We start from the raw sequence: 144,179 nt of genomic DNA, 5'->3' as shown, positions 1-144,179 counted from the left end.
GGGAGAGGAGGAGAAGCCGGATTTCAGCAGTTGCAGGAGGAAAATGGAGAAGATCGGTTCCTGTGTATGCCGCGCTCACCGCTCCTCCTGTCCAAGTGTAAGACAGAATGTGATAGGGAGGCCAAACAGGACCCCATGGAGCATGGGGAGGTGCTACACCAGTGGTTTGGGGTAAAAACATGTCTCAACTATGGGGTTTTACTGCCCCCCAATCTGCAAATGTAAAAGAGACCTTCCTGTCCTGAACCCCCTATAAGGCGGTTTTCACACGGATGTGCTGCGGTTTACCTGCACTGCGTGAGCAGCACGGTGCTCCTGCGACTTTCCTGCGGGTTGGCTGCGCTTTGCCATAGACCTCTATTATGTCTTGTGGGTGTGATGGACTTTCTGAAAGCTCCCCAAACCCTCCGGATATAATAGAAGTCTATGGCTCAGTGCAGCCAATCCGCAGGAAAGGTGCAGGAGCACCGCGATGGAACCCTGCGCTGGAACCCGCAGATCAGTGTGCAAGCAGCCTAATGGTCCTGTTATAGGTGCTAATATGCCCCTTGCACAGTGCCGTGTATGTGATCTGTAATACATGGACCTTCTCCTCCAGCTTCTGCTGCCATCGCTCTCCAGGCTGCTAGGAAGGTCCCAGGAGAAGTGCACTTGGTATCACTCCGCATGGGACAGGAGCCGGAACTACAGAGGAAGGAATGGATTATGTGGCTCCAGCTCCCTCCACTGCCGGCTCCATGCACTCTGATGACCCGGGATGGCGGGTCAGCAACCTCAGATGACACGATACAGGTTGCCAACCGATGTCAATTGGGCATCGGCTTTCCTGGTTTGAGGTTGAAGGCCCCATCCAGCTCCAAGGACCTCATCAGAGAGTTCCAAGGGCCCCATCATAGAGCTCCAAGGGCCCCATCATAGAGCTCCAAGGTTCCCATCACAGAGCTTCTGATAAGGAAAGGTGGAGACCTGCTGACCTAGCTCCTCCCACCATATACTGTATCCCGACTGATCCAGGACTCCTCCCCAATCACCGATTCCCACAGATATGTAGCCAGAAGGACTACTGTTAGTAGAAGACGAATACTGCCAGCCATAGGACACAGGAGGCTCCATTCTCGCCATCATGTGACCTGATGGGACTGAGCACACTGAAGGCATCTGATGAACATTGGAAATGGTTTTCATATCCCCCATACAGTCCTTTCCTTGTCATTTGAACACGAGGACCTTCAGACTCTCCATGGAGACGTTTCTTCCTGGATCTGTACGGGAAGAACAAGATCTGCACTGAACTCTTCCCAATGGAATGGGACTGGTATGGGTCCAACTCCACCCAACATTGCATTATACAAAGACGCCAATCCACCCCCCAATGGGAACATATTTGTGTTCTCATCATCAGAGAGATGATCCTCCAAAAATGGCTTCTCCCTGAAATCTCCTCTGTATAAGGTGATGACCCCACATAACCCCTGACACAGCAAGTCATGATCGTACTGGGTGATGGTGTATGGTGATGGTATATGGTGATGGTGTATGATGTATGGTGATGGTGTATGGTGTATGGTGATGATGTATGGTGTATGATGTATGGTGTATGGTGATGGTGTATGATGTATGGTGATGATGTATGGTGATGGTGGATGGTGATGGTGTATGGTGATGGTGTATGATGTATGGTGATGGTGTATGGTGATGGTGTATGATGTATGGTGATGGTGTATGATGTATGGTGATGGTGTATGGTGATGGTGTATGATGTATGGTGATGATGTATGGTGATGGTGTATGGTGATGGTGTATGGTGATGGTGTATGATGTATGGTGATGATGTATGGTGATGATGTATGGTGATGGTGTATGATGTATGGTGATGGTGGATGGTGATGGTGTATGGTGATGGTGTATGATGTATGGTGATGATGTATGGTGATGGTGGATGGTGATGGTGTATGGTGTATGGTGATGGTGTATGATGTATGGTGATGGTGTATGGTGTATGGTGATGGTGTATGATGTATGGTGATGGTGTATGGTGATGGTGTATGATGTATGGTGATGGTGTATGGTGATGGTGTATGATGTATGGTGATGATGTATGGTGATGGTGTATGGTGATGGTGTATGGTGATGGTGTATGATGTATGGTGATGATGTATGGTGATGGTGTATGGTGATGGTGTATGATGTATGGTGATGATGTATGGTGATGGTGGATGGTGATGGTGTATGGTGATGGTGTATGATGTATGGTGATGATGTATGGTGATGGTGGATGGTGATGGTGTATGGTGTATGGTGATGGTGTATGATGTATGGTGATGGTGTATGGTGTATGGTGATGGTGTATGATGTATGGTGATGGTGTATGGTGATGGTGTATGATGTATGGTGATGGTGTATGGTGATGGTGTATGATGTATGGTGATGGTGTATGGTGATGGTGCTATGATGTATGATGTATGGTGATGGTGTATGGTGATGGTGTATGATGTATGGTGATGGTGGATGGTGTATGATGTATGGTGATGATGTATGGTGATGGTGGATGGTGATGGTGTATGGTGATGGTGTATGATGTATGGTGATGGTGTATGGTGGTAATGTATGGTGATGATGTATGGTGATGGTGTATGGTGATGGTGTATGGTGATGGTGTATGGTGTATGGTGATGGTGTGTATGGTGATGGTGTATGGTGATGGTGTATGGTGATGGTGTATGGTGATGGTGTATGGTGATGGTGATGGTGATGATGTATGGTGATGATGTATGGTGATGATGTATGGTGATGGTGTATGGTGATGGTGTATGGTGATGGTGTATGATGTATGGTGGTAGTGGATGGTGATGGTGTATGGTGGTAGTGGATGGTGTATGATGTATGGTGTATGATGTATGGTGTATGGTGTATGGTGTATGGTGATGGTGTATGGTGTATGATGTATGGTGTATGGTGTATGGTGATGGTGTATGGTGATGGTGTATGGTGATGATGTATGGTGTATGGTGATGGTGTATGGTGTATGGTGATGGTGTATGGTGATGGTGTATGGTGATGGTGTATGGTGATGGTGTATGGTGATGGTGTATGGTGATGGTGTATGGTGATGGTGTATGGTGTATGGTGATGGTGATGATGTATGGTGTATGGTGATGGTGATGATGTATGGTGTATGGTGATGGTGTATGGTGATGGTGTATGGTGATGGTGTATGGTGATGGTGTATGGTGATGGTGTATGGTGATGATGTATGGTGTATGGTGATGGTGTATGGTGATGGTGTATGGTGTATGGTGATGGTGTATGGTGATGGTGATGATGTATGGTGATGGTGTATGGTGATGGTGTATGGTGATGGTGTATGGTGTATGATGTATGGTGTATGGTGTATGGTGATGGTGTATGGTGATGGTGTATGGTGTATGGTGATGGTGTATGGTGATGGTGTATGGTGATGGTGTATGGTGTATGATGTATGGTGTATGGTGTATGGTGATGGTGTATGGTGTATGGTGTATGGTGATGATGTATGGTGTATGGTGTATGGTGATGGTGTATGGTGATGGTGTATGGTGATGGTGATGATGTATGGTGTATGGTGATGGTGTATGGTGATGGTGTATGGTGATGGTGTATGGTGTATGGTGATGGTGATGATGTATGGTGTATGGTGATGGTGTATGGTGATGGTGTATGGTGATGATGTATGGTGTATGGTGATGGTGTATGGTGATGGTGTATGGTGATGGTGTATGGTGATGGTGTATGGTGATGGTGATGATGTATGGTGATGGTGTATGATGTATGGTGATGATGTATGGTGATGATGTATGGTGATGATGTATGGTGATGGTGTATGGTGTATGATGTATCGGTGTATGATGTATGGTGTATGGTGTATGGTGATGGTGTATGGTGATGGTGTATGGTGGATGGTGATGGTGTATGGTGGATGGTGATGGAGTATGGTGATGGTGTATGGTGATGGTGATGGTGTATGGTGATGGTGTATGGTGATGGTGTATGGTGATGGTGATGATGTATGGTGTATGGTGATGGTGTATGGTGATGGTGTATGGTGATGATGTATGGTGTATGGTGATGGTGATGATGTATGGTGATGGTGTATGGTGGTAGTGGATGGTGATGGTGTATGGTGATGGTGTATGGTGATGGTGTATGGTGATGGTGATGGTGGATGGTGATGGTGATGGTGATGATGTATGGTGTATGGTGATGGTGTATGGTGTATGGTGTATGGTGATGGTGGATGGTGTATGGTGGATGGTGATGGTGATGGTGTATGGTGATGGTGTATGGTGATGATGTATGGTGATGGTGTATGGTGATGGTGATGGTGTATGGTGATGGTGTAGATGTATGGTGATGGTGATGGTGATGATGTATGGTGTATGGTGATGGTGTATGATGTATGGTGTATGGTGATGGTGTATGGTGATGGTGTATGGGGATGGTGATGGTGTATGATGTATGGTGTATGGTTGATGGTGTATGATGTATGGTGATGGTGTATGGTGATGGTGTATGGTGATGGTGTATGGTGATGGTGTATGGTGATGATGTATGGTGATGGTGTATGGTGATGGTGTATGGTGATGGTTTGTATGGTGATGGTGTATGGTGATGGTGTATGGTGATGATGTATGGTGTATGGTGATGGTGATGATGTATGGTGATGGTGTATGGTGATGGTGTATGGTGATGGTGTATGGTGGTAGTGGATGGTGATGGTGGATGGTGATGGTGTATGGTGATGGTATGGTGATGGTGTATGGTGATGGTGTATGGTGATGGTGATGGTGGATGGTGATGGTGATGGTGTATGGTGATGGTGTATGGTGTATGGTGTATGGTGATGGTGATGGTGTATGGTGTATGTGATGGTGTATGGTGATGATGTATGGTGTATGGTGATGGTGGATGGTGTATGGTGGATGGTGATGGTGCTGGTGTATGGTGACTGGTGTATGGTGATGATGTATGGTGATGGTGTATGGTGATGATGTATGGTGATGGTTGTATGGTGATGGTGTATGGTGTATGGTGATGATGTATGGTGATGGTGATGATGTATGGTGATGGTGATGATGTATGGTGTATGGTGATGGTGTATGATGTATGGTGTATGGTGATGGTGTATGGTGATGGTGTATGGTGATGGTGTATGGTGATGGTGTATGGGGATGGTGTATGGGGATGGTGATGGTGTATGGTGATGGTGTATGGTGATGATGTACTGGTGATGGTGTATGGGGATGGTGATGGTGTATGGTGATGGTGTATGGTGATGATGTATGGTGATGGTGTATGGGGATGGTGATGGTGTATGATGTATGGTGATGATGTATGGTGTATGGTGTATGATGTATGGTGATGGTGATGGTGATGATGTATGGTGATGGTGATGATGTATGGTGATGGTGATGGTGATGATTGTATGGTGGTAGTGGATGGTGATGGTGTATGATGTATGGTGATGATGTATGGTGATGATGTATGGTGATGATGTATGGTGATGATGTATGGTGATGGTGGATGGTGATGGTGTATGATGTATGGTGATGATGTATGGTGATGGTGATGGTGATGATGTATGGTGGTAGTGGATGGTGATGGTGTATGGTGTATGGTGATGGTGTATGATGTATGGTGATGATGTATGGTGATGGTGATGGTGATGATGTATGGTGATGGTGATGGTGATGATGTATGGTGATGGTGATGGTGATGATGTATGGTGGTAGTGGATGGTGATGGTGTATGGTGATGGTGATGATGTATGGTGTATGGTGTATGGTGTATGGTGATGGTGATGGTGATGGTGATGGTGATGATGTATGGTGATGGTGTATGATGTATGGTGATGGTGATGGTGATGATGTATGGTGATGGTGATGATGTATGGTGTATGGTGTATGGTGATGGTGATGGTGATGGTGATGATGTATGATGTATGGTGGTGGTGGATGGTGATGGTGGTAGTGGATGGTGATGGTTTGTAATGTACAGCGCTGAGCGAACTGTTGGCGCTATATATAAATACTGTATAATAATGGTGATTGTGATACTGGTTGATGGATGGTGTATGAAGTAGATGTATATAGTATTGGGGTCTAGTGATGGTGTATGGGGGATGGGAATGGTGTATATAGTACTGGGTCTAGTGATGGGGATGGTGGATGGGGGATGGTATATGGTGGATGTGGATGGTGTATGGAGGATGGGGATGTGGATGGGGGATGGGGATGGTGTATATAGTACTGGGGCCTAGTGATGGGGATGGTGTAGGTGTGTGGGGATTGGGATGGTATATGGTGAAGGAGACGGTATATGGGGGATGGTATATGAGGGATGTGGATGGTATATGGGGGATGGGGATGGTGGATAGGGAATGGTGTATGGGGGATGGGGATGGTATATGGGGGATGGGGATGGTATATGGGGGATGGGGATGGTGGATGGAGATGGTGTATGGGGGATGTGGATGGTGTATGGGGGATGGTGTATGGGGGATGTGGATGGTGTATGGGGGATGGGGGAGGTGTATGGGGGATGGGGGTGGTGTATGGGGGATGAGGGTGGTATATGGGGGATGGGGATGGTGTATGGGGGATGGGGATGGTGTATGGGGGATGGGAGTGGTGTATGGGGGATGGGGGTGGTGTATGGGGGATGAGGGTGGTATATGGGGGATGGGGATGGTGTATGGGGGATGGTGTATGGGGGATGGGGATGGTGTATGGGGGATGGGAGTGGTGTATGGGGGATGGGGGTGGTGTATGGGGGATGGGGATGGGGATGGTGTATGGGGGATGGTATATGGGGGATGGGGGTGGTGTATGGGGGATGTGGATGGTGTATGGGGGATGGGGGTGGTGTATGGGGGATGGTATATGGGGGATGGGGGTGGTGTATGGGGGATGTGGATGGGGGATGGGGATGGTGTATGGGGGATGGGGGATGGGGGTGGTGTATGGGGGATGGTATATGGGGGATGGGGGTGGTGTATGGGGGATGGGGATGGTGTATGGGGGTGGTGTATGGGGGATGGGGGTGGTGTATGGGGGATGGGGATGGTGTATGGGGGATGGGGGATGGGGATGGTGTATGGGGGATGGGGGTGGTGTATGGGGGATGGGGGTGGTGTATGGGGGATGTGTATGGGGGATGGGGATGGTGTATGGGGGATGGGGATGGTGTATGGGGGTGGTATATGGGGGATGGGGATGGTGTATGGGGGATGGGGGTGGTGTATGGGGGATGTGGATGGGGGATGGGGATGGTGTATGGGGGATGGGGGTGGGGGATGGGGGATGGGGATGGTGTATGGGGGTGGTGTATGGGGGATGGTGTATGGGGGATGGGGGTGGTGTATGGGGGATGGGGATGGTGTATGGGGGATGGGGATGGTGTATGGGGGTGGTGTATGGGGGATGGGGATGGTGTATGGGGGATGGGGGTGGTGTATGGGGGATGTGGATGGGGGATGGGGATGGTGTATGGGGGATGGGGGTGGGGGATGGGGGATGGGGATGGTGTATGGGGGTGGTGTATGGGGGATGGTGTATGGGGGATGGGGGTGGTGTATGGGGGATGGGGGTGGTGTATGGGGGATGGGGATGGTGTATGGGGGATGGGGGTGGTGTATTGCAGGGTATTGGGTGTGGTGAGAGCGCCATCTTCAGGTGGACAGACATGATGAGTGAAGCTGTTACAATGTTTCATATTTGGGGTTTTGATGTTCCTTTCCTCTCCGCAGACCCTGATGGAATGGAGGGAATGGAGGGATCATCTCTGTACATAAAGATGGAGGAAAGAGACGATTCTACTGAAAATTCAAAACATTTTCCCAAAGAAAACCCCGAGCCCCGGAGGAGGAGGAGCCAAATATCTCCGGATCAGAGACTCTGGGAACACCGAGGACTGAGCCGGACTGTCTGCCGATATCTCAGCGATCGCTTTCAGCATCTACAATATTATATATCAGAATCTCCTCCATATAAAGGGTCACTCCGCCCAGAACTCCGCCCAGAACTCCGCCCAGAACTCAGATTTCACTGTCTGTAGAGAGAACTCACACATTCTTATACCTCTCTGGGACTGGATTGGGGTGAGCCTTAGATTCCCGAGGTCAATATCTGATATGTCCATTATGAGGGGTTCCCACCACCCCTTTACTGAGTTCCCGGGTCTGTACACCTGCTGTGCCCACTATGAGGAGTTCCCACCATCCCTGTGCCGTGTTCCTCGGTCTATACACCCACTGTGCCCATTGAGGGGTTCCCACCATCCCTGTGCCCATTATGAGGGGTTCCCACCATCTCCCTCTCTACTGGCGCATTCCCCTCCCCCCTAAAGCACACGCACATCACCCCCATATTAAAAAAGCCCTCCCTGGACCCCACCAACCTGAACAACCTCAGACCCATCTCCCTGCTGCCATTCACTTCCAAACTCCTTGAGCGCCTCGTCTACAATCACCTGAGCTCCTCCCACCTCACCGACAACAACCTTCTCCATCCCCTACACTCCACTGAACCCTCCCTACACTCCACCAAAACTGCCTTACTCAAACTCACCAACAACCTGCTAACCACCAAAGCCAACAGCCACTACTCCGTCCTCCTGCTCCTCGACCTCTCCGCGGCCTTCAACACCGACCACCCCCTCCTCCTCCTTACTAAACTACACTCCCTCGGCATCAGAGACTCCGCCCTCTCCTGGCTCTCATCCTACCTATCACAACACTCCTTCAGCGTTACCTATAATGCTACCACCTCCCCCTCACTCCCCCTCTCTGTTGGGGTCCCCCAAGGCTCTGTCCTCGGGCCCCTTCTCTTCTCCATCTACACCTCCTCCCTCGGCCAACTCATACACTCTCACGGCTTCAACTACCATCTCTATGCCGACGACACACAAATCTATCTCTCAACCCCCCACCTCACCCCCTCAGTCTCCGCCCCCCACCTCACCCCCTCAGTCTCCGCCCCCCACCTCACCACCTCAGTCTCTGCCCCCCACCTCACCCCAGACACCACTAAACAGCTCATTCACTCCCTTATCATCTCACGACTCGACCACTGCAACTCCCTCCTCACCGACCTCCCTCATCACAGACTATCCCCGCTTCAGTCTATCCTGAACTCAGCGGCCAGACTCATCCACCTCACCAACCGCTCCGCTTCTGCCACCCCCCTCTCTGTCATTCCCTCCACTGGCCTCCACTCAGTGTCCTCCACCCCCCTCTGCCAATCCCTCCACTGGCCTCCACTCAGTGTCCTCCACCCCCCTCTGCCAATCCCTCCACTGGCCTCCACTCAGTGTCCTCCACCCCCCTCTGCCAATCCCTCCACTGGCCTCCACTTAGTGTCCTCCACCCCTCTCTGCCAATCCCTCCACTGGCCTCCACTCAGTGCCCTCCACCCCCCTCTGCCAATCCCTCCACTGGCCTCCACTCAGTGCCCTCCACCCCCCTCTGCCAATCCCTCCACTGGCCTCCATTCAGTGTCCTCCACCCCTCTCTGCCAATCCCTCCACTGGCCTCCACTCAGTGTCCTCCACCCCTCTCTGCCAATCCCTCCACTGGCCTCCACTCAGTGTCCTCCACCCCTCTCTGCCAATCCCTCCACTGGCCTCCACTCAGTGCCCTCCACCCCCCTCTGCCAATCCCTCCACTGGCCTCCACTCAGTGTCCTCCACCCCTCTCTGCCAATCCCTCCACTGGCCTCCACTCAGTGTCCTCCACCCCTCTCTGCCAATCCCTCCACTGGCCTCCAATCAGTGTCCTCCACCCCCCTCTGCCAATCCCTCTACTGGCCTCCACTCAGTGTCCTCCACCCCCCTCTGCCAATCCCTCCACTGGCCTCCACTTAGTGTCCTCCACCCCCCTCTGTCAATCCCTCCACTGGCTCCCAATTGCCCAACGCATAAAATTCAAACTCCTAACACTGACATACAAAGCCATTCATAACTCCGCCCCAAACTACATCACCGACCTGATACCCAAATACCACCCAACCTGTAATCTCCGCTCCTCACAGGACCTCCTACTCTCTAGTTCCCTGGTCTCCTCCTCCCACGCCCGACTGCAGGACTTCTCCAGAACTTCCCCCATCCTCTGGAACTCCCTGCCCCAACCCATCAGATTATCACCTACTCTACTCACGTTCAGGCGCACCCTGAAAACCCACCTCTTCAGGGAAGCCTACCCCACCCCCTGCTAACAGCCGATCTCCTCCACTCCTCCCACCACTCCATCCCCCACAGCCACTTCCTCCTGTACCTCTACCCCTCCCTCCTAGATTGTAAGCTCCCAGGATCAGGGCCCTCGCCCCCCTCGTGTATTGTAATGTTACTGTATTGTCTCATGTTCTGTCCCCACTATAATGTACAACGCTGAGCACACCTTCTGCCGCTATATAAATCCTCTATAATAATAATAATAATTGAGGGGTTCCCACCACCCCTGTGCCAAGTTCCTGGGTCTATACACCAGCTGTGCCCATTATGAGGGGTTCCCACCATCCCTGGGCTGAGTTCCTGGGTCTATACACCAGCTGTGCCCATTATGAGGGGTTCCCACCATCCCTGTCCTGAGTTCCTGTTTCTGTGCCCTTTCATCGAATTGCATGCGGTATTTAGGTGGTTGTCAGGGAGTCGGCAGCCACTGCGTCCTTAACAACCGATGGGTCATCAGCTGTCAGCGGGGTTCCCAGGTCCCGCCCCCCCATGTGATAGGGACCCCTACTCATTCACGAGAAAAGTGGTGACCAATCAGATTCCAGCTTTCCAAAGGAGCGGTATGATTGGCGGCTGGTTGCTCCCGGTTACTGCACTCCATATGCTGTTCATGGATCAGGGATTCTGTTCTAGAAGATTCAGAGATCAGAAAGAACTCCACAACACACGGTGCAATCTGATTGTACAACCAGCTTTCCATTCACCAAATCGGGACAATAAGAGAAGCGACCTCAGTGATGGATCCGCACAGTGCATGGTTGTCGTTGGATCCGCACGCCGCATGGTTGTCGGTGGATCCCGCACGCCGCATGGTTGTCGTTGGATCCGCACGCCGCATGGTTGTCGGTGGATCCCGCACGCCGCATGGTTGTCGGTGGATCCCGCACGCCGCATGGTTGTCGTTGGATCCGCACAGTGCATGGTTGTCGTTGGATCCGCACGCCGCATGGTTGTCGGTGGATCCCGCACGCCGCATGGTTGTCGTTGGATCCGCACGCCGCATGGTTGTCGTTGGATCCGCACGCCGCATGGTTGTCGTTGGATCCGCACAGTGCATGGTTGTCGTTGGATCCGCACGCCGCATGGTTGTCGGTGGATCCGCACGCCGCATGGTTGTCGGTGGATCCCGCACCCCGCATGGTTGTCGTTGGATCCGCAGGCCGCATGGTTGTCGGTGGATCCCGCACGCCGCATGGTTGTCGTTGGATCCGCACAGTGCATGGTTGTCGGTGGATCCGCACGCCGCATGGTTGTCGGTGGATCCGCACGCCGCATGGTTGTCGGTGGATCCTGCACGCCGCATGGTTGTCGTTGGATCCGCACGCCGCATGGTTGTCGTTGGATCCGCACGCCGCATGGTTGTCGTTGGATCCGCACGCCGCATGGTTGTCGTTGGATCCGCACGCCGCATGGTTGTCGTTGGATCCGCACGCCGCATGGTTGTCGGTGGATCTCACACATCGGACAGATTGTACCATCTATGGGGAGATTGTACAATCAGATTGTGGCCAGCTGGGAAATACTCGATTTCTTTTCTCAGATGGATTTGTATCAAGTCGATTTTCGCTGTTCCCCTCCCCCGGGAAGATTCCTATTGGACTTCTGACTTCCAGTTGCTGGCGATGATCTCCGCACAACGGAAGACGATTGTTGTACCGCCATTGTTCTGTAATGCAATAAATTGTACTGTGAAGGAGGCGTGGCTTCCTGCCTCACGTTCTCGGTTATTGGTGGGACTGACCCTGATCTCTACAGTTGTGGGCGGAGCTTATCATCCAATGCGGGGACAAGGGGACCTGCACTGCCTAATGACTGGACCTCCGGCTGGGCGCTCTGGTCATGTGACAATGATAGAGGATAACTAAAGGCCAATCATTGGAGGGGGAGGGGTGAGACCCCGTCAGGTGTCATTACTGTCTGTGCCCCCGGTAGGGAGATTCCCCCCTCTGTGTCCCCGGTAGGGAGATTCCCCCCTCTGTGTCCCCGGTAGGGAGATTCCCCCTCTCTGTGTCCCCGGTGGGGAGATTCCCCGTGTCCCTGGTAGGAAGATTACCCCCTCTGTGTCCCCGGTGGGGAGATTACCCCCTCTGTGTCCCCGGTGGGGAGATTCCCCCCTCTGTGTCCCCGGAGGGGAGATTCCCCCCTCTGTGTCCCCGGTGGGGAGATTCCCCCCTCTGTGTCCCCGGAGGGGAGATTCCCCCCTCTGTGTCCCCGGAGGGGAGATTCCCCCCTCTGTGTCCCCAGAGGGGAGATTACCCCTCTGTGTCCCCGGTGGGAAGATTCCCCCCTCTGTGTCCCCGGTGGGGAGATTCCCCCCTCTGTGTCCCCGGTGGGGAGATTCCCCCTCTGTGTCCCCGGTGGGGAGATTCCCCCTCTGTGTCCCCGGTGGGGAGATTCCCCCTCTGTGTCCCCGGTAGGTTGTTATCAGTGGGGGGGAATTATACCTCATTGTTGGTGTCAGTGGATAAAATAGAGCCCCAAGGGCCGGATAAAAGCAAGCAAAGGGCCGCATCCGGCCCCCGGGCCGCAGTTTGGAGACACCTGTTCTAGAATATTCCGCCATGAGGGGGAAACAACAACAATAATGATAATGAATGCAGCCGCTGTGTTTCTGGGCCCCCGAAGCTCCGCACAGCCAGGCAACGCGCATTTCCCACATCCACAGGGAATGGAAATCAGATGGATGGGAATCGGGATTATGGGATGTCCAATGTGACCCAACCAATGGAAGGGGACCTCCTACAGACGGGCCCCGCGCCATTCATCTCCATGAGGGCCACCAGTCACTGCACATCGGCAACATCTGCCCCCTACAGGCCAGGGACTCGCACCCCCCTGAAAGTCCGCTCAGCTTGCTGCAAACTCCATGCAGAGACGTCTCCTCTCCTCATCGATCTTCTCCCACCTCCATGCAGAGACGTCTCCTCTGCTCATCGATCTTCTCCCACCTCCATGCAGAGACGTCTCCTCTCCTCATCGATCTTCTCCCACCTCCATGCAGAGACGTCTCCTCTCCTCATCGATCTTCTCCCCCCTCCATGCAGAGACATCTCTCCTCATCGATCTTCTCCCACCTCCATGCAGAGACGTCTCCTCTCCTCATCGATCTTCTCCCACCTCCATGCAGAGACGTCTCCTCTCCTCATCGATCTTCTCCCCCCTCCATGCAGAGACATCTCTCCTCATCGATCTTCTCCCACCTCCATGCAGAGACGTCTCCTCATCGATCTTCTCCCACCTCCATGCAGAGACATCTCTCCTCATCGATCTTCTCCCACCTCCATGCAGAGACGTCTCCTCTCCTCATCGATCTTCTCCCACCTCCATGCAGAGACATCTCCTCTCCTCATCGATCTTCTCCCACCTCCATGCAGAGACATCTCCTCTCCTCATCGATCTTTTCCCACCTCCATGCAGAGACATCTCTCCTCATCGATCTTCTCCCACCTCCATGCAGAGACATCTCCTCATCGATCTTCTCCCACCTCCATGCAGAGACGTCTCCTCATCGATCTTCTCCCACCTCCATGCAGAGACGTCTCCTCTCCTCATCGATCTTCTCCCACCTCCATGCAGAGACATCTCCTCTCCTCATCGATCTTCTCCCACCTCCATGCAGAGACATCTCTCCTCATCGATCTTCTCCCACCTCCATGCAGAGACGTCTCCTCTCCTCATCGATCTTCTCCCACCTCCATGCAGAGACATCTCCTCTCCTCATCGATCTTCTCCCACCTCCATGCAGAGACGTCTCCTCTCCTCATCGATCTTCTCCCACCTCCATGCAGAGACGTCTCCTCATCGATCTTCTCCCACCTCCATGCAGAGACGTCTCCTCATCGATCTTCTCCCACCTCCATGCAGAGACGTCTCCTCATCGATCTTCTCCCACCTCCATGCAGAGACGTCTCCTCTCCTCATCGATCTTCTCCCACCTCCATGCAGAGACATCTCCTCTCCTCATCGATCTTCTCCCACCTCCATGCAGAGACATCTCCTCTCCTCATCGATCTTCTCCCACCTCCATGCAGAGACATCTCCTCATCGATCTTTTCCCACCTCCATGCAGAGACGTCTCCTCTCCTCATCGATCTTCTCCCACCTGCATGCAGAGACGTCTCCTCTCCTCATCGATCTTCTCCCACCTCCATGCAGAGACATCTCCTCTCCTCATCGATCTTCTCCCACCTCCATGCAGAGACATCTCCTCTCCTCATCGATCTTCTCCCACCTCCATGCAGAGACGTCTCCTCTGCTCATTGATCTTCTCCCACCTCCATGCAGAGACATCTCTCCTCATCGATCTTCTCCCACCTCCATGCAGAGACGTCTCCTCATCGATCTTCTCCCACCTCCATGCAGAGACGTCTCCTCTCCTCATCGATCTTCTCCCACCTCCATGCAGAGACGTCTCCTCTCCTCATCGATCTTCTCCCACCTCCATGCAGAGACGTCTCCTCTCCTCATCGATCTTCTCCCACCTCCATGCAGAGACGTCTCCTCTCCTCATCGATCTTCTCCCACCTCCATGCAGAGACGTCTCCTCTCCTCATCGATCTTCTCCCACCTCCATGCAGAGACGTCTCCTCTCCTCATCGATCTTCTCCCACCTCCATGCAGAGACGTCTCCTCTCCTCATCGATCTTCTCCCACCTCCATGCAGAGACGTCTCCTCTCCTCATCGATCTTCTCCCACCTCCATGCAGAGACGTCTCCTCATCGATCTTCTCCCACCTCCATGCAGAGACGTCTCCTCTCCTCATCGATCTTCTCCCACCTCCATGCAGAGACGTCTCCTCTCTTTGTTGATCTTCTCCCACCTCCATGCAGAGACGTCTCCTCTCCTCATTGATCTTCTCCCACCTCCATGCAGAGACGTCTCCTCATCGATCTTCTCCCACCTCCATGCAGAGACGTCTCCTCTCCTCATCGATCTTCTCCCACTTCCATGCAGAGACGTCTCTCTCCTCATAGATCTTCTCCCACCTCCATGCAGAGACATCTCTCCTCATCGATCTTCTCCCACCTCCATGCAGAGACTTCTCCTCATCGATCTTCTCCCATCTCCATGCAGAGTGGTCTTGTCTCCTCATCGATCTTCTCCCACCTCCATGCAGAGACATCTCCTCTCCTCATCGATCTTCTCCCACCTCCATGCAGAGACGTCTCCTCATCGATCTTCTCCCACCTCCATGCAGAGACGTCTCCTCATTGATCTTCTCCCACCTCCATGCAGAGACGTCTCCTCATCGATCTTCTCCCACCTCCATGCAGAGACGTCTCCTCTCCTCATCGATCTTCTCCCACCTCCATGCAGAGACGTCTCCTCTCCTCATCGATCTTCTCCCACCTCCATGCAGAGACATCTCCTCTCCTCATCGATCTTCTCCCACCTCCATGCAGAGACGTCTCCTCATCGATCTTCTCCCACCTCCATGCAGAGACGTCTCCTCATTGATCTTCTCCCACCTCCATGCAGAGACGTCTCCTCATCGATCTTCTCCCACCTCCATGCAGAGACGTCTCCTCTCCTCATCGATCTTCTCCCACCTCCATGCAGAGACGTCTCCTCTCCTCATCGATCTTCTTCCACCTCCATGCAGAGACGTCTCCTCATCGATCTTCTCCCACCTCCATGCAGAGACGTCTCCTCATCGATCTTCTCCCACCTCCATGCAGAGACCTCTCCTCATCGATCTTCTCCCACCTCCATGCAGAGACATCTCCTCTCCTCATCGATCTTCTCCCACCTCCATGCAGAGATGTCTCCTCATCGATCTTCTCCCACCTCCATGCAGAGACGTCTCCTCTCCTCATCGATCTTCTCCCACCTCCATGCAGAGACGTTTCTTCATCGATCTTCTCCCACCTCCATGCAGAGACGTCTCCTCTCCTCATCGATCTTTTCCCACCTCCATGCAGAGACGTCTCCTCTCCTCATCGATCTTTTCCCACCTCCATGCAGAGACGTCTCCTCTCCTCATCGATCTTCTCCCACCTCCATGCAGAGACATCTCTCCTCATCGATCTTCTCCCACCTCCATGCAGAGACGTCTCCTCTCTTTGTTGATCTTCTCCCACCTCCATGCAGAGACGTCTCCTCTCCTCATCGATCTTCTCCCACCTCCATGCAGAGACGTCTCCTCTCCTCATCGATCTTTTCCCACCTCCATGCAGAGACGTCTCCTCTCCTCATCGATCTTTTCCCACCTCCATGCAGAGACGTCTCCTCTCCTCATCGATCTTTTCCCACCTCCATGCAGAGACGTCTCCTCTCCTCATCGATCTTCTCCCACCTCCATGCAGAGACGTCTCCTCTCTTTGTTGATCTTCTCCCACCTCCATGCAGAGACGTCTCCTCTCCTCATCGATCTTCTCCCACCTCCATGCAGAGACGTCTCCTCTCCTCATCGATCTTCTCCCACCTCCATGCAGAGACGTCTCCTCTCCTCATCGATCTTCTCCCACCTCCATGCAGAGACGTCTCCTCTCCTCATCGATCTTCTCCCACCTCCATGCAGAGACGTCTCCTCTCCTCATCGATCTTCTCCCACCTCCATGGCCTGCTGTGTCCTCCCCGCTGTGTCCTCCTCGCTCCCGCTGCTCCCAGGCCTCCCCGGCCCTCCTGGCTGCTCAGAGGATCTCCCGGGACGAGGATGAAGGACTGACCCAACGCTGTCCTCTGAAAGCTCCCTACGTGTGGTGTACTCCCTGTGTCCTCCTCGCTCCCAGGCCTCCATCCTGTTGTAGATCCCGAGGTGTGCTGGTGTACTCGCTGTGTCCTCCTCGCTGTGTCCTCCTCGCTGTGTCCTCCTCGCTGTGTCCTCCCCGCTGTGTCCTCCTCGCTGTGTCCTCCCCGCTGTGTCCTCCTCGCTGTGTCCTCCCCGCTGTGTCCTCCCCGCTGTGTCCTCCCCGCTGTGTCCTCCTCGCTGTGTCCTCCTCGCTGTGTCCTCCCCGCTGTGTTCTCCCCGCTGTGTTCGCCTCGCTCCCAGGCCTCCATCCTGCAGTAGATCCCGGGGTTGTGCTGGTGTACTTGCTGTGTCCTCCTCGCTGTGTCCTCCTCGCTGTGTCCTCCTCGCTGTGTCCTCCTCGCTGTGTCCTCCCCGCTGTGTTCGCCTCGCTCCCAGGCCTCCATCCTGCAGTAGATCCCGGGGTGTGCTGGTGTACTTGCTGTGTCCTCCTCGCTCCCAGGCCTCCATCCTGTTGTAGATCCCGAGGTGTGCTGGTGTACTCGCTGTGTCCTCCTCGCTGTGTCCTCCCCGCTGTGTTCTCCCCGCTGTGTTCTCCCCGCTCCCAGGCCTCCATCCTGCAGTAGATCCCGGGGTGTGCTGGTGTACTTGCTGTGTCCTCCTCGCTCCCGTTGCTCCCAGGCCTCCATCCTGCTGTAGATCCCGGGGTGTCCTCCTCGCTGTGTCCTCCTCGCTCCCGCTGCTCTCAGGCCTCCATCCTGCTGTAGATCCCAAGGTGTGCTGCTGTACTCGCTGTGTCCTCCCCGCTGTGTCCTCCCCGCTCTGTCCTCCTCGCTGTGTCCTCCTCGCTCCCGCTGCTCCCAGGCCTCCATCCTGCTGTAGATCCCGAGGTGTGCTGGTGTACTCGCTGTGTCCTCCCCGCTGTGTCCTCTTCGCTGTGTCCTCCCCGCTGTGTCCTCCCCGCTGTGTCCTCTTCGCTGTGTCCTCCTCGCTCCCAGGCCTCCATCCTGCTGTAGATCCCGAGGTGTGCTGGTGTACTCGCTGTGTCCTCCCCGCTGTGTCCTCCCCGCTGTGTCCTCTTCGCTGTGTCCTCCTCGCTGTGTCCTCTTCGCTGTGTCCTCCCCGCTGTGTCCTCTTCGCTGTGTCCTCCCCGCTGTGTCCTCTTCGCTGTGTCCTCCTCGCTCCCAGGCCTCCATCCTGCTGTAGATCCCGAGGTGTGCTGGTGTACTCGCTGTGTCCTCCCCGCTGTGTCCTCCCCGCTGTGTCCTCCCCGCTGTGTCCTCCCCGCTGTGTCCTCCCCGCTGTGTCCTCCCCGCTGTGTCCTCCCCGCTGTGTCCTCCCCGCTGTGTCCTCTTCGCTGTGTCCTCCCCGCTGTGTCCTCTTCGCTGTGTCCTCCTCGCTGTGTCCTTCCCCGCTGTGTCCTCCCCGCTGTGTCCTCCCCGCTGTGTCCTCTTCGCTGTGTCCTCCCCGCTGTGTCCTCTTCGCTGTGTCCTCCTCGCTGTGTCCTCCCCGCTGTGTCCTCCCCGCTGTGTCCTCTTCGCTGTGTCCTCCCCGCTGTGTCCTCCCCGCTGTGTCCTCTTCGCTGTGTCCTCCTCGCTCCCAGGCCTCCATCCTGCTGTAGATCCCGAGGTGTGCTGGTGTACTCGCTGTGTCCTCCTCGCTCTGTCCTCCCCGCTGTGTCCTCTTCGCTGTATCCTCCCCGCTCTGTCCTCCCCGCTCTGTCCTCCTCGCTGTGTCCTCCTCGCTCTGTCCTCCCTGCTCTGTCCTCCCCGCTCTGTCCTCCTCGCTCTGTCCTCCCTGCTCTGTCCTCCCCGCTCTGTCCTCCTCGCTCCCAGGCCTCCATCCTCCCTCCTCTCCAGCCTGTCTCCTATTTATGGGTTGGTCTCAGCACACCACAAGGACCTCTTAGCCTGGGATTTGTTAGGACTGATCTGTGATTGGCTACAGCTAATCACATGGTACAGAATGCTGTGATTGGTTCAGGTAACGTGACATCTGTGGGCCAATCACAGTCTAGGAAGCACTGCTGTTTTTAATCAATGTATTCATACCGGCTCTGCTGACACTGTGGTCATGTGACTGAACATCCCGCGGTCACGGGGCCGAGTAGCGGGATCGGCAGTCAGTGGTCGGGGGATGGGGTGTGAAGCGCCCCCCTGAACCAGAGCAGGTCCAATCATGTCCATGTATGTGCCGAGCAGATCCGGTGTATGTCCTGCGGCTGGACAGCAAACAATGAGGGAGGTCAGGAGTAATATTACCGCCCGCCCCGGTGGGCGGCACAGCCGGGCTCAGCGACACACCTGTACACGGCAGACTTCTCCCAGGTTTTGGGGTGTGACCGCACTGTGATTGGACACAGCTTGAGTTTGTCAGCAGGTTTCAACCAATGATTTTGGCTATTTACCAGCTGATTGGCTGTGGCCAATCACAGCACTGACTTCTGTCTACAAACACACAGAGCTCTGTACACAGATCAGTCATCTGGCTGTTTGTTCTCCCTGCAAAGCTGCAGACATGACACCACACATGAGGCTCGCAGGTAACTCCTTCCCAGCCGGTGTCAGTGTGTAGTATCAGCACTGATCACTCTATGAGGGTCCCTATTGATGGCAATCAGTGTCCCTCCCAGCCAGCGTCAGATTGCCCGCCGCACTACCACAGTGCCGGCATAAGTCGCTAATTTCCACCTTGTAAATCCCGGTATACAGTGAAGGAAATGTGTGTTTGCATGGAGGATGTACCCCCTCCCCCCATCATCATTATTATACATACAGTGCAGGAAATGTGTATTTGCTCCCCCCTGATGGTGAATGTTCGCCCCTCACACAGAAATGATCGGTCTAACAATGGAATGTTCGCCCCTCACACAGAAACGATCGGTCTAACATTGGAATGTTCGCCCCTCACACAGAAATGATCGGTCTAACAATGGAATGTTCGCCCCTCACACAGAAACGATCGGTCTAACATTGGAATGTTCGCCCCTCACACAGAAATGATCGGTCTAACAATGGAATGTTCGCCCCTCACACAGAAACGATCGGTCTAACATTGGAATGTTCGCCCCTCACACAGAAATGATCGGTCTAACAATGGAATGTTCGCCCCTCACACAGAAACGATCGGTCTAACAATGGAATGTTCGCCCCTCACACAGAAATGATCGGTCTAACAATGGAATGTTCGCCCCTCACACAGAAACGATCGGTCTAACAATGGAATGTTCGCCCCTCACACAGAAATGATCGGTCTAACAATGGAATGTTCGCCCCTCACACAGAAACGATCGGTCTAACAATGGAATGTTCGCCTCTCACACAGAAATGATTGGTCTAACAATGGAATGTTCGCCCCTCACACAAAAACGATCGGTCTAACAATGGAATGTTCGCCCCTCACACAGAAACGATCGGTCTAACAATGGAATGTTCGCCCCTCACACAGAAACGATCGGTCTAACAATGGAATGTTCCCCCTCACACAGAAATGATCGGTCTAACAATGGAATGTTCGGTGTAACACTGAGAGACAGAATACAACAACAAATTCAGCAGAAATGCGTCTAACAAATGATGACGGATCTGCATGTTCATGAGGGAAAGAAGGATTTGATCCCCTTCACAAAACATGACTTAGTACTTGGTGGCCAATCCCTTGTTGGCCATCACAGAGGTCAGACGTTTCCTGGAGTTGGCCCCCAGGTTCGCACACATCTCAGGAGGGATTTTGGCCCACTCCTCTTGGCAGATCCTCTCCAAGTCATTAAGGTTTGGTGGCTGACGTTTGGCAACTCGAACTTTCAGCTCCTCCACAGATTTTCCATCGGATGAAGGTGTGGAGACTGGCTAGGCCACTCCAGGACCTTAATGTGCTTCTTCTTGAGCCGCTCCTTTGTTGCCTTGGCCGTGTGTTTTGGGTCATTGTCATGCTGGAACACCCATCCACCACCCATTTTCAATGCCCTGGCTGAGGGAAGAAGGTTCTCACCCAAGATTTGAGGGTACATTGCCCCGTCCATCGTCCCTTTGATGCGGTGCAGTTGTCCTGTCCCCTTAGCAGAAAAACACCCCCAAAGCAGAATGTTTCCACCACCATGTTTCACAGTTGGGATGGTGTTCTTGGGGTCATAGGCAGCATTCCTCCTCCTCCAAACACGGCGAGTTGAGTTGATGCCAAAGAGCTGGATTTTGGTCTCCTCTGACCACAACACTTCCCACCAGTCCTCCTCGGCATCATTCAGATGTTCAGTGGCAGACTTCAGACGGGCCTGGACATGGGCTTTCTTGAGCAGAGGGACCGTGCGGGCACTGCAGGATTTCAGTCCTTGTCGGCGTAGTGTGTTACCAATTGTTTTCTTGGTGACTGTGGTCCCAGCTGCCTGGAGATCATTGACAAGATCCTCACGTGTAGTTCTGGGATGATTCCTCACTGTTCTCATGATCATTGACACTCCACGAGGTGAGATCTTGCATGGTGCACCAGACCTAGGGAGACTGACACTTGTTTTGTGTTTCTTCCATTTGTGAATGATTGCACCAACTGTTGTCACCTTCTCACCAAGCTGCTTGGCCATAGTTTGGTAGCCCAGTCCAGCCTTGTGTAGGTCTACCATCTTGTCCCTGACATCCTTGGACAGCTCTTTGGTCTTTGCCATGGTGGAGAGTTTGGAATCTGATGGTTTGATGGCTCCTGTGGACAGGTGTCTTTTATACAGGTAACACAATGAGATTAGCAGCACTCCCTTTAAGAGACTGCTTCTAATCTCAGCTTGTTACCTGTATGAGAGACACCTGGGAGCCAGAAATCCTGCTGAATGATAGGGGATCAAATCCTTCTTTCCCTCATGAACATGCAGATCCGTCATCATTTGTTAGACGCATTTCTGCTGAATTTGTTGTTGTATTCTGTCTCTCAGTGTTACACCGAACATTCCATTGTTAGACCGATCATTTCTGTGTGAGGGGCGAACATTCCATTGTTAGACCGATCGTTTCTGTGTGAGGGGCGAACATTCCATTGTTAGACCGATCGTTTCTGTGTGAGGGGTGAACATTCCATTGTTAGACCGATCGTTTCTATGTGAGGGGCGAACATTCCATTGTTAGACCGATCGTTTCTGTGTGAGGGGGAACATTCCATTGTTAGACCGATCATTTCTGTGTGAGGGGCCAACATTCCATTGTTAGACCGATCATTTCTGTGTGAGGGGCGAACATTCCATTGTTAGACCGATCGTTTCTGTGTGAGGGGGAACATTCCATTGTTAGACCGATCGTTTCTGTGTGAGGGGGCGAACATTCCATTGTTAGACCGATCATTTCTGTGTGAGGGGCGAACATTCCATTGTTAGACCGATCGTTTCTGTGTGAGGGGCGAACATTCCATTGTTAGACCGATCGTTTCTGTGTGAGGGGCGAACGTTCCATTGTTAGACCGATCATTTCTGTGTGAGGGGCGAACATTCACCATCGGGGGGGGGGGCAAATACACATTTCCTGCACTGTATATATAATAATGATGATGGGGGGAGGGGGTACATCCTCCATGCAGTCTCTGCACTTAATCAACATCACCAACAATCAATCATCCTCCTCCTCACCATCATCTGATATTTGGAAGATTTTATATTCTGATTATAATTCAGAGACTTCCATCAGGAGGAGGAGAAGATGGAGGATGAGGAGGACAAAAAAGAGCAGGAGGAGGAGGATGAGCCGGAGGATGATGAGAAGGAGGAAAAGGAGGATGATTATGAGGAGAATGAGGATGAGGTGGAGAAGAAGGGGGATGATTATGATGAGGAGGAAAAGGAGGATGATCATGAGGATGAGGTGGAGAAGAAGGGGGATGATTAGGAGGAGGAGGAAGAGGAGGAAAATGATAATGAGGATGAGGTGGAAAAGGAGAAGGAGGATGAAACGAGGAGGAGGAGGATGATGAGGTGGATGGCAAGGAGGAGGAGGAAGAGAAGAAGCAGGATGAGGAGAAGGATGGTGATGATGATGATGACAAGGAGGAGGATGGTAAGGAGGAGAAGGATGAAGATGATGAGTGTGACAGACCAAACCGTTAGAGGGTCTTTTGTAGGGGACTGCAGGCTAGCCTCCTGCCTGACCAAGGACTTGGGGTGGGGTGGTAATATATCAGCTCACAAACTCCGGGGGGGGGGGGCTGTTCTACCTCAGTCCCGGGTCCCAGCGGGGAGGAAGCAGTTCTCTGATGGAAACACCCAGGCGGGGTACCAGGCGGTCCGTCACAATGAGAAGGTGGAGGAGGAGGAGGATGAGGATGATTAGGAGGTGGGGGAGGAGAAGGATGATGATGAAAAGGAGAAGGATGATTATGATGAAGAGGAGGATGATGATGAGAAGGAAGGGGAGGATGAGAAGGAGGATGATGATAAGGAGGGGGAGGATGAGAAGGAGGATGATGATGACAATAAGGAGGTGGAGGCGGACAAGGATGGTGAGGAGGATGATGATGTGGAGGAGAAGGATGATGACCATGATGATGATGAGTGGGAGGATGAGGAGAAGGAGGAGGAGGATGATTAGGAGGAGGTGGGGGAGGAGAAGGATGAGGATGATGAGGAGGTGTAGAAGGAGGAGAATGATAAAGATGATGAGGAAGAGAAGGATGATGGTGAGCAGGAGGATGAGAATGATGATGATGAAGAGGAGGAGCATAAGGAGGAGGAGGAGGATGATGATGGTGAGGAGGATGTTGATGAGGAAGAGAAGACTGAGGATGATGATGAGGAAAATGAGGAGGAGAAGGATGATGAGGAGGAAGATGATGTGGTGAAGGAGGAGGGAAAGGGTGATGAGGATGAGGTGGAGGAGAGAAGGATGATGATGAGGAGGAGAAGACAGAGCAAAATGATGATGACGAGGAGGAGAGAATGATAATGAGTAGGGGGAGAAGAAGAAGGAGGAGGATGATGATGCAATAGAGGATGAGGATGATGTTGATGAGGTGGAGGGGGAGAAGAATGTTGACGATGATGAAGAGGATGATAAGGTGGATGAAGAGAAGGAAGAGGAGGAGGGTAAGGATGATGATCATGAAGAGGAGGATGGTGATTATGATGAGGAGGTGGAGGATGAGCATGATGAGAATAATGATGATGATGGTGGGGAGGATGTTGATGAGGAAGAGAAGACTGAGGATGATGATGATGAGGAAAATGAGGAGGAGAAGGATGATGAGGAATAGGGAGGAGGAGGATGGTGACGATGATTATGATGAGTGGGAGAAGGATGATAAAGAAGATGAGGAGGAGGATGATGATGGTGACAAGGAGGAGTTGGAGGATAAGGAGGAGGATGGTGATGATGCAGAGGAGGGGGAGAAGGAGGATGATGAAGAGGATAATGATGATGAGGAGAATGGTAATGATTAGGAGGAAAGTGATGATGATGAGGAGAAGGATGATGATGAGGTGTAGAAGGAGCATGATGATGAGGAAGATAAGGAGATAGATGATGGTGATCATGTGGAGGAGGAGGGGGAGGATTGTGATGAAGAAGAGGAGGAGAATGAGAAGCATAAGGAGGAGGATGGTGATGATGAGAATGATGATAATGAAGATGATGAGGAGGATGTTGATGATGATGTAAAGGTGGAGGAGGGAGAGGAGGATGAGGATGATGAGGAGGAAGATAAAGAGATAGATGATGGTGATCATGTGGAGGAGGAGGAGGAGGGGGGATTTGTGATGATGAGGATAATGATGATGAGGAGAAGAATGAGAAGCATAAGGAGGAGGAGGATGGTGATGATGAGAATGAAGATGATGAGGAGGATGTTGATGATGATACAAAGGTGGAGGGGGAGGAGGATGATGAGGAGGAAGTGGTGGAGGAGGATGGTGATTAGAAAGAGAAGACTGAGAAATCATGATGATGAGAAGGAGGAAAATGAGGAGGAGAAGGATGATGAGGAGGAAGATGATGTGGTGAAGGAGGAGGGAAAGGATGATGAGGAGGAGAGAAGGATGATGATGATGAGGAGGTAGAGGAAGAGGAGAAGGGTGATGATGATAAGGAGAAGGAGGAGGAGAATTATGATGAGGAGGAGGTGGAGGAGAGAAGGATGATGATGAGGAGAAGACAGAGGAAAATGATGATGACGAGGAGGAGAGAATGATAATGAGGAGGGGAGAAGAAGGAGGATGATGATGATGCAGTACAGGATGAGGATGATGTTGATGAGGAGGAGGAGGTGGAGGAAGAGGAGAAGGGTGATGATGATGAAGAGGATGAGGATGATAAGGTGGATGAGGAGAAGGAAGAGGAGGAGGGTAAGGATGATGATCATGAAGAGGAGGATGGTGATTATGATGAGGAGGTGGAGGATGAGCATGATGATGAGGAAGATGGTGGAGGATGATAACAATGAAGATGATGATGAGGAGGATGATGATAACAATGAAGATGATGATGAGGAGGATGATGATAACAATGATGAAGATGATGAGGAGGATGATGATAACAATGATGAAGATGATGAGGAGGAGGATGATGATAACAATGAAGATGAGGATGATGATGTACAATGTATAGATTCTTCCAGAGCCCCTCCCCCCCGACGTTTTTGGACGTTTTTGTCGGGCGGTTTCCCCTTTAACAGGCGGCGGTGGGGCCCCTTTAAGAGGAGCAGCTGGTGCTGAAGCTGAGGATTCTGGGAGGAGATCGGCGGCGGCCTGGGAGGAGGAGATCGGGGACCGGGGCCGGTAGGTGATCGGTGGGGGAGGCAGGAGATCGGTGGGGGGCGGTATTGTTCTGCCGACAGACGGACAACCTCCAGGCAGTTCCTCCGTCGTACGGATCGGTCGGGGGTCGCCCCCCCGGGGAGGAGATGGTTACATTGTATCTCCGGACACACACCGGCAGATCGGAGGGGAGATCGTCCAGTCTGGTGATTGGTGGGCGGATCCATAGAATGGATGATTGGCTAGATCCAGGGAGGCCCCGCCCCCTCCCATCTCATGGAGCAGAAAAGTCATGACTTTTTCCGTCTATCAGATCCTTAGATATTGAGGTGTGTGATTGGTCCCCGGGGGGCCACAGACAGATCCGTGCAATGGGAGCCGGAGAGATGAGGAATGGCGCCTCAGACACCGAAAACGTCAAACCGATAATTCCAACCGTTCCCGTTATATCTCCTCCCTGTAGAAGCCAATACACGTTATCCAATCCGCCCAATCCCAGCAATCCGCCCAATCCCAGCAGTCCGCCCAATCCCAGCAGTCCGCCCAATCCCAGCAATCCGCCCAATCCCAGCAATCCGCCCAATCCCAGCAATCCGCCCAATCCCAGGCCGCTGTCGGGCCCATCGCCGTGTTGGCGAGTCGCTGATGATCTCTCGGGTGTTCATGGAGGATCTATAGTGTGGGGGACGCGGGACGTGTGACTGCTGATGTTTTGGGGGTTTCCCATTTCTACTATACAATCTGCGAGGAACGTTCCTTCTTCAGAGCCGAGAACTGGCGATCGGAGAAATCTGCCGTCCTACCGAGGAACGCGTCTGCTCCATGTTAGTGGGGGGATCCTGCTCAGAGGACGATATACGATTCCCCGACTGACCAACCGACCGACCTACCTCCCGAGTCCCGACATCTCTCCACCGATGCCGAACGTTTCAGGATTTGCCATAAAACCTTCCTTATAGAGACCTTCTGGACCCCTACCGCCACCCGGACGCGGGTCCCCCTACCGCCACCCGGACGCGGGTCCCCCTACCGCCACCCGGACGCGGGTCCCCCTACCGCCACCCGGACGCGGGACACCTACCGCCACCTGGTCCCCCTACCGCCACCCGGACGCGGGTCCCCCTACCGCCACCCGGACGCGGGTCCCCCTACCGCCACCCGGACGCGGGTCCCCCTACCGCCACCCGGACGCGGGTCCCCCTACCGCCACCTGGTCCCCCTACCGCCACCCGGATGCGGGACACCTACCGCCACCTGGTCCCCCTACCGCCACCCGGACGCGGGACACCTACCGCTACCTGGTCCCCCTACCGCCACGTGGACGCGGGTCCCCCTACCGCCACGTGGACGCGGGTCCCCCTAACGCCACCCGGATGCGGGACACCTACCGCCACCTGGTCCCCCTACCGCCACCTGGATGCGGGACACCTACCGCCACCTGGTCCCCCTACCGCCACCCGGACGCGGGTCCCCCTACCGCCACCCGGACGCGGGTCCCCCTACCGCCACCCGGATGCGGGACACCTACCGCCACCTGGTCCCCCTACCGCCACCCGGACGCAGGACACCTACAGCCACCTGGTCCCCCTACCGCCACCCGGACGCGGGACACCTACCGCCACCTGGTCCCCCTACCGCCACCCGGATGCGGGACACCTACCGCCACCTGGTCCCCCTACCGCCACCCGGACGCGGGTCCCCCTACCGCCACCCGGACGCGGGTCCCCCTACCGCCACCCGGACGCGGGTCCCCCTACCGCCACCCGGACGCGGGTCCCCCTACCGCCACCCGGACGCGGGTCCCCCTACCGCCACCCGGACGCAGGTCCCCTACCGCCACCTGGTCCCCCTACCGCCACCCGGACGCGGGTCCCCCTACCGCCACCCGGACGCGGGTCCCCCTACCGCCACCCGGACGCGGGTCCCCCTACCGCCACCCGGACGCGGGTCCCCCTACCGCCACCCGGACGCGGGACACCTACCGCCACCTGGTCCCCCTACCGCCACCCGGACGCGGGACACCTACCGCCACCTGGTCCCCCTACCGCCACCCGGACGCGGGTCCCCCTACCGCCACCCGGACGCGGGTCCCCCTACCGCCACCCGGACGCGGGTCCCCCTACCGCCACCCGGACGCGGGTCCCCCTACTGCCACCTGGTCCCCCTACCGCCACCCGGACGCGGGACACCTACCACCGCCTGGACACAGGGCAAGTGAGGCTCCCAGTCAGTTCTGTGGATCCCTATCCTCCATATACACTGCTGGGGAGATCTCGGGGTTCGGTCTGTGGCCCTCTGAGATGTCATTTTGTAACCCAAAAGGCAACTTTTTGTACAGAAATGAATCCTCCGGGGTCACACTTGGAGCAGATCTGCCCACATCCTTCTGCCAAGTCCAATGTTGTCCGATATCGGGGGTCTTCCTTGGTCTGTCTTTGCGCTCCTCCACCCCGGGTGGGGGATTGAATTGCCCAACTTCCTTACAATTCCTCCCAACTACCTTCTAATGTTGGAGTGGGACTGGACTGGTGACTATTGGACTCATCCGTGACATCTGGTTCAAGGAACCTCATAATCCTCACCGATGTCTCTATTCTTTGCTTCGGGACTTCGGGACGGTTTCAGCCTGATCCACAGACCAGGTTCAGCGATGTCACCTAAAGGCTGGCCGGGTGACTCTGATTCAGATACCGTGACCAGGTCTGAGCAATCCCAAAGTCCCTGAAATTCAGGCAAATCCTTCCAATAATTGACAAATTCAACAAGTGAGGAACATCTCCAATCAGATGATCAGGTCCATACCAAGGACAGCACCGAGAACCATACCGAGGACCGCACTGAGGACCATCCAAGCACCATACTGAGGACAGCACCGAGGACCGCACCAAGAACAATACTGAAGGCAGCACCAAAGACCATACCGAGGACCGCACTGAGGACCATCCAAGCACCATACTGAGGACAGCACCGAGAACCATACCGAGGACTGCACCAAGAACAATACTGAAGGCAGCACCAAAGACCATACCGAGGACCGCACTGAGGACCATCCAAGCACCATACTGAGGACAGCACAGAGAACCATACCGAGGACCGCACCAAGAACAATACTGAAGGCAGCACCAAAGACCATACCGAGGACCGCACTGAGGACCATCCAAGCACCATACTGAGGACAGCACCGAGAACCATACCGAGGACCGCACCAAGAACAATACTGAAGGCAGCACCAAAGACCATACCGAGGACCGCACTGAGGACCATCCAAGCACCATACTGAGGACAGCACAGAGAACCATACCGAGGACCGCACCAAGAACAATACTGAAGGCAGCACCAAAGACCATACCGAGGACCGCACTGAGGACCATCCAAGCACCATACTGAGGACAGCACAGAGAACCATACCGAGGACCGCACCAAGAACAATACTGAAGGCAGCACCAAAGACCATACCGAGGACCGCACTGAGGACCATCCAAGCACCATACTGAGGGCAGCACAAAGGACCGTACCGAGGGCCGCACAAAGGAGAACATCCATACACCGTACAGAAGACAATACCAAGGACAGCACCAGTACACAGGACTGAGGAGAGTACCGAGGACCTTTCCAATCTTCAGTTGCTATGGGATTCTCTCAGGTATCTCTATCTACACAAACTACAGCAATGCTGGAGTGGATGTCCACGGGGGCCATGCCATCAGCTGTAACCAAACTTCCTGAGTCCATCTCGTGTCCTTGTCCTAGTCCATGGCATCTGCACACTCCAAATCATAGTCTTTCTGTGAGTCACCAGGTAGCAAAGTGGCCACCAGTCCTGCGAATGTTACAGGAAAGTCGTCTGGGCCTCTATTAGCGGCCATCTTGGCTGGGAAGCGACCGATGTGTATGGCTGAGGTGTTGTCCAGAAGACCTGCAGCCTTCCCCAGGACCTCTGTGCATGCGTCTGCACCACCTCTATCAAAGCCATGCTGTCCATTTCTGCAGCACTTGCCAACTTCTCAGGTAGCACCAGCGCCTGTTCTCCGGCATTCACCTGTTGTGGTCTGTGATCACACAGCATTGTTAATGTCCCAATACCGGGGAACGTTGGGTACACCGGGGAACGTTGGGTACGTTGGGTATACCGGGGAACGTTGGGTATACCGGGGGAACGTCGGGAACGTTGGGTATACCGGGGGAACGTCGGGAACGTTGGGTATACCGGGGGAACGTCGGGTACGTTGGGTATACGGGGAACGTCGGGTACGTTGGGTATACGGGGAACGTCGGGTACGTTGGGTATACCGGGGAACGTCGGGTACGTTGGGTATACGGGGAACGTCGGGTACGTTGGGTATACCGGGGAACGTCGGGTACGTTGGGTATACGGGGAACGTCGGGTACGTTGGGTATACCGGGGAACGTCGGGTACGTTGGGTATACCGGGGAACGTCGGGTACGTTGGGTATACCGGGGAACGTCGGGTACGTTTGGGTATACCGGGGAACGTTGGGAACGTTGGGTATGTTTGGGTATACCGGGGAACGTTGGGTATGTTTGGGTATACCGGGGAACGTTGGGTATACCAGGTGGCGCTGGGTATTATGGGAATGCTGAGTATACCAGAGAACACTGGGGAACATTGGGTATACCGGGAACGTTGGGTATACTGGGAACATTTGGTATACTGGGAACGTTGGGTTTACTGGGGAACGTTGGGTATACCGGGGAACGTTTGGTACACTGGGTATACTGGGGAACGTTGGGTATACTGGGGAACGTTGGGTATACCGGGGAGCGCTGGGTATACCGGGGAGCGCTGGGTATTATGGGAACATTGGGTATATCAGTGAGCGCTGGGTATACCGGGAACGTTGGGTATACTGGGAACATTTGGTATACTGGGAACGCTGGGTATACTGGGGAACGTTTGGTACACTGGGTATACCGGGGAACGTTGGGTACACTGGGTATACCGGGGAACGCTGGGTACACTGGGTATACCGGGGAACGTTGGGTACACTGGGTATACCGGGGAACGTTGGGTACGTTTGGGTATACCGGGGAACGTCGGGTATACCGGGGAACGTCGGGTACGTCGGGTATACCGGGGAACGTTGGGTATACCGGGGAACGTTGGGTATACCGGGGAACGTTGGGAACGTTGGGTATACCGGGGTACGTCGGGTATACCGGGGAACGTCGGGTACGTCGGGTATACCGGGGAACGTCGGGTACGTCGGGTATACCGGGGAACGTCGGGTACGTCGGGTATACCGGGGAACGTTGGGTATACCGGGGAACGTCGGGAACGTTGGGTATACCGGGGAACGTCGGGAACGTCGGGTATACCGGGGAACGTCGGGAACGTCGGGTATACCGGGGAACGTTGGGTACACTGGGTATACCGGGGAACGTTTGGTACACTGGGTATACCGGGGAACGTTGGGTACGTTTGGGTATACCGGGGAACGTCGGGTATACCGGGGAACGTCGGGTACGTCGGGTATACCGGGGAACGTCGGGTACGTCGGGTATACCGGGGAACGTTGGGTATACCGGGGAACGTTGGGAACGTTGGGTATACCGGGGAACGTCGGGAACGTCGGGTATACCGGGGAACGTCGGGTATACCGGGGAACGTCGGGTACGCCGGGTATACCGGGGAACGTCGGGTACGTCGGGTATACCGGGGAACGTTGGGTATACCGGGGAACGTTGGGTATACCGGGGAACGTTGGGTATACCGGGGAACGTTGGGTATACCGGGGAACGTCGGGTACGTTTGGGTATACCGGGGAACGTCGGGTATACCGGGGAACGTCGGGTATACCGAGGAACGTCGGGTACGTTTGGGTATACCGGGGAACGTTGGGTATACCAGGTGGCGCTGGGTATTATGGGAATGCTGAGTATACCAGAGAACACTGGGGAACATTGGGTATACCAGTGAGCGCTGGGTATACCGGGAACGTTGGGTATACTGGGAACATTTGGTATACTGGGAACGTTGGGTTTACTGGGAAACGTTGGGTATACCGGGGAACGTTTGGTACACTGGGTATACTAGGGAACGCTGGGTATACTGGGAACGCTGGGTATACCAGGGAACGTTGGGTACGTTTGGGTATAACTGGGAACGTTGGGTATAACTGGGAACGTTGGGTATACCGGGGAGCGCTGGGTATTATGGGAACATTGGGTATATCAGTGAGCGCTGGGTATACTAGGGAACGCTGGGTATACTGGGAACGCTGGGTATACCGGGGAACGTTGGGTACGTTTGGGTATAACTGGGAACGTTGGGTATACCGGGGAGCGCTGGGTATACCGGGGAGCGCTGGGTATTATGGGAACATTGGGTATATCAGTGAGCGCTGGGTATACTGGGAACATTTGGTATACTGGGAACGCTGGGTATACCGGGGAACGTTTGGTACACTGGGTATACCGGGGAACGTTGGGTACACTGGGTATACCGGGGAACGTTGGGTACACTGGGTATACCGGGGAACGTTGGGTATACCGGGGAACGTTGGGTACGTTGGGTATACCGGGGAACGTTGGGTACGTTGGGTATACCGGGGAACGTTGGGTACACTGGGTATACCGGGGAACGTTGGGTACACTGGGTATACCGGGGAACGTTGGGTACACTGGGTATACCGGGGATCGTTGGGTACACTGGGTATACCGGGGAACATTGGGTACACTGGGTATAACGGGGAACGCTGGGTACACTGGGAATGCTGGGTATACTGGGGACCACTGGGTTAACTAGGTGTCTGCTTGCTCTGATTGTTGCATTGGACAATACTGACTGCTTTACTATCCCCTCCATTTCCATCCACGCAATGTACTGGCCCTTTAAATAGCGGTTCCTATCTAAACTGGATGGTGATGGATCTCGGTGGTCACAGATGTTGCTGGGTGTAGGTGACGTTGGGTCTCGGAGGTCACAGATGTTGGGTGTAGGTGATGTGGGGTCTTGGTGGTCACAGTTGTTGCTGGGTGTAGGTGATGTTGGGTCTTTATGGTCACAGATGTTGGGTGTAGGTGATGTTGGGGGTAATGGATCTTGGTGGTCAATGTTTCTTGCTCTGTGTAGGTGACCTTGAGGGTGTTGAATCTCGGTGGTCACAGACGTTGGGTGTAGGTGATGTTGGGTCTCAGAGGTCACAGATGTTGCTGGGTGTAGGTGATGTTGGAGGTGATGGATGTTGGTGGTCACTCTTTGTTGCTCTGTGTAGGTGATGTTGGGGGTGATGGATCTTGGTGGTCACAGACGTTGGGTGTAGGTGATGTTGGAGGTGATGGATGTTGGTGGTCACTCTTTGTTGCTCTGTGTAGGTGATGTTGGGGGTGATGGATCTTGGTGGTCACAGATGTTGGATGTACGTGATGTTGGGTCTTGGTGGTCACAGATGTTGCTGGGTGTAGGTGAAGTAGGAGGAGTTGGGTTTCCGTCCTCATAGATGTTGCTCTGAGTGTGTTGAAGAGGAAGGAAGGAATGTTTTTTGTGGTGACAGACTGAAGTGACGTTGCACCATCGCCATCTGTGCAGACAGTGAGAGGCGGTTTTCTGTCATGGAGGGGATCTGCTCGGTGGGTCATTGAGGGACATTCAGGTTGAGGCGGTTTGTTGGAGAGACTCGGTTGTGTCATTTTATTTCGGGAAGTAAGTGGACTTCTTGGAGATCTCTTTATAAATCCGTCGGGTAAACCACAAGAATGTTTAACTCTGAGTTCCGGGTGATCGGCAGCCAATCATAGAGCCCCATTTATTAGAAGTCTTTGTTCGTTAAAGACAAAGAGGAAACCTTTTTACCTAAAACTAGAAGAAGATCCTGACTCTGGACTTCTATTGGCTTCCTGAGCCCTCTGGTCTTCTCCCATGGTCCTTCTACAGCCACATTGTATGGAGCCCCCACATCGAACGTCTTGTTTGCATAGTTGAGTTTTCTTCTTCCTGAGTTCAGATACAATCTAATGAGATGAACATGAAGGTCGATAAACATGACTCCATGGACAGCGACTTTTACATTTTTTTTCTATTCTGTATAAAATTTGTATCATTTTAACTTAAAGGGTAACTCCACTTTCATGGGAAAAAATGGCAAATAAAAAATACAGAATATTCAATCGCAGCAAAAGTTATATTGTAATGAAAAATTATTAAAAATGACCTTCTCCTGTTCAGTCTGCAGCCGCTCTAATGTTCTGTAAAATGCAATATGGCTGCCTGGAGGCATTGTGTACACAACGACCAATGGGAACAAATCCTAAAATGGCTGAAATGCCCCTCACCTCCTTGCAGCGACCCAAACGGGCCAAAGCGCTTGTAGGATCACAAAAGGATCCTCCATGATAAGAATCTCCTCTGCGGATGATATCCTCCCAAAGCGGTGATATCCCCTTCAATTACATGCGTTTATGATGGCAGGATCCCCTCCAGGGAAGTAGAGATGTGATAAAGACAACTCCTTGCTGCGGTGCTGCTCCTGATTCCTTTCACATGTGTGGATTGTGCTCACCCATCACCTGATCAGGATCTGTTTTCCCATTGGTTGTTATGCACGTCCACCATATCACCTGCATGTTTGGAAAAGTCGTTGGACCACTTGGTGTTTATGCACCTTTTGAACTTTTATATATTTATATATATATATATATATATATATAATGTGCTTATTATATTTTTTCAGACACTGTTCTTTTTATTCCTTTTTGTATATTTTTTTTATATTTTCATTTTTATTATAATTTTTTGTTAGTTTTTTATGTTTGCTATATATATATATTTATTTATCATTAACCAAAATTGAGGGATGATTTTATTTTTTTTCCGGCATATTCTGTCTATAGAGTATTGGGTTGTGTTTGAGTGATATTAAGGGATTTGTGACCTTATTTATTCGTTGTCTTCACTTTTTTTATTGAGTCCCATTTGGTCTGTTTTGGATTTCTAGTATTCATTTTTTTTTTTCATATCACTTTTTGGATGTCACATTGGATCCCTGAGGGGATCAGTTCACTTTATTTCAGTCCCATTTGGTTGCTTTTCTTTTAATCATTATGTTTAACCATTTGTTTTCACTAGAAGATCCCAGAAGGGATCAAGTTCACGTTTTTGCCCCGTATGTAAATATAATAATTTTGGTTGTTTCTAGGTTGGCGCTGCACTATTTTGATGTAATATTGTAGCATTTTCGTCTGGTATATGATTGGGTGTTCGCCGCTCCCCATGGCCAGGAGCGCAGGAGGATCATACTAGGGATTAACAAGCCAACTGCTGGAGTCGGGGAAGCCCTTTCCTTCAGACACGTGGAAGGTTCCCATAATGGATCCCAACCTGCTGGTCTGGGGTTCAGTCCTGAATACCCGCTGAGTGTAGAGGACTTGGTCACCGGAGGAAACCTATTTTATCGCCAAGATTCTAGAAATCAGCGATTCTGTTGTCCTTTTTAGTGACGGTCAGACAATGCTGCCGCCATGGCCTGCAGCAACCATCATGGAGACACCAGAATAGGAAGCAGACTTCATCTTCTCATCCCAGGCGTGGAATATTGGTGGGAGGACTTTCTCATTTGTCAGGAACTGGACCCGGAGCAATGAACTCTCCATCCGGCACCCAATGGGCTGTCTATCTGTAACCCAATGGGCTCCTTCTGGAGGTGTTTCAAGGCCTTTGCTGCAGGTTGGGGGCCCCAGGTGTTAAATCTGGGTGTCAGAAGGTCCACAACAAGCTGGACAGGTTTGTCACCAGGTCCAGGACCTTTGGACTTTTGCAGTGGGCACTCTGACGCTGTAGGATATGTTCAGCCTGATCTACGCCTTTCTGCCCCTCCAGAGGGGCAGCAGATGGGCTACAGCCAGGGATTTGGGCGTACTCCAGGCATGGATCCAGGTGGGCTAATCTCTGAAGTCTTCAAGGTGTTCATCAGTATGGCGTGGTGTCTGGGAAGGAGTATTCATCATTTAAATACATCTTCTGTACAGGCAGTGAAAGTCCCTGAATGTGACCTGGTATCGTCCTCTTCTGATCCCTGTACAGCAAAGCTCAGACTGGGAAAGGGAGGAGCCACACCAAGAGCCAATCAGTTTGTGTTGACATTCCATGGTAATAGGAAGACAGAGTGACTGAGAGATGTGCCACTTCTCTGATCACTGTCCAATCACATGCCGGGATGGGGGAGGGGGTCTGAGACAACCTGGGCTCAGAGGTTGTGAACTGTCATCAGACTGAGGACGTCAGTCCAGTTTTTTTTACTGTTAGCTTTTGAGAGAGTGGAGGAGGGTAAGAACTGCTATCCTTGTAGAGAGATTTCCCCTCCCGTCCGGTCCGGTGTCACTGGGCCAGGATCTATTGGAGCACTGGATGGTGGTCATACCCTTCCCCCGCACTGAGGTTGTCACTCCCCCCCCCCCCCCCCCCGTGAGATAGGTTAATGATTGTAGTACAGCCGCACTCTGCTGAACGGAGAGAATGCCGGTTTTCCTTTACAGAAATATTTCTTCTTTATCTTGCAGGACAGATGTGCGCAGACCATGTGATGTGCGTTTCCCTACATCCCGCCCACCACCCTGTCCACCAATCACAATGAGCCAGGTGAGTGTAAAGGGGAACGCTGACCGTTAATTCCATCAATGGAGGTTCAATCTGAGGACAATTGGAGGCTGCACACTGATGATGAGGAAATAACATGGGGGATATGATCTCCATATATAATACATAAGGGGGGGGATATGATCTCCATGTATAATACATAAGGGGGGATATGATCTCCATGTATAATACATAAGGGGGGATATGATCTCCATGTATAATACATAAGGGGGGATATGATCTCCATGTATAATACATAAGGGGGATATGATCTCCATGTATAATACATAAGGGGGGATATGATCTCCATGTATAATACATAAGGGGGGATATGATCTCCATGTATAATACATAAGGGGGGATATGATCTCCATGTATAATACATAAGGGGGGATATGATCTCCATGTATAATACATAAGGGGGGGATATGATCTCCATGTATAATACATAAGGGGGATATGATCTCCATGTATAATACATAAGGGGGGATATGATCTCCATGTATAATACATAAGGGGGGATATGATCTCCATGTATAATACATAAGGGGGGGATATGATCTCCATGTATAATACATAAGGGGGGGATATGATCTCCATGTATAATACATAAGGGGGGGATATGATCTCCATGTATAATACATAAGGTGGATATGATCTCCATGTATAATACATAAGGGGGGATATGAACTCCATGTATAATACATAAGGGGGGATATGATCACCATGTATAATACATAAGGGGGGATATGATCTCCATGTATAATACATAAGGGGGGATATGATCACCATGTATAATACATAAGGGGGGGGGGGGAGATATGATCTCCATGTATAATACATAAGGGGGATATGATCTCCATGTATAATACATAAGGGGGGGGATATGATCTCCATGTATAATACATAAGGGGGATATGATCTCCATGTATAATACATAAGGGGGGGGGATATGATCTCCATGTATAATACATAGGGGGGATATGATCTCCATGTATAATATATAAGGGGGGATATGATCTCCATGTATAATACATAAGGGGGGGGGGGATATGATCTCCATGTATAATACATAAGGGGGGGGGATATGATCTCCATGTATAATACATAGGGGGGATATGATCTCCATGTATAATATATAAGGGGGGAAATGATCTCCATGTATAATACATAAGGGGGGATATGATCTCCATGTATAATATATAAGGGGGGATATGATCTCCATGTATAATACATAAGGGGGGATATGATCTCCATGTATAATACATAAGGGGGGATATGATCTCCATGTATAATACATAAGGGGGGATATGATCTCCATGTATAATACATAAGGGGGGATATGATCTCCATGTATAATACATAAGGGGGGATATGATCTCCATGTATAATACATAAGGGGGGATATGATCTCCATGTATAATACATAAGGGGGGATATGATCTCCATGTATAATACATAAGGGGGATATGATCTCCATGTATAATACATAAGGGGGGGGGATATGATCTCCATGTATAATCCATAAGGGGGGGGGATATGATCTCCATGTATAATCCATAAGGGGGGATATGATCTTCATGTATAATACATAAAGGGGGGATATGATCTCCGTGTATAATACATAAGGGGGGGATATGATCTCCGTGTATAATACATAAGGGGGGATATGATCACCGTGTATAATACATAAGGGGGGGATATGATCTCCGTGTATAATACATAAAGGGGGGATATGATCTCCGTGTATAATACATAAGGGGGGGATATGATCTCCGTGTATAATACATAAGGGGGGATATGATCTCCGTGTATAATACATAAGGGGGGATATGATCTCCGTGTATAATACATAAGGGGGGGATATGATCTCCATGTATAATACATAAGGGGGATATGATCTCCATGTATAATACATAAGGGGGATATGATCTCCATGTATAATACATAAGGGGGGATATGATCACCATGTATAATACATAAGGGGGGGATATGATCACCATGTATAATACATAAGGGGGATATGATCTCCATGTATAATACATAAGGGGGGATATGATCTCCATGTATAATACATAAGGGGGGATATGATCTCCATGTATAATACATAAGGGGGGGATATGATCTCCATGTATAATACATAAGGGGGGGATATGATCTCCATGTATAATACATAAGGGGGGATATGATCTCCATGTATAATACATAAGGGGGGGGATATGATCTCCATGTATAATACATAAGGGTGATATGATCTCCATGTATAATACATAAGGGGGGATATGATCTCCATGTATAATACATAAGGGGGGGATATGATCTCCATGTATAATACATAAGGGGGATATGATCTCCATGTATAATACATAAGGGTGATATGATCTCCATGTATAATACATAAGGGGGGGATATGATCACCATGTATAATACATAAGGGGGATATGATCTCCATGTATAATACATAAGGGGGGGATATGATCTCCATGTATAACACATAAGGGGGATAGATCTCCATGTATAATACATAAGGGGGGGATATGATCACCATGTATAATACATAAGGGGGGATATGATCTCCATGTATAATACATAAGGGGGGATATGATCTCCATGTATAATACATAAGGGGGGGATATGATCTCCATGTATAATACATAAGGGGGGGATATGATCTCCATGTATAATACATAAGGGGGGATATGATCACCATGTATAATACATAAGGGGGGATATGATCTCCATGTATAATACATAAGGGGGGATATGATCACCATGTATAATACATAAGGGGGGATATGATCTCCATGTATAATACATAAGGGGGGATATGATCTCCATGTATAATACATAAGGGGGGATATGATCTCCATGTATAATACATAAGGGGGGATATGGTCTCCATGTGTAATACATAAGGGGGGGATATGATCTCCATGTGTAATACATAAGGGGGGATATGATCTCCATGTATAATACATAAGGGGGGATATGATCTCCGTGTATAATACATAAGGGGGGGATATGATCACCGTGTATAATACATAAGGGGGGGATATGATCACCGTGTATAATACATAAGGGGGGGATATGATCTCCATGTATAATACATAAGGGGGATATGATCTCCATGTATAATACATAAGGGGGGATATGATCTCCGTGTATAATACATAAGGGGGGGATATGATCACCGTGTATAATACATAAGGGGGGGATATGATCACCGTGTATAATACATAAGGGGGGGATATGATCTCCATGTATAATACATAAGGGGGGGATATGATCTCCGTGTATAATACATAAGGGGGGGATATGATCTCCGTGTATAATACATAAGGGGGATATGATCTCCGTGTATAATACATAAGGGGGGGATATGATCACCGTGTATAATACATAAGGGGGGGATATGATCACCGTGTATAATACATAAGGGGGGGATATGATCTCCATGTATAATACATAAGGGGGGGATATGATCTCCATGTATAATACATAAGGGGGATATGATCTCCGTGTATAATACATAAGGGGGGGATATGATCACCATGTATAATACATAAGGGGGATATGATCTCCGTGTATAATACATAAAGGGGGGATATGATCTCCGTGTATAATACATAAGGGGGGATATGATCTCCATTAGAGATGAGCGAATCGAAGTATCCGAAGTGGAATTCGAGTCGAATATCGGAAAAATTTCGATTCGTGCCGAATCCGAAAAATAGCCTAATTCGGACGCGCGAATCGAAATTTTTCAGAAAATGGCGGCTGACATGTGCGGCGACGGAGCGGGGATGTCTGGGAAGGCGCGCAGACAAGGCGCGCTGACCCATAATGCATTCCTCAACTACATGTGATCGCATCAGCCAATCAGCAGCCAGCCAGCCAACACTGTGTAATGGTCGAGCTATAAATAGCGGCCATTTTGGAATTCTTCATTTGCCTCCAGTTATTGAACAGAGGCAGACCGCTCTGTACTAGGGACAGGGACAGAGTTAGGGCCACAGAAACGATAATTGGGGACAGAGAAAAGTTACTCAGGGACACAGAATTGTTAATGAGGGCCACAGAATCGTTATTTAGGGACAAAGAAACGCTAGTTAGGGCCACAGAATTCATACTCAGGGACAGACAGAATTGTTACTTAGGGCCACAGAAACGTTATTAGGGCCACAGAATTGTTACTCAGGGACAGACAGAATTGTTACTGAGTGCCAGAGAATTGTTACTTAGGGCCACAGAATTGTTACTCGCACAGACACAGAATTGTTACTGAGGACCACAGAACTGTTACTTAGGGCCACAGAATTGTTACTCGCACAGACACAGAATTGTTACTCGCACAGCCACAGAACTGTTACTGAGGGCCACAGAACCGTTACTTAGGGCCACAGAATTGTTACTCGCACAGACACAGAATTGTTACTCGCACAGACACAGAATTGTTACTCGCGCAGACACAGAATTGTTACTGAGGGCCACAGAACTGTTACTTGGGGCCACAGAAACGTTATTCAGGGACACAGAATTGTTACTGAGGGCCACAGAACTGTTACTTAGGGCCACAGAATTGTTACTCGCACAGACACAGAATTGTTACACAGGGACACAGAACTGTTACTGAGGGCCACAGAACCGTTACTTAGGGCCACAGAATTGTTACTCGCACAGACAGAATTGTTACTCGCACAGACACAGAATTGTTACTCAGGGACACAGAATTGTTACTCAGGGACACAGAATTGTTACTCAGGGACACAGAATTGTTACTCAGGGACACAGAATTGTTACTCAGGGACACAGAACTGTTACTGAGGGCCACAGAATTGTTACTCGCACAGACACAGAATTGTTACTCGCACAGACACAGAATTGTTACTCGCACAGACACAGAATTGTTACTCGCACAGACACAGAATTGTTACTCGCACAGACACAGAATTGTTACTCGCACAGACACAGAATTGTTACTCGCACAGACACAGAATTGTTACTCGCACAGACACAGAATTGTTACTCGCACAGACACAGAATTGTTACTCGCACAGACACAGAATTGTTACTCGCACAGACACAGATTTGTGACTCGCACAGATACAGAATTGTTACTCGCACAGACACAGAATTGTTACTCGCACAGACACAGAATTGTTACTCGCACAGACACAGAATTGTTACTCGCACAGATACAGAATTGTTACTCGCACAGACACAGAATTGTTATTCAGGGAAACAGAACTGTTACTGAGGGCCACAGAACTGTTACTTAGGGCCACAGAATTGTTTCTCGCACAGACACAGAATTGTTACTGGCACAGACACAGAATTGTTACTGAGGGCCACAGAACTGTTACTTGGGGCCACAGAAACGTTAATCAGGGACACAGAATTGTTACTGAGGGCCACAGAACTGTTACTTGGGGCCACAGAAACGTTAATCAGGGACACAGAATTGTTACTGAGGGCCACAGAACTGTTACTTAGGGCCACAGAACTGTTACTCGCACAGACACAGAATTGTTACTCAGGGACACAGAATTGTTACTCGCACAGACACAGAATTGTTACTGAGGGCCACAGAACTGTTACTTAGGGCCACAGAATTGTTACTCGCACAGACACAGAATTGTTACTCAGGGACACATAATCGTTGAATTAAAGAGTATGTCAGACAACATGCAGAGGAGTGGCAGAGTAGGCAATGTTTTAGGAGCGAGCAGACGTGGCAGCAGAGGAAGGGGTCGAGGCAGCACTAGTCGCAGCCAGAGGCCAGTGCTCCCGGTGTCATCCAGCGGTCGTGTCTCCACCGACAACCCTGCCGTCATCGATTGGTTGGCTCGGTCGTCTTCCTCTTCCCAGGTCACCTCTGACACCTACAGCCAACGGTCGGTGGGTACGTCAGACACAACCGTTAGTTGGCATGGCCCGGGACCAAGCCCACTGAAATCACGTGTCCTCTACCTGCCCCTGTCCTTTGGTGTTCCCTCACCAAGCGAAGTATCGCATGCTGTGGGCTCAGCCCCACTGTACAGTGAGGAAGAGCTAACAGAGGGCGGTCAGGAACGGGGGGAGACATCAGCCTTTTCAGCAGCTAGGCGAAGAAGTAGTGGCGAGGAGAGTGGCCCGGTAGCCGGTCTAGAGACAGGTCTGTCTCCTGACCCAGACGCAGCCGAGGGGGCTAGTAGTGAGGCGGAGACCGTACCTGATGATGAGGAGGTTGATCGCACTTGGCAGCCTCGTCGTCATCAGGCAATTTCTTCCGCATCATCAGGAGAAGAGGGTGGCAGCTTGGCAGCGAGCAAAACAGTCGGTGGGTTGCCCAGGAGACAGCAGCAGGGTCGCAGCAGTGTCAGTGGAGGCAAACGTCCACGGAGTAGAGCACCAGCTCCACTGCAGCCTACCACCACGGCCAGTAGTGGTGCCGGTGTGCACGGAGGAAGCAGCAGTCAGCCAGTGAAGAGTATCGGGGGCAAAGTTTCCTACTCGGCGGTGTGGCAATTTTTCGTCAAGCCGCCCGAGGAAGTAAACGTAGCCGTATGTCGACTATGTGGCCAGAAAGTCAAGCGTGGCCAGGGGGCCCATGTTGGGACTACAGCGTTGCGGCAGCATATGCAGCGTCGCCATTTGGTGGCCTGGGAAAACCGTGATAAAGATACGGCGGTTCTGCCTGCCCCAGCCCCCGCTCCATCACCCGCTCCGTTACTTGCTCCGTCACCCGACGTCAATCGCCCTCCATCAGCCAGTCAAGGCTCCAACACCTCTGCTGAGGGGAGTTGTCGCTCGTTGGCATCTTCCGCTCGTTCAGATGCTCCTTCTCCTGCTACTCCTCTTCACGGATTCCGTCAGCAGTCTTTCTTGGAATCCGTTTCCAAGAGACAACAGTTTGCGAGCACGCACCCGACGGTGCAAAAGCTGAACGTCCTCCTGTCCAAGTTGCTGGTGCTGCAGTCCCTCCCTTTCCAACTGGTGGACTCAGCACCTTTCCGAGAAATGATGGCTTGTGCCGCGCCACGGTGGAGAGTGCCAAGCCGTCATTTCTTCGCCAAAAAGGCAGTGCCAGCCCTGCATTCACATGTAGAAGAGATGGTGGGCCAGTCTTTGAGCATGTCGGTCTCTGCCAAAGTGCACGGCAGCGCCGACGTGTGGAGCTGTAACTACGGTCAGGGACAGTACATGTCATTTACGGCCCACTGGGTGAACGTGGTGCCGTCACAGCCGCACCAGCAACTTGGACAGGTCACGCCGCTTTTGCCTCCACGTTTGCACGTCCTTGGTCCGGCAAAGATGTCCGCCTCTACCACCTCTTCTTCCGCCGTGTCCTCAGCCGCCACCCCCGTGCCAAGTCCCATTACCCGACCGGCATATCACATGTGCAGGGCGCAACGGTGTCACGCTGTTCTGCACCTAGTATGCCTTGGCGAACGTAGTCACACAGGGGAGGAACTTCTGAGTGTAATGAACAGAGAAATCGACAGATGGCTGTCTCCGCGCAAACTGAAAATCGGAACCATGTTGACCGACAACGGAAAGAACATGGTGTCTGCTCTGCGTCAAGGAAGGTTGTGCCATGCGCCATGCATGGCTCACGTGTTCAATCTGGTTGTCAAGCGGTTCCTAAAATCCACCATCCCACTGCAAGACATCCTTAAAATGTCACGTAAACTTTGCATGCATTTCAGCCATTCCTACACCGCAAAGCACACCCTCCTTGAGCTGCAGCGGCAGAACGGAATTCCACAGCATCGCCTGATCTGCGACGTTGCAACAAGGTGGAATTCAACCCTACACATGTTAGACCGCCTTTACGAGCAGCGAAAGGCCATCACCGATTTCCTGATGTTACAAGCGGATAAAGGTACTCCCCTGTGTAACTTCGATGTCAGCCATTGGCAGCTCATGCGTGACACCTGCCGCTTGCTCAGGCCCTTTGAGGAGGCCACGCTATTCGTGAGTCGGCAGGACTATGGGATGAACGACGTCATTCCTCTGTTGCACGTCCTGGAACAAATGCTGTTAACAATGGCTGGTCAGGGTGCGGTAGACGTGGCGCACAGATGTCAACGCCACATGACCCCTGTGGGGGCAGGACAGGAAGAAGAGGAGGAGGTAGAGGAGGACATTGGTGCTCAGGAATTATTGAGTGAAATGGGTGGTTTTTCCACTCAGCGGACAGGAGTGGAGGAGCAGGAGCATCTGGTAGAGGAGGAGGAGGAGGAGACAGAGGACCCAGACGCACCGTGGCAGTATGCTGTGGAGATGGAGGCAGGGAGTCCCTCGCATTCCTTGGCACAAATGGCCCATAGCATGCTCGGTTGCTTGCGTAGCGACAGCCGAATAATAACCATCAGACAGAGGGATGACTTTTGGCTGTCCACCTTGTTGGACCCTCGCTACCGTTCAAAAATGGTGGCCTTTTTCACACCTGCTGAGAGGGAGGCCAAAATAACGTACTATAAAAACCACCTATGTAGTCAGTTGGTCTCTGCCTTTGTGCGCCAACGTCCATCCTCAGACACTGTGGGCCCTGTGCGCTCGCGTTCCGCTGGCATGGCAGCAGGGGAGGGGTGGGGTGGTAGGAGCAGTGGCAGCTCCACCAGCAGCGGCTGCCTCAGTCTGCAGTCGATGATGAGTAGCTTTCTTCACCAGCGCAGTGAGGAAACTACTAACCAGCCGCAGCAGCAGCAGCATCAGGTGGACCTGGAGCAGGACCTCAAACAACAGGCTTGGGCCTACTTGGACAGCACCCTGCCAACCGAGGTAGACAATCCCCTTGACTACTGGGCAACGAAACTTGACCTTTGGCCCCAACTAGCTGAATTTGCCCTTGAAAGGCTGTCATGCCCGGCCAGTAGCGTGGCATCGGAGCGCGTGTTTAGTGCGGCAGGAGGTATTGTAACTCCGCGGAGGACACGACTGTCCACCCAAAGTGTGGAGAGACTCACGTTTTGTGAAAATGAATCAGGCGTGGATTAGTCTGGATTTCAAACCACCAGTTCCTGACACAACTGACTAAATCCGCCATGAATCATGCCCCAAACATGTGCCACTTTCAGGTCTCCTCACACACTGCTGGTGTGTAGAATTTTTTGACATAGGGTGCTGGCAGATTACGGGCCTCCCATAGCTGCTGCCAGGCCCCTAATCTGCCATAGGCCCCTATATACCGCCTCCTCATGCTGCTGCCAGGTCCAGAGTCTGTCATGGGTCCCTGTACGGCCTCCCATTGCTGCTGTCTCCATCGCCACACTCTGCCATGTGCCACTTTCAGGTCTCCTCACACACTGCTGGTGTGTTGAATTTTTTGACATAGGGTGCTGGCAGATTACGGGCCTCCCATAGCTGCTGCCAGGCCCCTAATCTGCCATGGGCCCCTATATACCGCCTCCTCATGCTGCTGCCAGGTCCACAGTGTCTCATGCCATGTGCCACTTTCAGGTCTCCTCACACTGCTGGTGTGTAGAATTTTTTGACATAGGGTGCTGGCAGATTACGGGCCTCCTATAGCTGCTGCCAGGCCCCTAATCTGCCATAGGCCCCTATATACCGCCTCCTCATGCTGCTGCCAGGTCCAGAGTGTGTCATGGGTCCCTGTACGGCCTCCCATTGCTGATGTCTCCATCGCCACACTCTGCCATGTGCCACTTTCAGGTCTCCTCACACACTGCTGGTGTGTAGAATTTTTTGACATAGGGTGCTGGCAGATTACGGGCCTCCCATAGCTGCTGCCAGGCCCCTAATCTGCCATGGGCCCCTATACCGCCTCCTCATGCTGCTGCCAAGTCCAGAGTGTGTCATGGGTCCCTGTACGGCCTCCCATTGCTGCTGTCTCCATAGCCACACTCTGCCATGTGCCACTTTCAGGTCTCCTCACACTGCTGGTGTGTTGAATTTTTTGACATAGGGTGCTGGCAGATTACGGGCCTCCCATTGCTGCTGCCAGGCACGTAATCTGCCATGGGCCCCCGTACCGACTCCTCATAGCTGTGACGTTGCAACAAGGTGGAATTCAACCCTACATATGTTAGACCGCCTTTACGAACAGCGAAAGGCCATCACCGATTTCCTGATGTTAAAAGCGGATAAAGGTACTCCCTGTGTAACTTAGATGTCAGCCATTGGCAGCTCATGCGTGACACCTGCCGCTTGCTCAGGCCCTTTGAGGAGGCCACGCTATTCGTGAGTCGCCAGGACTATGGGATGAACGACGTCATTCCTCTGTTGCACGTCCTGGAAAAATGCTGTTAATAATGGCTGGTCAGGGTGCGGTAGACGTGGCGCACAGATCTCAACGCCACATGACCCCTGTGGGGGCAGACAGGAAGAAGAGGAGGAGGTAGAGGAGGACATTGGTGCTCAGGAATTATTGAGTGAAATGGGTGGTTTTCCACTCAGCGGACAGGAGTGGAGGAGCAGGAGCATCTGGTAGAGGAGGAGGAGGAGACAGAGGACCCAGACGCACCGTGGCAGTATGCTGTGGAGATGGAGGCAGGGAGTCCCTCGCATTCCTTGGCACAAATGGCCCATAGCATGCTCGGTTGCTTGCGTAGCGACAGCCGAATAATAACCATCAGACAGAGGGATGACTTTTGGCTGTCCACCTTGTTGGACCCTCGCTACCGTTCAAAATGGTGGCCTTTTTCACACCTGCTGAGAGGGAGGCCAAAATAACGTACTATAAAAACCACCTATGTAGTCAGCTGGTCTCTGCCTTTTGTGCGCCAACGTCCATCTCAGACACTGTGGGCCCTGTGCGCTCGCGTTCCGCTGCCATGGCAGCAGGGGAGGGGTGGGGTGGTAGGAGCAGTGGCAGCTCCACCAGCAGCGGCTGCCTCAGTCTGCTGTCGATGATGAGTAGCTTCTTCACCAGCGCAGTGAGGAAACTACTAACCAGCCGCAGCAGCAGCAGCAGCATCAGGTGGACCTGGAGCAGGACCTCAAACAACAGGCTTAGGCCTACTTTGGACAGCACCCTGCCAACCGAGGTAGACAATCCCCTTGACTACTGGGCAACGAAACTTGACCTTTGGCCCCAACTAGCTGATTTGCCCTTGAAAGGCTGTCATGCCCGGCCAGTAGCGTGGCATCGGAGGCGGTGTTTAGTGCGGCAGGAGGTATTGTAACTCCGCGGAGGACACGACTGTCCACCCAAAGTGTGGAGAGACTCACGTTTGTGAAAATGAATCAGGCGTGGATTAGTCTGGATTTCAAACACCAGTTCCTGACACAACTGACTAAAATCCGCCATGAATCATGCCTCAAACATGTGCCACTTTCAGGTCTCCTCACACTGCTGGTGTGTTCCATTTTTTGTCATAGGGTGCTGGCAGATTACGGGCCTCCATAGCTGCTGCCAGGCCCCTAATCTGCCATGGGCCCCTATATACCGCCTCCTCATGCTGCTGCCAAGTCCAGAGTCTCTCATGGGTCCCTGTACGGCCTCCCATTGCTGCTGTCTCCATCGCCACACTCTGCCATGTGCCACTTTCAGGTCTCCTCACACTGCTGGTAGGTTCCATTTTTTGTCATAGGGTGCTGGCAGATTACGGGGCTCCCATAGCTGCTGCCAGGCCCCTAATCTGCATGGGCCCCCGTACCGACTCCTCATGCTGCTGCCAGGCCCGTAATCTGTCATGGGCCCCTGTTGTCGCTTGTTGGCATATTCCGCTCGTTCAGATGCTCCTTCTCCTGCTACCTCCTCTTCACGGATTCCGTCAGCAGTCTTTCTTAGAATCCGTTTCCAAGAGACAACAGTTGCGAGCACGCACCAGACGGTGCAGAAACTGAACGTCCTCCTGTCCAAGTTGCTGCTGCCAGGCTCGTAATCTGTCATGGGCCCCCGTACCGCCTCCTCATGCTGCTGCCAGGTCCAGAGTGTGTCATGGCCCCCGTACCGACTCCTCATGCTGCTGCCAGGCCCGTATCTGCCATGGGCCCCTGTACCGCCTCCTCATGCTGCTGCCAGGTCCAGAGTGTGTCATGGGTCCCTGTACGGCCTCCCATTGCTGCTGTCTCCATCGCCACACTCTGCCATGTGCCACTTTCAGGTCTCCTCACACTGCTGCTGGTTTCCATTTTTGTCATAGGGTGGCTGTATGGCCTCCCATTGCTGCTGCCTCCACCGCCACACTGTGGCTCCACACTCTGGTTTTGGCCCCGTGACAGCCCAAATGAGTGAAGTGTGCGGTGATTCTAAGATCGACGGCACTCATCTGCATGTCATACTGACTGACAGTATTATTTCTCTTCCCCAGCAGACTCCAAGGGCATTTAAATTAAGGTACAGTGTTCTGCACTAATATAAAGGCTCTCTGAAGCCTAGAAACACCCTTTTTTAAGTTAAATTCACAGCGAATATATTCGACTCGAATCGAAATTTTTCCACGAATTCGCCGAATCAGTCGAATCGAATTTTGAATAATTCGCTCATCTCTAATGATCACCATGTATAATACATAAGGGGGGATATGATCTCCATGTATAATACATAAGGGGGGGATATGATCACCATGTATAATACATAAGGGGGGATATGATCTCCATGTATAATACATAAGGGGGATATGATCTCCATGTATAATACATAAGGGGGATATGATCTCCATGTATAATACATAAGGGGGGATATGATCTCCATGTATAATACATAAGGGGGATATGATCTCCATGTATAATACATAAGGGGGGGGATATGATCTCCATGTATAATACATAAGGGGGATTTGATCTCCATGTAATAATACATAAGGGGAGGAATGATCTCCATGTATAATACATAAGGGGGGATATGATCTCCATGTATAATACATAAGGGGGATATGATCTCCATGTATAATACATAGGGGGGGGGATATGATCTCCATGTATAATACATAAGGGGGATATGATCTCCATGTATAATACATAAGGGGGGGGATATGATCTCCATATATAATACATAAGGGGGGGGGATATGATCTCCATGTATAATACATAAGGGGGGGGATATGATCTCCATGTATAATACATAAGGGGGGGGATATGATCACCATGTATAATACATAAGGGGGGTATGATCTCCATGTATAATACATAAGGGGGGGGATATGATCTCCATGTATAATACATAAGGGGGGGATATGATCTCCATGTATAATACATAAGGGGGGGATATGATCTTCATGTATAATACATAAGGGGGGATATGATCTCCATGTATAATACATAAGGGGGGGGGATATGATCTCCATGTATAATACATAAGGGGGGGGATATGATCTCCATGTATAATACATAAGGGGGGGGATATGATCTCCATGTATAATACATAAGGGGGGATATGATCTCCATGTATAATACATAAGGGGGGATATGATCTCCATGTATAATACATAAGGGGGGATATGATCTCCATGTATAATACATAAGGGGGGATATGATCTCCATGTATAATACATAAGGGGGGGGGATATGATCTCCATGTATAATACATAAGGGGGGATGTGATCTCCATGTATAATACATAGAAGGGGGATGTGATCTCCATGTATAATACATAGGGGGGGGATATGATCTCCATGTATAATACATAAGGGGAGATATGGTCACCATGTATGATACATAAGGGGGGGATATGATCTCCATGTATGATACATAAGGGGGGATGTGATCTCCATGTATAATACATAGAAGGGGGGATATGATCTCCATGTATAATACATAAGGGGGGATATGATCTCCATGTATAATACATAAGGGGGGGATATGATCACCATGTATGATACATAAGGGGGGGATATGATCTCCATGTATGATACATAAGGGGGGGATATGATCCCCCCGAGGTCATCACAGAGGACAAGGGAGCGCTCTTTACGTCTGGGAGGAAAAGAAATGTAATCTCCAAACACGGAAAGGTTTCTTCACAGTAAGAGCTGTGAGGATGTGGAATAGAGCTGGTTGTGGCCAGCTCAGTGGATTGCTGGAGGAGCACATGGATGGAGGAGCACATTGGATGGAGGAGCACATTGGATGGAGGAGCACATTGGATGGAGGAGCACATTGGATGGGCTTTGCTGGGTTTTATCCTTCCTCTGGATCAGTGGTGGGTACAGAGTTGTGTAGTGGAGGATTTCTATTCTTGGTAGGTCTCGGTGGCCCCCGTCTTCTTTCTCCCTCTATATACAGAATCTATATAGAGTTTCTCTGTAGAGGTAATTGGAGGGTGAAGACGTCTCCTCTGGCTGGATGTGATGGATGGCGGGAGGACACCATAGGTCGTTGGGCGTCATGTGATCTCGTAGATCAGAGTTCTCTTTGCTCCCGGCGTTGTCTGTTCTCTGGCAGTCACAGATGTTGAACGACTTTCTGTTGTATGATTTTGCAGCGATTACATTTTTTTTTTTTTTTAATGACCGGTTTTACAGCAAAGATGTGGAATTCGTGAATCTTTGTCTTCTCATCACCCGAAAGAGAGAACTTCTCACCTGACAGGATTGTGGATAGTGAACCCGTCATGGAGGTATAAAGAGAGACCTGAGCTGGTAGACTTTCATTCAACATTCCTCTCTGGGGGGGGATGGCGCATTCCCGGAGGACTTTGCCCTCCCCAGGGGGGGATGGCGCGTTCCCGGAGGACTTGCCCTCCCGGGGGGGGGATGGCGCGTTCCCGGAGGACTTGCCCTCCTGGGGGGATGGCGCGTTCCCGGAGGACTTGCCCTCCCGGGGGGGGGGGGATGGCGCGTTCCCGGAGGACTTGCCCTCCCGGGGGGGGGGGGGGGGGATGGCGCGTTCCCGGAGGACTGGCCTCCCTGGGGGGGGGGGGGGGGGGAGATGGTGCATTCCTGGAGGACTTGCTCTCCCTTGGGGGGGGGGGGGGGGGATGGCACGTTCCCGGAGGGACTTGCCCTCCCTGGGGGGGATGGTGCGTTCCCGGAGACTGCCTCTCCTTGGGGGGGGGGGGGGGAATGGCACGTTTCTGGAGGACTTGCCTCCCTGGGGGGTTGGGGGGGATGGCGCGTTCCTGGAGGACTTGGCCTCCCCGGGGGGGGGGGGGGGGGAATGGCGCGTTCCCGGAGGACTTGGCCTCCCCCGGGGGGGATGGTGCGTTCCCGGAGGACTGGCCTCCCCGGGGGGGATGGTGTGTTCCAGGAAGACTTGCCCTCCCCGGGGGGGTTGGCACGTTCCTGGAGGACTTGGGGTGGGGGGGGGGGGGGGGGGATGGTGTGCTCAGTCCTCACATTGATGAGCCTCCAGGCTGAGCTGCTATCAGACTTTTCTGGGTATTGATTGCCCCCAGCTGGGTGTTGTAGTTCCTCCCATTGGTTACTATGTCAGCACAGGATGTAGTCGTGCCGTAGCGATTGGTGGGAGGGTTCTGGATAGTGTGATGTGGGGGGACACGTGAGGTGACACCCCAAGATGGCAGTGGTGGCTGGAGCTCATCTAGAGAAGATCGAACACTCGGCAATAGGACGGACGAATTTTCTCCTGGGACCCGGCCTGTTCATTGTTCTTGTATACAGAGAGATGAGGTCGCTTTAACCACTTCAGCTCCGGAAGGTTCCCCCATACACCCCCCCCCCCCCAATGACTAGGCTATTTGTTTGCTATTCAGCACTGCGTTACTTTACCTGGTTGGTCATGCAACACTGTACCCAGGAGACCTTTCTATAATTTTCTATTTTTCATGTGTAGAGCTTTCTTTGGTGGTAAAAATAAAACCCCAATTTGTTAAAAAAAAAAAAAAAAATTCGACTTTCTGTTATAAAACATTTCCAATAAAATCAAATTTCGTCATCAATGTATTCTGCGTGTCTTTGGTCAAATCCATCCCAATCCGTGCATATTGATTGGTTTGTGTGAGTCTACAGACTATGGAATATGGGCTACAGATGTTCTACTGGTAATGGTGGGGATCAGCGTAGTGGGACTGTAATAGTGTGGCGGGCAATCTGACACGAACTGACATGAGGTGGGAGGGACACTAAGTGACATCACCAGTGACCCTAATAGTGATCAGTGCTGTCACTGTCCTCATGACCCCGGCCGGGAAGAGGCTTTTCCCCACAGATCTGGCTCTTTTCTCCCTGAACTCCAAGCTGATATCGGGGAGAAGAAACGGCCAGATCGCTGTTCTGTGTGTTTGAAAACCAAGACCTCTGTGCTGTGATTGGCCACAGACGATCAGCAGGTATACAGTGAAAATTATTGGGCTGCAATCTGCCGTGTCCAATCACCGCAGAGGTCAACAGGGGGCGCACACAAAAACCGGGAAATTCACCGCAATGTACGAGAGTCGCGGTGCCGGGCTGTGCCACCCGCTGGCAGTAAAGAAATCCCATTGGTCCAGCCCGGCACACTGTAAGTACACGTCTCCTATCAGAGAGGCTGCTGGGGGACCTGACAGTGTAGTCCCTGCACTCCAGTCATCGTCCAGGCGTGTCATAGCCCTCCGCCCCCCGCATCATAGCCCTCCGCTCCCGCGTCATGGCCCCCCATCCCCGCGTCATGGCCCTCCGCCCCCCCGTCCTGGCCCCCGCGTCATAGCCCTCCGCCCCCGCGTCATGGCCCCCCATCCCCGCATCATGGTCCTCCGCCCCCCCGTCATGGCCCCGCGTCATAGCCCTCCGCCCCCGCGTCATGGCCCCGCGTCATTAGCCCTCCGCCCCCGCGTCATGGCCTCCGCATCATGGCCCTCCGCCCCCGCGTCATGGCCCCCGCATCATGGCCCTCCGCCCCCGCGTCATGGCCCCCGCATCATGGCCCTCCGCCCCCGCGTCATGGCCCCCGCATCATGGCCCTCCGCCCCCGCGTCATGGCCCCCGCATCATGGCTCTCCGCCCCCGCGTCATGGCCCCCGCATCATGGCTCTCCGCCCCCGCGTCATGGCCCCCGCATCATGGCTCTCCGCCCCCGCGTCATGGCCCCCGCATCATGGCCCTCTGCCCCCGCGTCATAGCCCTCTGCCCCCGCGTCATGGCCCCTGAGTCATGGCCCCCGCGTCATTGGTTCTCCGCCCCCGCATCATAGCCCTCCGCCCCCGTGTCATGGCCCCGCGTCATTGGCTCTCCACCCCCGAGTCATAGCCCTCTGCCCCCGCGTCATGGCCCCGCGTCATGGCCCTCTGCCCCCGCGTCATGGCCCCGCGTCATGGCCCTCCGCCCCCGCGTCATGGCCCCCGCGTCATGGCCCCGCGTCATGCCCCCGCGTCATGCCCCCGCGTCATGGCCCCGCGTCATAGCCCTCCGCCCCCGCGTCATGGCCCCGCGTCATAGCCCTCCGCCCCCGCGTCATAGCCCTCCGCCCCCGCGTCATGGCCCTCCGCCCCCGCGTCATTGCCCCCGCGTCATAGCCCTCCGCCCCCGCGTCATGGCCCCCGCGTCATAGCCCTCCGCCCCCGCGTCATGGCCCCCGCGTCATAGCCCTCCGCCCCCGCGTCATGGCCCCCGCGTCATAGCCCTCCGCCCCCGCGTCATGGCCCCCGCGTCATAGCCCTCCGCCCCCGCGTCATGGCCCCCGCGTCATAGCCCTCCGCCCCTGCGTCATGGCCCCCGCGTCTTAGCCCTCCGCCCCCGCATCATAGCCCTCCGCCCCCGCGTCATGGCCCCCGCGTCATTGGCTCTCCGCCCCCGCGTCATGGCCCCCGCGTCATGGCCCCGCGTCATTGGCCCTCCGCCCCCGCGTCATTGGCTCTCCGCCCCCCGTGTCATGGCCCCGCGTCATTGGCTCTCCACCCCCTCGTCATGGCTCTCTGCTCCTGCGTTATGGCTTTCCGCCCCTGCGTCATGGCTCTCCGCCCCCCGCATCATGGCCCCGCGTCATTGGCTCTCCGCCCCCGCGTCATGGCCCCCGCGTCATGGCCCCGCGTCATTGGCCCTCCGCCCCCGCGTCATTGGCTCTCCGCCCCCCGTGTCATGGCCCCGCGTCATTGGCTCTCCACCCCCTCGTCATGGCTCTCTGCTCCTGCGTTATGGCTTTCCGCCCCTGCGTCATGGCTCTCCGCCCCCCGCATCATGGCCCCGCGTCATTGGCTCTCCGCCCCCCACGTCATGGCCTCCGCGTCATTAGCCCTCCGCCCCCGCGTCATTGGCTCTCTGCTCCCGCGTCATGGCTCTCTGCCCCTGCGTCATGGCTCTCTGCCCCTGCGTCATGGCTCTCTGCCCCCCGCGTCATGGCTCTCCCCCCCCCCCCCCCGCGTCATGGCTCTCCGCCCCCGCGTCATGGCCCCGAGTCATTGGCTCTCCGCCCCCGCGTCATGGCCCCGCGTCATTGGCTCTCTGCTCCCGCGTCATGGCTCTCTGCTCCCGCGTCATGGCTCTCTGCCCCTGCGTCATGGCTCTCTGCCCCTGCGTCATGGCTCTCTGCCCCTGCATCATGGCTCTCTGCCCCCGCGTCATGGCCCCGCGTCATTGGCTCTCTGCCCCCCGCGTCATGGCTCCCCCCCCCCCCCCCCGCGTCATGGCTCTCCGCCCCCGCGTCATGGCCCCGCGTCATTGGCTCTCCGCCCCCGCGTCACGGCTCTCCCCCCCCCCCCCCCCCCTGCGTCATGGCTCTCCACCCCCGCGTCATGGCTCCGCATCATTGGCTCTCCGCCCCCCACGTCATCGCCCTTCATCCTGCATCATCGCCCTCTGCCTGCTGACCCGCAATTCCCTTTCTCTGGCCGCAGGCAGCTATGACCCCATGTCATCCGAATGTAAACAAAGGGGTGGTGACCTCGCTGACGGAGCGTACACGGTGGTGACTTCGCCCCTCTGAAGAGTGACCCGCACTATATGGCCTCTCAGAGGGGCTGACAGGAGGTAATGTCACCTTTTCCAGCACCTGTGCAACCCTCGAACACCCGCATCGCCCGGCTCTCACTGGAATGGGTCACACTCAGCGGAAGCACCGCCCACCAGGCACAATGGGGTGTTTTGATACCACGTGTATGCCCCCCTCTTTCTGCTGTGTTGGGTTTGGGGGGGGTGAAAATACAGCAGCCAAACTGTCTATTACTCCCCCCCCCTCCCAGATCCTTACAGTCTCATCAGATCATCCCGGAAATGTTCGCTCCCCCCCCCCCCCCCCCAGATCACGCCGCGATTTCCTGCAGGTGTGGAAATCTGGGAATATTTTGGGATGGGAAGGGTCCTTGGGAATATTTTGGGATGGGAAGGGTCCTTGGGAACATTTTGGGATGGGAAGGGTCCTTGGGAACATTTTGGGATGGGAAGGGTCCTTGGGAACATTTTGGGATGGGAAGGGTCCTTGGGAACATTTTGGGATGGGAAGGGTCCTTGGGAATATTTTGGGATGGGAAGGGTCCTTGGGAACATTTTGGGATGGGAAGGGTCCTTGGGAACATTTTGGGATGGGAAGGGTCCTTGGGAACATTTTGGGATGGGAAGGGTCCTTGGGAATATTTTGGGATGGGAAGGGTCCTCCTCCATTCTCTGATCCTCGGTTTGTATCTTTGGCTCATAGGATGCAGTAAAGTTCCAAGAAGCAGCCGAGTCATTGGCCGATGTACCGGGTCATGTGCTGAGGGGGCTTCCTGAGGAAGTGGCGCTGGGTGCGTCCGCGGTGGATGAGCTGAGATTGGGTGAGTCGCCATCAGCAATCCTTTTGTTGCTGTAAATGTGAGTCTGGAAGTTCATCAAGGTGTCTGTAAACCCCCCCCCCCCCCCGTGATGGGAGTGGCCTCCGGTGATACACAGAGATGAGACCAATCCTCCTACATAAGTTGTACCTGTTTAGCTGAAGTCTTCTCTCCAGTCTTTCAAAGTCCAGGATTTATACAGCTTGTCTGAGCTTTCAAAAAAAAGGGGTCAGGGAGCTAAAATGACACACTGCAGAGCTCAGTGAGGGGAGTTCTGAAAGCTGATTGGAGGGAAGGGACCCCCTCCCCCTTCACACAGTACACAGGAACAGAGCTGAGGCTGTCAGTCACAGGCAACCCACAGGGGTGATGGAACCCCCGCTGGATGTCCTCCCAGTCCTAGAAAGTTCCAGGGGATGGGTCATGACACACTCTGTTCATGGAGGGGCAACCAACCCACCTTCACAAAGCCCAGGACAGCAGGATGGAGGTCCAGCAAACCCTGAGACGGTATTTGGGGGGGGGGAAGCCTTCATTGGAGAAGAGGAATACTATCTTGTAACCTGCAAACTGTCTTCAGGGACAGAAAACTTTCCTCCAGAAGAGGGAGGGGCAGAGGAGCTGGGCCGGCACAGACAGTAATTATCCCCACCCAGAAGGTCTATGACATGTAAGTGGGGGGAGGGGCTGTGCTGGGGCATTATCTCTTAATGGAATATCACATTTTCTTGGAAAGTTCATAGAGAAGGAAAATCATTTTATCAGAGCAACCCCGCCCCTCCCCCTCCCGGTCTCACCCCCGAGTGTCACACATATCTCCACCATGAATAACATGACTCCCGAATTCCTCTTCTAGGTGTCTGGGCCAGGAAGCCCCTCCCCCGAGGGAAGAAATTTGGACCTTTTGTTGGTGAGAAGAAGAAGCGATCGCAGGTGAAGAACAATGTGTACATGTGGGAGGTGAGTGCTCCTAGAAGTAGAGTCCCTGCAGGAGAGAGAGGACTGGCACTCTGCTGCGCCCCCCCCCCCTTCACCAGTCCTTTGCATCACGCCCCAGTTCTTCTCACTATTAGCCCCCCACCCCATCCTCATTGATATACCTGAGATTGGTGTGGGGTGGGATGGGCCCCCTGAGAATGGTGGGGGGTGGGATGGGCCCCCTGAGAATGGTGGGGGGTGGGATGGGCCCCCTGAGATTAGTTGGGGGGGGGGGGGGATGGGCCCCCTGAGATTGGTGGAATGAGAAGTCCTCCCCAAAGACATTGGGATTCCTTCTGATGAATCTGGGAATGTGATGGTGGAATGAGTTGTCTTCCCCGGAGATGATTGGGATTCCTTCTCTGGATGAATCTGGGAATGTGATGGTGGAATGAGTTGTCTTCCCCGGAGATGATTGGGATTCCTTCTCTGGATGAATCTGGGCATGTGATGGTGGAATGAGTTGTCTTCCCCGGAGATGATTGGGATTCCTTCTCCTGATGAATCTGGGAATGTGATGGTGGAATGAGTCGTCTTCCCCGGAGATGATTGGGATTCCTTCTCCTGATGAATGTGATGGTGGAATGAAGTCCTCCCTAGAGATGATTGGGATTCCTTCTCTGGATGAATCTGGGCATGTGATGGTGGAATGAGTTGTCTTCCCCGGAGATGATTGGGATTCCTTCTCTGGATGAATCTGGGAATGTGATGGTGGAATGAGTGGACTTCCCCGGAGATGATTGGGATTCCTTCTCTGGATGAATCTGGGAATGTGATGGTGGAATGAGTTGTCCTCCCCGGAGATGATTGGGATTCCTTCTCCTGATGAATCTGGGAATGTGATGGTGGAATGCGTTGTCTTCCCCGGAGATGATTGGGATTCCTTCTCTGGATGAATCTGGGAATGTGATGGTGGAATGAGTCGTCTTCACCGGAGATGATTGGGATTCCTTCTCCTGATGAATGTGATGGTGGAATGAAGTCCTCCCTAGAGATGATTGGGATTCCTTCTCTGGATGAATCTGAGAATGTGATGGTGGAATGAGTTGTCTTCCCCGGAGATGATTGGGATTCCTTCTCTGGATGAATCTGGGCATGTGATGGTGGAATGAGTTGTCTTCCCTGGAGATGATTGGGATTCCTTCTCCTGATTAATCTGGGAATGTGATGGTGGAATGAGTCGTCTTCCCCGGAGATGATTGGGGTTCCTTCTCCTGATGAATCTGGGAATGTGATGGTGGAATGCGTTGTCTTCCCCGGAGATGATTGGGATTCCTTCTCTGGATGACTCTGGGAATGTGATGGTGGAATGAGTTGTCTTCCCCGGAGATGATTGGGATTCCTTCTCTGGATGACTCTGGGAATGTGATGGTGGAATGAGTGGTCTTCCCCGGAGATGATTGGGATTCCTTCTCTGGATGACTCTGGGAATGTGATGGTGGAATGAGTGGTCTTCCCCGGAGATGATTGGGATTCCTTCTCTGGATGAATCTGGGAATGTGATGGTGGAATGAGTGGTCTTCCCCGGAGATGATTGGGATTCCTTCTCTGGATGAATCTGGGCATGTGATGGTGGAATGAGTTGTCTTCCCCGGAGATGATTGGGATTCCTTCTCTGGATGACTCTGGGAATGTGATGGTGGAATGAGTGGTCTTCCCCGGAGATGATTGGGATTCCTTCTCTGGATGAATCTGGGAATGTGATGGTGGAATGAGTGGTCTTCCCCGGAGATGATTGGGATTCCTTCTCTGGATGAATCTGGGCATGTGATGGTGGAATGAGTTGTCTTCCCCGGAGATGATTGGGATTCCTTCTCCAGACACCTCCATGTGTCACCAGTTTGTGGAGGACAAATAAGTCACCGGCACATCGCAGTCCACTCACACGCACAGCTGGTGGTTCTTGGGCTCTTCTGCGGGAGCTCACAGTATGAATTCAGATTTCGCCATTTTCAAAGTCCACCGCTGTAATTCCGGCTTTGAAAGTTGTGAGCAGAGCGGCATGCAGATGAAGAGCCGATATTAGCTGGACAGAGTCGCGGAACAGTCCTCTGCATACGAGGGGGTTAACTCCATAATTGGGAGCTCTCCTTGAACAGAACATCAAAGGTAAACCGCAGGAATCAGAGCGACAAATGTTATCAGAGCGAGACACCTGCATGTCCTTCGATCCCACCAAGGCCGAATTAATTCACAAAGTACACGGAGAGACTTTACCTCTGTGACTGTTTTACAGACGAATTTGAATGTTTCATGTCAGCAGAGTACCCCATCGAATCTCTAAAACCCTCAAAGTCCTTCCAGTCCGACTTATATATATAATTTTTTTTTTTTCATTTCGCACCAGGTACCTCTCCATGAACAAAACCCCAACTTTTCTGCAGTAAGGACTGGTTTAGAACCTGGCCCTGTGTACTGTTTAGGGGTATAAATTAGAGCTTGTGCCCTTATTCTGGGCCTGATGCCCCTTCTTCCTCAGGACTTTGTGTCCGATGTCTCTTGGTTTTCTTCCCTCTTCTTCCTCCAATAATTCTGGGGTGTCGGAATGGCTTGGTTCTTCTCCTTCTTCCATGGTTGCCTTCCCCGTTGCCATGGCTTCTGGTGTGGGGTTATATTTTTTTTTATGGGTTGGTGGTGTTGTGTAGGGTCCTTGCTGGTCCTGCACAGGGATGTGGTGGTGCCTTGTTGCTTTGGAGCTTCATTGGTTTTGGTCTTCCTTCTCCTCCAGGCCATGTTCTCACATCTCTTTTCCAACTCCTCTCAGATGATGATTTCTTCACTGTCTGGATGTTGTTTGTTTGGGGTGGGAGGGGGTCGGGTCTCATTGCAGCCTCGATATCTGTTCGACTGCGGGGCTTTTCCCTGTTGCCTACTGGGGACCTTTTGGGTCTCTGGCGCCAATCTACCCTGTGGAACCCGGGGCTTGTATGTTCCTCTGTCAGCAGTGCAATCCTATGGGGAGATTCCTTCTCCTGTTCAATAACCACGAGATTTGCGGACCGTTTTAGTACTTTTCCTGCACCCCCACACCAGGGGCGGACTGACCATTTGGAAACTCGGGCATTGCCTGAGGGCCCGGGGACAGTAGGGGGCCCCATGAGATGCCCCTGGTGCCTTTTTTTTTTTTTTTTTATATTTTTTTTTCATAGGCTTTTTTGAGTTTGGGCAAGGACACAGGGGCCCCATGATCCCCTATTGCCCGGGGGCCCCATGAGTTGTCAGTCCGCCCCTGCTCCACACATACAGTTGTTACGAGTGTTCTATATAGTTCGGTATATTCTACATAGAGGGTTCAATATAGTCCGGTATATTCTACATAGAGGGTTCAATATAGTCCGGTATATTCTACAGAGAGGGTTCAATATAGTCTGGTATATTCTACGGAGAGGGTTCCGCGTAGTTCCGGTATCTTGTACGGAGAGGGTTCCGCGTAGTTCCGGTATCTTGTACGGAGAGGGTTCAGCATAATCCCTGTATATTGTACGGAGAGGGTTCTGCGTAATCCCGGTATATTGTACGTAGAGGGTTCAGCATAATCCCTGTATATTGTACGTAGAGGGTTCCGCGCAATCCCGGTATCTTGTACGGAGAGGGTTCCGCGCAATCCCGGTATCTTGTACGGAGAGGGTTCCGCGCAATCCCGGTATCTTGTACGGAGAGGGTTCCGCGCAATCCCGGTATCTTGTACGGAGAGGGTTCCGCGCAATCCCGGTATCTTGTACGGAGAGGGTTCCGCGCAATCCCGGTATCTTGTACGGAGAGGGTTCCGCGCAGTCCCGGTATCTTGTACGGAGAGGGTTCTGCGCAGTCCCGGTATCTTGTACGGAGAGGGTTCCGCGTAGTCCCGGTATCTTGTACGGAGAGGGTTCCGCGTAGTCCCGGTATCTTGTACGGAGAGGGTTCCGCGTAGTCCCGGTATCTTGTACGGAGAGGGTTCCGCGTAGTCCCGGTATCTTGTACGGAGAGGGTTCCGCGTAGTTCCGGTATCTTGTACGGAGAGGGTTCCGCGTAGTTCCGGTATCTTGTACGGAGAGGGTTCCGCGTAGTTCCGGTATCTTGTACGGAGAGGGTTCCGCGTAGTCCCGGTATCTTGTACGGAGTGGGTTCCGCGTAGTCCCGGTATCTTGTACGGAGAGGGTTCCGCGTAGTCCCGGTATCTTGTACGGAGTGGGTTCCGCGTAGTCCCGGTATCTTGTACGGAGAGGGTTCCGCGTAGTCCCGGTATCTTGTACGGAGAGGGTTCCGCGTAGTCCCGGTATCTTGTACGGAGAGGGTTCCGCGTAGTTCCGGTATCTTGTACGGAGAGGGTTCCGCGTAGTCCCGGTATCTTGTACGGAGAGGGTTCCGCGTAGTCCCTGTATCTTGTACGGAGTGGGTTCCGCGTAGTCCCGGTATCTTGTACGGAGTGGGTTCCGCGTAGTCCCGGTATCTTGTACGGAGTGGGTTCCGCGTAGTCCCGGAATCTTGTACGGAGTGGGTTCCGCGTAGTCCCGGTATCTTGTACGGAGAGGGTTCCGCGTAGTCCCGGTATCTTGTACGGAGTGGGTTCCGCGTAGTCCCGGTATCTTGTACGGAGAGGGTTCCGCGTAGTCCCGGTATCTTGTACGGAGAGGGTTCCGCGTAGTCCCGGTATCTTGTACGGAGTGGGTTCCGCGTAGTCCCGGTATCTTGTACGGAGAGGGTTCCGCGTAGTCCCGGTATCTTGTACGGAGAGGGTTCCGCGTAGTCCCGGTATCTTGTACGGAGAGGGTTCCGCGTAGTCCCGGTATCTTGTACGGAGAGGGTTCCGCGTAGTTCCGGTATCTTGTACGGAGAGGGTTCCGCGTAGTTCCGGTATCTTGTACGGAGAGGGTTCCGCGTAGTTCCGGTATCTTGTACGGAGAGGGTTCCGCGTAGTCCCTGTATCTTGTACGGAGAGGGTTCCGCGTAGTTCCGGTATCTTGTACGGAGAGGGTTCCGCGCAGTCCCGGTATCTTGTACGGAGAGGGTTCCGCGCAGTCCCGGTATCTTGTACGGAGAGGGTTCCGCGTAGTCCCGGTATCTTGTACGGAGAGGGTTCCGCGTAGTCCCGGTATCTTGTACGGAGAGGGTTCCGCGTAGTCCCGGTATCTTGTACGGAGAGGGTTCCGCGTAGTTCCGGTATCTTGTACGGAGAGGGTTCCGCGTAGTCCCGGTATCTTGTACGGAGAGGGTTCCGCGTAGTCCCGGTATCTTGTACGGAGAGGGTTCCGCGTAGTCCCGGTATCTTGTACGGAGAGGGTTCCGCGTAGTCCCGGTATCTTGTACGGAGAGGGTTCCGCGTAGTCCCGGTATCTTGTACGGAGAGGGTTCCGCGTAGTCCCGGTATCTTGTACGGAGAGGGTTCCGCGTAGTCCCGGTATCTTGTACGGAGAGGGTTCCGCGTAGTCCCGGTATCTTGTACGGAGAGGGTTCCGCGTAGTCCCGGTATCTTGTACGGAGAGGGTTCCGCGTAGTTCCGGTATCTTGTACGGAGAGGGTTCCGCGTAGTTCCGATATCTTGTACGGAGAGGGTTCCGCGTAATCCCAGTATATTCTACATAGTGTATGCTGTCTGATTTCTCTCCTATAATACAATATATATAGTTTTCTATGTGGCCACATTGTAACAATTCACCTTCCTGTTATCGGCAATCGTTTTCTATTTTCCTGGAATACAAAGGTATACAAAGTCCAGAATGTTCTAGTTGTCACCAGAAGAGGAAATTGGGGGAATCTTTCATTGGGTACACTCCTGTCCTGGTGACAACAGCCCTCATTTGGAGAGATCTGTTGTGTCTCTAGAGCAGGAAGTGAAGGAAAATCTCCACAATGGGACACAGAAGATGGGAGTATTAACCCTTCACTACTCTGCCCAAAGTACAGACTTCAAGTAACCCATAGCAAGCTATCTTCATTCACTGTGCTGCAGTTAGACTGCTTCTGATTGGTTGAAAGGTTTACTCTGCTGACCTTCTGAACATGCTGGTTGCTGTAATTTCATATCTAGAGTGACAGGAATTGGAGTGAAGGCCACAAACTTGTTGCAGGTCAGAGACTCGGAAAGTAGTGAGCCCATTGGTTGGCCTTTCTGGAGAGACCAGCAATGGCGGTCTCCATAGTTCAGATTTTATTTAGGAACGCTCACTTTGCACTCTACAGCCTAAAACCCATCGTGACTCGGCAAAGGTGAGAATCGGCAACCAGGCAGTCAGTGGGGTTGATTTACTAAAGGCAAATAGGCTGTTGACTTTACCGGGGAATTTCCCCAGAGCTCAGTGAATGAGTTTTTTTTGTTTCAAAATTGCAAAGTCTCACAATGACAGTAACAAGACGTTCTAGAGCATCTATACAGCCAAAACATACATTTACATCAGAAATCAGAAGATAAAATCCAATGTTGGGTCAATCTGTGTAAGTAAGGTATAGCCTATGACAAGCTAGAGAGGTATATCAACCTTCAGGTACTAGGGGTGGAGGGAGGAGTCCCAAGGGCAAAGCCTATGGGCAGGTCTGGAAGAGTCACCCTCTAGAATACAGGTCTGGAAGAGTCACCCTCTAGAATACAGGTCTGGAAGAGTCGCCCTCTAGAATACAGGTCTGGAAGCGTCGCCCTCTAGAATACAGGTCTGGAAGCGTCGCCCTCTAGAATACAGGTCTGGAAGCGTCGCCCTCTAGAATACAGGTCTGGAAGCGTCGCCCTCTAGAATACAGGTCTGGAAGAGTCGCCCTCTAGAATACAGGTCTGGAAGCGTCGCCCTCTAGAATACAGGTCTGGAAGAGTCGCCCTCTAGAATACAGGTCTGGAAGAGTCGCCCTCTAGAATACAGGTCTGGAAGAGTCGCCCTCTAGAATACAGGTCTGGAAGAGTCGCCCTCTAGAATACAGGTCTGGAAGAGTCGCCCTCTAGAATACAGGTCTGGAAGAGTCGCCCTCTAGAATACAGGTCTGGAAGAGTCGCCCTCTAGAATACAGGTGTGGAAGAGTCGCCCTCTAGAATACAGGTGTGGAAGAGTCGCCCTCTAGAATACAGGTGTGGAAGAGTCGCCCTCTAGAATACAGGTGTGGAAGAGTCGCCCTCTAGAATACAGGTGTGGAAGAGTCGCCCTCTAGAATACAGGTGTGGAAGAGTCGCCCTCTAGAATACAGGTGTGGAAGAGTCGCCCTCTAGAATACAGGTGTGGAAGAGTCGCCCTCTAGAATACAGGTGTGGAAGAGTCGCCCTCTAGAATACAGGTCTGGAAGCGTCGCCCTCTAGAATACAGGTCTGGAAGCGTCGCCCTCTAGAATACAGGTCTGGAAGAGTCGCCCTCTAGAATACAGGTCTGGAAGCGTCGCCCTCTAGAATACAGGTCTGGAAGAGTCGCCCTCTAGAATACAGGTCTGGAAGAGTCGCCCTCTAGAATACAGGTCTGGAAGAGTCGCCCTCTAGAATACAGGTCTGGAAGAGTCGCCCTCTAGAATACAGGTCTGGAAGAGTCGCCCTCTAGAATACAGGTCTGGAAGAGTCGCCCTCTAGAATACAGGTCTGGAAGAGTCGCCCTCTAGAATACAGGTCTGGAAGAGTCGCCCTCTAGAATACAGGTCTGGAAGAGTCGCCCTCTAGAATACAGGTCTGGAAGAGTCGCCCTCTAGAATACAGGTCTGGAAGCGTCGCCCTCTAGAATACAGGTCTGGAAGCGTCGCCCTCTAGAATACAGGTCTGGAAGCGTCGCCCTCTAGAATACAGGTCTGGAAGCGTCGCCCTCTAGAATACAGGTCTGGAAGAGTCGCCCTCTAGAATACAGGTCTGGAAGCGTCGCCCTCTAGAATACAGGTCTGGAAGAGTCGCCCTCTAGAATACAGGTCTGGAAGAGTCGCCCTCTAGAATACAGGTCTGGAAGAGTCGCCCTCTAGAATACAGGTCTGGAAGAGTCGCCCTCTAGAATACAGGTCTGGAAGAGTCGCCCTCTAGAATACAGGTCTGGAAGAGTCGCCCTCTAGAATACAGGTCTGGAAGCGTCGCCCTCTAGAATACAGGTCTGGAAGCGTCGCCCTCTAGAATACAGGTCTGGAAGCGTCGCCCTCTAGAATACAGGTCTGGAAGCGTCGCCCTCTAGAATACAGGTCTGGAAGAGTCGCCCTCTAGAATACAGGTCTGGAAGAGTCGCCCTCTAGAATACAGGTCTGGAAGAGTCGCCCTCTAGAATACAGGTCTGGAAGAGTCGCCCTCTAGAATACAGGTGTGGAAGAGTCGCCCTCTAGAATACAGGTGTGGAAGAGTCGCCCTCTAGAATACAGGTGTGGAAGAGTCGCCCTCTAGAATACAGGTGTGGAAGAGTCGCCCTCTAGAATACAGGTGTGGAAGAGTCGCCCTCTAGAATACAGGTGTGGAAGAGTCGCCCTCTAGAATACAGGTCTGGAAGAGTCGCCCTCTAGAATACAGGTGTGGAAGAGTCGCCCTCTAGAATACAGGTGTGGAAGAGTCGCCCTCTAGAATACAGGTGTGGAAGAGTCGCCCTCTAGAATACAGGTGTGGAAGAGTCGCCCTCTAGAATACAGGTGTGGAAGAGTCGCCCTCTAGAATACAGGTGTGGAAGAGTCGCCCTCTAGAATACAGGTGTGGAAGAGTCGCCCTCTAGAATACAGGTGTGGAAGAGTCGCCCTCTAGAATACAGGTGTGGAAGAGTCGCCCTCTAGAATACAGGTGTGGAAGAGTCGCCCTCTAGAATACAGGTGTGGAAGAGTCGCCCTCTAGAATACAGGTGTGGAAGAGTCGCCCTCTAGAATACAGGTGTGGAAGAGTCGCCCTCTAGAATACAGGTGTGGAAGAGTCGCCCTCTAGAATACAGGTGTGGAAGAGTCACCCTCTAGAATACAGGTGTGGAAGAGTCGCCCTCTAGAATACAGGTCTGGAAGAGTCACCCTCTAGAATACAGGTCTGGAAGAGTCGCCCTCTAGAATACAGTGCAAAATAACATTCATAGAAGAAAGCAAAATGCCTAATGATAGACAACGGGCCGACAATCAACTGACACATGCAGAAGAAAGGACAAAAAATATTAGTAAGAGGACAAAGGAGGGAGCACAGAGGGGTTCCCCCCAAAGAGTCGAAAATGAACGGGGGGGGGAAAGAAAAGAGAACAAGAGGAGACCTAGGCATCCAAGGAGAGCAGGTAGTGCTTAATCAAATTTGAGAAGGTAATGCTGTCTTTTATAAAGGATGGTTCCCGTGTGAGTTCAAACATAGATTGTTTATCATTGGTCATGCTAGCAACCTTCCGAATCAGTCCAGGATATCTTATGTTTCCTGCAGTTTACGGAAACAGAGGGCCTCTTCCATGACCCCACAATGGTGATTTTGGCCGCTAACGGGAGCATGGGACTTAGTAATCCTGGTGGTGGCTCATTCAGCAGCGCTATCTGGACCCGCTGTTCAATTGGAGGCCCAGATAATTTGCAAAGCATGGAGAAGACCTTGTTCCAGAAATCATGGATCCTAGGGCATTCCCACCAAATGTGAAGTATGGTGCCACTCAATGAGGAACCCCTGAAACACTCAGATGATGCCATAGGGCAGTGGTTCTCAACCTTTCTAATGCCGCGACCCCTTAATACAGTTCCTCATGTTGTGGTGACCCCCAACCATAAAATTATTTTCGTTGCTACTTCATAACTGTAATTTTGCAGTGGGAGGAGTAGTGCCACATCATTGGTGTCAGTGGAAGGAGTAGTGCCCCATCACTGATGTCAGTGGGATGAATAGTGCCCCATCGTTGGTGTCAGTGGGAGGAATAGTGCCCCATCGTTGGTGTCAGTGGGAGGAATAGTGCCCCATCATTGGTGTCAGTGGGAGGAATAGTGCCCCATCATTGGTATCAGTGGGGGGAATAGTGCCCCATCGTTGGTGTCAGTGGGAGGAATAGTGCCCCATCGTTGGTGTCAGTGGGAGGAATAGTGCCCCATCGTTGGTGTCAGTGGGAGGAATAGTGCCCCATCGTTGGTGTCAGTGGGAGGAATAGTGTCCCATCATTGGTGTCAGTGGAGGAATAGTGTCCCATCATTGGTGTCAGTGGGAGGAATAGTGCCCCATCATTGGTGTCAGTGGGAGGAATAGTGCCCCATCGTTGGTGTCAGTGGGAGGAATAGTGCCCCATCATTGATGTCAGTGTGGTGGAGGGGGAAATAGTGCCCCATCTTTGGGGTCAGGGGGGGGAATAGTGCCCCATCATTGGTGTCAGTGGGAGGAATAGTGCCCCATCATTGGTATCAGTGGGAGGAATAGCGCCCCATCATTGGTATCAGTGGGAGGAATAGTGCCCCATCATTGGTGTCAGTGGGAGGAATAGTGCCCCATCATTGGTGTCAGTGGGAGGAATAGTGCCCCATCATTGGTGTCAGTGGGGGGAATAGTGCCCCATCATTGGTGTCAGTGGGGGGAATAGTGCCCCATCATTGGTGTCAGTGGGGGGAATAGTGCCCCATCATTGGTGTCAGTGGGGGGAATAGTGCCCCATCATTGGTGTCAGTGGGGGGAATAGTGCCCCATCATTGGTGTCAGTGGGGGGAATAGTGCCCCATCATTGGTGTCAGTGGGGGGAATAGTGCCCCATCATTGGTGTCAGTGGGGGGGAATAGTGCCCCATCATTGGTGTCAGTGGGGGGGAATAGTGCCCCATCATTGGTGTCAGTGGGAGGAATAGTGCCCCATCATTGATGTCAGTGTGGTGGAGGGGGAAATAGTGCCCCGTCTTTGGGGTCGGGGGGGGAATAGTGCCCCATCGTTGGTGTCGGTGGGGGGAGGAATAGTGCCCCATCGTTGGTGTCAGTGGGGGGGAGGAATAGTGCCCCATCGTTGGTGTCAGTGGGGGGGAGGAATAGTGCCCCATCGTTGGTGTCAGTGCGGGGGGGGAGGAAATAGTGCCCCATCATTGGTGTCAGTGGGAGAAATAGTGCCCCATTGTTGGTATTAGTCACACAAATGATGGGGCACTATTCCTCCCACTGACACCAATGATACTTACCTTGCTGACCCCTGCTCCAGCCTGGGCTCGCTCTCTCACTTACCTGTCAGCTGTCTTCCTTCTCTGGCCGCTCTCCTCTTCACTTACTCCGGCAGTTCCCTCGATCTTCTTCGATCTACGCGCGCTGCCGCTCGGCTCCTCCTCTCCAAGCTCCACCTCCTCGCCGGTGATTGGCCGCCTGTGTGCCTCTCCTGAGCTACAGTTCCGGTGGCCAATCAGCGGCGAGGAGGCGGTGTTGTTGAGGGATCCCGGAGGTGTGGCCAGGTGACAGGGCAGCGTGTCATCCCGCCCACACATCGACTGAGTCAGAGGAGCGGTGTCTCGGTTCCTAAGACCATCGGAAATATGTGTTTTCCGATGGTCTTAGGCGACCCCTGGGAAATGGTCGTTCGACCCCCAAAGGGGTCGCGACCCGCTGCCATAGGGAATGTTCTAGCCAGGGGAGTAGGTACTAAATACCATCAAGTGATAACTTTGATACTAGCCTCTGAGAGAAACCTTTAATATGCCCTTTTGTAGGATTTTTGAAGCTTCGAGCACCAAAGCTCTGGTTCTGTATCGCAGTCCAGGCCTCGTTCCCACGCTAGGGTGAAGTAAGCAAAGAGTTATATGCCATGGAGATACCTTCCCACCAGCCCTGGTGCTTAGTACACCACTTTCCATAAGCAGTGAGGGAGGGTCCACGGCAGAGTAACGAGTCCCTACAAAATGATCAATCTGGGCAAACCGGAACCATTCGCTAGGAGTCATTTCCACATTTGTAGTACAGTGGGAGAGTGTAAAAGGGCCCCTATGTGTGAAAAAATGTCCTATGCGATATAGTCCCTTATCAGTCCACCACTGAAAAGCTTGAACATCCATCCATACCTGGAGGGAATTTCGGATTATGAAACAAATGGCCTAGAGGGGTAAAAGCTGACACTAGTGTGGGATTATCGTGTAAACTATTCCAAAGTGTGAATGAGTGGGACAACTTGGAGGGTCTATGTGCAGGGGAACGCCACAAGAGGAAGTCGATAGTATGGGAAGGAACCACCTGCCGCTCTATATGTACCCAATCAGGTTGTTCATGATGGGAGTACACCACTGACCATTGCATTAATTGGGCAGCCCTATAATAGGCCCAAAGGTCAGGGACCCCAAGCCCTCCATTACTCCGAGGGGCGTATAACGTAGCATGAGCTATGGCTTTTAGCTCCCCAGATAAATTTGAAAATTTTCATTTGGAGTGGCGCGAGATCTCTCCTGTGAAGGGGTACAGGCAGGGCGCGAAGCAGAGTATTGTGGGCAATAAGGTCATTTTGACCGCATGTATTTTCCCAAACCACGAAACATTGTGCAAGGCCTGTCCCGACAGAGCACCGTCCAAACGGCGAAAAAAGGGAGGATAATTAACCTTCTCTAGGGAGGCATAAGAAGCAGAAAGGTATTTGCCTAGGTAGGGTAGATCTTCATGAGATATAGCAAACTCACCCAAGCTCAACCATTCATTAATCCCAGCTGGAGGCTGGTGCTCAGGATGAGACCATCCACTGGTACCAGATATCTTCAGAAATATTAGCCAGCAACTAGAGTGCTTCTAAATCCAGTTATTTATTGATTACAAGGTATAAGTACAGGATCCATAAATGCTAATGCGTTTTGGCAAAAGCCTTACTCCTAGCATACCAGGGTAGAACTTCATGCTGCCATGAGAATGGGCAGGCGCCACGTATGTTCTGATACAACGGGTCAGGAATATTAACACTAAGGGCTTGGTCTCGTTTACTCGTATTCCTGAGTGCACGCCAAAGTCCCATAGTGTCTGCATGATAATGGGAAGGGAGGTGAGAGGGGAAGTGACAGAAAGGAGAATATCATCCGCAAACATTGCGCATTTATGTTCTGCAGGACCACACGACTCCTTAAATGTCAGGATTGGTCCATATGGCTATAGCAACTGCTTCAATTGCAAAAATGAGGAGATCGGGGACACCCTTGACAAGTGCCCCTTGGAAGTGTTCATAGTTAACTATAGTATCCTAACACCCCTCGCAATTCCAATAGGATCAGAGTGATAGTCCGCCAGCCTAACCTTAGCCTTTTGGATGTGACTATAAAGTTCCCAAAATCCTAAGAAAGTAATGCCCGAATCCCCAGGCTTTCAGAACTTGAAACCTGTATGTCCAGGACACCGAGACAAATGCTTTCTGCAAATCGACGGATAAGAGCAACCCCCTCTGAGGAGTACCTCCTGCCCATTCCGATTGCATATGCAAAATAATATTAATAGGTCTCCTTATCTGATCTGGGCCTTGTCTGCCTGGGATAAAAGCCCACCTGGTCCTTGTGAATATAACTCTGGATGAAAGAGGACAATCTGGTGGCCAATACCTTCATGAACAGTTAAAGATCATTGTCAAACAGATAGATTGGGCGATAATCGCCCACTTCACCTGGATTGTTAGCAGGCTTGGGCCTAACCGAGATGTATGCTAATTGCGAAGGAAGATCCAAGGGGGTTCCATCCCTCAAGGCCTTCAAGAACCCGGCTCTATGGGGGACCAGTAGGTCTTGCAATTTGCGATAATATAGAGCCAGAACCCATTTTCGTAGTTTTAATCACCGCCAATATTTTGGGTACCGTGAAGGCTTCTTATGATCAGAGGATATCTTGGGGAAACGGAAGCCCTGCAAATATCATGCACAAGATTGAGGGTCGTCCCCAGCTGGGGCTTTATACAAAGAAGAGTAATAGAGTCTGAACACTTCTAAGACCTTCTGGGGATTCTGAGAGTAAGAACCATCCTGGCAACGGATCTTCGGTACCACATGTGTGCGCGTCTTAGGCTTTAGCTTGTGAGCTAAGAGGGAGCCAGTCCTGTCTTTGTGCATAAAAAAGGAGTAGAGGCCTAACAAACGCTTCTTTTCAGCGCAAAGTTAAGCTCAAGCCGCATCTGTTCAATCTGTTGGAGGAAAGAAGGACTGGGAGACCGCTTATGAGTCCTGAGCAAGGACCCTAGTTCCCACTCAAGAGCCTGAGTGTTCCTGTCATGCCCGAGCCAGTTGGGAGGAGACCTGGATAAGTTTACCCCGTACTGTTGCTTTATGGGCAGCCCATATGGATACCGGAGAGACATCCTCTGTGACGTTGTCCTGGAAATGCTGAGCCAAGCTAAGCCTGATATCTGCACACCAACAGGGATCTGGGAGCAGGAATTCATTTAGACATCATTGCATTTCCTGAAGGGGCACAGATAAAGCCGTCAGGGAACAGATACTAGGGAATGGTCGGACCAGGCCCCTTCTCTAATAGTGGCTTTGATGGCACCGGGTACCAGAGCTCACGAAACCAAAGTATGATCGATGCACGAATAAGTGGAGTGAGGGGCCGCACAAGTGCCCGCTTTAGGAGCCCTCTTGAGTACAGAGTGCTTGGGATTGGACTTATCTAGGCTCAGGTCAAGAGCTAGATTAGTGTCCTCTGCATATAGTTTGAACCTCCAGGTACGGAGCCAATGTGTGCTTCAGTTTAGTCATAAAAGTAGCTTGGCCACTTTTCAGGGCATAGAAAAGTGCAGAGCTGTTCACCCCCCCAAACCCTTTCCCAAGAGGAACCGCCCATCAGGGTCCCGGATCTTTTGTTGTAAAGTGAAGGAGATACATTTGGCAAAACAGATAGCAACACCTCTAGTTTAGTCAGGCATTTGCTAAGAAAAATACTGTGTAATATTTGTGTAAAAAAGAAGGCTTGTAGGAATGGGGAAAGTGTCACCTGCCAAGGGAGAATATCCCCATCACATGTATGGTGATGTTAAAACGCCTTTCGGTGCTAGACAGGAATATTGAGACCTAGTGTGTTGTGAGATATCACCCTACAGGGGGTTGGGGAAGCGGTAGGTATATTCATAGTATCAAAGCAGAATCTCCATGGCATTTTACAACACCCACCTTCTCCCAAAAAGAGCACATCCCACTAGGTCCCAGTGCATCCTGACGTGGATGGAATGGCACAAACCTGGACCTAGATCTGCAAATAAAAGGAAAAAAAAAAAAGATTAGTAAGAGAGAGATTAAAAAATAAAAGCGATATTGGCACAATTGAAGGTGTACGACAACCCGACCAGGTCAAAGCCATAAATTACTATAATGAAAGAACCTTCGCAAATGTACAATCATAAACATACAGTTCAGTCCATATATATTTGGACACAGGCACAATTTTAGATTTTTTTCAGGTATTTACCAAAACATATTCAAGCTATAATTATATAATGGATATGGGCTGAAAGTGCACACTCTCAGGTTTAATTTGAGGGTTTGTACATCCAAATTGGAGGAAGGGTTTAGAAAGGATTTTACAGCTCTAAGAGTAGCCACGCCCTCTTTTTCAAGGGATCAAAAGTAATTGGACAATTGAATATAATCATTAATAAAATGTTCATTTGTAATATTTTGTTGAGAATCCTTTACTGGCAATGACTGCCTGAAGTCTGGAACCCAAGGACATGACCAAAGACTGGGTTTCCTCTTTTCTCATGCTTTGCCTGAAGTCTGGACCCATGGACATGACCAAAGACTGGGTTTCCTCCTTTCTGATGCTTTGCCAGGCTCTAACTTCAGCTGTCTTCAGTTGTTCTTTGTGGGTCTTTCTGCCTTTAGTTTTGCCGTCAGCAAGTGAAATGCATGCTCAATTGGGTTGAGATCAGGCGATTGACTCAGCCTTTGCAGAATATTGCACTTTTCCTTCAAAAGCTCCTGGGTTGCTTTTTGCAGTGTGTTTTGGATCATTGTCCATCTGTACTGTGAAGCGCCGTCCAATCAGCTTTGCTGCATTTGGCAGAATCTGGGCTGACAGTAGATCTGTAAACACAGCAGAATTCATCCGGCTGCTTCTGTCTTCTGTCACATCATCAATAAACACTAATGACCCAGTGCCACTGGAAGCCATGCATGCCCATGCCATCACACTACCTCCGCCCATGCCACCACACTGCCTCCACCAATGCCATCACACTACCTCCACCCATGCCATCACACTACCTCCGCCCATGCCATCACACTACCTCCGCCCATGCCATCACACTACCTCCGCCCATGCCATCACACTGCCTCCACCATGTTTTACAGATGATGTTGTGTGCTTTGGATCATGAGCTGTTCCAAGACATCTCCACGCTTTTTTCTTCCCGTCATTCTGGTACAGATTCATCTTAGTTTCATCCGCCCAAAGAATGCTTTTCCAGAACTGGTCCGGCTTTTTTAGGATTTTTTTTTTTTTTGGCAGTCTAATCTGGCTTTACTATTCATCAGGCTTATGAATGATTTGCGCCTTGTGGTGAACCCTCTGTATTTGCACCTTGTGGTGAACCCTCTGTATTTGCTCTCGTGAAGTCTTCTCTTGATTGTAGACTTTGACAGTGATACGCCCACCTCCTGGAGAGTGTCCTTCACTTGTCTGGATGTTGTGAATGGGTTTTCTTTACCATAGAGAGGATCCTGTGATTATCCACCACTGTTGTCTTCCATGGACGTCCATGCCTTTTTATGTTGCTGAGCTCACCAGTGCGTTCTTTCCTCAGAATGGACCAGACTGATGATTTGGTCACTCCTAATGTTGCTGCGATCTCTCTGATGGATTAGTTTCATTTTTGAAGCCTTACAATGGCCGGTTTTACTTGCATAGAAGGCTCCTTTGAACGCATGATGGAGGTTCACAGCAATAGATTCCAAATCCCGCACTTAGAATCAACTCCGGACCTTCTACCTGCTTCATTGATTTAGAAATAAAGGATTAGCCCACATCTGGCCATGAAACAGCTTTTGATTCAATTGTCCAATTACTTTTGGTCCCTTGAAAAAGGTGGGATCGCTACCCTTAAGAGCTGTGATTCATAAACCCCTCCCCCAATCTGAATGTACATACCCTCATTACACCTGAGAGTGCGCACTGTCCGCCCATATCCATTCTAGAACTAGAGCTTGAATATGTTTTGATAAATACCTGAAAAAAGAAAAATTGTGCCTGTGTCCAAATATATATGGACCTAACTGAATGTGCAATAAAAACACCATGTCTCCCAAAGAGAATCACAACTTTAGTCCCTGTCCCAGAAAGGCCCACAGCCCACCAGACAGGGAGTTCCCCGAAACAACCCCCCCTCCCCCCCAGGAGACAGAAAATTAAACATTTAAGAAGCTAAAGTTCCAGATTTAGTCAGTAAATGGTCCTCCAGAACCTGCCACTCCCAGCAGGGATAAAAGCAAATAAAGTGAGGTGAGGCGCCCAGTTCCTGTATAGGACCATCCCCGCTGTTTCAGGGGGGTTTAGAGGTCTCAGCTCGCCTAGATAAGTCTTCATGCCAAAGCAGAGACAGAAGTGGGTAGAGCCGTCAGGGCAGCCAGTGGTTGTAGAAGCGGAGGTTTGCAATGGTGAGCCATCCCGGGAGATCAGGCCAAGATGGAGTAACACTTCCTCTCCCTCCTGGAAGGTCCTGAAGGAATGTTGATGATTGGTGTAAGCAAAGGACAAACAAAAAGGTCATGCCCATCTATACTTGACAACTTTAGGTGTCAGCACCTGCAGTAAAGGCTTCAAGGTCCTGAGCCATGAAGGGGAGATGTCCCCAAAAAATTGGATTTCATGGCCAAGGAGGGAAAGGGAAGTTGCATCTCTAGACTTCTGCATAACCAGCTCCTTGGTTTTGTAGTATTAAGGCTTGACAATGATATCCCGAGACGGCCCATCAGAGCGCAACGGTTGCAACGCACGGTGGGCCCTGTCTAGATCAAGGCGAAGGTTAGGCAGCTCAGGTAATAACGTAGAAAGGTGTGCACAGCGGAATCAATATTGGTGACCTAGTTCTGGCAGTCCACGAATACGGAAATTATATCATCTGGAACAGTTCTAAGTCCTCAATTTTGGTAGGCCGTGTTCTGATTGGTACGAGTGACCGTAGCCTCCAGCTTGTGCTCAATAGAATCAGTCCTGATGCCCAGCTCTTGCAAGTCAGCCTTGATCATCGTAATTTGTTTTGCCGTTTTTAGCAAGGCCTTGTTCCAAAAGATCTGAAAATTTACCAAAGGGAGCCTGGTGATCCACGTCCTCAAGGAAGAGCGAGCTAGCAAGTGTTTCAGAGCCAGTCAATCTGGCCGGGGATTGTATGGACTAGGAGGAGATTAAGTCATCCAAACTCTGCTCAAGCAGTGACTCGGTGGAGGCTGGGGATCGCTGCGGTGGAGAAGACTTAGAGGAGGGGGAGCCTTGATGCTGCAGATTGCGCAGAGCTCTTCAAGCCCCCAGTAGGTCCCGTTTGCTGAATAGAAGCCTTAGCAGGAGCAGGCACCATCTTGCCTGTGGTGGCCGAGGAGCATGTGGGAGTGGTCCTGGGAGTGGGATGGTGGGAGTGGTCCTGGTGCTCAGTTCCTCTGGCCATTGTGCGATGCAAGGGGTGTTCCCAAGGTAGGGGAGTCCCATGTGCTGGGTAACAGGGCTGCGGGGTCACTGCTTTTTGCTTTTTGCTTTTGCTTTTTTGGCTTTTTGCTGCCGGTCGGGTGTGCAGCTCCAAAGTTAGACAGCCATCACCCTCCTGGGTGTGACCATTTTTGTTGGCTCAGTTCTGTTTGCCTTGTTGGGGGGGGCCCCTAATGAATGAGAAGGGTTGGGTAACGTCCCGAGGTCTGTGAATATCCAACCTGTGTCCTGTACAGGAAGATAAGAGAAGAGGAAATTTAATTAGTAAATTCCATATCTTTGGAGGACAGTACAGGACACCCTCCCTTTTATTCACGTGTTATTCTGCATTGCTTGCTACAAAACTGAGGGTCATAGATTAGGGGAGGATTAAAGGGGAACGCCCAGGGTGGGGGTGTCCTTAAATCCTTTGCCATTTTCCAATTACCTGACTATACGAGTCTATGACCCATGGTGTATCCCAGGATAAGGAAATTCTAGGTAAGTCTGGATTCCTTTTTTTTTTTTTTTTTTTTTTGCTCTGGATATATTAGGAACGGGTTAGAACCCCTGTGACCGGGAATGGAGGGGAAATCTTGAAATGGGGACACTTGTTCAGTGACAACTGTAAAGGCCATTTCCCACACTTCCTGATATATGTTCAGAAAACAGAGTCTAATGATGACTCCAACCATACCATCTGCTTGTTGATTGAATGGCTCTTGGCCCCCCCTGTGATACTTCCTGAGGTGGAAGTGTCATTTGGAATTGAATTTGTAGTGAGTAGGATCAGAGTCTCAGCAAGAACCAACGGGTGTTTACTAATACAATAGCACCATATCGAAGATTTGAACTCTGATTTGAGATTACTCTTCTGGTGGATTTGATATTAAAAACTGAATAAATCACAATCTCTGCAAGCACTTTCCTGAGATTGTCAACATTTGTTGGCCAGGAGGGGTTGTCTCCTGACTTGTGACTTGCCAGAATATTTTCCTGTTTGCATAAAACTCAGCCTGAGGAAGATGCACATTATCAGCTTTCATGTCCATGACCATACGGGGCCATACAGCGTGTTCAGAGAATAATCAGCAATGACCTGAGACTTGTGGTGTCCCTCAGATGGTCAGGTGGTCCTTGGTGCTCCTGAAAAGTGAGCGCAGTCTCTTCCATACTGATACTCCTCAGTGCCTTCAGGTTGGCTTCCTCCCAAATTGACCTACGTACATTGTTTGTGCCATGCGGGTTGTGAGCTGGTGAAGAGTCGTACGTCCTCCATATAAAGAGGGAAATACACTAGTCCTTGTCTGCACCTGATTTGGCCCCTTTGATCTGTAGGTAAGATATGGATGGTAGACTCTACCTCTGGAAGGGTCACCTCTGTAGATGGTCTGGGTTTAACACTTGATGGTGGAGGATGTTCGGGCAACCATCATACATTTGCTAGCCTACTTTAACACACTTCTCTGGAAATGATCCCATCCCCCCTCTGATCCCACTTTCCTGGATGCTGAATGATTCCCTATTACATTAAGTAAGATTGACCCCTGATTTTGGAACTTGAGAGGAGATTGTGAGAGGAAATTTGCTGAGCTGGACCTGAGAACCAGAGCTGGAAAGGTAAGTGGAATTTCCTGCTTCTCCTCGCTCCACTCAAAATTACCTTAGTGGTGGTTGGAGTCTTTTTTGTATATGTGCACTATAAGCCCCTCCCCCCAGTCTGCCTTGTCCCAATATCCACCATAATGCTGGGTGACGTTATCCTCTGTGGCCTTCCTTGCTTTGATCACCTACAATGGTTGGAGGAAGTATAGAAGAACCTTGGGCAGAACAGGCAGCACATTGGAACATTTCTGGGATCTGGAGGTCCCGTGTCCTCGGCCTGTATAAATGTAGAGTCCAGGAAGGGGAAGCATGGCTGTAGATTCCAGGAAGGGGAAGCATGGCTGTAGATTCCAGGAAGGGGAAGCATGGCTGTAGATTCCAGGAAGGGGAAGCATGGCTGTAGATTCCAGGAAGGGGAAGCATGGCTGTAGATTCCAGGAAGGGGAAGCATGGCTGTAGATTCCAGGAAGGGGAAGCTCACTTGTCCTTTAAGGGTCTACAACTGCTGAGCTTGATTGTTGAAGCCGTATGTACCGTCTAGCTGCTGTTCTTTCTCTTTTAGTTTAATGCTCCTCTGGAGTTGTGGTCTCCAGAACTGCTGCCCGTGCTCCAGATGTGTCCTCACTGGAGATCTGAATCTATAAGGTTTTCTTTCTGCTGGTAATGTCCCTCCCATACACCCCATACCGCTGCCTTCACCCATTGTCTGCCTGCATTGCTTGCTCATCTTCAAGGCTTAAACTCTACAGATCATGAAGAAGGTGATGTGATGTGAACACTCAGCGGGTGGAGAATCTTCAGCTTCAGAGTCCAGGTTCTGACCTGTGATGTCCTTCCTTATCAGATTATTATTATTTTTATAATGAACCTCATAATCCCTATAATCCTGTAGAACAACCGGGACATTGGAGACTGGACACAACCAATGATCCTTAACCCGGGACATTGGAGACTGGACACAACCAATGATCCTTAATCCGGGACATTGGAGACTGGACACAACCAATGATCCTTAATCCGGGACATTGGAGACTGGACACAACCAATGATTCTTAACCCGGGACATTGGAGACTGGACACAACCAATGATCCTTAACCCGGGACATTGGAGACTGGACACAACCAATGATCCTTAATCCGGGACATTGGAGACTGGACACAACCAATGATCCTTAATCCGGGACATTGGAGACTGGACACAACCAATGATCCTTAATCCGGGACATTGGAGACTGGACACAACCAATGATTCTTAACCCGGGACATTGGAGACTGGACACAACCAATGACTCTTAATCCGGGACATTGGAGACTGGACACAACCAATGACTCTTAACCCGGGACATTGGAGACTGGACACAACCAATGACTCTTAACCCGGGACATTGGAGACTGGACACAACCAATGATTCTTAACCCGGGACATTGGAGACTGGACACAACCAATGACTCTTAATCCGGGACATTGGAGACTGGACACAACCAATGATCCTTAACCCGGGACATTGGAGACTGGACACAACCAATGATCCTTAATCCGGGACATTGGAGACTGGACACAACCAATGATCCTTAATCCGGGACATTGGAGACTGGACACAACCAATGATCTTAAACCTGGGACATTAGAAACAGACAGAACCAGGACTTCAGTGCTGAAGATTGGGAATTCCTCCTCAGGATTTTCTTCATGGTTGCCCAAATAACAGTTGTTTCTTGTGATTTCTGGAGGAGTTTTACATTGTGGTGCATGCAAGTACTATTGAAGGAATTGTGAGGACCAGAAACTTATCTTTGGGGTGGAACCAACATACATGAGACATTTAGGGGTCTATTTATTGAAAAATTTGCAAAGCCATTCACCCAGTGAATGCCAGTACAATCCTTCTGCTCGACTTGGAAAAAATGAATGTTCTTTAGGCAGCACAGTGGCTAAATGGTTAGCACTTCCGCCTGGCAGCACTGGGGTTGTTGGTCCGAATCCCAACTATAGCACCACCTGCCTGGAGTTTGCATGTCCTCTCTGTGCCTGTGTGGGTTTCCTCCGGGTACTCAGTTTCCTCCCACACTCCAAAAGACATGCTGGGAGGTTAATTGGATCCTGTCTAAAATGGCCCTAGTATGTGTGAATGTGAATTAGGGACCTTAGATTGTACGCTCCTCGGGGGCGGGGCCTGATGTAAATATGCAATATATATGTGAAGCGCGGAGTACATTGATGGTGCTTTACAAGTACCTGTAATAAAATAAATAAATGTATCCTTCTGCAATGTTCTTTTATGGGCGGTATAAAAATTCCTAATTACGGCCACTAGATGGAGCTGAAGAGTATAGGAAATAAATACATCTTTGTAACAAGAAAAACAATGTAACAATTCTAGAGAACAGTAGAGGGAAATCGGCAAGTAAATGTAGCCAATGGTAGATGCAGATTCACTGGATGAGTGGCTGTGTAACTTCTTCTATAAAGAGACCCCCCAGTGTTGGTGGTTTTAGGGTTGTAGTCCATTCATTGGAAGATCATTTTTTTTTTACCCAGCATGCTTAACTGCTGGACAGTACCAGATGGGTGGCATGCTTTACGAGTGCCGCATGCAGCTCTGACACACACGGTGAGAGAGGTCGCCCCAAATTCTACAGTCCGTCCAACAAGCCACCAACCAGATGGAGCCAAATACGGGTCAATACGCTTCTGATATAATCGGGCCAAAACATTCGTAATTCCCTTCAGACAGCCTTGTGGTCACTTATTCCTGCTACACTATACAGCCAGGGGGTGACACCACTGTTCTGCCTGTCTATTGGACACCATGCTCTCCTGAGGACGTATCTCTGCCTGTTCTCTCACAAGGGAACTAGAAAAGCTCCCAGTGCCTGAAGCATGTAAGGTTACCAGCAGTTTGCAGTGCATTAGGGACTGGATATGAAAGAGACCCTCACCCTGTTATTAAATTCTGGTGTGTGGGGGATTATGGGAAATATGGCGGGTCATTGTACAGATCCATTGAACAGTTTGGGGGGATTGTATTGCAGGGATAAACTCTCTTGTGTTAGAGTCAGAAACATTTCGAAGGTCGGTCAGGATTTTATTGGCGTCTCTGTTCAATGAGGGAGATTTCTCCTCACTTCCTGTCTCGGTGACAACACAGGAAGTGAGTGGGAATCTGTCCATAGTGATGGGAAATCCCCTGCAGTTGATTGTCAGCGATGGGACCAACAATGGAGGTGACTCTCCTGAGCGGGTCATAGATGGCAAGAAAACAAGACTGGCTCTAAACATTCCGATAAAGGGAGGCCTCTGGCCATACACGGGGCAATTGGTGGAACTAATCCTTCCATGGAACTGAGCAGATCAAACCCTGCCGTAGGGTTAGAGTTAGGTTTTATCGGGTTGTACTGAGACCGTTCACCGCCCAGATTCCACTTCACAATCCACCTGATTCTGCGGGATAATCGCTCAGCTTCCATCAGATCTGCAAATCCTTGTGGATGACATTGACTGAAAAATGGCCCCATGTAGGGTCAACGTTCTCCATTTTGCATCAACATTCAGGCAGATGGAGGCCGTCCACCAGTTGCATTTTCTCATTTCCAAGGCTGGGATGTTGATCGCTCACCTTAATCCATTCGATGTTTTGGATGAAAAGCAGATTGGAAGTGTTTGAAATTGCTAGCAAATTGCTGGTTTGTGTGTCCGGTGATCTCGATTGCTCTATCAATACCCATCTTAATTGCTTGTGCAGCTCTGAACCCGCCATCTGTGCGCTTCTTTCATCCTAAATGTCCTTACCTGCCATTGAAGCTGATGACTTAGCTGTGTGTGGAGTGTGTGCTCCAGCCAGAGATGAACTTTTCTGTCTTTTAGGTGTATTACCCCAACCTGGGCTGGATGTGTGTCGATGCCACCGACCCCCACAAAGGAAACTGGCTGCGCTATATAAATTGGGCGCGTTCCACAAAGGAGCAGAACCTCTACCCTCTGGAGATTAACCGGGCCATCTACTACAAAACCCTGAAGGTAGGAGACCTCTCTATGGGGATCTGATTTGGTGGAAATGCCGACCCAGAATTGAGCATTGTCCGTTCCTTGCTAATGTATGTCTGTGTTAAAGACCAACTCCGGCCAGAATCTTTTCCTTTTGCTTTGTAAGGACAGTACCTCTGCTACTTTCAGTGTTTCTTTGTGCAGCCAGTGCTGTATGGAAGGGGGGGGGGGGGTGTAAAGAAGGGACGGACATGTTTTGGGGTTCTCGGGGAGTTTGGTTGTGATCGGTGCAGCCAGTGCTGTATGGAAGTCGGGGGGGGGGGGGGGTGTATAGAAGGGACAGACATGTTTTGGGGTTCTCGGGGAGTTTGGTTGTGTTCAGTGCAGCCAGTGCTGTATGGAAGTCAGTGGGGGGGGGGGGTGTATAGAAGGGACGGACATGTTTTGGGGTTCTCGGGGAGTTTGGTTGTGTTCGGTGCAGCCAGTGCTGTATGAAAGTCGGGGGGGGGGGGAGGGGGTGTATAGAAGGGACGGACATGTTTTGGGGTCCTCGGAGTTTGGTTGTGTTCGGTGCAGCCAGTGCTGTATGGAAGTCGGGGGGGGGGGGGGGGTGTATAGAAAGGACGGACATGTTTTGGGGTTCTCGGGGAGTTTTGTTGTGTTTGGTGCAGCCAGTGCTGTATGGAAGTCAGTGGGGGGGGGGGGGTGTATAGAAGGGACGGACATGTTTTGGGGTTCTCGGACAGTTTGGTTGTGTTCAGTGCAGCCAGCACTGTATGGAAGTCGGGGGGGGGGGTGTATAGAAAGGACGGACATGTTTTGGGGTCCTCGAAGTTTGGTTGTGTTCAGTGCAGCCAGTGCTGTATGGAAGTTGGGGGGTGTCTATAGAAAGCACAAACATGTTTTGGGGTTCTCGGGGAGTTTGGTTGTGTTTGGTGCAGCCAGTGTTGTATGGAAGTCGGGGGGGGTGTATAGAAAGGACGGACATGTTTTGGGGTTCTCGGACAGTTTGGTTGTGTTCGGTGCAGCCAGTGTTGTATGGAAGTCGGGGGGGGGGGGGGGTGTATAGAAGGGACGGACATGTTTTGGGGTTCTCGGGGAGTTTGGTTGTGTTTGGCGCAGCCAGTGCTGTATGGAAGTTGGGGGGGGGGGGTGTATAGAAGGGACGGACATGTTTTGGGGTTCTCGGGCAGTTTGGTTGTGATCGGTGCAGCCAGTGCTGTATGGAAGTCGGGGGGGGGGGGTGTATGGAGGGGGCGGACATGTTTTGGGGTTCTCGGACAGTTTGGTTGTGTTCGGTGCAGCCAGTGCTGTATGGAAGTCGGGGGGGGGGGGTGTATAGAAGGGGCGGACATGTTTTGGGGTTCTCGGACAGTTTGGTTGTGTTCGGTGCAGCCAGTGCTGTATGGAAGTCGGGGGGGGGGGGTGTATGGAGGGGGCGGACATGTTTTGGGGTTCTCGGACAGTTTGGTTGTGTTCGGTGCAGCCAGTGCTGTATGGAAGTCGGGGGGGGGGGGTGTATGGAGGGGACGGACATGTTTTGGGGTTCTCGGACAGTTTGGTTGTGTTTGGTGCAGTCGGAGGATCAGGTTGTCTTTGCTTTTTGTGATTCATTCTGTTCATTCTTCTTTGATGGACGGCGGTTAATCTTTGACATTAAGGATCTCCATGAGCGCTCAAAGTCCATATTTGGCAATTAAAATCCTATAATGTAACCTCCTGGTAGTAAAACATTTGTAGTGGATGCCGGGGGTGGGGTGGGGGGAGATTTGTGTGTCCATCCGGTGTGGGGGATTGAACCATCTGCAGTGTCTGTACTTAGGATGCCAATCACAACCCTGCAGCTCGCGGCTCCTATAAGACGGCCATCCCCAAGGTCACCTCTTCCCGTCCTCACTTCATTCAGCTGTAGATGGCAGCCTGGATCATGTCATGTGACCGTCTCCTGAACTGCATATATACGGCGTAATCCCGCTATGTCCAAATCTGACAAATACACCAAATAAACCAACAAAACAGGAATGTAGAGCCTCTGGTGCCTGTGTCTGGGCAGAGGGGAGTGATGTCATACCTGTACCAGTGTCTGGGCAGAGGGGAGTGATGTCACACCTGTACCAGTGTCTGGGCAGAGGGGAGTGATGTCATACCTGTACCAGTGTCTGGGCAGAGGGGAGTGATGTCACACCTGTACCAGTGTCTGGGCAGAGGGGAGTGATGTCACACCTGTACCTGTGTCTGGGCAGAGGGGAGTGATGTCACACCTGTACCAGTGTCTGTGGGCGGAGGGGAGTGATGTCATACCTGTACCAGTGTCTGGGCAGAGGGGAGTGATGTCACACCTGTACCAGTGTCTGGGCAGAGGGGAGTGATGTCATACCTGTACCAGTGTCTGTGGGCGGAGGGGAGTGATGTCATACCTGTACCAGTGTCTGGGCAGAGGGGAGTGATGTCACACCTGTACCAGTGTCTGGGCAGAGGGGAGTGATGTCACACCTGTACCAGTGTCTGGGCAGAGGGGAGTGATGTCACACCTGTACCAGTGTCTGGGCGGAGGGGAGTGATGTCATACCTGTACCAGTGTCTGTGGGCAGAGGGGAGTGATGTCACACCTGTACCAGTGTCTGTGGGCGGAGGGGAGTGATGTCACACCTGTACCAGTGTCTGTGGGCGGAGGGGAGTGATGTCATACCTGTACCAGTGTCTGGGCAGAGGGGAGTGATGTCATACCTGTACCAGTGTCTGTGGGCGGAGGGGAGTGATGTCATACCTGTACCAGTGTCTGGGCAGAGGGGAGTGATGTCACACCTGTACCAGTGTCTGGGCAGAGGGGAGTGATGTCATACCTGTACCAGTGTCTGTGGGCGGAAGGGAGTGATGTCACACCTGTACCAGTGTCTGGGCGGAGGGGAGTGATGTCATACCTGTACCAGTGTCTGGGCGGAGGGGAGTGATGTCACACCTGTACCAGTGTCTGTGGGCAGAGGGGAGTGATGTCATACCTGTACCAGTGTCTGTCTGTGGGTGGAGGGGAGTGATGTCATACCTGTACCAGTGTCTGTGGGCGGAGGGGAGTGATGTCACACCTGTACCAGTGTCTGTGGGCGGAGGGGAGTGATGTCATACCTGTACCAGTGTCTGTGGGCGGAGGGGAGTGATGTCACACCTGTACCAGTGTCTGTGGGTGGAAGGGAGTGATGTCACACCTGTACCAGTGTCTGTGGGCGGAGGGGAGTGATGTCATACCTGTACCAGTGTCTGGGCAGAGGGGAGTGATGTCACACCTGTACCAGTGTCTGTGGGCGGAGGGGAGTGATGTCATACCTGGCAGAGGGGAGTGATGTCATACCTGTACCAGTGTCTGTGGGCGGAGGGGAGTGATGTCACACCTGTACCAGTGTCTGTGGGCGGAGGGGAGTGATGTCATACCTGTACCAGTGTCTGTGGGCGGAGGAGGGGAGTGATGTCACACCTGTACCAGTGTCAGTGGGCAGAGGAGGGGAGTGATGTCATACCTGTACCAGTGTCTGTGAGCGGATGGGAGTGATGTCACACCTGGCAGAGGGGAGTGATGTCATACCTGTACCAGTGTCTGTGGGCGGAGGGGAGTGATGTCACACCTGTACCAGTGTCTGTGGGCAGAGGGGAGTGATGTCATACCTGTACCAGTGTCTGTGGGCGGAGGGGAGTGATGTCACACCTGTACCAGTGTCTGTGGGCGGAGGGGAGTGATGTCATACCTGTACCAGTGTCTGTCTGTGGGCGGAGGGGAGTGATGTCATACCTGTACCAGTGTCTGTCTGTGGGCGGAGGGGAGTGATGTCATACCTGTACCAGTGTCTGTGGGCGGAGGGGAGTGATGTCATACCTGTACCAGTGTCTGTGGGCGGAGGGGAGTGATGTCACACCTGTACCAGTGTCTGTGGGCGGAGGGGAGTGATGTCATACCTGTACCAGTGTCTGTGGGCGGAGGAGGGGAGTGATGTCACACCTGTACCAGTGTGAGCGGAGGGGGGGAGTGATGTCACACCTGTACCAGTGTCTGTGGGCGGAGGGGAGTGATGTCATACCTGTACCAGTGTCTGTGGGCGGAGGGGAGTGATGTCATACCTGTACCAGTGTCTGTGGGCGGAGGGGAGTGATGTCACACCTGTACCAGTGTCTGTGGGCGGAGGGGAGTGATGTCATACCTGTACCAGTGTCAGTGGGCAGAGGAGGGGAGTGATGTCACACCTGTACCAGTGTCTGTGGGCGGAGGGGAGTGATGTCATACCTGTACCAGTGTCTGTGGGCGGAGGGGAGTGATGTCATACCTGTACCAGTGTCTGTGGGCGGAGGGGAGTGATGTCACACCTGTACCAGTGTCTGTGGGCGGAGGGGAGTGATGTCATACCTGTACCAGTGTCTGTGGGCGGAGGGGAGTGATGTCATACCTGTACCAGTGTCTGTGAGCGGATGGGAGTGATGTCACACCTGGCAGAGGGGAGTGATGTCATACCTGTACCAGTGTCTGTGAGCGGATGGGAGTGATGTCACACCTGGCAGAGGGGAGTGATGTCATACCTGTACCAGTGTCTGTGTGAAGAGGAGGGGAGTGATGTCACACCTGTACCAGTGTCTGTGTGCGGAGGAGGGGAGTGATGTCACACCTGTACCAGTGTCTGTGTGCGGAGGAGGGGAGTGATGTCACACCTGTACCAGTGTCTGTGTGCAGAGGAGGGGAGTGATGTCACACCTGTACCAGTGTCTGTGTGCGGAGGAGGGGAGTGATGTCATACCTGTACCAGTGTCTGTGTGCAGAGGAGGGGAGTGATGTCACACCTGTACCAGTGTCTGTGGGCGGAGGAGGGGAGTGATGTCACACCTGTACCAGTGTCTGTGTGCGGAGGAGGGGAGTGATGTCACACCTGTACCAGTGTCTGTGTGCAGAGGAGGGGAGTGATGTCACACCTGTACCAGTGTCTGTGGGCGGAGGAGGGGAGTGATGTCACACCTGTACCAGTGTCTGTGGGCGGAGGAGGGGAGTGATGTCATACCTGTACCAGTGTCTGTGTGCAGAGGAGGGGAGTGATGTCACACCTGTACCAGTGTCTGTGTGCGGAGGAGGGGAGTGATGTCACACCTGTACCAGTTTCTGTATGCGGAGGAGGGGAGTGATGTCACACCTGTACCAGTGTCTGTGTGCGGAGGAGGGGAGTGATGTCACACCTGTACCAGTGTCTGTCTGTGGGCGGAGGAGGGGAGTGATGTCACACCTGTACCAGTGTCTGTCTGTGGGCGGAGGAGGGGAGTGATGTCACACCTGTACCAGTGTCTGTGCGGAGGAGGGGAGTGATGTCACACCTGTACCAGTGTCTGTGCGGAGGAGGGGAGTGATGTCACACCTGTACCAGTGTCTGTGCGGAGGAGGGGAGTGATGTCACACCTGTACCAGTGTCTGTGCGGAGGAGGGGAGTGATGTCACACCTGTACCAGTGTCAGTGGGCGGAGGAGGGGAGTGATGTCACACCTGTACCAGTGTCTGTGCGGAGGAGGGGAGTGATGTCATACCTGTACCAGTGTCTGTGTGCGGAGGAGGGGAGTGATGTCACACCTGTACCAGTGTCTGTGCGGAGGAGGGGAGTGATGTCACACCTGTACCAGTGTCTGTGCGGAGGAGGGGAGTGATGTCACACCTGTACCAGTGTCAGTGGGCGGAGGAGGGGAGTGATGTCACACCTGTACCAGTGTCTGTGGGCGGAGGGGAAAATCTGTGAGTGAATGGATTCTCCTCCCTCCTCCTCCTCCTATTGACTGCGTGTCTCTTAAGAGGAGAACAAATAGGGGTCCCCGATGAAGGATGGCCAGACGTTTCCGAACCCTGGGGGACATCTGCCCATCACCCTACAATGCCTGGACACCCCGAGAATGATCTCACCCTACAATTACTGGACACCCCGAAAATGATCTGTTGGATAAGTGTTAAAAGCAATTGCTGTTGATCCTGCCATAAATCCAGAGCTGCCAGCTGCACACTTCCTGCCTTATCTAGAATCTTCTAGTTGGTGCCGTGACCTACAGACTGACTGCCCTCTGTGCTGTACAGATCTTGGAGGGAGTGGCTGAGTAGTTACACAAAAGACTGGGCAGGGCTGACACCACTCGCCTACAGAAATATACTGTGTTGTCAGCTCACAGCAGGACAGGCCAACCGTGCCTTGATCTCAGGGGCCAAATGAAAAAAACAAACCGATTCCTTCATCCACACTATACAGCCCAGATGGACCAATCACCTGCTGGGCCTATTGTATTCTGACAGCTGGCCCCACTGGATAGCAAAAAAATAAACTGCAGCTACATCCGATTGGATGGTACATCTAGTTGGATTTAGTTGTTTTTGGCTGTCAATTTTCCGCCCAGCTGCTTTGATTTTTCAGTGGATGTTGGAGAGGAGGAAGTCGATGAGTGAATCTCTGGGGATTCATTGGGAACCATCAGGAATTCACAAGGTGTAGGGGGCAGCTCTAGGAGTAGATTGTACTTCTGGCAGATCCTCAGGTCTTGACTTCTCCTGGTTCAAATGATGTTCTCTGCTGTCCCCGTCCTACAGACTCATCTGGCGGGATCCTTCCGTGGTCCCCCAACCAGCGGGATCCTTCCTTCTTCCCCTATCACCCTCACCTGGCAGGATCCTTCCATTACCTTCATCTGACGGGATCCTTCCATTACCTTCATCTGACGGGATCCTTCCATTACCTTCATCTGACGGGATCCTTCCATTAATTTCATCTGACGGGATCCTTCCATTACCTTCATCTGACGGGATCCTTCCATGGTCCCCCAACCAGCGGGATCCTTCCTTCATCCCCTATCACCCTCATCTGCAAGGATTCTTCCATGGTCCCCATCTGGCGGGATCCTTCCATGGTCCCCATCTGGCGGGATCCTTCCATGGTCCCCATCTGGCGGGATCCTTCCATGGTCCCCATCTGGCAGGATCCTTTCATGGTCCCCCAACTGGCGGGATCCTTCCTTCATCCCCTATCACCCTCATCTGGCAGGATTCTTCCTTGGTCCCCATCCAGTGGGATCCTTCTATTACTGTCATCTAGCGGGATCCTTCCATTACCCTCCACTGGCAGGATTCTTCCATGGTCCCCATCTGGCGGTATCCCTCCATGGTCCCCATCTGGCGGTATCCCTCCATGGTCTCCATCTGGCGGGATCCCTCCATGGTCTCCATCTGGCGGGATCCCTCCATGGTCTCCATCTGGCGGGATCCCTCCATGGTCTCCATCTGGCGGGATCCATCCATGGTCTCCATCTGGCGGGATCCCTCCATGGTCTCCATCTGGCGGGATCCCTCCATGGTCTCCATCTGGCGGGATCCCTCCATGGTCTCCATCTGGCGGGATCCCTCCATGGTCTCCATCTGGCGGGATCCCTCCATGGTCTCCATCTGGCGGGATCCCTCCATGGTCTCCATCTGGCGGGATCCCTCCATGGTCTCCATCTGGCGGGATCCCTCCATGGTCTCCATCTGGCGGGATCCCTCCATGGTCTCCATCTGGCGGGATCCCTCCATGGTCCCCATCTGGCGGGATCCCTCCATGGTCCCCATCTGGCGGGATCCCTCCATGGTCCCCATCTGGCGGGATCCCTCCATGGTCCCCATCTGGCGGGATCCCTCCATGGTCCCCATCTGGCGGGATCTTTCCTTCATCCCCCATCCGGTGGGACTCATCCATTAGCTTCATCCAGTGAGATCCTTCCGTTACCCTCATCCGGCAGGATCCTTCCATGGTCCCCATTTTGCGGGATCCTTCCATGGTCCCCATTTTGCGGGATCCTTCCTTCATCCCCCATGCGGGGGGGATCCTTCCATTACCCTCATCTGGCAGGATTCTTCCATGGTCCCCATCCAACGGCATCCTTCCATTACTGTCATCTGCTGGGATCCTTCCATCCTCCCTTATCCAGTATGATCTTTGCACCATTCCCCATCCAGTAGGATCTTTCTATTACCCTCATCTGATAGGATTATTCCATGGTCCCCATCTCACAGGATCCTTCCATTATGCTCATCTGGCAGGATCCTTGCATTTCCCCCCCCCCCCCCGGTGGCAGGATCCTTGCTTCATCCCCCATCCTGCGGGATCCTTCCATGGTCCCCATCCTGCGGGATCCATCCATGGTCCCCATCCTGCGGGATACATCCATGGTCCCCATCCTGCGGGATCCTTCCATGGTCCCCATCCTGCGGGATCCTTCCATGGTCCCCATCCGGCGAGATCCTTCCATGGTCCCCATCCGGCGAGATCCTTCCATGGTCCCCTTCCGGCGAGATCCTTCCATGGTCCCCATCCGGCGAGATCCTTCCATGGTCCCCTTCCGGCGAGATCCTTCCATGGTCCCCATCCGGCGAGATCCTTCCATGGTCCCCTTCCGGCGAGATCCTTCCATGGTCTCCATCCGGCGGGATCCTTCCATGGTCTCCATCCGGCGGGATCCTTCCATGGTCTCCATCCGGCGGGATCCTTCCATGGTCTCCATCCGGCGGGACCCTACCATCATCCTTCATGCGACGGGATCTTTCCTTTCTGGTGGAATTCTTCCATTACCTTCTTCCAGTGGGATCCTTACGTTACCCTCATCTGGTGGGATCCTTCCATGGTCCCCATATTGCTGTATCCTTCCATCTTCCCCCATCCATTGGGATCCTTCCATTGGCCCCATCTGGGGGATCCTTCCATGATCCCCATCCAGTGGCATCCTTCCATTACTGTCATCTGCTGGGATCCTTCCATCCTCCCTTATCCAGTGGGATCGTTCCACCATTCCCCATCTAGTAGGATCCTTCCATTACCCTCATCTGGTGGGATCCTTGCTTCATCCAACATCCAGTAGGATCCTTCCATGGTCACCATATGGTGGGATCCTTCCATTTCTGTCATCTGGTGGAATCCTTCCATCCTCCCTCATCTGGTGGAATCCTTCCATTACTGTCATCTGGTGGAATCCTTCCATTACCCTCATCTGGTGGAATCCTTCCATCCTCCCTCATCTGGTGGAATCCTTCCATTACTGTCATCTGGTGGAATCCTTCCATTACCCTCATCTGATGGGATCCTTCCATTACCTTCATCTGGTGGAATCCTTCCATCCTCCCTCATCTGATGGGATCCTTCCATCATCCCCCAACCAGTAGGATCCTTCCATGGTCCCCATCTGGCGGGATCCTTCCATTGCGGTCATCTTGCGTGATCCTGTCAGTGGATTAAAGACATTCCTGGGAATTTTAGTAAGCTGTGAGAATGGCCACTCACTATACATCCCATAATATCCCATTGCTGGGGATTCATTCACATTCCATTGAAATACCCCCTGGTGATCCTGCCATGAAGGTCACATCCTGTTATGGGGTGGCTACGCTCTGTTCCTGTCTTCCAGTTCTGCTCCTGTGTTGTCACCCTGACACAAGGGCTTCCCATGGAGACTACAAGTTGGCGTGTTCATCACACATGACCCAGACATGGTTCTCTGTTGTCACCATCAGGAACCCCTTGAGAAATGTCATGCCACCATCACTGGAGGTCATGGAGACAGGAAGTGGCTGCAGAGAGGCTGCAGAAGATCAGCAGCACTGAGATGGGACAAAGAAGGGAGAAGCATCGTGATTGATTCCGAACAATAAGTGACCACTGGAGGGCTCCATATCCACAGATCCATTGTATAATGAAGTCCAAACTGATATAAACTCCGCCCCCTGGAGGGGCGGGTTCAGAATCAAAGAACTGCAATGAGACGCAGGACTTTATCAGTGTCCTCCTCCCTGTCCGTGGCAGATGTGCGTGTAGAGGACAATTCTGAGCACATACGTGTAAATAACCAACGAATGGCGTCACCTCGCTGTGCGTTCACATTCCGGCCCGTCTGGCTGCACCGCGAGCGAACAGAATTATGTGCGTCCAGGATCAAATACATTCTCGACACGCATGACAATGGATGGAACCGTGACAAAACGCATGTGAACACGCATAACTGCATGCAAGCGCATCAAAACATTGAGGAACACTTGTAAGCCTGCGTAAACGCATTTTGGCCGCATTCACACCTCTGCGTTTTGTGCATTTTGCAGGAACGCAGTGCGGCACATTTATCATCATTTTCTGTGGATCACGTTCACATCTATGCATTTTTTTTGCGGGCGTTTTTTTGGGTCGGGGACTTTTTACCGCAGCAGTTTGTGTTTTTAGTTCAATAGAACCGCCTATAAAACGCAAGCGCTGCTTTTTTGACGCATGCTTGATGTGTTTTGTGCTTTTAATCTGCCCACCAACAAGTTGGCCGAAATGCATCGAAAAACGCATGTGCAGAAACGGATCGAATGCAAAGTGCGTAGGTGTGAACACGGCCCTAAACGGGACCTAACACGGCTGAACACACGTGAACCCGTATAAACGCACGCAAATGAGTACAGCTGGATGTAAGAAACCTGTGTAAAGGCATCGAAATGCCGCTAAACGCATGTGAACGCATCTAAATACGGCCAGGCATGCGTAGATTCGTGTAACGGCCATTCACACGGGCGGGAAGTATCCTGCGTCTACACGTGTGAAGGGAGGCTGCCGTGTGATATGTTCACCAAGGGCCTCACGTTTACGTGTACGTCAGTAAAATCTGCAGCTGCGTCCGTTTTTCATGTATGACTGAACACGACGCACGACCTGATAGGTGGACTCGGCCGATCGATCATTCTAGGGATTTGTATAAACCGTTCTGCTCCCCGTATCTAAACGCAGCCGTGTTCTGCCCGTGTGAATGAGCCCCACATGCATGTGACCCGGCAAACGCAGCTAAACCCTTTGAAATCAGCAACGTGACTGCAGGAGAAGGCGATTTGGGGAGCCCCCCATAGTTCAGGGACCCCCCCCGTAATTCAGGGACCCCCCCATAGTTCAGGGACCCCCCATAGTCCAGGGACCCCCCCGTAATTCAGGGACCCCCCCATAGTTCAGGGACCCCCCATAGTCCAGGGACCCCCCCGTAATTCAGGGACCCCCCATAGTTCAGGGACCCCCCATAGTTCAGGGACCCCCCATAGTTCAGGGACCCCCCCATAATTCAGGGACCCCCCCATAATTCAGGGACCCCCCATAGTTCAGAGACCCCCCCCCCATAGTTCAGGGACCCTCCCGTAATTCAGGGACCCTCCCATAGTCCAGGGACCCCCCCATAGTCCAGGGACCCCCCATAATTCAGGGACCCCCCATAGTTCAGGGACCCCCCCATAATTCAGGTACCCCCCATAATTCAAGGACCCCCCCATAGTTCAGGGACCCCCCCCCCATAATTCAGGGACCCCCATAATTCAGGGACCCCCATAATTCAAGGACCCCCCCATAGTCCAGGGACACCCCCCCATAATTCAGGGACCCCCATAATTCAGGGACCCCCATAATTCAAGGACCCCCCCATAGTTCAGGGACACCCCCCCATAGTTCAGGGACACCCCCCCATAGTTCAGGGACCCCCCTATAGATCAGGGACCCCCCCATAGTACAGGGACCCCCCTATAGTTCAGGGACCCCCCCTAATTCCTGCCATTTATAGACTCTCAGGCAGTGGCGCTGTGAGTGACGGCCTCTCCAACCAATCAGGACGGGCGGTGCTGTGCCATGCGTGGCGTTGCGTCTCCCATCATGCAGTCCTCCTTCCAGCAGAGGGATTGTTGGCTTCCATTTGCTGTGTGACCCCCTCCCCCTCCTCCTCCTCGCCCTCCTCCCCTCCTCCTCGCCCTCCTCCCCTCCTCCGCTCCTGCAGGCTGAATCTGCTCTTCCTGTTTGGTGAGTCAGGCGGTTGGGAAATATGTTGCTGGTGCAGAGTACAGCTGCTTAGAGTCGCTCCTCGCTCCACGCCCTCCGCCTCGCATCGCTCCCATTTTCTCCACTAACAAGCCGGCCTCTGATTGGTGTTTGTCTCTCTAATTCTTCCAGCCAATTGAGCCGGGAGAGGAGCTGCTGGTCTGGTACAATGGAGAAGACAACCCGGAGATAGCAGCTGCCCTGGAGGAGGAGAGGGCGGCCAGCCACCGCGGCAAGAGGAGCTCGCCCAAATCCCGCCGGGGTAAGAGGGGTGTATGGGGGAACTGTCACTGCGGGGAGGGGGAGGGGGAACTGTCACTGTGGGGGGGAGGGGGGACTGTCACTTCAGGGGGGAGGCTTTTCTGTCTGCCCTGTCACTGTGACCTTTCCCGGACTCAGCTGTGTGTGTAGGATCGTTCTTCCTTCCCGTACTCAGCTGTGTGTGTAGGATCGTTCTTCCTTCCCGGACTCAGCTGTGTGTGTAGGATCGTTCTTCCCGGACTCAGCTGTGTGTGTAGGATCGTTCTTCCTTCCCGGACTCAGCTGTGTGTGTAGGATCGTTCTTCCTTCCCGGACTCAGCTGTGTGTGTAGGATCGTTCTTCCTTCCCTGACTCAGCTGTGTGTGTATGATCGTTCTTCCCGGACTCAGCTGTGTGTGTAGGATCGTTCTTCCCGGACTCAGCTGTGTGTGTAGGATCGTTCTTCCTTCCCGGACTCAGCTGTGTGTGTAGGATCGTTCTTCCCGGACTCAGCTGTGTGTGTAGGATCGTTCTTCCCGGACTCAGCTGTGTGTGTAGGATCGTTCTTCCTTCCCGGACTCAGCTGTGTGTGTAGGATCGTTCTTCCTTCCCGGACTCAGCTGTGTGTGTAGGATCGTTCTTCCCGGACTCAGCTGTGTGTGTAGGATTGTTCTTCCCGGACTCAGCTGTGTGTGTAGGATTGTTCTTCCCGGACTCAGCTGTGTGTGTAGGATCGTTCTTCCTTCCCGGACTCAGCTGTGTGTGTAGGATCGTTCTTCCCGGACTCAGCTGTGTGTGTAGGATCGTTCTTCCTTCCCGGACTCAGCTGTGTGTGTAGGATCGTTCTTCCCGGACTCAGCTGTGTGTGTAGGATCGTTCTTCCTTCCCGGACTCAGCTGTGTGTGTAGGATCGTTCTTCCTTCCCGGACTCAGCTGTGTGTGTAGGATCGTTCTTCCTTCCCGGACTCAGCTGTGTGTGTAGGATCGTTCTTCCCGGACTCAGCTGTGTGTGTAGGATCGTTCTTCCCGGACTCAGCTGTGTGTGTAGGATCGTTCTTCCCAGACTCAGCTGTGTGTGTAGGATCGTTCTTCCTTCCTGGACTCAGCTGTGTGTGTAGGATCGTTCTTCCCGGACTCAGCTGTGTGTGTAGGATCGTTCTTCCTTCCCGGACTCAGCTGTGTGTGTAGGATCGTTCTTCCTTCCCGGACTCAGCTGTGTGTGTAGGATCGTTCTTCCTTCCCGGACTCAGCTGTGTGTGTAGGATCGTTCTTCCCGGACTCAGCTGTGTGTGTAGGATCGTTCTTCCCGGACTCAGCTGTGTGTGTAGGATCGTTCTTCCTTCCCGGACTCAGCTGTGTGTGTAGGATCGTTCTTCCCGGACTCAGCTGTGTGTGTAGGATCGTTCTTCCCGGACTCAGCTGTGTGTGTAGGATCGTTCTTCCTTCCCGGACTCAGCTGTGTGTGTAGGATCGTTCTTCCCGGACTCAGCTGTGTGTGTAGGATCGTTCTTCCTTCCCGGACTCAGCTGTGTGTGTAGGATCGTTCTTCCTTCCCGGACTCAGCTGTGTGTGTAGGATCGTTCTTCCTTCCCGGACTCAGCTGTGTGTGTAGGATCGTTCTTCCTTCCCGGACTCAGCTGTGTGTGTAGGATCGTTCTTCCTTCCCGGACTCAGCTGTGTGTGTAGGATCGTTCTTCCTTCCCGGACTCAGCTGTGTGTGTAGGATCGTTCTTCCTTCCCGGACTCAGCTGTGTGTGTAGGATCGTTCTTCCTTCCCGGACTCAGCTGTGTGTGTAGGATCGTTCTTCCCGGACTCAGCTGTGTGTGTAGGATCGTTCTTCCCGTACTCAGCTGTGTGTGTAGGATCGTTCTTCCTTCCCGGACTCAGCTGTGTGTGTAGGATCGTTCTTCCTTCCCGGACTCAGCTGTGTGTGTAGGATCGTTCTTCCTTCCCGGACTCAGCTGTGTGTGTAGGATCGTTCTTCCCGGACTCAGCTGTGTGTGTAGGATCGTTCTTCCTTCCCGGACTCAGCTGTGTGTGTAGGATCGTTCTTCCCGGACTCAGCTGTGTGTGTAGGATCGTTCTTCCTTCCCGGACTCAGCTGTGTGTGTAGGATCGTTCTTCCTTCCCGGACTCAGCTGTGTGTGTAGGATCGTTCTTCCTTCCCGGACTCAGCTGTGTGTGTAGGATCGTTCTTCCTTCCCGGACTCAGCTGTGTGTGTAGGATCGTTCTTCCTTCCCGGACTCAGCTGTGTGTGTAGGATCGTTCTTCCTTCCCGGACTCAGCTGTGTGTGTAGGATCGTTCTTCCCGGACTCAGCTGTGTGTGTAGGATCGTTCTTCCCGGACTCAGCTGTGTGTGTAGGATCGTTCTTCCCAGACTCAGCTGTGTGTGTAGGATCGTTCTTCCTTCCTGGACTCAGCTGTGTGTGTAGGATCGTTCTTCCCGGACTCAGCTGTGTGTGTAGGATCGTTCTTCCTTCCCGGACTCAGCTGTGTGTGTAGGATCGTTCTTCCTTCCCGGACTCAGCTGTGTGTGTAGGATCGTTCTTCCTTCCCGGACTCAGCTGTGTGTGTAGGATCGTTCTTCCCGGACTCAGCTGTGTGTGTAGGATCGTTCCTCCCGGACTCAGCTGTGTGTGTAGGATCGTTCTTCCTTCCCGGACTCAGCTGTGTGTGTAGGATCGTTCTTCCTTCCCGGACTCAGCTGTGTGTGTAGGATCGTTCTTCCTTCCCGGACTCAGCTGTGTGTGTAGGATCGTTCTTCCTTCCCGGACTCAGCTGTGTGTGTAGGATCGTTCTTCCTTCCCGGACTCAGCTGTGTGTGTAGGATTGTTCTTCCCGGACTCAGCTGTGTGTGTAGGATTGTTCTTCCCGGACTCAGCTGTGTGTGTAGGATCGTTCTTCCTTCCCGGACTCAGCTGTGTGTGTAGGATCGTTCTTCCTTCCCGGACTCAGCTGTGTGTGTAGGATCGTTCTTCCCGGACTCAGCTGTGTGTGTAGGATCGTTCTTCCTTCCCGGACTCAGCTGTGTGTGTAGGATCGTTCTTCCTTCCCGGACTCAGCTGTGTGTGTAGGATCGTTCTTCCTTCCCGGACTCAGCTGTGTGTGTAGGATCGTTCTTCCTTCCCGGACTCAGCTGTGTGTGTAGGATCGTTCTTCCCGGACTCAGCTGTGTGTGTAGGATCGTTCTTCCCGGACTCAGCTGTGTGTGTAGGATCGTTCTTCCCAGACTCAGCTGTGTGTGTAGGATCGTTCTTCCTTCCTGGACTCAGCTGTGTGTGTAGGATCGTTCTTCCCGGACTCAGCTGTGTGTGTAGGATCGTTCTTCCTTCCCGGACTCAGCTGTGTGTGTAGGATCGTTCTTCCTTCCCGGACTCAGCTGTGTGTGTAGGATCGTTCTTCCTTCCCGGACTCAGCTGTGTGTGTAGGATCGTTCTTCCCGGACTCAGCTGTGTGTGTAGGATCGTTCCTCCCGGACTCAGCTGTGTGTGTAGGATCGTTCTTCCTTCCCGGACTCAGCTGTGTGTGTAGGATCGTTCTTCCTTCCCGGACTCAGCTGTGTGTGTAGGATCGTTCTTCCTTCCCGGACTCAGCTGTGTGTGTAGGATCGTTCTTCCTTCCCGGACTCAGCTGTGTGTGTAGGATCGTTCTTCCTTCCCGGACTCAGCTGTGTGTGTAGGATCGTTCTTCCTTCCCGGACTCAGCTGTGTGTGTAGGATTGTTCTTCCCGGACTCAGCTGTGTGTGTAGGATTGTTCTTCCCGGACTCAGCTGTGTGTGTAGGATCGTTCTTCCTTCCCGGACTCAGCTGTGTGTGTAGGATCGTTCTTCCTTCCCGGACTCAGCTGTGTGTGTAGGATCGTTCTTCCCGGACTCAGCTGTGTGTGTAGGATCGTTCTTCCTTCCCGGACTCAGCTGTGTGTGTAGGATCGTTCTTCCTTCCCGGACTCAGCTGTGTGTGTAGGATCGTTCTTCCTTCCCGGACTCAGCTGTGTGTGTAGGATCGTTCTTCCCGGACTCAGCTGTGTGTGTAGGATCGTTCTTCCTTCCCGGACTCAGCTGTGTGTGTAGGATCGTTCTTCCTTCCCGGACTCAGCTGTGTGTGTAGGATCGTTCTTCCTTCCCGGACTCAGCTGTGTGTGTAGGATCGTTCTTCCTTCCCGGACTCAGCTGTGTGTGTAGGATCGTTCTTCCCGGACTCAGCTGTGTGTGTAGGATCGTTCTTCCTTCCCGGACTCAGCTGTGTGTGTAGGATCGTTCTTCCTTCCCGGACTCAGCTGTGTGTGTAGGATCGTTCTTCCCGGACTCAGCTGTGTGTGTAGGATCGTTCTTCCTTCCCGGACTCAGCTGTGTGTGTAGGATCGTTCTTCCCGTACTCAGCTGTGTGTGTAGGATCGTTCTTCCTTCCCGGACTCAGCTGTGTGTGTAGGATCGTTCTTCCTTCCCGGACTCAGCTGTGTGTGTAGGATCGTTCTTCCCGTACTCAGCTGTGTGTGTAGGATCGTTCTTCCTTCCCGGACTCAGCTGTGTGTGTAGGATCGTTCTTCCTGGACTCAGCTGTGTGTGTAGGATCGTTCTTCCTTCCCGGACTCAGCTGTGTGTGTAGGATCGTTCTTCCTTCCCGGACTCAGCTGTGTGTGTAGGATCGTTCTTCCTGGACTCAGCTGTGTGTGTAGGATCGTTCTTCCTTCCCGGACTCAGCTGTGTGTGTAGGATCGTTCTTCCTTCCCGGACTCAGCTGTGTGTGTAGGATCGTTCTTCCCGGACTCAGCTGTGTGTGTAGGATCGTTCTTCCTTCCCGGACTCAGCTGTGTGTGTAGGATCGTTCTTCCTTCCCGGACTCAGCTGTGTGTGTAGGATCGTTCTTCCTGGACTCAGCTGTGTGTGTAGGATCGTTCTTCCTTCCCGGACTCAGCTGTGTGTGTAGGATCGTTCTTCCCGGACTCAGCTGTGTGTGTAGGATCGTTCTTCCTTCCCGGACTCAGCTGTGTGTGTAGGATCGTTCTTCCCGGACTCAGCTGTGTGTGTAGGATCGTTCTTCCTTCCCGGACTCAGCTGTGTGTGTAGGATCGTTCTTCCTTCCCGGACTCAGCTGTGTGTGTAGGATCGTTCTTCCTTCCCGGACTCAGCTGTGTGTGTAGGATCGTTCTTCCCGGACTCAGCTGTGTGTGTAGGATCGTTCTTCCTTCCCGTACTCAGCTGTGTGTGTAGGATCGTTCTTCCTTCCCGGACTCAGCTGTGTGTGTAGGATCGTTCTTCCTTCCCGGACTCAGCTGTGTGTGTAGGATCGTTCTTCCCGGACTCAGCTGTGTGTGTAGGATCGTTCTTCCCGGACTCAGCTGTGTGTGTAGGATCGTTCTTCCTTCCCGGACTCAGCTGTGTGTGTAGGATCGTTCTTCCTTCCCGGACTCAGCTGTGTGTGTAGGATCGTTCTTCCCGGACTCAGCTGTGTGTGTAGGATCGTTCTTCCTTCCCGGACTCAGCTGTGTGTGTAGGATCGTTCTTCCCGGACTCAGCTGTGTGTGTAGGATCGTTCTTCCCGGACTCAGCTGTGTGTGTAGGATCGTTCTTCCTTCCCGGACTCAGCTGTGTGTGTAGGATCGTTGTTCCCGGACTCAGCTGTGTGTGTAGGATCGTTCTTCCTTCCCGGACTCAGCTGTGTGTGTAGGATCGTTCTTCCCGGACTCAGCTGTGTGTGTAGGATCGTTCTTCCCGGACTCAGCTGTGTGTGTAGGATCGTTCTTCCTTCCCGGACTCAGCTGTGTGTGTAGGATCGTTCTTCCTTCCCGGACTCAGCTGTGTGTGTAGGATCGTTCTTCCCGTACTCGGCTGTGTGTGTAGGATCGTTCTTACAGTCAATACATCCACTTCAGGGACAACATGTTCCCTTGCCACCTAATATTTACCACCCCCCTTCAGATGTCATTGTGATCCTCATTCTTCCTTCACCTGTCAGTGGTCACAATGTTATGGGTGGAGGATTCCTCGGCCAATCGGATGGGTTGGATTGCTCCGCTCTGTCCGTTTGTTGTATTGAGGCAGCAGGATCCCGCCTACAGGAGGGGAGAGCAGAGAGATGGCTTCATGTTTTATGCCGCCCCTCCTTTACTGTCCAATCAGAGGAAGGCACAGAGTCGCCAGTGCTAGGAGTACCATTGGTGTGATGGGGGGCGGTAATGGTTCCCACAATGCAGGTGGGGTGTATACAGGACGCTGACATTGGGATCTCTCAGCAGCTCCGGAAGCCGCCGGTTTGTCGTTCTCCTATTAATACATCGATCATTTCTATTCCCTAATGTTAGTCCCAGAATGTGATCTCTGCATCTTGAAGTCCCCTGTACAGCAGAGCTCATACTGGAAGGGGGGAAGTAGCACCGTCGGTGAGATCTATGAAGTACTTGTGGGCGGACCTGGGGCACGCTGACAGGAGGAGAGAGCAGAGGGACAGAGACATGATCTCAGCACTGTGCTGCTTCTTTCACTGTCCAATCACAGGCTGGGAAGAAGAGGAAAGAAGCTCCCGCTGTCCTCACAAACGCACGTTTGATGGCAGATTGAGCCGTTCTTTGAGAATCCACCAATTACATCAGCCAACGCGTTTCGGGAGGGAAGACTCCCTTCTTCAGGGGTTCCCTGCCGGGTGTTCCGGGTTTCGGAGGATCGCGGCTGGCATTCCCGGGGCAGCGACTGTTCTCCATGGGTGCCACCTCCTCGGCCAGCAGACGGGCGCTCCAAATATTCCAAGTCTACGCGAGGAGCGGCCTCCAGGCAGCAGCCCAATCCCTGGGTCAGTCAGTGACGGCACCGTCAGAGCCACAGTCCGGGCCACAAATGGCGTCTATTCAGCCAATCAGAGATGGAGGAACGTATTCAGGAATGTTTACATATCACACGGAGGTGGTGGAGACTTTATGGAGGAGGTCAGGGAGAGAGAGGGGTGGAGTACCTGGAATGGAGGCCGATGGAGGGATTGGCAGAGGGGGGTGGAGTACCTGGAATGGAGGCCGATGGAGGGATTGGCAGAGAGGGGTGGAGGACACTGGAATGGAGGCCGATGGAGGGATTGGCAGAGAGGGGTGGAGGACCTGGAATGGAGGCCGATGGAGGGATTGGCAGAGAGGGGTGGAGGACCTGGAATGGAGGCCAATGGAGGGATTGGCAGAGAGAGGTGGAGGAACTGAAACGGAGGCCGATGGAGGGATTGGCAGAGAGGGGTGGAGTACCTGGAATGGAGGCCGATGGAGGGATTGGCAGAGAGGGTTGGAGTACCTGGAATAGAGGCCGATGGAGGGATTGGCAGAGAGGGGTGGAGGACCTGGAATGGAGGCCGATGGAGGGATTGGCAGAGAGGGGTGGAGGACCTGGAATGGAGGCCGATGGAGGGATTGGCAGAAAGGGGTGGAGAGCACTTAGTGGAGGCTGGGGAGGGATCAGTGGAGAGATGGCAGAGATGGGTGGAGGACACTGAATGGAGGCCGGCAGAGGGATTGGTGGAAAGGGGCAGAGGACACTGAATGGAGACAGGTGGAGGGCACTAAGTGGAGGCTGGGGAGGGATTGGCAGAGATGGGTGGAGGACACTGAATGGAGGCCAGTGGAGGGATTGGCAGAGAGGGGTTGAGGACACTGAATGGAGGCCAGTGGAGGGATTGGCAGAGAGGGATGGAGGACACTGAATGGAGGCCAGTGGAGGGATTGGCAGAGAGGGGTTGAGGACACTGAATGGAGACAGGTGGAGGGATTGGCAGAGGGGGGTGGAGGACACTGAATGGAGGCCAGTGGAGGGATTGGCAGAGAGGGGTTGAGGACACTGAATGGAGACAGGTGGAGGGCACTAAGTGGAGGCTGGGGAGGGATGGCAGAGAGGGGTGGGGGACACTGAGTGGAGGGATTGGCAGAGAGGGATGGAGGACACTGAGTGGAGGCCAGTGGAGGGATTGGCAGAGAGGGGTGGAGGACACTGAATGGAGGCCAGTGGAGGGATTGGCAGAGGGGGGTGGAGGACACTGAATGGAGGCCAGTGGAGGGATTGGCAGAGGCCGGTGGAGAGGGGCAGAGGATACTGAAATGAGGCCGGTAGAGGGCACTGAGTGGAGGCTGGGGAGGGATGGAGGCCAGGGAGAAGGGGGAATATAATGAGTGCAGTTTTTGCAGGATTGAGGCTGAGGAAGGTTGTGACCTCCATACTGATTTGGCTGCAGTTGGTTGGTGGAAGACCTCAGGGATTGCTGGGAGTTGTAGTCACCTCGGACCGGTTGCAGTGATACGGGGACGTGGACTAACCCCCGCTCTGCTGAACACGGTCGGTGTTGTGGTCCGGAGAGGTTTTGTGTCTGGAATGAATACTGGAGGCTCCACCATCCCTCTGAATAGAAACCCGCAGAGCGATCCTGGCGGCTGGGAAGACGTTCGATGGGAGAGGAGATTTGTACAGACAGTGATGGCAGCTCTGATATCTCTACATGCTCCTCCCCCCCGCTACTCCGCTCTTCATCTATTGGTCACCATTCATTCCAGCCATCAGCTGATTGGATCTAATTTTCCTCTCCAGTTTTGGTGTGAGCCAATCAGACACCTTGCGGCTCTGCGCGATTCGGCACAAAGGATCGATTAATGAAAATTCTGATGATTTGGGATCATTTCCATAAATTCATTTATAAAAAATATTCCGCAATGCCGGATCATTAGCTGATTGGCCACAACAAAAGAGAAAGCTGCAGGGACCTCCCCCTATATAACCCCTCCCACTTCCAGCTGTAGGCACCTCCCCTATATAGCTCCTCCCACTCCTTGCTGGCTATATAGGGAATATCCCTTCTGGGAGGAGTTATACAGATATCCTGCGGGGGAGTGGGAGGAGTTATACAGGGGATATCCCGCTGGGAGTGGGAGGAGTTGTACAGGGGATATCCCGCTGGGAGTGGGAGGAGTTGTACAGGGGATATCCCGCTGGGAGTGGGAGGAGTTGTACAGGGGATATCCCGCTGGGAGTGGGAGGAGTTGTACAGGGAATATCCCGCTGGGAGTGGGAGGAGTTGTACAAGGGATATTCCGCTGGGAGTGGGAGGAGTTGTACAAGGGATATCCTGCTGGGAGTGGGAGGAGTTGTACAAGGGATATCCCGCTGGGAGTGGGAGGAGTTACCCTATATTAAAAACATGTGCCACGAGTGATTTTAGAGAGATTTCAGAGTCCAGCTCCGCCTTCTAACTATGAGACCGCCTCTGTCTGAAGGTGTAGAGTACAGGATGGGGGAGGGGCTATTCTGCCAACTCCTTCAGCTGGGTGTGAAATGTGAAGTGCAGCTATTGAGCTTTGTATGTTTTTTTTTTTTTTTTTTAATATACATTCCATTATACATTGTATCATTATATACATCCTATTATACATTGTATCATTATATACATCCCATTATACATTGTATCATTTTATACATCATATTATACATTGTATCATTATATACATCCCATTATACATTGTATCATTATATACATCCCATTATACATTGTATCATTATATACATCCCATTATACATTGTATCATTATATACATTGTATCATTATATACATTATATTATACATTGTATCATTATATACATTCCATTATACATTGTATCATTATATACATCATATTATACATTGTATCATTATATACATTATATTATACATTGTATCATTATATACATCCTATTATACACTGTATCATTATATACATTCCATTATACATTGTATCATTATATACATCATATTATACATTGTATCATTATATACATCATATTATACATTGTATCATTATATACATCCCATTATACATTGTATCATTATATACATTCCATTATACATTGTATCATTATATACATCCTATTATACATTGTATCATTATATACATCCCATTATACATTGTATCATTATATACATCATATTATACATTGTATCATTATATACATCATATTATACATTGTATCATTATATACATTATATTATACATTGTAACATTATATACATCCCATTATACATTGTATCATTATATACATCCTATTATACATTGTATCATTATATACATCCTATTATACATTGTATCATTATATACATCCTATTATACATTGTATCATTATATACATCCCATTATACATTGTATCTCTCTCACTTCTGGCATAGAGGGAAACAAATGTTTAACAAAAAAAAATAAAAACTAAGAAATATTAAAAAATAAAGAAAAAATATCTAGATGAAGGTTTGATCTAGTTCAGTGCAAGGGTTAGTGTTTGGGTCAGGGTCAAAGGTCAGGGTCAAAGGTCAGGATTTTTTTTTACTTGGTGTCGGTGTGTTTTTAGGTAAAATAAATAAATAAAAATGCTCCCTATTATATCCGGGCCGTACTCCGGGTACAGACAACATCCACATCTATGGTATCGCTGCGATCGTCGGGAGCGGGAGAATGGATTTCGGGTCGTTCTGTGGCGGTCGGTTATGGTAGTAACAAGAAGCTACATTTTAAAAAAAAATAATATTTTTTTTTTACTGTTTTGGGCCAGTTTTCCTTTGATAATTAAAGTCCGGAGATATCCATTACCATTCACCACCAAATGAAAGCCCGATGTCCTGAAAACAACGCGGTATAATCCGCCTGGATGTACGAAGTCATTGTGATGATATGTACAGGGGCACTGCCCGGGGTCAGTAGGGGGCCCCATGAGATGCCCCTGGTACCTTTTTCAAAGGCTTTTTTGAGTTTGGGCAAGGATACAGGGGCCCCATGATCCCCTATTGCCCGGGGGCCCCATGAGTTGTCAGTCCGCCCCTGGATATGTACAGATTTACTAACAAGTCAACGTTGCAAAATTGTGCTTAGGCATTAAGATTTGTTTTATCCTTAGGTGTGAAGGGGTTAATGGAGGGATGGATGGATGGATGGAGGGAGGGAGGGAGGAACAAATGGATAGAGACATCGGATAAACGGATGGATGGAGGAATGGATGGGTCCATAGATGATGGGATTGATGGAGACATGGAATATGAAATGACTTTTAACATGTCTACAGCGTGTTGGCAGATCTCGCCCTCCGGCCCGCGTGAATCCCGTCCTTCGGGCCGTGTGGGGGATCCCGTTGTGTCGGAGGATCTCACACTCTGTTTGTTTGACTTGCAGGGAGGAGGCGATCCCTTCATGGTAAGAAGAAATTAAATCCAAATCCAGAGGAGGAGAAGAGCGCCCCCGGTGTTGGTTCAGCCGAGATGAAGGATTCCTCAGATGGTGAGATTTCACATACTTGTCCCGCCCCCGAGCACTGCTTCTGGTTCCATCCACAGGAAGTGCCAAGCACACTGTGGTTCTGGCAGGATCAACAAATATTTTCTCTACTTGATACAAATAGTTCTTAGGCTGAAGACAGAAAACAACTGCAGTGTCCCCTCCAGGGACTGGTGAGCTGCAATGTATCAGCTTTTCATGGCGTTTTGCACTCAGTTTTAGAACTGATATGTCACCAGTGGACATGATCCCCCCAAACCCCCCCCCCCCCCCCCCATGATTGAGGGTTGTCCTCTCGGCTCATAGCTGGAGAATGCGAGAGTCTGAATACTTCCAGGTCTTGGTGAATGAAGGGCAGGGTGAGCTGGGCCGGGGGAGGGGGACTTGGAAGATGTACCTGCTGTGGAATTATTTTTCGTTGTAGTTTGACGGGGGAGGGCTCAGACCTGGCTGTGTTTGGTGGGGGAGAGGGCTCAGACCTGGCTGTGTTTGGCGGGGAGAGGGCTCAGACCTGGCTGTGTTTGGCAGGGGAGGGCTCAGACCTGGCTGTGATTGGCGGGGGAGGGCTCAGACCTGGCTGTGATTGGCGGGGGAGGGCTCAGACCTGGCTGTGTTTGGTGGGGCGGGGGAGGGCTCAGACCTGGCTGTGTTTTGGCGGGGGAGGGCTCAGACCTGGTTGTGGTTGGCGGGGGAGGGCTCAGACCTGGTTGTGGTTGGCGGGGGAGGGCTCAGACCTGGCTGTGTTTGGTGGGGGAGAGGGCTCAGACCTGGCTGTGTTTGGCGGGGAGAGGGCTCAGACCTGGCTGTGTTTGGCAGGGGGAGAGGGCTCAGACCTGGCTGTGTTTGGCGGGGAGAGGGCTCAGACCTGGCTGTGTTTGGCAGGGGGAGAGGGCTCAGACCTGGCTGTGTTTGGTGGGGGAGAGGGCTCAGACCTGGCTGTGTTTGGCGGGGGAGGGCTCAGACCTGGCTGTGATTGGCGGGGGAGGGCTCAGACCTGGCTGTGATTGGCGGGGGAGGGCTCAGACCTGGCTGTGATTGGCGGGGGAGGGCTCAGACCTGGCTGTGATTGGCGGGGGAGGGCTCAGACCTGGCTGTGGTTGGCGGGGGAGGGCTCAGACCTGGCTGTGATTGGCGGGGGAGGGCTCAGACCTGGCTGTGATTGGCGGGGGAGGGCTCAGACCTGGCTGTGGTTGGCGGGGGAGGGCTCAGACCTGGCTGTGATTGGCGGGGGAGGGCTCAGACCTGGCTGTGATTGGTGGGGGAGGGCTCAGACCTGGCTGTGCTGCCCTGCACTGGGGTGTGGGTCACAAGACTGGCTAAACAGAAATAAAAATATTTGACCAGTTTAAACCAATTAAAGTGACTATGAACCCTCCATATCCCCAGTGATGGGAGTGGCCTCCAGAGATACAGAGATGACACAAATCCTCCTACATAAGTTGTACCTGTTTATCTGCAGCCAATTGTGCTGCACAACCTTCTAAAACACACAGATCAAAGGCCATTTCTCAGCTTCAGAGGCAGGAGGCGGGGATATGATGTCACACATCACACAGCATGCAGCAGAGAGCCGAGTGTAAACGGAGACCTGGGTGGAGGGGCAGGACACCCCCCCCATCTACACAGTCTCATAGGGAAATATGCACAGCTGAGTCTGACAATCACTGGCTGGATGGGGGTGGGGCCATGTCCTGAGATTGTCTGGTGTTGGGGCACAGTGTCCTATGTGACTGATAGAGGAAGGAGGCAGCAGACGGGGATCACACTCAGTGCTCTGGACTGAGACAAGGACACACTATTGAGGGGTGTGCTTTGTTCATTTCAGAGGTTTACATCAACTTGAATGGATCTGTATCTCCGCTGTGTACGAGGTCAGCTTTAACCCCTTCCTCACCAGGCCATTTTTTGCGATACTGCGCTGTTATTTTAACTGACAATTGCGCGGTCATGCAACGCTGCACCCAAATGAAATTTATGTCCTTTTTTCCCCACAAATGGAGCTTTCTTTCTTTTTTTTCTTTCGGTGGTATTTGATCATCTTTGCGTTTCTTATTTTATGTGCTATAAACAAAAAAAGCGACAGTTTTGAGAAAAAAACTATATTTTGACTTTTTGCTATAAAATATGTCCAATAAAAAAAAATTAAATCAAATTTCGGCCAAAATGTCTTTGCTTAAAAAATCCCAAAACGTGTAAATGAATCGGTTTACGTGAAAGTTATAGCGTTTACAAATGGCGGGATAGATAATGGGATTTTTTTTTTTTTACTAGTCATGGCGGTGATCAGCGACTTATAGCGTGACTGCGGCAGGCATTCTGACACTGGGGGTGGGGGGGGGGGAACAGACTTGGTGTCACTGACATCCCCAGTGACACCAATACAGTGATCAGTGCTAATAAAAAGCCCCAACACTGTACTAATGGCACTGGGCAGGAAGGGGTTAACATGAGAGGCCATCAAAGGGTTAACTGTGTGCTGTGTTACTCGGGAGACATGCTGTGTAGAGATACAAAGCGGCATGTCCTCGCTGGCAGGAGAGAGATCTGTGTTGTGCTGTACAAACCAGTCTCCCCTGTCAGCGATCATCAGGAGCCGGTGGGGAATCCCTACCCAGCAATGAAGAATCATGTATATACATGCGACTCTGGGCCGCCCTGTAGCAGCACTTCTAGTATAGGGCGGGCGGGAAGCTGGAGATGGATGTGGGGGGGATGAGACCCCCTGTCAGTGTTGGATGGAGGGGGGAGGGATGAGACCCCCTGTTAGTGTTGGATGGAGGGATGAGACCCCCTGTCAGTGTTGGATGGAGGGGGAGGGATGAGACCCCCTGTCAGTGTTGGATGGAGGGGTGAGGGATGAGACCCCCTGTCAGTGTTGGATGGAGGGGGGAGGGATGAGACCCCCTGTCAGTGTTGGATGGAGGGGTAAGACCCCCTGTCAGTGTTGGATGGAGGGGTGAGACCCCCTGTCAGTGTTGGATGGAGGGGGAGGGATGAGACCCCCTGTCAGTGTTGGATGGAGGGGGGAGGGATGAGACCCCCTGTCAGTGTTGGATGGAGGGGGAGGGATGAGACCCCCTGTCAGTGTTGGGGGGAGGGGTGAGACCCCCTGTCAGTGTTGGATGGAGGGGTAAGGGAGAGACCCTCTGTCAGTGTTGGATGGAGGGGGAGGGGTGAGACCCCCTGTCAGTGTTGGAGGGGGAGGGGTGAGACCCCCTGTCAGTGTTGGATGGAGGGGTAAGGGAGAGACCCTCTGTCAGTGTTGGATGGAGGGGGAGGGGTGAGACCCCCTGTCAATGTTGGATGGAGGGGGGAGAATCCCTGTCAGTGTTGGATGGAGGGGGAGGGATGAGACCCCCTGTCAATGTTGGATGGAGGGGGGAGGGGTGAGACCCCCTGTCAGTGTTGGATGTAGGGGGGAGACCCCCTGTCAGTGTTGGATGTAGGGGGGAGACCCCCTGTCAGTGTTGGATGGAGGGGGAGGGATGAGACCCCCTGTCAGTGTTGGATGGAGGGGGAGGGGTGAGACCCCCTGTCAAGTGTTGGGGGGAGGGGGAAGACCCCCTGTCAGTGTTGGATGTAGGGGGGAGACCCCCTGTCAGTGTTGGATGGAGGGGGGAGGGATGAGACCCCCTGTCAAGTGTTCAAGTGTTGGATGGAGGGGGAGGGGGGAGACCCCCTGTCAGTGTTGGATGGAGGGGGAGGGGGGAGACCCCCTGTCAGTGTTGGATGGAGGGGGGAGGGATGAGACCCCCTGTCAGTGTTGGATGGAGGGGGGAGGGATGAGACCCCCTGCGGTGGATGCGGAGCGGAGGATGCGGAATGGGTGGATGTGAATGCGGAGCAGATAGATGTGGAGCGGAGGGTGCGGAGCGGTGGATGCGGAGCGAGGGATGTGGAGTGGGTGGATGTGAATGCGGAGCGGGAGATGCAGAGCAGGTAGATGCGGAGGGTGCGGAGCGGGTGGAATGCGGAGCAGAGGATGTGGAGCTGAGGGTGCAGAGCGGTAGATGCGGCGCGGGTGGAATGCGGAGCAGGGGATGCGGAGCGAGGGATGTGGAGTGGGTGGATGTGAATGTGGAGCAGGTGGATGTGGAGCGGAGGGTGCAGAGCGGTGGATGCGGAGCGGTGGATGTGGAGCGGAGGGTGCGGAGAGGTGGATGTGTAGCGGCTGGAATGCGGAGTAGGGGATGTGGAGCGGGTGGATGCGGAGCAGAGGATGTGGAGCGGAGGGTGCGGAGCCGTTGATGCGGAGCGGAGGGTGCTGAGCGGTGGATGCGGAGCGGCTGGAATGCCGAGTACGGGATGTGGAGCGGGTGGAATGCGGAGCGAAGGATGTGGAGCGGGTGGAGTGCGGAGTAGGGAATGTGGAGTGGAGGATGTGGAGCGGGTGGAATGCGGAGCGGCTGGATGCGGAGCGGCTGGATGCGGAGCGGCTGGATGCGGAGCGGCTGGAATGCGGAGCAGGGGATGTCGAGCGGTGGATGCAGAGCGGAGGGTGCTGAGCAGTGGATACGGAGCGGGTGGAATGCGGAGTAGGGTATGTGGAGCGGGTGGAATGCGGAGTAGGGGATGTGGAACGGTGGATGCGGAGCAGGTGGGATGCGGAGCGGATGGTGTGGAGCGGTGGATGCGGAGCAGGTGGAATGCAGAGTAGTGGATGTGGAGCGGAGGGTGCTGAGCGGTGGATGTGGAGCGGGTGGAATGCGGAGCGGGTGGAATGCGGAGCAGGTGGATGTGGAGCGGAGGGTGCGGTGCGGAGGGTGCTGAGCGGTGGATGCAGAGCGGCTGGAATGCGGAGCAGGGGATGTGGGGCGGAGGATGTGGAGCGGGTGGGATGTGGAGTGGGTGGATGCGGAGCGGAGGATGTGGAGCGGGTGGAATGCGGAGTAGGGGATGCGAAGCGGGTGGATGCGGAGGGTGTGGAGCGGTGGATGCGGAGCAGGTGGAATGCGGAGTAGGGGATGCAGAGCTGGTGGAATGTGGAGTAGGGGATGTGGAGCGGGTGGATGCGGAGCTGGTGGAATGTGGAGTAGGGGATGCGGAGCTGGTGGAATGTGGAGCGGGTGGATGCGGAGCAGCTGGAATGCGGAGTAGGGGATGCGGAGTAGGTGGAATGCGGAGCAGGGGATGTGGAGCGGAGTAGGGGATGTGGAGCGGGTGGAATGCGGAGTAGGGGATGCGAAGCGGACGAAATGTGGAGCGGTGGATGCGGAGCGGAGGGTGCTGAGCAGTGGATACGGAATGGGTGGATGTGGAGCGGTGGGTGCGGAGCGGTGGGTGTGGAGCGGGTGGAATGCGGAGCGGCTGGAATGCAGAGTAGGGGATGTGGAGCGGGTGGATGCGGAGGGTGTGGAGCCGTGGATGCAGAGCTGGTGGAATGCGGAGTAGGGGATGTGGAGCGGGTGCATGTGGAGCAGGGGATGCGGAGCGGAGGGACTGAGCTCCTCCTATATAGGACTGAACATGGCATGCATGCTCACACTTCATACACTTCCAGGGACTGAGCTCCTCCTACAGTCAGGTCCATAAATATTGGGACATGGACACAACTCTAACATTTTTGGCTCTATACACCACAATGGATTTGAAATGAAACGAACAAGATGTGCTTTAACTGCAGACTGTCCGTTTAATTTGAGGGTATTTACATCCAAATCAGGTGAACGGTGTAGGAATGACAACAGTTTGCATAGGTGCCTCCCACTTGTTAAGGGACCAAAAGTAATGGGACAATTGGCTTCTCAGCTGTTCCATGGCCAGGTGTGTGTTATTCCCTCATTATCCCAATTACAATGAGCAGATAAAAGGTCCAGAGTTCATTTCAAGTGTGCTATTTGCATTTGGAATCTGTTGCTGTCAACTCTCAAGATGAGATCCAAAGAGCTGTCACTATCAGTGAAGCCATCATTAGGCTGAAAAAACAAAACAAACCCATCAGAGAGATAGCAAAAACATGAGGCGTGGCCAAAACAACTGTTTGGAACATTCTTAAAAAGAAGGAACGCACCGGTGAGCTCAGCAACACCAAAAGACCCGGAAGACCACGGAAAACAACTGTGGTGGATGAGCGAAGAATTCTTTCCCTGGTGAAGAAAACGCCCTTCACTACAGTTGGCCAGATCAAGAACACCCTCCAGGAGGTAGGTGTATGTGTGTCAAAGTCACCAATCAAGAGAAGACTTCACCAGAGTGAATACAGAGGGTTCACCACAAGATGGAAACCATTGGTGAGCCTCAAACACAGGAAGGCCAGATTAGAGTTTGCCAAACGACATGTAAAAAAGCCTTCACAGTTCTGGAACAACATCCTATGGACAGAGGAGACCGACATCAACTTGTACCAGAGTGATGGGAAGAGAAGAGGATGGAGAAGGAACTGCTCATGGTCCTCAGCATACCACCTCATCAGTGATCATGGTGGTGGTAGTGTCATGGCGTGGGCATGTATGGCTGCCAATGGAACTGCTTCTCTTGTATTTATTGATGATGTGACGGCTGACAGAAGCAGCCGGATGAATTGTGAAGTGTTTCGGGAATATTATCGGCTCATATTCAGCCAAATGCTTCACAACTCATTGGACGCTTCACAGTGCAGATGGACAATGACCCAAAGCAGACTGCAAAAGACACCAAAGAAGTGGAATGTTCTGCAATGGCCAATCACCTGACCTGAATCCGATGGAGCATTTCACTTGCTGAAGACAAAACTGAAGGGAAAATGCCCCAAGAACAAGCAGGAACTGAAGACAGTTGCAGTAAAGGCCTGGCAGAGCATCACCAGGGATGACACCCAGCGTCTGGGGATGTCTATGCGTTCCACACTTCAGGCTGTCATTGACTGCAAAGGATTTGTAACCAAGTATTAAAAAGTGAAAGTTTGATTTATGATTATTATTATTCTGTCCCATTACTTTTGGTCCCTTAACAAGTGGGAGGCACATATGCAAACTGTTGTCATTCCTACACCGTTCACCTGATTTGGATGTAAATACCCTCAAATTAAAGCTGACAGTCTGCAGTTAAAGCACATCTTGTTCGTTTCATTTCAAATCCATTGTGGTGGTGTATAGAGCCAAAAATGTTACAATTGTGTTGATGTCCCAATATTTATGGACCTGACTGTATATAGGACTGAACACGGCATGCATGCTCACACTTCATACACTTCCAGGGACTGAGCTCCTCCTATATAGGACTGAACACGGCATGCATGCTCACACTTCATACACTTCCAGGGACTGAGCGCCTCCTATATAGGACTGAACACGGCATGCATGCTCACACTTCATACACTTCCAGGGACTGAGCTCCTCCTATATAGGACGAAGCAGTTGGGATCTCCAGTGCATGTTGCTGAAATCATTGCAATGAAGTCTTTTTTCACAGTGTGTGACCTTCTCTGTTCCCGAGGTCCATATTTCCATTAATATGTTTCTTGTTTGTTTGCAGCTCCCAATGAAGATGATCCCAAGACTCTGGGTTCCCCCGTCCTGTCTCCAGAACAAACGGCTGTGATTCAAGAAATGGTGAATCAGAATGTCCTTCCAGAGAAGATCTCCATCTCAGCTCCTGAACTGCTGATATTGCCAGACAACAGGGGTGTGGAAGAGGCCACCACTGATCTGGAGCTTGCTGATGACCTGCAGAGGGATGGATCAGAGAGAGATTCTATTAATCTGGAAGAAGAGAGTGGAGAGATGCTGGATGACCTTCGAAGTACGTCTGATGAGACTCCGGAAGGTTCTCCAAAGAAGAAGCCCCTTAAAGTCTTTAAACCCAAAGGAGATGTCAATGGGGAGCCGTCTGAGGGGTTTATGTTTCCATGCCAGCATTGCGAACGGAAATTCACCACAAAACAAGGGCTGGAAAGACACATGCACATCCACATTTCCACCGTCAACCATGCTTTTAAATGCCGATACTGTGGAAAGGCGTTTGGAACCCAGATTAACCGCAGAAGGCACGAGCGACGGCACGAAGCCGGCCCTAAAAGGAAAACATTAATGGCGTCCTCTCCCATTGACCTTGGACAATCTCACAAACATATTATAGATTCTCTGAAGTCCAGTGAGGAGTACAGCACCTCCAGACTGCAGTGTAAAATGACCGACTCCGACAGGGAGACCTCCCATTCTGTTCTCTCTGAAGAGAATGGAGAGTCCAGCCGGGAGCTTCACCCATGCAAGTACTGCAAGAAAGTGTTTGGGACTCACACAAATGTGAGGAGACACCAGCGCCGAGTTCACGAACGGCATCTTATTCCGAAGGGAGTGAGGCGAAAAGGACATCTTCTGGAAGATCCACACCTCAAGGCAGAGCAGTCTCCTCAAATTGAAAACATATATGTAGCAAGTACAGAAGTGGAGGATGAAGGAGAAGCAGATGATGTCTATATCATGGACATCACCAACAACATTTCGGAGAACCTTACCTACTACATAGATGGCAAGATCCCATCCAGCAGCACAGGTACTAGTTGTGATGTCATCGAAGTAGAGGCGACCACATCTGATGTCCTAGGAATCAATTGCTTGCTTACTCCTATCAAGGTTGAAGTTTCACCAAACATAAGACCGTTGCAAATAGTAACTGATAATCCGAATCCAGTAAACGACTCTTCTTGCAGTGGGATTGCAGAACCAAAAAAGAGAAGAACAGTCAGCCCCCCTTTATTGGCAAAAATAAAAACTGAAACCGACCTTGAAGCCATCACTCCTTCCTGTTCTCTTTCCATCCCATTAAGTGTTTCTGTAAGCGATAACTTGCCCTTCCAAAAGGAGAAAAACTTCTATCTGTCTTCAAAACTTAAGCAGCTGCTGCAGACGCAGGAAAGCAGCAAGTCCCCTGTAAGTCCATCATTGATGTCCGAGATCCCAAAGCTGAGCCCGGCTGTGTCTTCCATACCAACAGCACCCAACAGGTTTAAAAGACGCACTGCTTCACCTCCAAGTTCCCCACAGCATAGCCCAGCTCTAAAAGAATTTGTTAAACAAGAAGGAAAAACCTCGTTCACTGAAGGACTTGGTCCAAAAATCCCAAAGTTGGAAAGTCACAACAGTTCACCTGCCTGGAGTTTATCTGGTAAAGACGAAAGGGAGAACCTCAGTCCTTGTGAGGATCTAAAGGTCACTAAAGAATGGACTCCAAATATAACCTTTGGTAATGTTTGCAACCAGCAACCCTTAGACTTGTCCAGTGGAGTAAAACAGAAATGTGAAGGCAAGAGCCGCTCCCAGGTCCCTTGGGAATCTGTGCTGGACCTTAGCGTAAGTCGGAAGCCCATCTGTGATGCAGAAGGAAAGGAGTACAAAGGGAGTAACTTGTGCATTGGAGTAAAAAAGAAGAAGCCCACCACGTGCATGTTAAAAAAGGTTCTATTGAATGAGTATGATGGTCTGGAGGTGCCGGGTGAAGCCGCTTTACAGCCAGATGCAGTTTTGCTTACCTGTAGAACAGATGAGAGAGGACATCTACCAGAACTTGCTGCTGGCTCAAGTGCTGATATTGCTCTTTGTCTGGAAGAGGCTTCCCTCACTCCAGCTGAGATCACCTGTACCCCAATTTGCCAGTCCCCACCTGTTTTGACTCCTTCAGAAGCACCTTCACATTCTCCGTGTCCACAGTTTGTGACGGACACTATATATCCACCACCTTTTCTTACTACTAATGCTCCTTCCCTACCAGATTCCTCCTGTAGTGTACCACCCACTCCATCATGTCCATCACCTCTGTCTGCTAGCACACAATCTCCTCTTCCGGTTCTTTCTCGTACGGCATCACCCTCCCCGTCTCTTTCCCCGACCACCGATGATCCTTCTGGTTGTGCTTCACCTGGTCCTCCTACTCTGTCCTCTTCCTCGTCCTCCTCATCCTCCTCATCTTCTTGTGCTGCCTCATCTTCCTCTTCATCCACCTGCTCATCTCCTCCTCCCTTGTCTGTGGTTTCATCTATTGTATCTCCCTCTCTAAACTCAGAATCCTCAACAACGGCGTTTGTTAAACAGGAGAAACATGAGGATGAAGCAGCCTCTAAGGACTTTTTACAGTCAGGTCAACATGACTCTGAAGGTTTCAATAAGACTTTTGTGTGCAATGTTTGTGAGTCCCCCTATGTGTCTATGAAAGACCTGGCCAAACACCTGGTGGTGCACGCTGAAGAATGGCCCTACAAATGTGAATTTTGTGTGCAGCTTTTCAGAGACGCTTCACATCTTACAGACCATCGTTCTGTACTTCATGGAGTCGGGAAGATTTTTGTTTGCTCCTTATGCAAGAAGGAGTTTGCTTTTCTTTGTAATTTACAACAACATCAGCAGGACTTGCATGCAGATAAAGAGTATAGTCATCATGAATTGGAAAGTGGGTCTCTCAGGCCGCAGAACTTCACTGACCCAAGAAAGGCAATTCTACTCCAAAATCAAAGAATGGATGAGGAGCCGATGACTCCAGAGGATGATGGCGATTTCAATGACTCTTCTGAAGAGCTGTACACGACAATTAAGATTATGGCTGCAGGGGAAAAATCCAAAGACCCCGATGTACGTATGGGTCTCAATCAGCACTACCCCAGCTTCAAACCACCACCCTTTCAGTATCACAACAAGAACCCTCTGGGGATTGGTACAACTGCAACAAACTTTACAACCCATAATATTCCACAGACTTTCTCTACAGCCATACGTTGTACTAAATGTGGAAAGGGCGTTGACAATTTGCCCGAGTTACATAAACATATATTGGTGTGCGCGTCAGCGAGTGATAAAAAAAGATACACTCCCAAAAAGAACCCCATCCCCCTAAAACAGACTGTCCTGCCTAAAAATGGTGTAGGGGTTGTGGTTCTTGAACCTGCCGAGAAAAGTTCATTCCGAAGAATGGGTCAACCAAAAAAGCTTAATTTTACCCTGGAAATCAGTAAAATGTCTTCAGGCAAGCTCAAGCTGGGAGCGCTGAAAAGGAAAAACCAGCTCATTCACAAAGCAATACTGCAGAAGAATAAGAAGGCCAAGCAGAAGTCAAGTCTACGATTTGGCATGTCTGGCTCTTCTCATGTTTGCCCGTATTGCAACCGAGAGTTCACCTATATTAAAAGTCTAGACAAACACGCCTCATTCAGTTGTCCAAAGAAGCCTCCCTCTCCATCTACCAAAAAACAATCCCCTAAACCCCTGAAAAAGGCCACCTCCACCAAAAAACCCAAACCCAGCATTACCCGACGAACAGCTGATGCTGAGATACAAATGCAAGCAACAGAAGCACATCTGGGGAAAACTCGAGCCAGGAGTGTAGCACCCCCGCCTCCCATCCAATTACCCACAATTCCTATAAAGACTAAGCAAAGTGTAAAAGCTGCCCCTCAGGCCAAGTCCAAGAAGCAGAACTTTCCCATTGTAAGAAACTCGAGCCCAGTCAGGATATCCAAGAGCCAAGCTGCTCACGATGGGAAGAAAATGAAGAAAATGCCACTTCAGGTCCTACCACAAGCATTTGGCAAAGCAGCACGAAAATTTCACATTAAAATGCAGAAGAACAAACTGCCCAACAAGCAGATGGCAAAGAAGAAAAAAATGGACAAGTTCAGCAGGAAATCTAGAGAAAGGAGTGGTGGACCCAGGACACGCAGCTCTACGGACTTCTCTGACAGAAGAGAAGATGGAAGGCAAGACTCCAGGTAATACCAATCAAACCTTTCTGATATTCCGTACGTTCATAGAGGTACATTGACCAACATCTGCTGAGCCTCAGAATCCATGACATGGATATAGAAATGTATGTTTTGTACAAGGCAGGTCAGGAATTAGTGCTGGAAAACGGATTGAGTGCTGGGACCTCCCTGTCCAAGGATGTACATGACCCCTTATATGTGCTCACTAGACCCCACCCCCGATACCACACATTGATTTCTTTTCAACCTGCTGTGAGATATTTAGCCGGTCATGGTGTTGAGTAAATGTTACTCGGTCCTAGCATCTGCAGAAGGCCATTGCTTCATGTAGGTAACATCCAACAGTGGAATTCTTGGTTTGAGCTTTCTGCTTCCTCTAGATAGGGGCAGCAAACGCCTGTTTGTTAGTTGTGAGCAATGCGTGCTTAGCTGGAAGTGCCGCAAAGGGAGCCAGAAGACACAGGAACCATATGGCCCAAGTACCTGGGAGGTGGAGTACCTGAGAGATGGAGTACCAAGAAGGTGGAGTATCATGGAAATGGAGTACCTGGGAGGTGGAATACCCACAGATTGAGATCAGGGAAACTGAGTAACTGGGAGATGGAGTAACATTAAGACAGAGTACCTGAGGAATGGAGCACTAGGGGGTGGAGCACTCGAGTGATGGAGCACCAGGGGGACGGAATACCCGGGAGATGAAGCACCAAGGAGGTGGAATATCTGAGAGGTGGAGTACCCAGGAGGTGGAGTACCAGAGGGATGGCGTACCAGGGAGATTGAGATCAGAGAGATGGAGTACCAAGGAGGGTGGAGTACCAAGGATGGTGGAGTACCTGGAAGATGGCGTACAGATAGATGGAGTACCTGGGAGGTGGAGTATCCGGTGATTGAGATCAGAGAGACTGATTGCCAGGGAGGTGGAGTACCAAGGGGATGGAGTACCAGAGAGATGTAGTTCCTGGGAAATGGAGTACCAAGGAGATGGAGTACCTGGCAAGGTGGAATACCCGGGAGACTGAGTATCTGGGAGATGAAGTAACATGGAGATGAAGTACCCGAGGAATGGAGCACCAGGGGGATGAAGTACCTGGGGGTTGGAGTAATCCGGAAATTGAGCTCCAGGAGGATGGGATACCCAGGAGATGGAGCACCAGGGGGATGGAATATCCAAGAGATGGAGCACCAGGGAGGTGGAGTACCCGGAAGGTGGTGTACCCAGGAGGTGGAGTACCAGAGGGATGGAGCATCAGGGTCATGGAGTACCAGAGGGATGGTGTACCTTGGAGGAGGAGTACCGGGGAGATTGAGTACCCAGGTTTGGGAGTACCAGGGAGATGGAGTACCAAGGAGGGTGGAGTACCTGGGAGATGGAGCACAAGGGAGCTGGAATACATTAGAGGTGGAGTACCTGGGAGATGGGAGTACAGATAGGTGGAGTACTTGGCCGATGGAGTAAAGAGAAGTGGATTACCTGGGAGGTGGAGTACCAGGGAGATGGGAGTACCAGGGTATGTATTACCTGGGAGGTGGAGTACCAGGGTATGTATTACCTGGGAGGTGGAGTACCTGGGTATGTATTACCTGGGAGGTGGAGTACCAGGGTATGTATTACCTGGGAGGTGGAGTACCAGGGTATGTATTACCTGGGAGTTGGGAGTACCAGGGAGATGGGAGTACCAGGGTATGTATTACCTGGGAGGTGGAGTACCAGGGTATGTATTACCTGGGAGGTGGAATACCAGGGTATGTATTACCTGGGAGGTGGAGTACCAGGGTATGTATTACCTGGGAGTTGGGAGTACCAGGGAGATGGGAGTGCCAGGGTATGTATTACCTGGGAGGTGGAGTACCAGGGTATGTATTACCTGGGAGTTGGGAGTACCAGGGAGATGGGAGTACCAGGGTATGTATTACCTGGGAGTTGGGAGTACCAGGGAGATGGGAGTACCAGGGTATGTATTACCTGGGAGGTGGAGTACCAGGGTATGTATTACCTGGGAGGTGGAGTACCAGGGTATGTATTACCTGGGAGGTGGAGTACCTGGGAGGTGGAGTACCAGGGTATGTATTACCTGGGAGGTGGAGTACCAGGGTATGTATTACCTGGGAGGTGGAGTACCAGGGTATGTATTACCTGGGAGGTGGAGTACCTGGGAGGTGGAGTACCAGGGTATGTATTACCTGGGCGGTGGAGTACCAGGGAGGTGGAGTACCAGGGTATGTATTACCTGGGCGGTGGAGTACCAGGGAGATGGGAGTACCAGGAAGATGGGAGTACCAGGGAGATGGGAGTACCAGGGTATGTATTACCTGGGAGATGGGAGTACCAGGGTATGTATTACCTGGGCGGTGGAGTACCAGGGAGATGACAACCTGCTTGTACTGTAGAATAGGAGTCCCTGTGAATGGATCCAGTATATACTGCCAGTCCAATACTCGTCCCCAATCCAGTGAGATATCGAATTCAAGAACACAATTGGAGACAACAATTCCTGCCGTTGGGTGTCGGGGCCGACACACCTACAGTGGCCCCCAAGTATTGGCACTACCAATAGTTTGCCGCCTTCCCTCCCTCCTCATACTTATTGACCGGTCATTATTATGGGCTGTCTAACCAGCCAATAGAAATGTTTGTTGTAGAGGGGGAGGCAGGCATGCCTTGGCACGGCTGTGGATCTCCGAGACTGCTGCGGGTACGTCGAGCTCTTTGCACGCTTTACATCTCAGCAGTTTGTTTTTTTGTTGTTCTAATAGTGACAATATGCTGAGAGAGGAGACAACCAATGGGAGGGGAGGGGGGGGGGTATACTACAGGCACATAGACGGAGCACTCTACACGAGATGTGATAGTACATGAGGGGAAGCTTCACTCTGCAAAGAATGTCCAAAGTTCTGGAGGAAGTGCCCTTGCAGAGCGCCCGCTATGTTTGCCTTTAGTAAATCCCCCCCCCCCCCCCATAGACTTCATTATTGTCCAGAGGTTGGTGCTGTGAGGGTCTCCATCCTAATAGAGGAGGACTGAAGGTTCTGATTTCACAGATCAATATCCAGACTGGGGGCTCTTCTGAGACCCAACAAAAGTTTTCTTGGCGGTTCTGGTTTACACTCAGACTGTTCTGACTCCAAACCTCCAATGGAATCCATTTATATCAACCGGAGATGAAAGATTCTCCAACAGAGTCACATGTCAGCAATGGAGGGTCCGGACTAACCCTGCATGGTGCCCCCCGAGCAGCCATAACATTATGACCACGGACTGTATACAGTGTATATACCCCCCCACCCCCCCCCTCCTATATACACCGACCAGCCATAACATTATGACCACGGACTGTATACAGTGTATATACCCCCCCACCCCCCCCCTCCTATATACACCGACCAGCCATAACATTATGACCACGGACTGTATACAGTGTATATACCCCCCCACCCCCCCCCTCCTATATACACCGACCAGCCATAACATTATGACCACAGACTGTATACAGTGTATATACCCCCCCACCCCCCCCCCTCCTATATACACCGACCAGCCATAACATTATGACCACGGACTGTATACAGTGTATATACCCCCCCACCCCCCCCATATACACCGACCAGCCATAACATTATGACCACGGACTGTATACAGTGTATATACCCCCCCCCCCCCATATACACCGACCAGCCATAACATTATGACCACAGACTGTATACAGTGTATATACCCCCCCACCCCCCCCCCCCCCCATATACACCGACCAGCCATAACATTATGACCACGGACTGTATACAGTGTATATACCCCCCACCCCTCCTATATACACCGACCAGCCATAACATTATGACCACGGACTGTATACAGTGTATATACCCCCCCACCCCCCCATATACACCGACCAGCCATAACATTATGACCACGGACTGTATACAGTGTATATACCCCCCCCCCCCCATATACACCGACCAGCCATAACATTATGACCACAGACTGTATACAGTGTATATACCCCCCCCCCCCCCCATATACACCGACCAGCCATAACATTATGACCACTGACTGTATACAGTGTATATACCCCCCCCCCTCCTATATACACCGACCAGCCATAACATTATGACCACGGACTGTATACAGTGTATATACCCCCCCACCCCCCCCCCTCCTATATACACCGACCAGCCATAACATTATGACCACGGACTGTATACAGTGTATATACCCTCCCCCCTCCTATATACACCGACCAGCCATAACATTATGACCACGGACTGTATACAGTGTATATACCCCCCCACCCCCCCCCCCCCCCTATATACACCGACCAGCCATAACATTATGACCACTGACTGTATACAGTGTATATACCCCCCCCCCTCCTATATACACCGACCAGCCATAACATTATGACCACTGACTGTATACAGTGTATATACCCCCCCCCTCCTATATACACCGACCAGCCATAACATTATGACCACTGACTGTATACAGTGTATATACCCCCCCACCCCCCCCTCTATATACACCGACCATAACATTGTGACCACTGACTGTATACAGTGTATATACCCCCCCACCCCCCCCTCTATATACACCGACCAGCCATAACATTATGACCACTGACTGTATACAGTGTATATACCCCCCCCCCCTCCTATATACACCGACCAGCCATAACATTATGACCACTGACTGTATACAGTGTATATACCCCCCCACCCCTCCTATATACACCGACCAGCCATAACATTATGACCACTGACTGTATACAGTGTATATACCCCCCCACCCCCACCCCTCTATATACACCGACCAGCCATAACATTATGACCACTGACTGTATACAGTGTATATACCCCCCCACCCCCACCCCTCTATATACACCGACCAGCCATAACATTATGACCACTGACTGTATACAGTGTATATACCCCCCCCCTCTATATACATGGACAGCACAGTGGCTAAATGGTTAGCACTTCCACCTGGCAGTACTCGGGTTGTTGGTTCGAATCCCAACCACAGCACCACCTGCCTGGAATTTGCATGTTCTCCCTGTGCCTGCGTGGGTTTCCTCCGGGTACTCCGGTTCCCTCCCACACTCCAAAGACATGCTGGGAGGTGAATTGGATCCTGTCTAAATTGGCCCTAATATGTGTATGTATGAATGTGAGTTAGGGACCTTAGATTGTACGCTCCTCGGGGGCGGGACCTGATGGGAATGTAGAATATATGTAAAACACGAAGTACATTGATGGCGATATATAAATACCTGAAATATTAATAATCTACACCGACCATAACATTGTGACCACTGACTGTATACAATCTATATACCACCCCCCCCTCTATATACACCGACCATAACATTGTGACCACTGACTGTATACAATCTATATACCACCCCCACCCCCCCCTCTATATACACCGACCATAACATTGTGACCACTGACTGTATACAATCTATATACCACCCCCCCCCCTCTATATACACCGACCATAACATTGTGACCACTGACTGTATACAATCTATATACCACCCCCCCCCTCTATATACACCGACCATAACATTGTGACCACTGACTGTATACAATCTATATACCACCCCCCCCCCCTCTATATACACCGACCATAACATTGTGACCACTGACTGTATACAATCTATATACCACCCCCCCCCCCCTCTGTATACACCGACCATAACATTGTGACCACTGACTGTATACAATCTATATACCACCCCCCCCCCTATATATACACCGACCATAACATTGTGACCACTGACTGTATACAATCTATATACCACCCCCACCCCCCCCTCTATATACACCGACCATAACATTGTGACCACTGACTGTATACAATCTATATACCACCCCCCCCCCCTCTATACACCGACCATAACATTGTGACCACTGACTGTATACAATCTATATACCACCCCCCCCCTCTATATACACCGACCATAACATTGTGACCACTGACTGTATACAATCTATATACCACCCCCCCCCCCTCTGTATACACCGACCATAACATTGTGACCACTGACTGTATACAATCTATATACCACCCCCCCCCCCTCTATATACACCGACCATAACATTGTGACCACTGACTGTATACAATCTATATACCACCCCCACCCCCCCTCTATATACACCGACCATAACATTGTGACCACTGACTGTATACAATCTATATACCACCCCCACCCCCCCCTCTATATACACCGACCATAACATTGTGACCACTGACTGTATACAATCTATATACCACCCCCCCCCTATATACACCGACCATAACATTGTGACCACTGACTGTATACAATCTATATACCACCCCCCCCCCTATATACACCGACCATAACATTGTGACCACTGACTGTATACAATCTATATACCACCCCCCCCCTCTATATACACCGACCATAACATTGTGACCACTGACTGTATACAATCTATATACCACCCCCCCCCCCTCTGTATACACCGACCATAACATTGTGACCACTGACTGTATACAATCTATATACCACCCCCCCCCCCTCTATATACACCAACCAGCCATAACATTGTGACCACTGACTGTATACAATCTATATACCACCCCCACCCCCTCTATATACACCGACCATAACATTGTGACCACTGACTGTATACAATCTATATACCACCCCCACCCCCCCTCTATATACACCGACCATAACATTGTGACCACTGACTGTATACAATCTATATACCACCCCCACCCCCCCCTCTATATACACCGACCATAACATTGTGACCACTGACTGTATACAATCTATATACCACCCCCCCCCTATATACACCGACCATAACATTGTGACCACTGACTGTATACAATCTATATACCACCCCCCCCCCTCTATATACACCGACCATAACATTGTGACCACTGACTGTATACAATCTATATACCACCCCCACCCCCCCCTCTATATACACCAACCAGCCATAACATTGTGACCACTGACTGTATACAATCTATATACCACCCCCCCCCCTCTATATACACCGACCATAACATTGTGACCACTGACTGTATACAATCTATATACCACCCCCCCCCTATATACACCGACCATAACATTGTGACCACTGACTGTATACAATCTATATACCACCCCCCCCCTCTATATACACCAACCATAACATTGTGACCACTGACTGTATACAATCTATATACCACCCCCACCCCCACCCTCTATATACACCGACCATAACATTGTGACCACTGACTGTATACAATCTATATACCACCCCCCCCCCCTCTATATACACCGACCATAACATTGTGACCACTGACTGTATACAATCTATATACCACCCCCACCCCCCCTCTATATACACCGACCATAATATTGTGACCACTGACTGTATACAATCTATATACCACCCCCCCCTCTATATACACCGACCATAACATTGTGACCACTGACTGTATACAATCTATATACCACCCCCCCCCCTCTATATACACCAACCATAACATTGTGACCACTGACTGTATACAATCTATATACCACCCCCCCCTCTATATACACCGACCATAACATTGTGACCACTGACTGTATACAATCTATATACCACCCCCACCCCCCCTCTATATACACCAACCAGCCATAACATTGTGACCACTGACTGCATACAGTGTGTATATATACAGTGGATATAAAAAGTCTTCACACCCCGGATAAAATGTCAGGTTTCTGTGATGTAAGAAAATGAGACAAAGCTAAATCATTTCAGAACTTTTTCCACCTTTAATGTGACCCATAAACTGTACAACTCGGCTGAACAACAAACTGAAATCTTTTAGGTGGAGGGAAGTAAACATAAAAACCTAAAATAATCTGGTTGCATAAGTGTTCACACCCTTACACTAATCCTTTGGTGAAGCACCTTTTGATGTGACTCCGGCACTCTGTCTTTTTGGGGAGGAGTCTCTCAGCACGGCACATCCTGATTCGACAATATTTGCCCACTCTTCCTTGCAAAAACCCTCTAAATCTGTCAGATCTTCAGATCCCCCCACAGATTTATCCATTGGATTCAGGTCTGGGCTCTGGCTGGGCTATTCCAGAACTTTCCATCTTCTCCTGGTGAAGCCATTCGTTGGTGGATTTGGGTGGATGCTTCTGGTGGTTGTCATGCTGGAAGATGAAGTTCCTCTTCTTTGTCAGCTTTCTAGCAGAAGCCGGAAGGTTTTGTGCCGATATTGACCGGTATTTGGACCTGTTCATAATTCCCTCCACCTGGACTAAGGTCCCAGTTCCAGCTGAAGGAAAACAGCCCCAAAGCATGATGCTGCCCCCACCATGCTTCACGGTAGGTATGGTGTTCTGGTTATGGGCAGTGTTGTTTTTGCACCAAACATATCTTTTGAAATTCTGGCCAAAAAGTCCACCCTTGGTGTCATCAGACCAGAAGACATTTCCCTCATGCTTCTGGGAGACTTCAGATGGGTTTTTGCAGAATGTAGCCGGGCTTGGATGGTTTTCTTCATAAGGAAAGTCTTCTGTCTTGCCACTCTACCCCTTCGCCCAACATATGAAGAACACGGGAGATTGTCACATGGACCACACAGCCAGGACTTGCCCCATATTCCTGCAGCTCCTCTCATGTTGCTGTAGGCCTCTTGGTGGCCTCCCAGACCAGTATTCTTCTCATCTTTTCCTCCATTTTGGAGGGATGTCCAGTTCTTGGTGATGTCACTGTTGGTGATGTCACTGTTGCACCATATTTCCTCCACTTGATGATGACGGTCCTCCCTGTGTTCCATGGGATATCTAATGTCTGGGAAATTCTTTTGTCCCCGTCTCCTGACTGATACCTTGTAACAACGAGATCCCTCTGATGCTTCGGAAGCTCTCTGCAGACCATGGCTTTTGCTGTAGGATGCGACTAAGGAAATGTCAGGAAAGACCGACTAGAACAGCTGGACTTCATTTGGGGGTCATCAGAGGCACATCGCATGATGGTGGGTGTGTACTGACTCCTATTTACCATGATTGTGGATGTGATTGCTTCATTCTGAACACAGCGACATCCCCAGTTATATGATGGTGTGAACACTTATGCAATCACATTTTAGATTTTTATGTTTATTCCCCCTAAAATATTTCAGTTTGTTTTTCAATTGGATTGTAGTTTATAGGTCACATTAAAGGTGGAAAACGTTCTGAAATGATTTATTTTTGTCCCATGTTTTTACATCACAGAAACCTGACATTTTAACAGGGGTGTGTAGACTTTTTATGTCCACTGTACCCCCCCCCCCCCCTCCTCCCCATGTACACCGACCAGCCATAACATTGTGAACACTGACTGTATACAATGTATATATACCACCACCACCCTCCCCCTTGGGCTTGGCCCCCTAGTTCCAGTGAAGGGAACTCTTAAGGCGACATTTTGGACAATTTCATGCCCCCAACTTTGTGGGAGGAGTTTGGGGATGGCCCCTTCCTGTTCCAACATGACTGCCCACCAGTGCACAAAGCAAGGTCCATAAAGACATGGAGGAGCCAGTTTGGGGTGGAGGAACTTGACTGTCCTGCACAGAGTCCTGACCTCAACCCCAAATGTGCTTCTGGAAGAATGGTCCAACCTTCCCATAGACACCCTCCTAAACCTTGTGGACGGCCTTCCCAGAAGAGTTGAAGCTGTTATAGCCGCAAAGGGCGGGGCCAACTCAATATTGAACCCTACGGACTAAGACTGGGGGGCCATTAAAGGTCATGTGTGTGGAAAGGGCGGGGCCAACTCAATATTGAACCCTACGGACTAAGACTGGGGGGCCATTAAAGTCCATGTGTGTGGAAAGGGCGGGGCCAATACTTGGGGCAATATAGTGTGTATGTATATATACAGTTGTGTTGAAAATAATATCCGTGTGATGATAAAAGTGAGTAAAGCTGCAAATCCTTCTAATCCTTTTATTTCCATCCACACAAATGCATTGGGAACACGACACATTCTATTCCAAATCACAACATGAAGAAAAATACATCAAATTTGTGTTGTTCCTCTAAAAAAATGGAAGAAAAGTGAATATTAGACGGTTCAAAAAAATGGCCGTGTTTGTATTCTTCTTTCCAAACTCCAACATTCACTATATAAACTGAGAAATGTTTGAAGATTTTGCTTTCCTTTGAATGACTTCATGAATATTTGGTTGTAGTCGCACTGTTTCTGAGAACTGCTGTACATCTGTGTTGCATGGAGTCCCCCAACTTCTGGCCCCTGTGATCAGGTATTCCAGCCCAGGATGATTGGACCACATTCCACACTTCTTCTCGATTTCTTGGTTTGGCCTCAGAAACGGCATTTTTGATGTCACCCCACAAGTTTTCTATTGGATGAAGATCCGGGGATTGGGCTGGCCACTCCATAACGTCCATCTTGTTGGTCTGGAACCAAGATGTTGCACGTTTACTGGTGTGTTTGGGGTCGTTGTCTTGTTGGAACCCCCATTTCAAGGGCATTTCCTCTTCAGCATAAGGCAGCATGACCTCTTCAAGTATTCTGATGGATTCAAACTGATCCATGATCCCTGGTATGCGATAAATAGGCCCAACACCGTAGTATGAGAAACATCCCCATATCATGATGCTTGCACCACCATGCTTCACGGTCTTCACAGTGTACTGTGGCTTGAATTCAGTGTTTGGGGGTCGTCTGACAAACTGTCTCCGCCCAATAGACCCAAAAAGAACAATCTTACTTTCATCAGTCCACAAAATGTTGCGCCATTTCTCTTTAGGCCGGTCAATGTGCTCTTTGGCAGATTGTAACCTCTTCAGCACACGTCTTTTTCCCAACAGTGGGACTTTGCGGGGACTTCTTGCAGATAGCTTGGCTTCACATCGGCGTCTTCTAATTGTAACAGTCCTCACAGGGAACGTCACACCTTCTTTCATCTTCCTGGAGCTGATTGTTGGCTGAGTCCTCACAGGGAACGTCACACCTTCTTTCATCTTCCTGGAGCTGATTGTTGGCTGAGTCCTCACAGGGAACGTCACACCTTCTTTCATCTTCCTGAAGCTGATTGTTGGCTGAGTCCGCCCCATTCTGGCTATTCTTCTATCCATTCCAATGGTAGTTTTTCGCTTTTTTCCGCGTCTTTCAGGTTTTGGTTGCCATTTTAAAGCATTTGCAATCATTTTAGCTGAGTAGTCTATCATTTTCTGCACTTCTTTATATGTTTTCCCCTCTCCAATCAACTTTTTAATCAAGGTACGCTGTTCTTCTGAACAATGTCTGGAACCACCCATTTTCCTCAGAATTTCAGAGAGAAATGCACTGTAACCAGCATGTCCAACATTTGCTGCCTTCCTTCCTTAAGTAAGGGCAATAATTACCACCTGTTTATCAAAGAATGAATGACCTCACTAATAGAACTCCACACGGCTATTATTGTGAACACGCCCCTCAATGAGGGATTCAATGACACAGAATCAGCAGCATGCATGTCATGACTGTCGGGTCTGTTGGATTTCTATGACTCAACTACACCGGCCAGGAAATTATCTGCCATGTAGAAATATCATTTCCACCAAAAACAGTGATTGATCCGGTTAGTGATGTCTGACGGCTAGTATTTTCAACACAACTGTATGTATGTATATATATATGTATAGTGAAGGAAATGCGTATTTGCAACCCTGCTGACGGTGAATGTTCGCCCCTCACACAGAAACGATCGGTCTAACAATGGAATGTTCGCCCCTCACACAGAAATGATCGGTCTAACAATGGAATGTTCGCCCCTCACACAGAAATGATCGGTCTAACAATGGAATGTTCGCCCCTCACACAAACGATCGGTCTAACAATGGAATGTTCGCCCCTCACACAGAAATGATCGGTCTAACAATGGAATGTTCGCCCCTCACACAGAAATGATCGGTCTAACAATGGAATGTTCTCCCCTCACACAGAAACGATCGGTCTAACAATGGAATGTTCGCCCCTCACACAGAAATGATCGGTCTAACAATGGAATGTTCGCCCCTCACACAAACGATTGGTCTAACAATGGAATGTTCGCCCCTCACACAGAAACGATCGGTCTAACAATGGAATGTTCGCCCCTCACACAGAAATGATCGGTCTAACAATGGAATGTTTGCCCCTCACACAGAAATGATCGGTCTAACAATGGAATGTTCGCCCCTCACACAGAAATGATCGGTCTAACAATGGAATGTTCGGTGTAACACTGAGAGACAGAATACAACAACAAATTCAGCAGAAATGCGTCTAACAAATGATGACTGATCTGCATGTTCATGAGGGAAAGAAGGATTGGATCCCCTTCACAAAACATGACTTAGTACTTGGTGGCCAATCCCTTGTTGGCCATCACAGAGGTCAGACGTTTCCTGGAGTTAGCCCCCAGGTTCGCACACATCTCAGGAGGGATTTTGGCCCACTCCTCTTGGCAGATCCTCTCCAAGTCATTAGGGTTTGGTGGCTGACGTTTGATAACTCGAACTTTCAGCTCCTCCACAGATTGTCCATCGGATGAAGGTGTGGAGACTGGCTAGGCCACTCCAGGACCTCAATGTGCTTCTTCTTGAGCCGCTCCTTTGTTGCCTTGGCCGTGTGTTTTGGGTCATTGTCATGCTGGAACACCCATCCACCACCCATTTTCAATGCCCTGGCTGAGGGAAGAAGGTTGTCACCCAAGATTTGAGGGTACATTGCCCTGTCCATCGTCCCTTTGATGCGGTGCAGTTGTCCTGTCCCCTTAGCAGAAAACCCCCCCAAAGCAGAATGTTTCCCCCACCATGTTTCACAGTTGGGATGGTGTTCTTGGGGTCATAGGCAGCATTCCTCCTCCTCCAAACACGGCGAGTTGAGTTGATACCAAAGAGCTGGATTTTGGTCTCCTCTGACCACAACACTTCCCACCAGTCCTCCTCTGCATCATTCAGATGTTCAGTGGCAGACTTCAGACGGGCCTGGACATGGGCTTTCTTGAGCAGAGGGACCGTGCGGGCACTGCAGGATTTCAGTCCTTGTCGGCGTAGTGTGTTACCAATTGTTTTCTTGGTGACTGTGGTCCCAGCTGCCTGGAGATCATTGACAAGGTCCTCACGTGTAGTTCTGGGATGATTCCTCACTGTTCTCATGGTCATTGACACTCCACGAGGTGACATCTTGCATGGTGCACCAGACCTAGGGAGACTGACACTTGTTTTGTGTTTCTTCCATTTGTGAATGATTGCACCAACTGTTGTCACCTTCTCACCAAGCTGCTTGGCCATAGTTTGGTAGCCCAGTCCAGCCTTGTGTAGGTCTACCATCTTGTCCCTGACATCCTTGGACAGCTCTTTGGTCTTTGCCATGGTGGAGAGTTTGGAATCTGATGGTTTGATGGCTCCTGTGGACAGGTGTCTTTATACAGGGAACACAATGAGATTAGCAGCACTCCCTTTAAGAGACTGCTTCTAATCTCAGCTTGTTACCTGTATGAGAGACACCTGGGAGCCAGAAATCCTGCTGAATGATAGGGGATCAGATCCTTCTTTCCCTCATGAACATGCAGATCCGTCATCATTTGTTAGACGCATTTCTGCTAAATTTGTTGTTGTATTCTGTCTCTCAGTGTTACACCGAACATTCCATTGTTAGACCGATCATTTCTGTGTGAGGCGCGAACATTCCATTGTTAGACCGATCATTTCTGTGTGAGGGGCGAACATTCCATTGTTAGACCGATCGTTTCTGTGTGAGGGGCGAACATTCCATTGTTAGACCGATCATTTCTGTGTGAGGGGCGAACATTCCATTGTTAGACCGATCGTTTCTGTGTGAGGGGCGAACATTCCATTGTTAGACCGATCGTTTCTGTGTGAGGGGCGAACATTCCATTGTTAGACCGATCGTTTCTGTGTGAGGGGCGAACATTCCATTGTTAGACCGATCATTTCTGTGTGAGGGGCAAACATTCAGCATCGGGGGGGGGGGTAAATACACATTTCCTTCACTGTATATAGTACAACCCCCCCCCCCTCTATATACACGGATCAGCCATAACATTGTGACCACTGACTGTATACAATGTATATACACGCGCCCTCCCCCAATACATATGTATATACTGTACACCCCTCCCCCTCTGTATATACTTACCTATAACATTTTGACCACTGCCAGGTCAAGTGAATACCATTGATTATCTATCTGGTTACAACGGCATCTGAAAGTGAGTGGATATATATAAGGGGGCAAGTGAACATGTTGTCCCTGAAGTTGATGTGTCAAAAGCAAAAAAAATGTTGATGGCAGTTTGTTGTGTATGGGGGGGCTGTGTAGCCCCAGACCGGTCAGGGTGCCCATGCTGACCCGTGTTCACAGCCAAAAGTACCTACAATGGGCATGTGAGCATTAGAACTGAACCACGGAGCAATGGAAGACGGTGGCCTGGTCTGAAGAATCCAAGAATGGTTTGTGGAGCACAATGAGTTTGAGGTGTTGACTTGGCCTCAAAATTCCTCAGCTCTCAATCCAGTCGAGTGTCTGTGGGATGTGCTGGAAGGATAAGTCTGATCCATGGAGGCCCCACCTTCCAGCTTACAGGATTTAAAGGATCTGCTACTGGTGGCTTAGCCCCGATACCACAGCGTACCTTCAGAGGTCTAGTGGATTCCATGGTGGGGGGTCAGGAATGGAGGACCTACTCAGTGTTAGGTGGCTGATCAATATCTATCTATATATATATATAAACCCTCATCACCACCGTGGTATACAACACGCATGCATTTCTTGATCAAAGTGCACCTGTCATTATTGAGACAGTGAGGGGAGGAGGGGCTGTCCTTGACATACTTCTGAAATAGTGGAACAAGAATTCAGATCAGGAATGTCGGAATAAAGTTGAACTTTTCATCTGCGTAATTGTTTGGGTTCAATGACTCAAAGCACGGAAGCCAGAGGATTAACATGACAGACTAGAACCTTTCTGATACATCAAATGATGGACCAGAACCTTCCCAATAGATCAAATGACAGACTAGAACCTTCCCGAGTCCGACTGATCACATGATGGACCAGAACCTTCCTCACTGATCACATGACGGACCAGAACCTTCCCAACAGATAAGATGAACTAGAACAGTCTGGAAGTACTGGTCACATGATGGACTAGAATCTACCCAACAGATCACATGACAGACTAGAACCTTCCCGAGTCTGACTGATCACATGACGGACCAGAACCTTCCCAACAGATAAGATGAACTAGAACAGTCTGGAAGTACTGGTCACATGATGGACTAGAATCTACCCAACAGATCACATGACAGACCTGAACCTTCCTTATAGATCACATGATGGACCAGAACCTTCCCAACAGATCACATGATGGGCTAGAACCTTTCTGATAGATCTGATGACAGACTAGAACCTTCCCCACAGATCACAGGATGGGTACAACCTTCCCAATAAATCATATGAACTAGAACCTTGTAGACATATCACATGATGGACCAGAACCTTCCCAATCGATCGCATGTACTAGAACCTTCCCTACTGATCACATGACGGACCAGAACCTTCCTGACAGCTTTCCATGAACTCCTCCTACTTTTACCCACCATTAGGGGATAAAGATGGCTGGGACATGGCTTCTGTGGCCAGACCATGAGTTCCGATAGATGATGTTCTCATCCCTTCATTGTGTTGTCTCTGGACCAATCATAGCTCAGAGGGGTGACCTCCAAAGTCTGTTTAACATTCTTCACTCTCTCCATCACCATGAACTCTGTCTAGTCCTTCTACCTCCATCATTAGTACATAGGGAGGAAAGTATATAATTTGTTCAGTTACTTCCTGGTTTCTGGCCTAGGCCACAATGATATCGTACATCTCAGGAGTCTTCATTGGAGGAGGGACTTTCTCAGCTAAGCACACCCTCCTGCCTGAACTCAGGGCAAATGGCTTCCAGGAAGTAAATTCCACATGAATCATCTGCCTTTACTCAAGATGGTCATGGCTACAAATGCTGGAGAAGTGGGGGGGGGGGGGGTTCTCAAGTGATTTGGCAACAAAATAAAGCATAGAGATATGGATAGATGAAGAAATTGTTGTGTGAATGGAGACAAGGATGGATGAATGGAGACAAGGATGGGTGAATGAATGGAGACAAGGATGGGTGAATGAATGGAGACAAGGATGGGTGAATGAATGGAGACAAGGATGGGTGAATGGCTGGAGACATTAAAAATGAATTGAAAAAGGTTTGTGGTTTGTGTTGCCCAGATACAATGTAGTTCCGCATTAAAGTGGTAATAAACCACAAAAAAATGTTTACAAATCTTCTCCCTGGAAGTTAGGAGCGTAATGTTCTGGCATCGCTCCGCATCGCATACATTATGAAAGACTTACCTGAAAACGGAGCCCTCCAGCGGAGCTCTGTCACAGCTTCCATCTTCACCCGTCTTCCTTAGAGGTTTGAGGACTGTGGCTGTTTGGCCGAGCCGTAATGACGTCAGTCCTGCGCATGCGTGCGGGAGTCTTGGCCGAGCCGTGATGAAGTCACTCCTGTCATGCATGCGGGAGTCTTGGCCGAGCCGTGATGAAGTCACTCCTGTCATGCATGCGGGAGTCTTGGCCGAGCCGTGATGAAGTCACTCCTGTCATGCATGCGGAATCTTGGCCGAGCCGTGATGGTCACTCCTGTCATGCATGCGGGAGTCTTGGCCGAGCCGTGATGAAGTCACTCCTGCGCATGCATGCGAGAGTCTTGGTCGAGCCGTAATGACGTCAGTCCTGCGCATGCGTGCGGGAGTCTTGGCCGAGCCGTGATGAAGTCACTCCTGTCATGCATGCGGGAGTCTTGGCCGAGCCGTGATGAAGTCACTCCTGTCATGCATGCGGGAGTCTTGGCCGAGCCGTGATGAAGTCACTCCTGTCATGCATGCGGAATCTTGGCCGAGCCGTGATGGTCACTCCTGTCATGCATGCGGGAGTCTTGGTCGAGCCGTGATGAAGTCACTCCTGTCATGCATGCGGAATCTTGGCCGAGCCGTGATGAAGTCACTCCTGTCATGCATGCGGAATCTTGGCCGAGCCGTGATGGTCACTCCTGTCATGCATGCGGGAGTCTTGGTCGAGCCGTGATGAAGTCACTCCTGTCATGCATGCGGAATCTTGGCCGAGCCGTGATGAAGTCACTCCTGTCATGCATGCGGAATCTTGGCCGAGCCGTGATGGTCACTCCTGTCATGCGTGCGGGAGTCTTGGTCGAGCCATAATGACGTCAGTCCTGCGCATGCATGCGGGAGTCTTGGCCGAGCCGTGATGAAGTCACTCCTGTCATGCATGCGGAATCTTGGCCGAGCCGTGATGGTCACTCCTGTCATGCATGCGGGAGTCTTGGCCGAGCCGTGATGAAGTCACTCCTGCGCATGCATGCGAGAGTCTTTGCCGTGGCACAGCTTCCATCTTCACCCCGTCTTCCTTCCAGGTTCGGGGCTTTTTATATATATATATTTTTTCATTATTTGTAAAACCATTTTTTTAATTTAATTTTCATTAATTTCTTCCATCAATATTTTCAATATTTTAGTGACGCATTTCAAAGAAGCACAAAATAAAACAAACCTTTATCTCATTGGTAAATGATGTCACTTCTGGGTTGTAATAGAAAATCTGGATCCATCCCATAGACATGCATTGTGCAAAAGTCTTAGGCAGGTGTGAGCCGTGAATGAAGAAATCTTCCAGAAATCAAAGTGTTAATAGTTTTATTTTTATTACTGAATAAAATGGAAAGTAAAGAAGAGAAATCCATCCAATATTTGGGAGGACTCCCCCCCCCCCCCCCCCCTCCTGTGATCAGTATTAGAGTGACCCCCCCATATCCTGTGATCAGTGTTGTGGGGTCCCCCTCCCCCCATATCCTGTGATCAGTATTATGGGTACCCCCTCCCCCCATATTCTGTGATCAGTATTGGTGTGACCCCCCCCCATCCCCTATGTCCTGTGATCAATATTGGTGTGACCCCCCCCCCTTCATAGCCTGTGATCAGTATTGGGGTGACCCCCCCCATATCCTGTGATCAGTATTGGTGTGATCCCCCATATCCTGTGATCAGTATTGGGGTGACCCCCTCTCCCCCCCATATTCTGTGATCTGTATTAGTGTGACCCTCCCACCCCCATATGTGAGCAGTTTTGGAGTGACCCTTCCCCCCCATTTCCTGTGATCAGTATTGGGGTGACCCCCTTCCCTCTCATATCCTGTGATCAGTATGAGTGTGACCCCCTATATCCTGTGATCAGTATTGGGGTGACCCCCTTCCCCCCCATATCCTGTGATCAGTATTGGGGTAACCCCCTCCCCCCTATAATCAGTACTGGGGGACCCCCCTTTGCCTTGCACCCAGTGAAGGAAGTCAGCAGGTAGGGCATTCTCTGTCTCAGAGACCTAAGCTCAGATCTTCTGTGGATGTTGTCCGCCTCCAATCCTTCTGTCTCTTCATGTCATCCCAGACAGACTCCATGATGGGGAGATCAGGGCTCTGTGGGGGCCGAACCATCATGTCCAGGACTCCTTGTTCTTCTATATGATGAAGATAGTTCCTAGTGAGATTGGTTGGATGTTTGGGGGGGTTGTCCTGCTACAGAATAAATTTGGGGCCAATCACAGGCCTCCCTGATGGTATGGATGATGGAGAAGTATCTGCCTGGATTCTCAGCATTTCTTCACACCTACCTAGAACATTTGCACAGTACGGTACATTGGGCTTCAGTCTGGATCTGTGTGGAGGATCTGTGTGGTGGGCCTGTGTGGAGGATCTGTGTGGTGGACCTGTGTAATGGATCTGTGTGGTGGGCCTGTGTGGTGGATCTATGTGGTGGATCTTTTGTAGTGGGCCTGTGTGGTAGACCTGTGTGGTGGATCTTTGTGGTGGACCTGTGTGGTAGACCTGTGTAATGGATCTGTGTGGTGGACCTATGTGGTGGATCTTTTGTAGTGGGCCTGTGAGGTGGGCCTGTGTGGTGGATCTTTGTAGTGGATCTGTGTGGTGGATCTGGACTGAATGTCTGTTTTCAATAAAAAATGTATAATTCTATGGACAGTATCAGATGATTTTCCTTTTATCTCTCCGCAGGAGTCTGTATTAGATCTCCGTCCTCCAGGACACGGAACACGTTGGAATATCTGTTGCATGATCCCGCAAAAGGAAGCGCTACACAGTGAGATCCTGAAAATGCAACTTGGGCTGCAAACTGACATAACGACGACCTGCTCAGCTTCCTCGCCGAACGCGCGTTATTTATTGCCGTCTGATACACCGATAAGCATTCATTCCAATAGGACTGCGGACATCGAACGCAGAGACTCGTCTTCAGGAGTCCTGTATGTAACAGAACAAAGGAGATGTGAATATTTTATTATGGGGCAAAGCTTCAGCATTCTGCTCCGAGATTTTATAAAAAATAAACAAATTGGCAATTCAGGGTTTGCATATATTGCTGCATCTGACACCAGAACTTTGACGACTCCACCGCGTTCCTTCACCCCGAAATCTGACGCCCCGGCCGGTTCTCAATGCCAAGAACTCCCAGCACTAGCAGACAGGAGAGTATTTAAGTCATATTATTATTATTATTATTATACTAAGTTGTTTGTACCAAATCCCAATGTCACCTTTTATACTCGCAGAGATGTAGTCTGAAAGTCTAACGTTCTGTCGTTTTATCCTACATGATGCTTTTTCTAAAAAACAAAAACTAAAAAAAACCCTCTTTATTGGTCTTCACACAAATCCTGTACGTCTCGCATTGAAGAGCGCACTTTGATTGCACACTGTCATTTGTACTGTGGGTTGGCTGTAAGTGATTTGGTTTGTGAAAAATTAAAAAGAAAAAAGTTGTTTATGACCCTTTTTGTTTTTTTTTCACTACAACGAAGAGCAGTAATCCTCGTTTATATTCAGCGCAGATCGTTTTTATTGATCCCCCTCCCCCCTAGTAATCTACCTCTTAGGCGGCTGTAGTTCAACACTCGGGGGGTAAATTTGTGCCACTTTCTCCCTTTTCCTATCATTCCCATTTTGTTACATTTCTGTGAAGGGGACGTTTCTTGTATAAAGCATTTGTAGGAAGAGTAAGTTAAATAAATAAAAAAAAAAAGAAATAAAATATTTAAAATAATTTAAATTGTTTTGACATGTCGGTTGAAATATGTGATTTTTTTTTTTTTTGTGATGCGAATATTTTTGGAGAATGTTCCGGAAATGTGATGCTTTATTTTTCCTCCTGATTTGGTTAAGAATTTATTAAAAGGAGGAGGCGGGGTTTGTCATCCTGGTCAGGTGTCACCTCAATGAACGGAGCTCACGGACAGATTTTATTTGGCTTTTATCTGGAGATGTGCTTTCTGCTATATTTTCTTCTGGCATGAAATCTTGTGATTGTCAGACGTGTTTTACAGTCAGAAAATTACAAAAACAAAAACTTTTTATGCTGTTTGAAGCACTTAACCTTATAGATGAGGCTTTGGTCGTATCTTTTATATACTTGTAATCAATAAAGAAACTTTATTAAACCGAGTTTTCACATCCTGCATTTCCAACGTCTGACTTTCCTTTCTTGTGATGAGAACGTAGATTGACCGTGAATGTGTCTGGGCTACAAATGGCATTTAGGACCACATTTCTACTTGTGTCATGTTCCCCAATCCCCAACCGGTCCAAAACTCTGCATAGAACTTCAAAAATCCCTGGACTGCCGTGTGTGGTGCCTGGATGAGGGTGATGTCATCTATCTTCTGGCGAGATCTCCAGGAATGTTGAGGAGCCCAAATCCCACAGAAGATGTGCCGGCATTGTGCTGATTTGGAGTATTAAAGTGCAACAAGTGGATCCTTGACATGTAAATTAGGGCGCACAGGAGGAAAAAAACTCCTCTAATCCAACTAGATTGTGTCTCCACCCAATACTCAAGCAAATCGTAACATCCTTAACATATAGATAACATGAAATATCCATGACCCAGACATGGCACAAAAATTGTTCATTATCAGATATAAAACATCTACAGTCTGGATCCCTGAGGACCCGGATTGTCCTCTGTACCCCAGATATAAAAAGATACATCTTACATATAATTTCAACTAATAAAAATCAGACATTTCCAAAAATTACATCAAATATACAGTATAACCTGCGCAAACCAGTCCTCAAAAATCACCAACACAGCACACGAAGAGAATGGCCCCCAATGTGGGTACATCGTATTGTAGATGGTGATCACCACCCCAGCAATGAGCGAGTGTCCACCGCTGGGCAATAATGGGTTTACATGTGAATGCAGAACCGCTGTGTGACAAGGTGTGCGGATCCGAACCAAAGTACACAATTGTGTATATAAGCACAACCCCCTCTACAGGCAAGGATGGCAATGTCCATTCCGGTGTGAATTCCAGTGTCCGTTCCGGTGTGAATTCCAGTGTCCATTCCAGTGTGAATTCCAGTGTCCATTCCGGTGTGAATTCCAGTGTCCATTCCGGTGTGAATTCCAGTGTCCATTCCGGTGTGAATTCCAGTGTCCATTCCGGTGTGAATTCCAGTGTCCATTCCGGTGTGAATTCCAATGTCCATTCCGGTGTGAATTCCAGTGTCCATTCCGGTGTGAATTCCAGTGTCCATTCCGGTGTGAATTCCAGTGTCCATTCCGGTGTGAATTCCAATGTCCATTCCTGTGTGAATTCCAGTGTCCATTCCGGTGTGAATTCCAGTGTCCATTCCGGTGTGAATTCCAGTGTCCATTCCGGTGTGAATTCCAGTGTCCATTCCGGTGTGAATTCCAGTGTCCATTCCTGTGTGAATTCCAATGTCCATTTCTGTGCACATTCCAGTTGCCATTGCAGTGTCTAGTTCAATGTGCATACCAGTGTCCATTCCAGCATTCATTTGTCCATTTTGGTGTCTGTTCTAGCGATGGACCGAACAACTCCTGTTCGGTTCGCGGTTGAACATCCAAACCTACAGAATGTTCGAACACAAATAATTTACTTCCTGCATCGGGGTATGTGGTGCGATCCCGCACAGTTACTACAATCCGGAGGGAGATCTATTATGAAGTCATGCAGTATTCTAGTAGTGAGACTCATTCATGTTCCTGGTGTCAGTGGGGTTCCCCGCTAACAGCTGAATGTAATAAGAATTATCGGCATTGCCTGACAATTAAAAGCATTTTTTAAAAAAACGGCGTGGGGCTCTCCTCCAAAATCCATACTAGACCCTCATCCAAGCATGCAGCCCAGCAGGTCAGGATAGAGGGGGGATGAGCGAGCACCCCCCAACCATACCTGGCCACATGCCCTCAACATGGGGGGGGTGCTTTGGGTCAGGAGGGCCCCCCCAAAGCACCTTGGGGACAAGGGCCTCTTCCGCACAGCCCTGGCCTGTGGTTGTGGGGGTCTGCGGGTTGGGGCTTCTCAGAATCTGGAAGCCCCCTTTGACAAGGGGGCCCCCAGATCTTGCCTCCCATTCCCCTGTCCAATCCAGTGTGCATTCATCCATTCCAGTGTGCATTCCAGTGTTCATTCAAGTGTGCATTCCAGTGTCCAGTCCATTGTGCATTCCAGTGTTCATTCAAGTGTGCATTCCGGTGTCCAGTCCAGTGTGCATTCCAGTGTTCATTCAATCGTGCAATCCAGTATCCAGTCCAGTGTCTACTCCAGTGTGCGTTCATCCATTCCGGTGTCCAGTGTCCATTCAAGTGTACATTCCAGTGTGCATTTCAGTGTCCAGTCAAGTGTGCATTCCAGTGTCCAATCTAGTGTGCATTCATCCATTCTGGTGTGAATTGCAGTTTCCATTCCAGTGGCCATTCTACTGTGCATACCAGTGTCCATTCCACTGGTCGTTCCATTGTCCGTTCCAATATGCATACCAGTGTCCATTTGTCCATTCCAATGTCCTTTCTGGTGTGTATTCCAGTGTCCATTCTAGTGTCTAGTCCAGTGTGCATTCCAGTGTCCATTCTAGTGTCTAGTCCAGTGTGCATTTCAGTGTCCATTCTAGTTTTCATTCCAGTGTGCATTCGTCCATACTAGTGTCCATTTCAGTGTACATTCTGGTGTGTATTCCAGTGAGCATTCCAATGTCCAGTCTAGTGTGCATCCCACTGTCCATTCCAGTATGCATTCCAGTGTTCATTCTGGTGTGCATACCAGTGTCCATTCATCCATTCTAGTGTGCATATCAGTGTCCATTCCAGCATCAATTTGCCCATTCTGGTGTCTGTTCCAGTGTCCATTCCAGTGTCCAGTGTAAATGTCCATGCCAGAGTGCATTCCAGTATCCATTCGTGTCTGTTCCATTCGTCCATTCCAATGTCCATTCCAGTGTACATTTATCCATTCCGGTGTCCAGTCCAGTGTGCATTCTGGTGTCCATTCTTGTGTGCATTCCAGTGTCTAGTCCAGTGTGCATTTCAGTGTCCATTCCTCCATTCCAGTGTATATTCCAGTGTCCAGTCTAGTGTGCATTCCAGTGTGCATTTCAGTGTCCATTCATCCATTCTGGTGTCCATTCCAGTGAGCATTTCGGTGTCCAGTCTAGTATGCATTCCACTGTGCATTCCATTAAACATTCCAGTATTCATTCTAGCGTGCATACCAGTGTCCATTCTAGCATCCATTTGCGCATTCCCTTGTCTGTTCCAGTGCCCATTGTAAATGTCCATTCCAGAGTACATTCCAGTATCCATTTGTCCACTCCTGTGTCCATTCCAGTGTACATTCATCCATTCTAGTGTCCATTGCAGTGTCTATTCCAGTGTGCATTTCAGTGTCCATTCCTCCATTCCGGTGTCTATTCCAGTGTCCTGTCTAGTGTGCATTTCATTGTCCATCTATCCATTCTGATGTCCATTCCAGTGTTCATTCTGGTGTGCATACCAGTGTCCATTCATCATTCTAGTGTGCATACTAGTGTCCATTCCAGCATCCATTTGCCCATTCTGGTGTCCATTCCATTGTCTGTTCCAGTGTCCATTCCAATGTACATTCACCCATTCCGGTGTCCAGTCCAGTGTGCATACCAGTGTCCTTCCTAGTGTGCATTCCAGTGTCCATTCTGGTGTGCATTTCATTATCCATTCCAGTGTGTATTCCAGTGTCCATTCCAGTGTGCATTCCAGTATCCATCTCAGTGTGTATTCCAGTGTTCAGTCCATGGTGCATTCCAATGTGCTTAATAGTGTCCATTCCAGTGTCCATTTGTCCATTCCTGTGTGCATTCCAGTGTGCATACCAATGTCCATTCCAGTGTCCAATTCATCCATTCCAGTGTGCATTCCAGTGTCCATTCCAGAGTCCATTCCAGTGTGCATACCAATGTCCATTCCAGTGTCCAATTCATCCATTCCAGTGTGCATTCCAGAGTCCATTCCAGTGAGCATACCAGTTTGCATTCCAGTGTCCATTCCAGTGTGTATGCCCCTGTCCATTCCAGTGTGCATTCCAATATCCATGCCAGTGTCTATTCCATTGTTCATTCTTGTGTGCATTCCACTGTGCATTTTGGTGTCCATACCGGAGTGCATTCCAGTGTGCATTCGTCCATTCCAGTGTCCATTCTGATTTTCATTTTAGTGTGCATTCCAGTGTCTAGTCCAGTGTGTGTTTCAATGTCCAGTCCAGTGTCAATTCCATTGTCCATTCTTCCATTCTGGTGTCCATTGTGGTGTGTATTGAAGTGAACATTCCGGTGTCCATTCCAGTATGCATTCCAGTGTCCCTTCTGGTGTGCATTTCAGTGTCCATTCTAGTGTGCATATCAGTGTCCATTCCAGCACGCATTTGCCCATTCCAGTATCCAGTCCAAGTGTACATTTGTTCCATTCTGGTGTCCAGTTCAGTGTGCATTCCGGTGTCCATTCTAGTGTGCATACCAATGTCAATTTTAATGTACATTCCAGTGCGCATACCAGTGTCCATTATGGTGTCAATTCCAATGTCCATTCCAGTGTGCATTAGTCCTTTCTGGTGTCCATTCTGATGTCCATTCCAGTAAGCATTTCAGTGTGCATTCCAGTGTCCATTCCAGTGTTCATTATAGTGTGCAGTCTAATGTGCATTCTGATGTCCATTCCATTTTCCATTTCAGTGTCCATTACAGTGTCTATTCTTGTGTCCGTTACAGTGTGCATTACAGTGTTCATTCCAGTGAGCATTTGAGTATCCATTCCAGTGTGTATTCCAGTGTCCAGTCCTTGGTGCATTCCAGTGCCCATTCTGGTGTCCATTCCAGTGTGCATACCAGTGTCCATTCCAGTGTGCATTCCGGCATCCATTCCAATGTCCATTCCAGTGAGCATACCAGTTTGCATTCCAGTTTGTATGCCCATGTCCATTCCAGTCTACATACTAGTGTCCATTTCAGTGTGCATTCCAATATCCATGCCAATGTGCATTCTGGTGTCCATTCCAGTGTTCATTCTTGTGTGCATTCCACTGTGCACTTTGGTGTCCATACCAGTGACCATTTGGAAACTTGGGCACTGCCCGAGGGCCCGGGGTCAGTAGGGGGCCCCATGAGATGCCCCTGGTACCTTTTTCATAGGCTTTTTTGAGTTTGGGCAAGGACACAGGGGCCCCATGATCCCCTATTGCCCAGGGGCCCCATGAGTTGTCAGTCCGCCCTGTCCACCTTACTAACCATTCTGTATCTGCCATCCCTCTCTGCCAATACCTCCATTGGCCTCCATTCAGTGTCCTCCACCCCTCTCTGCCAATTCCTTCACTGGCCTCCATTCAGTGTCCTCCACCCCTGTCTGCCAATCCCTCCACTGCTCTCCACTCAGTGTCCTCCACCCCTCTCTGCCAATCCCTCCACTGGCCTCAATTCAGTGTCCTCCACCCCTCTCTGCCAATCCCTCCACTGGCCTCCATTCAGTGTCCTCCACCCCTTTCTGCCAATCCCTCCACTGGCCTCCATTCAGTGTCCTCCACCCCTCTCTGCCAATCCCTCCACTGGCCTCCATTCAGTGTCCTCCACCCCTCTCTGCCAATCCCTCCACTGGCCTCCATTCAGTGTCCTCCACCCCTCTCTGCCAATCCCTCCACTGGCCTCCATTCAGTGTCCTCCACCCCTCTCTGCCAATCCCTCCACTGGCCTCCATTCAGTGTCCTCCACCCCTCTCTGCCAATCCCTCCAATGGCTTCCAGTGTCCATACCAGTGTGCATTTCAGTGTCTATACAAGAAATAATATCCGGGCTGGAGGAATATATTGAAAGAAAAACTGGCTGTTGATGATACATCAGTAATATATCTGAAGTCAGCGGAGGATTAGCCCACTGAAAGCAAAGGGCCACACACTGCGGATAACAATGCATGAAAACCATCTCCTGGCCTGGACTGTATGGTGGTACCACCATTTCTTGTACAACCAGGTGGTATCCACATGGAGTGTGTTTGTATAAGGAGCATCTGCAATGTAATATGAAGCTGTGCCAATGTTTCCTATACACCTGAATGCAAATCAGCCACCTACCACTGACCACCAGAAATGTTCGATGGCACAAAGTCGAAGTATATTCTCCTATAGGAAGACATCCGCAGCTCCATAGAGATGTACATCAGTCCGGCACTGCCAATGTCTGCTCAGCGTCTGTGAATATTGCAGATGACCAGGTCTGGACCAATCCTGGACTATGCTGGGGGAGGGTCATAGTAGGCAGCCAGGTCCCCAAGGATCTCCTCCTGACTGGTCAGAGCAAGTGACAGCATGCAATCCATTGTATCAAGAAATAGGGAAAACGTCCTGCGAACAATCCTACTAAACTAAACATAAGCTGCTTCACCCGCACCTTATTACCTAAAGTGAAAAACCAAAATATGACAATAAGTGCAGCGCTCGGGTGAAAACGAACTAAATCTCAACAGAAACAAATGTGACATAATGGTGGAACAGACAGTGAATCTTAATGAAAATGAATGCTAAAACAGTGCGGCATCACGATATTGTGCATATGGTGGAAATGACTAATATTAAGCCCCCAATACAGGGGATATACCCTATAAAACAAGTGCTCAGCGTCAACACACTCTATTCATACCATAAATGAAATCAGAAATCAGAAAATATATATATATAGCAAGTGAATATAACTGAACACATCACTCAAAGTAATATCTCGTAAACAGAAGGTGCCACCAGTGTCCACAACAATACATGCAATCATGCAGGTGAATGTTGTGCGTTTGTAGGCTCTGATGATGACTCCACACACAGATTGGCTCCTCACCTCCTTGCTGCGACCCTAAAAGGGCCTATAATAAGATCCATAGGGCATTTAGACCCTTTTAGGGTCGCAGCAAGGAGGTGAGGAGCCAATCTAGCTATATATATATATTCTGATTTCAGCAGTTCATTTATGGTATGAATAGAGTGTGTTGACGCTGAGCACTTGTTTTATAGGGTATATCCCCTGTATTGGGGGCTTAATATTAGTCATTTCCACCATATGCACAATATCGTGATGCCGCACTGTTTTAGCATTCATTTTCATTAAGATTTACTGTCTGTTCCACCATTATGTCACGTTTTGTTTCTGTTGAGATTTCATTCGTTTTCACCCGAGCGCTGCACTTATTGTCATGTTATGCAATCCATTGTGTATCCTTAACCGCTTTCTGCAAAAATACTGCTACAGGGTGGCAGGGCTGCACAAAATCACGTATATATTCGTGATTTCCGGGTAGGGGGCGCATGCGCTCCCTACCTGCTCCACCATTGGCGGCCTTGGCTATCAATCACCGGGTCCCGGTCGGTGATTCCCCGCTGGCACCCGGCAATCGACGAGTATCACTGATGGGGAAGAGACCGCTATGTAAACAATAAGGATCTCTCCCCTGTCAGCTCCTGTACACTACTTTGTATGGCTCTGCATAAAAGCATGCTTACAGTGAAACATAATCAGCACACAGTTAACCCTTTGATTACGCCAGATGTTAACCCCCTTCCTGCCCAGTGCCATTAGTACAGTGTCAGGGCTTTTTATTAGCACTGATCACTGTATTGGTGTCACTGGGGATGTCAGTGACACCAAATCAGTCCCCCCCCCCCCCCCCAGTGTCAGAATACCCGCCGCAGTCCCGCTATAAGTTGCTGATCACTGCCATGACTAGAATAAAAAAATATAAAAATAAAAATCCTGTATCTATATCGCCATTTGTAAACGCTATAAAATCACGTAAACCAATTAATTTACACGTATCGGGATTTTATTTAGCGAAGACAAGGAGCAGGAGACATTTTGTCTGAAATTTATGATGAAATTTGATTTTTAAATTTTTTTTTACTGGATAT

General features: G+C 51.0%; 1 protein-coding gene across 4 annotated transcripts; it reads left to right on the top strand.

Annotated features, from left to right (window-relative positions):
- Window positions 1-25,608: 25,608 nt before the first annotated feature.
- On the top strand, window positions 25,609-136,423 carry PRDM2 (PR/SET domain 2). 4 transcript variants are annotated; one of them, XM_089663143.1, is made up of 9 exons: window positions 25,609-25,689; window positions 36,184-36,262; window positions 55,712-55,829; window positions 56,683-56,786; window positions 80,707-80,859; window positions 92,799-92,928; window positions 104,056-104,160; window positions 111,610-115,831; window positions 134,965-136,423. In XM_089663143.1, exons 2-9 carry the CDS (start codon window positions 36,254-36,256, stop codon window positions 134,975-134,977), a joined length of 4,854 nt encoding a protein of 1,617 aa, XP_089519269.1. In that variant the 5' UTR covers window positions 25,609-25,689; window positions 36,184-36,253; the 3' UTR covers window positions 134,978-136,423. The 4 variants fall into 4 exon arrangements, with proteins under 4 accessions (XP_089519269.1, XP_089519270.1, XP_089519272.1 ...); XM_089663144.1 differs by lacking the exons at window positions 25,609-25,689; window positions 36,184-36,262; window positions 55,712-55,829 and adding an exon at window positions 77,404-77,501; XM_089663145.1 differs by lacking the exons at window positions 25,609-25,689; window positions 36,184-36,262; window positions 55,712-55,829; window positions 56,683-56,786; window positions 80,707-80,859 and adding an exon at window positions 92,516-92,648.
- The last annotated feature ends 7,756 nt before the right edge of the window (window positions 136,424-144,179 follow it).

This window comes from Staurois parvus, unplaced genomic scaffold, assembly GCF_062004578.1.
Source record: "Staurois parvus isolate SC_StPar_1 unplaced genomic scaffold, SC_StPar_1.0 ptg001633l, whole genome shotgun sequence".
Classification (NCBI taxonomy): Eukaryota; Metazoa; Chordata; class Amphibia; order Anura; family Ranidae; genus Staurois; species Staurois parvus.
The sequence above is the reverse complement of the archived record's forward strand: the minus strand, read 5'-3'. Positions and strand labels throughout refer to the sequence as shown.

What these genes read in the sequence shown, in the direction of transcription:
- PRDM2 (XM_089663143.1), top strand. An exon ending in TCTACTACAAAACCCTGAAG is followed by an intron (nt 80,860 to 92,798) that starts GTAGGAGACCTC and finishes TAATTCTTCCAG; the next exon opens with CCAATTGAGCCGGGAGAGGA. An exon ending in GATGAAGGATTCCTCAGATG is followed by an intron (nt 104,161 to 111,609) that starts GTGAGATTTCAC and finishes GTTTGTTTGCAG; the next exon opens with CTCCCAATGAAGATGATCCC.